The sequence below is a fragment of the Dermochelys coriacea genome, chromosome 3, assembly GCF_009764565.3.
Source record: "Dermochelys coriacea isolate rDerCor1 chromosome 3, rDerCor1.pri.v4, whole genome shotgun sequence".
In the NCBI taxonomy this organism is placed as follows: Eukaryota; Metazoa; Chordata; order Testudines; family Dermochelyidae; genus Dermochelys; species Dermochelys coriacea.
Window position 1 is genome coordinate 132,415,869 of NC_050070.1, and position 144,179 is coordinate 132,560,047.

At 42.8% G+C, this 144,179-nt stretch overlaps 3 protein-coding genes across 6 annotated transcripts in view; all 3 read left to right on the forward strand.

Annotated features, from left to right (window-relative positions):
- The first annotated feature begins 8,218 nt into the window (after positions 1–8,218).
- Positions 8,219–71,086, forward strand: NUP133 (nucleoporin 133). 3 transcript variants are annotated; one of them, XM_038394434.2, is made up of 26 exons: positions 8,219–10,066; positions 12,599–12,717; positions 13,915–14,018; positions 16,619–16,726; positions 21,701–21,832; positions 23,668–23,838; positions 25,992–26,147; positions 26,222–26,292; positions 26,908–27,055; positions 29,899–30,043; positions 33,509–33,666; positions 34,468–34,559; positions 37,903–38,066; positions 39,625–39,719; positions 39,815–40,039; positions 41,174–41,296; positions 44,756–44,855; positions 49,771–50,022; positions 51,424–51,557; positions 52,841–52,999; positions 57,812–57,947; positions 59,535–59,653; positions 61,210–61,290; positions 65,519–65,583; positions 69,747–69,835; positions 70,832–71,086. In XM_038394434.2, the coding sequence occupies exons 1-26, from the start codon at positions 9,891–9,893 to the stop codon at positions 70,966–70,968; spliced, it is 3,459 nt and encodes a 1,152-aa protein (XP_038250362.1). In that variant the 5' UTR covers positions 8,219–9,890; the 3' UTR covers positions 70,969–71,086. The 3 variants fall into 3 exon arrangements, with proteins under 3 accessions (XP_038250362.1, XP_038250363.1, XP_038250365.1); XM_038394435.2 differs by lacking the exon at positions 70,832–71,086 and adding an exon at positions 66,184–66,275 and having other exon boundaries at positions 9,749–10,066; positions 69,747–69,823; XM_038394437.2 differs by lacking the exons at positions 8,219–10,066; positions 12,599–12,717; positions 13,915–14,018; positions 16,619–16,726 and adding an exon at positions 22,804–22,861 and having other exon boundaries at positions 21,710–21,832.
- A 6,119-nt stretch (positions 71,087–77,205) lies between these two features.
- Positions 77,206–82,087, forward strand: ACTA1 (actin alpha 1, skeletal muscle). Its single transcript, XM_038395402.2, has 7 exons — positions 77,206–77,347; positions 78,968–79,108; positions 79,591–79,915; positions 80,240–80,401; positions 80,918–81,109; positions 81,226–81,407; positions 81,678–82,087. Exons 2-7 carry the CDS (start codon positions 78,980–78,982, stop codon positions 81,819–81,821), a joined length of 1,134 nt encoding a protein of 377 aa, XP_038251330.1. The 5' UTR covers positions 77,206–77,347; positions 78,968–78,979; the 3' UTR covers positions 81,822–82,087.
- A 58,862-nt stretch (positions 82,088–140,949) lies between these two features.
- LOC119853938 (centriole, cilia and spindle associated protein) overlaps positions 140,950–144,179 on the forward strand; it is an 18,369-nt gene continuing 15,139 nt past the window's right edge. The window contains exon 1 of one of the 2 annotated variants that reach the window (XM_038397615.2): positions 140,950–141,411. In XM_038397615.2, coding sequence (XP_038253543.1) covers positions 141,063–141,411 — 349 coding nt within the window. In that variant the 5' untranslated portion in view covers positions 140,950–141,062. The remainder of the gene's footprint in view (positions 141,412–144,179) is intronic. The other variant, XR_005292275.2, reaches the window with a different exon arrangement.

Sequence of the window (144,179 nt, forward strand, 5' to 3'; positions counted from 1 at the left end):
TAGGTCTGTAATCGAGTGACCAGAGAGATTGAAGTGTTCTCCAACTGGTTTTTGAATGTTATAATTCTTGACGTCTGATTTGTGTCCATTCATTCTTTTACGTAGAGACTGTCCAGTTTGGCCAATGTACATGGCAGAGGGGCATTGCTGGCACATGATGGCATATATCACATTGGTAGATGCGCAGGTGAATGAGCCTCTGATAGTGTGGCTGATGTGATTAGGTCCTATGATGGTATCCCCTGAATAGATATGTGGACAGAGTTGGCAACGGGCTTTGTTGCAAGGATAGGTTCCTGGGTTAGTGGTTCTGGTGTGTGGTTGCTGGTGAGTATTTGCTTCAGATTGGGGGGGCTCTCTGTAAGCAAGGACTGGTTTGTCTCCCAAGAGCTGTGAGAGTGATGGGTCGTCCTTCAGGATAGGTTGTAGATCCTTGATGATGCGTTGGAGAGGTTTTAGTTGGGGGCTGAAGGTGATGGCTAGTGGCGTTCTGTTATTTTCTTTGTTGGGCCTGTCCTGTAGTAGGTGACTTCTGGGTACTCTTCTGGCTCTGTCAATCTGTTTCTTCACTTCAGCAGGTGGGTATTGTAGTTGTAGGAATGCATGATAGAGATCTTGTAGGTGTTTGTCTCTGTCTGAGGGGTTGGAGCAAATGCGGTTATATCGTAGAGCTTGGCTGTAGACAATGGATCGAGTGGTATGATCTGGATGAAAGCTAGAGGCATGTAGGTAGGAATAGCGGTCAGTAGGTTTCCGATATAGGGTGGTGTTTATGTGACCATCGCTTATTAGCACTGTAGTGTCCAGGAAGTGGATCTCTTGTGTGGACTGGTCCAGGCTGAGGTTGATGGTGGGATGGAAATTGTTGAAATCATGGTGGAATTCCTCAAGGGCTTCTTTTCCAGGGGTCCAGATGATGAAGATGTCATCAATGTAGCACAAGTAGAGTAGGAGCATTAGGGGACGAGAGCTGAGGAAGCGTTATTCTAAGTCAGCCATAAAAATGTTGGCATACTGTGGGGCCATGCGGGTACCCATCGCAGTGCCGCTGATTTGAAGGTATACATTGTCACCAAATGTGAAATAGTTATGGGTGAGGACAAAGTCACAAAGTTCAGCCACCAGGTTAGCCGTGACAGTATCGGGGATACTGTTTCTGATGGCTTATAGTCCATCTTTGTGTGGAATGTTGGTGTAGAGGGCTTCTACATCCATAGTGGCTAGGATGGTGTTTTTAGGAAGATCACCAATGGACTGTAGTTTCCTCAGGAAGTCAGTGGTGTCTCGAAGATAGCTAGGAGTGCTGGTAACGAAGTGCCTGAGGAGGGAGTCTACATAGCCAGACAATCCTGCTGTCAGGGTGCCAATGCCTGAGATGATGGGGCATCCAGGATTTCCAGGTTTATGGATCTTGGGTAGCAGATAGAATACCCCAGGTTGGGGTTCTAGGGGTGTGTCTATGTGGATTTGTTCTTGTGCTTTTTCAGGGAGTTTCTTGAGCAAATGCTGTAGTTTCTTTTGGTAACTCTCAGTGGGATCAGAGGGTAATGGCTTGTAGAAAGTGGTGTTGTTCATATTCCAACCTATTCATGATGACGACAGCACCTCCTTTGTCAGCCTTTTTGATTATGATGTCAGAGTTGTTTCTGAGGCTGCGGATGGCACTGTGTTCTGCATGGCTGAGGTTATGGGGTAAGCGATGCTGCTTTTCCACAATTTCAGCTCGTGCACGTCGGCGGAAGCACTCTATGTAGAAATCCAGGCTGCTGTTTCGACCTTCAGGAGGAGTCCACCCAGAATCCTTCTTTTTGTAGTGTTGGCAGGAAGGTCTCTGTGGGTTAATATGTTGGTCAGAGGTGTGTTGGAAATATTCCTTGAGTCGGAGACGTCGAAAATAGGATTCTAGGTCACCACAGAACTGTATCATGTTCGTGGGGGTGGAGGGGCAAAAGGAGAGGCCCCGAGATAGGACAGATTCTTCTGCTGGGCTAAGAGTATAGTTGGATAGATTAACAATATTGCTGGGTGGGTTACGGGAACCATTGTTGTGGCCCCTTGTGGCATATAGTAGTTTAGATAGCTTAATGTCCTTTTCTATAACGTATAATATAATCTTATTTAGTGTTTGAGTGCTTGCTGCCCCAGTGACAGGTTAGCATTGACTGTTCCGTTCACTGTGTTTCTGATCGTATGAATGCTTTCCTGAGGGAGCTAGGACACTGAAAATAAAATCACTGTCTTGCCAAAAATTATTTTGATTAACTATATTTAAATATTGAATAAAGTATTATCACTGTTAATTATTGGCATGTTTGAAAAAGAGAAGATTCTTTAATTCAGGTAACTGACTGCTGCTGTGAAACTATATTTTTATCCTCTGAAGCATAAAACTTCCCTCATTCTCTTCAAAAACTGCATATTGGCAGTCTACTTCTTGTGCAATACAAAAGATTATTATTCCTGACAGAGCGCTTAAATAATACTGCCTTCACACCACTTCCACACTGCTGGGGTTAGGGTAACAGTTGTTCAACTGTCTTGCAAAAGTTTAGTAGCTGTTAAACCAGTCAACAAAAGACTGTCAGCACCTTAAAATGGAGGCTGCAATTTGTTGGAAAAAGGAATCAGGTCAACAGTTGATTGTCCTTGACTTTTAGAGTAAATCTTTTGTATTCTGTGTGATGCAAGAAGCTGCATTTCTTATTTTTTGAAGAAAAACATTACTGTTCTATCAGTTAGGCACATTAGTTTGAGCCTCTGTATTATCCCCCAAGACACCTTTGTATTCAAATAAATTAATTTCATCTGAACCAGCAGCCATAATATCAGTTCTTGAAGTTGTATACTAACTCTGCAGATTACAAGTCTGCCTGCTTGTATCTCCTAAAACAAATTGTCTTCCCAGACAGGTAGGCAATTCCCTAATTTTCAGTGGTAACCTTTTTTTAAAAAAAAAAATCATGTCTATTACTTTTCCAGAATTTCAAGACAAGCTTGATCTTTTTGAAGAGGTGTACCTGAGCATTAATATCTCTGCACATTTCAAGGAATTGGTGATGGGTGAGGGGAGCTCTGGGTACTGTCTTCCTGGTCTGTAAAGCACTTAGCACAATAGAGTCCTGGTCCATGACAGACTCCTAGGGGCTATGATAATACAAATAATCAAGAATACTGTAATTTAATTTCAAAGTTGCTAGTTCAATCCAGATCAGGTCAGCAGCGTCTTTTATTCAATGCCATATGTGACATGAGATGGTTGTCTAAGTTCATTTCCTCGGTGAAAAATGGTTAATAGGTACAATTAGCACTAGTTGGCATTCTTTCTCCTGTGCCAAAGTTTGAATTACCTCCTCTCCCCCAGAGGCCGTGCCTCTTTAGCCAGCCTTCTCCCTAGGCTTTTCTCAGAGTCACAGGCTGGCCAGGCTATCTCCTACTTTTCTTCTGCACACCTGCCCCCTCAGTCATAGGATACTCAGTGATCCCTCGGTCTTGCTTCTTCCAATTGCTGGCAGCCTTTGTTGTATTAGTCTGTGTTGGGTAGAGCCATGTGCTTGTGCTTTGGGTTTGGACACTCATGTCCGTCCCTTCCTCCAATGTTTTCCCCAGAAGTTGAAATTAGGGGAGGTGTTTGAATTTACAGGGGAGTGAGGGGTGAGACCATGAGGGTGAAGACAAGCTGTTTTAAAATCATCACACAAATTAAAGTTGGCTACTCAAGCCTATTGGGGGAGGGATAGCTTAGTGGTTTGAGCATTGACCTGCTAAACGCAGGGTTCTGAGTTTAATCCTTGAGGGGGCCATTTAGGGATCTGGGGCAAAAAACTGGGGATTGGTCCTGCTTTGAGCAGGGGGTTGGACTAGATGACCTCCTGAGGTCCCTTCCAACCCTGATCTTCTATGATTCTACTATGAAGCATACATCCTTATTGGTTTCTTATTGTAATTTTGCACAACTCCATTAATGAACTTCTAGAATGCAGTGCATTCATCTTTGGTAGCTTCTTGTGTGTCCAGTACTTCCAGTCCTTCATGATATGTTCATGATCAGGCAGAAGGCGACTTATTTCAGACCACAAAATTCTATTCAGCAAGGAAAAAGAATGCTCAATTTAAACTGTAGCTGTTGTGACTGAGAGGAGCAAGAGATGAATTCCTACTTCTTCCATCCCAGGAAACACAGCATAAAGATTGGGTCAAACCACTGGTGATGATAAAGAAGTTGAAGTCAAACTTTCATTCATTCATTGTATGATATTTCATTCTGTGTTCAAATTCTTTATTCTGTCCTGAACACATAGCAGCCCCATTGCTAGTACTGCCTCACTCCACTCAACTGTCAGTGTTTTATAAGACAGGCATCTGTAAAAGCTCCGCAGAGGTTGAGTAGTATCCAAAAGTTGCTATTTTAGATTTGTAAGAACCAAATCTGCGTACTTTTTCAGCTGGCTTAACAAACACTCTTCACTTAAGGAGTCAATATAAGTGCCTTAATCAATCAACTTCTGAAGTCTTTGCTTCTTCAAGTAGTTTTCAACTGATAACTCTCTGATCCAAAAAGAAAAGGAGTGCTTGTGGCACCTTAGAGACTAACAAATTTATTTGAGCATAAGCTTTTGTAAGATACAGCTCACTTCATCACTCTGATCCAAGTACACCTTTTATCACTAGACAAAGATCTACTATTGTTATAGAAGGCACTTGTATGGCATTGTTTAATGACCCAAGTGGTTTCAACAGTAGACTTACAAGAGAGAGAATGGCAATAGTTTTCTCTGAACTTAGTAGCAAAAGTAGTCCACCAGCCTCACTATTTAGATCTGTCCCATTTCAGTAGATACTTTCCAAAGCCAATAATAATGGTTGCAGTAATTTTAAGCCAACGGCCAAGGACCACTCATGAGAAAGTCAGCAGGTTTTCCCAGGTTGCACTAATTTGAACTTCAGTCTCAGTGTATCTTCTATTTTTCCCAAGACGTTCAGTCCTTTTGGATTTTGCTGAAAAAAAAAATATAACTAAAACATTAAATTTATGGCTTTTTAATGTCTTTTGAAGATTCTGCAGCTTGTACTAGTGCTAGTTGGAGTAGATGGCCTCTGCAGTGTGTATAGGAGAGATTAGGAATACACTTTTCTCTGGTCAAAGCTTGTACCACATCTTCCAAAGAACTTTGCAGCTCCATCAACTGCACAAGAAGCCATATCTTTAGGGTTTAATTTACAAGCATTTAACTCTTCTAAGATATGGGTTGTCACAGATGCAGCTAATCTATCTTCTATAACCTGAACATCTAGAAATGTATCAACTGGCCTACCACTGACATCAAGATAACACATACAATGACTAGGGCCCTACCAAATTTGCAGCCGTGAAAAATGCGTCACGGACCATGACATCTGGTCTTTTGTGTACTTTTACCCTATACTATACAGATTTCACAGGGGAGACCAATGTTTCTCAAATTGGGGGTCCTGACCCAAAAGAGGGTGGTGGGGGGTTTCACAAGGTTAGTGTAGTGGGGTTATTTTACAAGGTCGCAGTATTGCCATGCTTCTGTGCCACTTTCAGAGGTGGGAGACCGGAGACCAGCTGCTGCTGGCCAGGCACCCAGCTTTGAAAGCAGCACCCTGCCAGCAGCAGCACAGAAGTAAGAGTGGCAATATCATACCATGCCATCCATAATTCTGAGTTGCTGCCTTCAGAGTTGGGTCAGGACCCCTACAGTTACAATACTGTGAAATTTCAAATTTAAATATCTGATATAAAATTTACAATTTTTAAAAAACTAGGACCATGAAATTGACCAAAATAGACTATGAATTTGGTAGGGGCCTAGCAATGACTTAATTCTTGATGCCCAGTTGCATCGGTGCATTCATCAGTGATGTATGCACATCTTTTGAATGTGGTGAGAGAGTTCTTCACTTTTTCAACTGTTGAGTCTTTCACTGTTGCACCACATGCTTCTAACCAGTCAGTTGTTTCTTGCAGAAAGAGAGTGAGCATTTGCTGATCTTGCTTAGAATCAGTGTCCAACTTCAGGATTAACAAGTGACAATGCACCTAACATTGGCCTCCAGTTTGTAGTATTGCTTAAATAGAAAGTATGATGCGAAAGCCATATTTGTTTGCATAAACTGTGCGAGTCTCCAGCATTTTTAACAGCCTCATTAAGTACTTCTAAAATTGGCTTTGACAGTTACTGGCTTATAAGGCTTTCTGCATGTTGATGCAGTCCAGAGGCTTGGTGTTTTGTTGCCTTTTCACAGAGGGTGTCAGCACTGGCTTTGCTGATCACTCTGGCAAACCAAGCTCCTCCACGTTTATATAAAACATCGTATGCCCACATCTTGAATACTGTATGCAGTTCTTGTCGCCCCATCTCAAAAAAGATATATTGGAATTGAAAAAGATACAGAGAAGGGCAACTAAAATGATTAGGGGTATGGAGCAGATTCCATATGAGGAGAAATTTAAAAAGACTAGGACTTTTCAGCTTGGAAAAGAGAGGATATGATAAAGGGCTATAAAATCTTGACAGGTGTGGAGAAAGCGCATAAGGAAATGTTGTTTGCTACTTCACAACACAATAAGGGTCACCCAATGAAATTAATAGGCAGCAGGTTTAAAACAAACAAAAGGAAGTACTTCTTCACACAACACACAGTCAACCTGTGGAACTTTTTGCCAGGGGCTGTTATGAAGTTCAAAACTATAACAGGATTAAAAAAAGAACTAGGTAAGTTCATGGAGAATAGGTCCATCAAGGGCTATTAGCCAGGATGGGCAGGGATGCAATAAAGAGTGGCCCTAGCCTCCGTTCGCCAGAAGCTGGGAGCGGATGACAAGGGATGGATCACTCCATGATTGCCTGTTCTGTTCATTCTTTTTGAACAGAACAGCCAACAGGCCATGGTCGGAAGACAGGATTCTGGGCATAGATAGACCCAGTATGGCCATTCTTATGTAAAAATTAATTATATTGTAATAAATATTTAGTACAGAAACTCTCCAAGATAATGACCTCTTGAAATAGTGATGATGTGAGATAATGACCTTGGCAAATAATGCATTTAAAAATGTTGTCCTACTAGGATATGTATATAAGTTTCCCAGTCCCAAATCAAGCATTCTGGCGCAAAGTCACTAAAACATAATCCAACACACAAGCGTTACTTTAACGTGCCTCTCCTCCTCCACCACACCCCACTCAGAGTTGTTGTCCTTGGTCAGTGGAGACCCAGAGTTCAGAGGTGCTTTCACGCGAGTTCACCTCTCACCCTGGGGGTCCGGAGGAGAATGCACCTGGCTTGTGCCTCCAGCTGCTCACCACTCACTCCAGCCGCTCGCTCTGGCCACTATTGTTTGTTGTGCCACCGTTCACTCCACTGCTCTGTTGCCGACGATCCTGTGCTGTCGTCTTCTGATGCCACCTGCCAGTGTGACATCTGCAAGTCGGTCTCTTGAGATTCCACCCAGGTCTCAGTGGGAGAACCTCACTGTTAGTGCAGGCTGGGCTGTTTCTTCCACAGAAACACTATCCCACAGCAGGTCTAAGCACTTAGACCTGATTATCAGTGATTTCAGCTCTAGGGTTACTTAAAAAATCAAAGACACTCTATGGAGCCTAATCAGTTCATCTTTAAACAGGGGAGAGGGGCAGGTCAAACAGTGTCTGTGACTTTTAGGCAAAGCCTATCCTCTCTCTCTCCACTGGGATCTGGCATCCAAGCCCCCTGATTAGCTAGTGCAGTTCTGTTGAGAGTGACCAATGCTTTATTTGTAATGAAAGAGGTGCCAGGACTCAAGCAAGTTTTTTACTTTCATAGCTGATGTGGCAAGCCCAGATGTCCCAGGGCTATAAACTGCCAAGCCTAAATGTGCTGGGACCCAGCCCTGGCATACACTGGCACAAATTAAGCACTGAGTACGACCCCCCCCCCCCATCAGGACAAGCTTAGTACAGTTCTGCTGCCCAATGCATCCGATGAAGTGAGCTGTAGCTCACGAAAGCTTATGCTCTAATAAATTTGTTAGTCTCTAAGGTGCCACGGGTACTCCTTTTCTTTTTGATAACATTTAATTACTCCTGCATTCAATATAACAGTGATTTGTAACTCAACACTGGCCAAAATTGATCACTTGGGCAACACAGCTCTGTCTGCTGGATACCTAGGCAGAGTAGGTGTGTTCATGTAAATACAGTCTGGTCCTGAAGCCTTTCCCCGCCACTTCCCGGCTCATTACTGGCTCTTAGGGGAAGGCTCATTCAGACCTTGCTTACAAATCATAACTTGAAATTATTAGGTTGGCCAACATCACCAAAATGAATGTGTCAACATTGTCATAAAAAACACAGCTGGATGAGAAGCTAATCTTTGTTCATACTTTTCAAACCTACTATGCTTTTTCAGTGTATATGCTTTTAAAGTCTGTATTAATGTTTACATTTTAAGTCAAATTTCCAACAGACTAAATAGGCAACACTGCATGTAACCAGTTGATCACTGGGTGGATGATGGGGAAATTCAGAAGGGGTGTAGGGAAATTTCTGCCTTCTTTCTATTCACTTGAAATGAAAGGGGGTTGGGCACACCTCAGGGCTGGCCCTAGACCAAATGGTGCCCCAGGCAAAGAACATCTTTGGTTCTCCCCACCCCCGCCATTTGTTAAACTTTTGAACACCTTTTTTTTAATTGCATTTGTAGCCCATTTCATGAGTTTGATGCATTATTTGCATGCATGATTTATCCCAGTCATATAAGACGATAAGTTTGCACGCTAGGCTCCATAAATGCAGGTCTCAGAAAGTCTGGAAGGTTCCACGAGATTCTACGAAGGTCCAAAACATTCTAGGAGGTTAATGAAAAACGAATCCAGGCACGGAGTACCTGAAACATGTTACTTCAAACATGCTATTTTCCCTTTCCCCGCTAACAAAAACAGCCCCCCATCCCCCCGAGCCCGGCAGCCCCCCCGGCCGTCACCTGCCCCTAAATCTGACACTGCCTGACCCCAAGGTTTAATCCACGCCCAGACGCGGATGCTGATGGGCTGAGCGAGTCTGTGGGGAGAACCGCCAAGGCATGGAGTTCAGTTCCACCCCCCAGCCCAGTCAGCACTCCTGCGGCCCCTGGACACAGAACGCTCCTTCCCGCTCAGACCGTCCAACAGTTGGAGCTGGCTGCACCTCTGGCGCGGTTGCCAACTGTGGTCCGACGTATTCCTGGAGCTTTCACTGGACGACATCATCTTTAATTCCTGGACACTCCCGGACACTCCTGGAGGGTTGGCAGCCGCAGGACAGGGCGGGGCCTCCCCCGCGGGAATGCAGTTTCTCTCGCTTGTTGGGGGATCACCCGGCCCTGGCGGCGCCGCCACTGCCCCGGCCTGGTGCGGGAGGCTGCGCAATCCGCCCCCCTGCAGCCTCTGCCCGGACGCTGACAGAGGCTGCTGACTGGCGAGCGCCGGCGACCCCTGTCCAGCCCCCTGTTTGTGCTAACGGCGCTTCACCGGCTAGCGACAGCCCGGCCACGCGCGGGTCCCGGCTCTGTGGGCAGCGCTTCACGCACGGCACCGCCCCGGGCGCGTGGTGCTCGCGGTCAGTGGAGCCCCGCGCGCCCCGCCCACGCCCCAGCCCGGCAGCGCGAGGTATTACCTCAGCGCGGCCGCCTTCCCACTCCCCCCGCCTGCAGCCGGAGGCGCGCGCCCGGGCCCCAGCTGACTCCCCCCTCCCTCGGGGAGCGGGCCGGGAGCGTGACGTAGGCAGTTGCGACGCCCGGAGCTGAGCGCGTGGCTCGCCTACGTTGGCGGCGCGCGCGGGGCCCGGCCCCGGCAGTTGGTCCCCAGGCGGCGCCGAGCTCGCGCCAACTCCCTCCCTGCGCCTCCTACCATGTTCCCTGCCGCCCCCGGCTCCCCGCGCACCCCGGGCGGACCGGCCCGCAGGACGCTCGCGGCCGCCGCCGTCTCCGTTCCCCGGCCGGGCGGCAGGAAGCCCCTGGCGGCGGCGGCCGGCTCCCCGGGGCTGTTCTCCCCGGTGGGGAGGAGGAGCGGCTCCCTGTCGGCGCGGTGAGTTCCCGGCGGGGGCGGTGGGTTCTGGGCTGGGCCTTGGTGCTCCAGAGGTTTGTCCCCCCTGCGCTGCCCCGCTCAACCGGGAGCGAGAGTGACCCGGCTCGTGGCATGTCCGCGCTGTCCGGTGGAAGTGCGCGGGGCTGGTGTCTAGGAGAGCCGTGGCCGGAGGCACTGAGCTGCCTGCCGGCTCGGGACGCCGGCCCTGCGTCAAATCATCCCTCCATTGCAAAGGGCTAGAAACTTGATTGGTGCCGTTTAAATTAACGGTCTGCAGCGGGGGTCCCCATTCACAACTGAAATGCCCCAGTGGCGTAGGTGGGCGAGATGGGATTTGTCAATCCAGTGTAATTTTGATGTGGGCATCTACGTTTTGGTTCTCTTCCTCATTCTGCAAGTGTGTTTTAATATTGCAGTGCTCTTCAGAAACTTGTATGGTTCATTTTATGAGCGTAGGGACCTAGACTGTGGTTCAAGTAATCTGCTTGATCACCCAGGGGTTTGTGTATTACCCAATTCCTTTGTGGCATTGTGCAGAGGACAGTCCATTCCTAAAGTCGGCGATGTAAGCACGATGTCTGCCCACTTAGATTGTAAGCACTTTGGGGCAAGGATTTTTTGTTTCTTCTGTGTTCATACAGCAGTTAGCACGGTGAGCTCCTGTCCATGACTAAGGCTCCTAATGCTGCCATAATTCAGATAAACAAACAGTGTTTCCTTTAGCTCATTATAGGGTTCATTTTCTTTTTGACATTTCTAAGATTACGGGGCATAGGTCTTTGTTAGGTCTTGAGTAATTTTGTGGCTGCTGGTAGTAACCCTGAAAATCACATGAACTAAAGCCTAGCGTATGATTATTTCCATTCATTTTATGTTTAGAATGATTATCAATTGTACCTTTTTAGTTTTTGGGCCTCTGGTTGTCAAAGTTTCCACGGATTTAAAAAAATCACTGTCCAAAAAAAATTACATTGTTCCCTATCCTACATAGGTCAGAAGTGTTATAAATCCAGAACAGTTATATAACCCTTCAGAATTCAGTCTCAAAAGTCGTTATTTGCTCTTGAGATTGACAAGTGTTGCTCAGATGACATTTTCAGCCCTGAGGAATTGCTAGGCTGAACTTTCAGCCTGTTTAGCATGGTGGCCCATTCTCACTTTCTGACCTTGGTTTCAGGTTTGGTTACAGAGATAGTCAGTCTTTCTGATTGAAAGATGCTATTGCAGTGTTTTCCTGCATGTTGGCAAGGAAAGTGCACCCTGCTGAGAAGCAGGGAAAATTTGTAAAGAACTGAATTAGAGTAGAAAGGAATCTAATAGCAACCCAACAACTTCCTGGAAGGAGCTGTGATAATTAGGCCTACAAATTTACCATCATTTTGAGTTTTACGGTAAAAAGTGCAAGTTCATAAAATGTCACAATAACCTATAATAACAAATGTTGCTGGGAATAGATGCAAGAAAACCAGACAGAGAAACTAGATTTGTCTAAACCAAAATGTCTTCATTGACATAATCTGTTGAAATTATGCTTGTTAAAAACAGATGATGTGGAGCTGGAAATTAATGTACCAAAATTGGTGTGTCAGATATTAAACCTAATTGGTGGACAAAATAATGACAGTATGGGCTATGCCACCCTCACTCCCTTTTTGGGTCCTTAAACGAGAGAGACTTTGGGGGCGGGGGGGAATACAGAGCAAAGATCAGACTGAGGCTACTGGAGTGAGCTTAACCATCATGGCTGTCACCCCCACTGTCTCCTGGGACCCCAGGCCTTCTTCATCCTAATCCTGAGGGATGTCCTGAGCAGATGGGGTCAGAGGGAGCGATCGAGGTGATATTGTTACCCCCTACCAGCTCCAGCTATATCCCTGACACCATTGCAGATAAAATGGGATCTGACTTTAACAGCAACAGGAATAACATCAGTTCCAGCCCATCTCAACTAACTTATTTTCATTTTCCCAAAAGTTTTAAATTTTTTACAGCAGCTGCAGCTCATACCAACCAACTTCTTCTCTTTTACCCAACAGGACATATATTACCATCTTTAATACCATCTAAGAGACTCACAAAGTTTTTTTCCTTCTAAAACTCTTTCCAGCTAAAAGTTTTGCTGTGACAAGTGCCCGTGTGAACAGCACATTGTCAACAGGAGAGCCGACAAACAGCGGCTACACTGCATGACTTTTAGCGGCACGGCTGTAGTGACACAGCCATGTCGCTAAAAGCTGTGTAGTGTAGACATAGCCTTTGTTTAACACTGTTTATTGTTGGACTGTGACTGGGTTATGTTAATACCTTTGGTCCATTTATTCCATCTAAATTAATACAAGGGAAACCTAATATACGGACTTGTCTTGAGTGTTCCCAAAGATATGCATTTGTGCCCCTTTTTCACAAACCTGGCCATTTAATCAAATCTATCTTTTAAACAATTAAAAATGAAATAAATATTATATATTAAAATTGCAGGAGACATAGAAAATTAATCACAGCTGGTGCGTTGTTTTTTTTTTTTTTTTTTAGAGCAACACCCACAAGGGTCATACAACATCCTTCAGCCAGTGAGACTATCAACTATGATGTTAAGAGTTTTGGATCCTCTCTCCCTGTTAAGGTTATGGAGGCCCTAAGAATGGCTGATGGTAAGGGTTGCATTTCTCTTTTCTTCACATGGGAATTGGATCAGATAAAGGAAAAATGGTAATCTCTTTATACTTTTAAATAGTTGATTTTTGAGCGAGGAGGAGGAGAAGATAGCACGTCTTTTTAATTGAATGCAGTAAGTCACTTGTTTGAGCATTTGTAAGCTTCAAAACATGTAAAACTGTAATTGTTTATGACAGAACAACTCAACTACTTTCTTTCAAATGTCAGTCATCTGGATATCAATTCAGTAACAAACTTCTTGTGACAGGTTTCAAAGTAGCAGCCGTGTTAGTCTGCATTCGCAAAATGAAAAGGAGTACTTGTGGCACCTTAGAGACTAACAAATTTATTTGAGCATAAGCTTTCGTGAGCTACAGCTCACTTCATCGGATGCATCCAATGAAGTGAGCTGTAGCTCACGCAAGCTTATGCTCAAATAAATTTGTTAGTCTCTAAGGTGCCACAAGTACTCCTTTTCTAAAAGGGGATTGTCTGTGTCAAATCCAAAGGATTGAGTAAAAAAATCAAGTTGTGTATATGTCTATCTTTTTTTATCTCTTTCATTTATTTTGTACCTATCTCAAACTTTAGGTGCTTTAATAGTTCTTTAAGAACACATAATGCAAACTGTTAAAACACAGATACATCAGCTTGATATAATCCAACCCCACATAATGGTATAAAACCAGCAGATAAATAGAAAAAGGTACTCATTATTATCTTCTTATCATTCTCCAAAAACCCAGGAAAATGGGCTTTGCCTTGAAACCAAGAATCTCTCTTCAGAGATTTTTCTGTACATTGTTGTTTCTTTTTTATAATGGTTCACTATTTTAGGTTTATATTGTATCTGCAATAACTTTAAGTAATTTTCTCAGTGATTCTGGTGCTCTCAATTCTTATCTAATAAGATGTAAATAACATGTAAATGGGTCATTTTCTTGGAGTGACTTTCAACTTTTGTGAGAGAAATGTATGTTACATTGAAATGTATTTTAAACAATATTTGGTAAATGAGTGTCTTGCATTTAATTAGCTAAAGGACATAGAATTTTTCATGTGGCATTGGATCTATTAGAAAAAAGTTTCCTTTTTTCCTACCAAAACGAAGATTTGATAGCTTAAAGACTATCCTACAGAGTTTTAGAAGTCATATTACTTCATGAAATTTTATATGGTCTTTTTGGATGTAGCTGATGACCTGTTAAGTGTGCAGGTGGATGAAAGTGGATGGGCCTGGCTAGTCTACAAAGAGAGGCTGATCATTTGGAAGATTGGTCAATCACCAGTTGCTAAGGTAAATGGGCTGTCAAACTGATGATGAAAAAGTGGGTGTGTATGTGTTATGCTAATTGAGCAAGTCTTTCAATTGTGTAGTTTGACCCAAGGGATAGTCGAGGACCTGAGACCCTAACTCACATGAAAAAGATGAATGGGTTTGTAAGAATCCGTGGTAGCAACTGCATAAGAAAGGTGAAAGCTTGCTGTTAGAACTTAACTCTTGTATTTTCTCTCTGTGCAACCTTATATTGTATTGTTTTTTTTATTTAATAGGTATCTCTCAAAGCAGATGCACTCTAGTGATTTAAATAACGTTTTTAGAAATTAGCTAATATATTAAGATTGATTTTGATAATCCTGTGCCTGCTCTTCAACATGTGCCATGAAAAATGAATCTGTATAAGCCTCTTGTATTGTGAGTGGATGTTTTGATTAATTTTCTTTTGTCAAGAACATATTTTTACCTATGCACCAAGAAACACTTAAGCAAAAAAACACTTCAGTGCATAGCAATTAACATCTGTAGGAGCCTATAGTAGTCTCCAGTCTCTCTTGCTGATAGGGAATATGTCTCTCCTCCTCCGTCAAATGCAGTGTGTATTCCTTGTACAACTCCCACGTACAATGTCCACAATACCAGAGTGACAGGTGCAGCTGTACTGATTGTACCGATACAGTTGCCTTCCCTATTCAATAGTCATGATTTTCTCCAGCACATTTCTTTGGATGATTTTACCATCTTGTATCTAAAAATGTATAACCAGTGTTCCGGCTAAAAGGCTTCAAAGAAACCTGCTTTGTCCATTGTAGCGTTGAGAATCACTCTTACCTGTGTAATTTGTGAATTGTATTTGAAAATAATGTGTAAATACGTATCTGGGATATCAGCTGGTTGTGGCAATCTTGCTAAAAATGACATCTGTGACACTCCATATGGGGACCTAATGTTAGAACTTAAGATTGGCTCAAAATTTAGAGCTTACGTTTTTTAAAAGAAAGTGCTTCATACATTAACAGTATTGTTCTGACTGGTACACCCATATTAGTGCAAAATAAGAAGTAGTTCTATTATTTACAATTTTTATTCCAGTAGCACCCAACCAGGTGCCAGTCAGGATTAGGGCTTCACTGTGCTGGGTGCTGTAGAAGCAGATAGTGATATAGTCTGTGCTTTAGAGCTTTCAATCTAAAAGATTCAAGAGCAAATGAAGAGTTGGGGACATTGTAATGATATACATGCAGATGAACCCGATGCTTGGCACAGGTTGTTAATTGTATGTTTTTCTTTAATTGGGAGTGTCATAAATATAAAGGGAAGGGTATACAGTGCTATAAAATCCCTCCTGGCCAGAGGCAAAAACCCTTTCACCTGTAAAGGGTTAGGAAGCTAAGGTAACCTTGCTGGCACCTCATCCAAAATGACCAATGAGGGGACAAGATACTTTCAGATCTGGAGGGGGGAACAACGGGTTTGGTCTACGATGCTTTTGCCAGGAACGGATCAGGAATGCAGCCTTCCAACTCCTGTTTAGTTAGTAACTAATCTAGCTAGAAAATGTTAGCTTTTCTTTTGTTTAATGACTGGTAAAATAAGCTGTGCTGGTGGGAATGTATATTCCTGTTTTTGTGTCTTTTTGTAACTTAAGGTTTTGCCTAGAGGGATTCTCTGTTTTGAATCTGATTACCCTTTAAGGTATTTACCATCCTGATTTTACAGAGGTGATTGTTTTACCTTTTCTTTTAATTAAAATTCTTCTTTTAAGAACCTGATTGATTTTTCATTGTTCTTAAGATCCAAGGGTTTGGGTCTGTGTTCACCTATACCAATTGGTGAGGATTATTATCAAGCCTTCCCCAGGAAAGGGGGTGTAGCGCTTGGGGGGGATATTTGGGGGGAAGATGTCTCCAGATGGGCTCTTTCCCTGTTCTTTGTTGTCACCACCAAGCGTTTTAAACATACTGTTCAAGGACAAGGCAAAGTTTGTACCTTGGGGAATTTTTAACTTATGCTGGTAAGAATAAGCTTAGGGGGTCTTTCATGCGGGTCCCCACATCTGTACCCTAGAGTTCAGAGTGAGGAAGGAACCTTGACAAGGGGTAAAGGTGGGGTGAATTTATGTTCTTTAACAATGGGTTTTCTGAGAAACCTCATACCACTGCCAAGCTGGGGCTGTTGTATCTTCTCCAGCCTTCATCTCCTGAAGAATTTCTCTAAGTGCTGAGGGAGCATCATCTGAAAAATGGTTGGCATTGTAAATCACATTTAAGACATTTAAATAAAGAAATAAGTTCAGTGAAACAATTGCCTGCTTGTTGGCAGACACAAGTTGCTGTCTGGTTGACAGAAGACTGGAATCTAGAGTTCCTGTACTTGTCATTAATCATGGGATTGAAGCATGCCTGGGTATTTATTTAACGCAAATGTGACTGTCCTCTGATAATCCTCTCTAAAACTAACCTTTGCTGTAGTTTCATGTAATTTGAGCAATTTAATTGTTTGTTTTTACCTTAGTATTTACTGTCAGAACAAAGATTTAGTAGAATTTGTAAAATGGATATACAAATGACTTTGCTTGAGGCATGTTTATGATAGTGTCTCTTTATTCCTCATTGTAGTTATCTGTATGCAAGGTACTACAGTTGCCATCCAGTGATTTCCAATGGAGTTCTAGCTTAGCAGCTATATCCTGCCTCAGTACTTCAAGTGAAGTACCTTCTCTACAGGTAAGCAACTTAACAATTTAAAAAAAAAAACATCTATGACTATCATCTTCTTTGTCACCCATTCTTTTGGAAACTGCATTCCCTGTGTTATAATTAGGTTTGGCAGGATACAGTTTTAATCGATAACTGTCAGTAAACATCGATTTCTGTTGACACACTCAAATTGATGAAGAAACCATTGGTCGGTAACTGTCGGCGTGCCTACAGGGATTTGGTGTCACCAGTCCTGTGGCCCTGGAGGGAGTCCTCTGCAGCCCTGCTGTCATGGGAGTGAGTGGGTCAGTCTGTGGCAGTGGAGCTGCAGAGAGCTCTCTGGGCTGATGACACCTGATCCCTGCACACAAGGTGCAGGGGGAGGCTGCAGTCTTGGAAGGGCAGAGTGGAGATCTCTGTGCAGGACTGCAAGGAAGAGGAGTCGTCCCTGGCTGCAGGCATGGCCACCTGGCTGCAGGCGTGGCCACCCACTGCTGAATGACTTACGTAGCAGTGCAGGGAGCCCTCTGTAGCCCTGCTGTCATGTACTCTCACTCACCAGCTGGGAGTGCTGGGTGATCCTGCTTTGCTCCACCAGGATGACAGCACTGCTCCGTGTGCCTGTAGAGATCTGGTGTCAGTGGCCATGTAGGGATCTCTCTGCTGTCAAGTCCCACTCACTCACTCACTTTTTTTTGGTAATTAAATGTAGTAATTAGAAAATTCTTATATTGCAGTTCTTAAAGGATTAATTCATTTAAAAAAAAATCAGACTAGGGCAAATACCATCATTCAGCAGTGGGACACCTGAAAGTTTAGTCCAGACAAGTGAAATCTGAACATAGTGCTTCCTGAAAAAGTTATGCATCATCTGTGTTTTTAATTCTGGGTGTGTGGACTGACTGCAAATGAAAACTCTTTTTTTGCCCAAGTTTCATTATGAATGCCATCCAACACTGGAAGAAATAGGTGATCTGCCTGTCTGGGCCTGCTGCTTTGCTAAATATCTCTTGTACTGTGCAGGGATGAGAACTACCTGAAAGGGGGTTTCAAAGAGGATGGCTCTAGACTGTTCTCAATGGTAGCAGATGACAGAACGAGGAGTAATGGTCTCAAGTTGCAATGGGGGAGGTTTAGATTGGATATTAGGAAAAACTTTTTCACTAAGAGGGTGGTGAAACACTGGAATGCGTTACCTAGGGAGGTGGTAGAATCTCCTTCCTTAGAGGTTTTTAAGGTCAGGCTTGACAAAGCCCTGGCTGGGATGATTTAACTGGGACTTGGTCCTGCTTTGAGCAGGGGGTTGGACTAGATGACCTTCTGGGGTCCCTTCCAACCCTGATATTCTATGATTCTATGATTCTATGAACTAGGTATACACTTTATTGCACTATTGTGTATGATATTGTGTGCAACTACCATTCACAAATAACATGAGATAGTGGCCAGTTTTCAGTTTCAGGTTGTACACAGCATTCATTCAGTGCACCCAGAGCTTTTCAGTGAGGGTCAGATCAGCAGCTAGTCCTTGAAGGGATGAAGTCATCCATCCTGGCATCATCTTGAATTTGTAGGTGGTGAAAAGAGGTAGTAGCATTTTGCTGTCACATCCCTCCCCCCAAACTTGACCCCTTTAATCTTGCCACAGTTTAATCATGCTAGAAGTAGTATAAGAGGCGAGAACATGCAAAAGCCTAAATTATTAAATTAATCTTTCCTTAGCTGGGTATGTTTTGCAAAGACATCACTGTTTTGTGGACCACAGTAGTAAGCATGTATGGTGAATATTAGTGGTGGGAAAACTGCAAGAGGTTGGGTAAAAGGAATAGCTCAATGACATCTTTAAAACAACAACATTATAAAATAAATTATTGTTAAATTTTTAAATATAATTGAACTGCTCACTAATAGTGACCATAATGTAATTAAATTTAACATCCTTGTAGGGGGGAAAATACTAAAGAAACCCACCACAGTAGCATTTAACTTCTAAAAGGGGAACTACATAAAAATGAGGAGGCTATTTAAATGGACATTAAAAGGAATAGTCACAAGAGTAAAATGTCTTCAAGCTGCATGGAAACTATTTAAAAACACCACAGTAGAGGCTCAAACAAAATGTGTACTCCAAATTAAAACAAAACAGTAAGAGGACCAGAAAAATGCCACCATGGCTAAACAACAGAGTAAAAGAGGCATTTAAAGGCAAAAAGGTATCCTTTAAAAACTTTGGAAGTCAAATCCTAATGAGTAAAATAGAAAAGAGCATAAACTCTGGCAAGTCAAGTGCAAAAGTATAATTAGGCATGCCAAAAAGGAATTTGAAGAGCAACTAGCAAAAGACACACAAACTAACAGCAAAAATGTTTGTAAGTACATAAGAAGCAGGAAGCCTGCCAAACAATCAGTGGGGCCACTGGATGATCAAGGTGGTAAAGGAGCACTCAAGAAAGTCAAGGCCATTGTAGAAATGAATTCTTTGCATTGGTCTTTACTGCAGAGGATATGTGGGAGATTCTCACACCTGAGCCATTCTTTTAGATGACAAATCTGAGGAAATGTCCAAGATTGAGGTGTCAGTAAAGGAGATTTTGGAAGAAATATTCACCCAAGAGTTCTGAAGGAACTCAAATATGAAATTGCAGAACTACTAACTGTGGTATGTAGCCTGTTGCTTAAATCAGCATCGGTACCAGATGACTGGAAGATAGCTAATGTAACAGCCATTTTTAAAAAAAGGCTCCATAGACAATCCTGGCAATTACAGGCCAGTAAGCCTAACTTCAGTACTAGGCAAATAGGTTGACATTATAATAAAGAACAGAATTATCAGGCGCAGAGATAAACGCTCTTGGGGAAGAATCAACATGGCTTTTGTATAGGCAAATCATGCTTCATCAAATCTATTAAAATTTTTTGAGGTTGTCAACAAAATCTGGACAAGGATGATCGAGTTAGATATAGTCTACTTGGATTTTCAGAAAGTCTTTGACAGGTTCCCTCACCAAAAGCTCTTAAGCAAAGTAAGCAGTCATGGGAGAAGACGGAAGGACCTCTCATGTATCAGTAACTGATTAAAAGGTAGGAAGCAAAGGGTAGGAATAAATGGTTAGGTTTCACAGTGGAGAGAGGTAAATAGAAGGTCCCCCAAGGATCTGTACTGGGACAGGTGCTGTACAACATTTATAAATGATTTGGAAAAGTGGGGAAACCATGAGGTGGCAGAGTTTGCAGATAATAGAAAATTACTCGATTGTTAAGTCCAAAGATGATTGCAAAGAGTTTCAAAGGGATCTCACAAAACTGGATGACTAAGCAACAAAATGGCAAATGAAATTTAATGTTGATAAGTGCAAAGTAATGCACATTGGAAAACATAACCCCAACTATACACAAAAATTATGGGGTCTAAATCAGCTGTTGCCACTTAAGAAAGAGATCTTGGTGTCATTTTAGATAGTTCTCTGAAAACATCTGCTCAATGTGCAGTGACAGTCAAAAAAGCTTAATAGTGTTAGGAACCATTAGGAAGGGAATAGATAATAAGAAAATATCTTAATGCCACTATGTAAATCCATGGTATGCCCAGTCCTTGAGTACTGCAGTTCTGATTGCCCCATCTCAAAAAAGATACATTAAAATTGGAATAAGTAAAGAGAAGGGCTAAAAAAATCATTGGAGTATGGAACAACTTCCATATGATGGGGAGATTAAAAACACCAACTATTCAGCTCAGAAAAGAGACAACCAAGGGGTGGGATGTGATAGAGGTCTCTAAAATCATTAATGCTGTGCAGGAAGTGTTATTTATCCCTTCATGTAACACAAGAACCAGGGGTGATCCAAATAAATTAATATACAGCAGGTTTAAAGCAAACATAAGTACTTCACACAACATGCAGTCAGCCTGTGGAACTCCTTCCCAGGGGATATTGTGAAGGCCAAAAGTGTAAATGGGTTACAAAAGAATTAGATAAATTTGTGGAGAATAGCTAATAGCCATCAATGAACCTATTCTCCACAAATTTATCTAATTCTTTTGTTACCCATTTACACTTTTGGCCTTCACAATATAACCCTATAGCCCTTAATCTCCAACTGCTGTAAACTGGGATTGGACAACAGGGAATGAATTACTTGATAATTGCCCTATTCCATTAATTCTCTCTGAAGTATCTGGCACTGGCTATGGATAGAAGATAGGTTAGTGAGCTAGGTGGACCATTGGTCTGACCCATTACAGCCATTATTATGTTGTTGTTGTTTTGTGATTTTTGGACAATCATTTGATTAGATTCCTGTTTAGATCTTTACTTGGATAAAGGCACTTGCACCATTCTTTGTACTTGGCCTTGGGTAGATCTCCAGGGAGAGTGAGTCCTAAAGTGAAGAACTCTTCACCCAAAACATCTTGATAGAAACATTTGAGAGTTTGTGTGATTATTCTTTGAAGAATACATTTGTAAAAAAGGCATTGTAGAGTTTAATGTTTCTCTTAATGACTCCAGAACCATTTTATTTGGTTTACAGGTAAAGAGATTTTTTTCTCTTAACTGTCAGCCTCGCCAGCTGACATTGGATATTAGTCAATCTGAGTTTTTGGGGTCACATGTCATGACCAGTAATAAAGATTTTGCATCTGGAACTCAGGTCCTTCGCTGGTTCTTACAGCAACAGATCTCACTTGCTCTCAGTAGCTATATTGGCCCTGCTATATGATCAGCAGTAAAAAGTAGTAAAAATTATTTTTGCAAGTAAGACAAGCAGATATGACTCAATATATACATCTGTTGAGTTAGAAGTTTCCATTTTTACATAATCCTCCTCTGCTCTAAATGTGCTTTAGTTCTGTTTTGTGTGTATGTATATATTTACCAGTTTTGTGTGTTTACCCTCTTAACCTCTGGGACACTCAAAAGAGATTTAATATTCAAATAAAAAGTTTCATCCTTATTATAGTCCACCTATATCATGTGTTGACTATTTTTCTATAATTCCAAGTCTCTGTCAGCGATGGTTGCCACCAGCGAAGGGTTTGTACGTTATTGGCCCAGCCTTCTGCATGAAGGTTCCTATACGGAGACTTTTACAGACTTTGGAGGCTCTCTCTGCAGTTTTCTAACAGCTGTTAAGGTATAGTACAAATTTTTGTTTACATCAAAAGTATTAATTTGATTGTTAACTTAGAAACAGGAAAGAGTATTTGGAACATCAAGTCTTAAACTGCTAGGAACTTTAATAAACTAAACAGTTGCAGAGTGAACTATGTGACCTCATTATGGATAACTTCACAGAACTGTCAGAGAGGCCATACCACCATGAGTGAGAGCAAGATCCCTTTCCTCACAAAAGTTCCAGAATATGACAAACCCGAACAGAGAATTATTTTGTGCATGAACTTGTTAAACGGGATATTTTTTATAAATCGTAGTTCAGAAATTAGATGCAAGAGGAGTAACTGCAAAGATAAAATGGTGATAGCACTACTTGTATTTTTTTTTAACCTGTTATGTTTACTAAGGAATTGTGAATTTTTTTTTCACTTAACTAAATGAACAATTACACGTAAGTGTTTCAGATGTCAGCAGATTGACCCTGTTGGAAAATTTTTACCTGTATTTTGCAACTTCTAAAACCTGGCACATCCGAAGTCTAATTTAAATAAAATGATTTTCCTTTTAGGGCAGAATTAGTATATTTATATGTAACATTTTTGATTAGCAGTGAGTATTAAAACATCCCAAAACAAGACATATGTTTCTTGTTTAACTTAAAAAGTCTAATAAAAGAATTAAGCATCTGTCAGAAAATGAAAGCAATTGAAAGTGTGTGTGCAGGCATCTCAGACTTTGAAGCACTAGACTTGCTAAACTGAGACTCAGGAAAAGTTCAAATGGAACTATACCACAGCATTTTGAGAAGTGTAAACATTTGTTTGAAAACATTACATGGAATTTTAGCTTTGCAATTTTTGTTGACTGAAATGCAATTCCATAGGTGAAAACTTGTGCAGTGTTTAGAAGATTAATCATTGTTGAACACTGGTTTAATATTTGCTTGATACAGACTTCTTTCAATACTTCTAAGTAATGTGTCTTTCACAGTATGGTCTATATTCATCTCCCATGTAACACCACTGAAGTTAATGACTTTGCACAAGAGGTGAGCCTATCCCTGTCCTCTCCACTACTGTTGTCAAATTTCATTTCACAACTATGTGGCATCTTTTACAAACACTACATTCACTATTACCAAAATCATTTTTAAAAGATACTGAAATAAGTCTCACAACATAGTCTGATGGATATTTTCTTATGCAGTTAGTTGTGACGTGTCCTATTTAGGTCAGGGCACTTTAGTGAAAACAGCAAGCTACCCTTGGAAATAATTTTTTGTTATGGAGCAGAGCAGTTCCTAGTAAGAAGATTATGAAAATGAGCATTACGTTCACAAATAATAGTTGGTAAAAATGTTCATTAAAGGTGGACTATTTTTGTGATCAATAAAACAGTTTTTCAGAAAATGTGGTAAAATATTAATTTAAACATGCGTAACCTAACAAATAAATATATTGTGTGCTATATGCCATAATTTAAGCCTTGGAAGAACTATAAATAGTTGTTAAAAAGCACTACATCTGATACATTTCAGTTTTTATGTAATGCTTTATAATTTCCAGGTAAAGAGCACGACCTATTGAAAAGCTGACATTTTTAACCAAGTGAAGTTTTTTTCAGGCTCTTACAGCCAGCTGAACTTTAAATTAATTTGCTGGAAAAAATGTTCCATGCCATATCTCTGCTAGCACAGAACCTCGTGTTCTTTGTAGAGTAGCAAGGATGGCTGTGTTCCTAGTCCTGTTTTTCTCCTGATCTGGTACAAATAATCCTTATTTGACAGTAATTGTTGCTGAAAGTTGGTGGTGTCTCTTTTGTGTGTCTAATGTAGACATTTTTACTTTTTGTTAGGGAGGAAGTTTTGTTTTATCATCTTCAAGGGGCCAGCTAGTTCGATTGATACCAGACAGTTCTGGTAAGATCCATCAGCATGTCCTGCCACAGGGACAGGGCATGTTTTCTGGAATTGGCCGAAGAGTCTCCTCTCTCTTGGGGATTTTGTCTCCCAGTAATGATGCTGCGGTAAGTTCAAGAAATAGATTATTATAAATAGATTTTTTTTAAAAAAAAAATTTATAATGACATGTTCCAACTTGTCTAACTCCTTCCTTCCCCTTTCACTCACTGCTACTTAAGGACATACTGTATCAGGATACAGAACATCTGAAACCCACTTCAGACCAATTATATTCACTAAGGCTTAAAAAAGAAATACTTTACAGCAGTGGTTTTCAATCTGTTTTCATTTGTGGACCCCTAAAAAATTTCGAATGGAGGTAGAAACCCCTTTGGAAATCTTAGACATAGTCTGTGGACCCCAGGTTGAAAACCACTGTTCTTTAGTAACAACAACCTTTCGCAGACCTCTTCGACATAGTCTGTGGACCCCTAAAGAAAACCACTGCTTGACAGCACTGTTGTAAACAGGAAGGAATAATTATCTTGCAACTGTTTTTAAATTTCCTCAGAAATCATAGCATCAGTTTGCTCATTAAATGATCTGCATCCAGTATGATCATTTGGACTTGAGTCCTCAACCTGATTTATGTTCCAGAATTAGTATTTCTTATGCTTCCCAGAAGATTCCCTGCATTGCGTTTGTCAAACACCAAGTGGCTTAAAGCCTAGAAAACTGGAGTGTACTACTGTCCCTCCTATTCATTTGTCATAGATTATCCCTGTGGTAATTGAATGTCAAAAGCAAACTATAGTTGGTGTCCTGTCTAGATGTGGTATTTCTCAACAGCCTGTGGCCCTTTGTTTATTTCGTGGAGTGTCATTAGTCTTACACAGCATGTTGTCTTCCTTTCTGGTCCATACCAGACTTGAACTAGCTGTTTAATTGCTGAGTGCTTGTGTATTTTTTAAGAATTTCATCATAAAAAGATTAATTTAAGTTAATCAAAAGAAACTTTAGTGTGTGCTTTACTGTGCAGTATTAACATTCAAGTAAGGAAATGCCAAAGTTAAGGTTGTATGCAGTGGAGTGATACTTGTATATTCAAAGAATCTTTAATTATATGTTCACTTACCATATATCAAATATAACGTACAGTTTTCTATAAAACTAGATGTGTGGCATTTTGTAGTTTGTGTATGTACTCTGCTTATGCTGACAGTCTCTGAAAGTCACTTACGTACAAGATGAACCCCATACATGGTGAGCGATGAATGAAGCAGGCCCTGTGTCATTTGCTGCATGTTGTATATTATTCACTTTTCAAGGTTATATGGACATCTATTTGTATTATTTGTGACTTATTTTGTGATCATATTGTCATGCATATCCATAAGGAAGGACATAGTTTAACTTGCATGTGAATATTAACTTTGGCATTTTCTGATTTGAGTTCTTAACCGTACAACTCTTACTAAAAAAACCCAAAAAACCTGTTAAGTTACACATCACCAAAACATCCTATCTGATGCACCTTACTAGAGTCATAGGAAAAAGTACCCTTTTGTCTATCTGAAGAGCTGCAGTTTTAACATTCAAATGCACAAAGATTCATGCAGTCGCTTCTGTGGAGACCTTGCCTCATTTCTTGTGCATCTGTAACATGTTTACTTCATTAGGAAAATGTTATTTCAGGTCCTTGCATCACCCAAAGCACAATTTTTAAAATGTACGTTGACCTATAGCCTGGTGTACACTTGAGATGTGCAGAGAATGGTGCAGGCAAATTGAATGACAATGGAGAAACTATTAGTAACTCATAGGTTCTCCCTAGATAAAGGGATGCCAGTGGTTGTGGGTCAACTCAAGTTTTGTATGTGAATTTTACAAAAGCTGAAGAGGAGCATGAGATGCATTTTTTGCTATTTTTTTTTTAATCCCATAAAATGACTTGCGTCTGGAATTATTTTGATACGTAAATTTTGTATCATAGTTAAAGCAGAGATTGTAAGCTCTTTCGGGCAGGGACCATTTTTTTTATCCTGTGGTTATATAGCCCCTTGCACAATGGGGTTCTGGTCCATGAGCAAGGCTCATAGGCACTACAGTAATACAAATAATAATTGTCAAATTGAGCATCCATATGTCTTATTAGATTGAGTGGAGTGGCACAATATATCAGAATAGTAAGAACATACTTTAACCGACAGAGCTTGCTTTTTTTTTTTTTTTTTTTTTTTTTTTTTTTTTTTTTTTTTTTTTTTTTTGTTAAATGCAGCTTTCTAGTGTTCTTTGGGACAAAGAGAGAGCAAGCTTTTATGCACTGACGAGTTCAAATCTAAACAAATGGGAGATAGACGATTCTACTGAACGTCAAGTTCTCAGCTGGGATATCAACAGAATCCTTAAAGAACACATCACAGATGCAATTTGGGTAAGAAGCAGTACACTTGAAAAATAAAATGACATTGATTTATTTCTGTCACTATAAAATAATGTCTTTTACAGGGCTCTGAAAGTAACTATGAAGATATTAAAGGAGGAGTCAATGTTCAGTATTTGGATTTGCAACAAAACCGGTAGGCATGAGCATTCTGCCTAGCAAGAGATAAACCATATGCTGATTTGATAAGTGCTTTCTGTTTTCCTACATTGTTTTATATGCAAATGATTGGGATTTTAATTACTCTGAATGCTGTTGGTGACAAAACAGGCACCTCAGTGCAAATAACGAATTGTACTAGATGTAATGGCATTAGTAACTAGTAAATAGGTTTTAAAAATTCTTCACCCAGAATAACCCTATTAAGGTTCTGTCATTTCATGATAATTTTCTTTGCAATGTTTTTTTCCAGGAGCTTGGGTAAGCCAAATATAACTTCTATATAACTTCAAAATAACTGGTCTGTGGCTTCTATTGGTATTACTTAAACAACATGATGGGAATTTAGTTTTTCACATATTTTCAGTTTCTAGAAACCATTGTTGTTGCATTAAGAGCATTAAAACAAGAAAATACTCCATATACCCCCTCACTGTTTTAAGTTGGAGACTAAAGTTCCTGTTTAATAAAAAGACACTTTTCTGATACTGTTGGATACCTAATAATATTATTTATGTAGCGTTCTACCTATGTTCCTGTTTTCTGAACCATGGTGCATGTACTAATTGTGTGTTGCTTTTTCAATGAATAGTGATGGACTGGTAATTTTGGCTGCAGCATGGCATCTTGGAGACAGTCCATGTCTCACCTATTACACTCTAATAACAGTGGAGGATAAAGGTTACCACATGTCTGATGATGTTGTTGTGGAGGTCACCCAATATAATCCACCTTTTCAGGTATGGAGTCATTGGACCTTTGCTCTAACATGAATTTGGAATTAATCTTGAAAATAATGTATACAGGCAACATTTTTGTGTGTGTTTTATTTTCCTCAGAATTAATATAAACAGCTTTTGATGAGAGCAATACCTAAAGTTCAATGTAAAATATTTAAATTTCATGTAAAATATATAAAATAAAAACCCACAGAAACTCTCTCCTTTTTCAAAGTTATTGCTGAGATATTCCATACTGTTTAGGTTTACTATCTTGCCCTCTACATACCGCCATCTATGTCTCTATTGTAAGCAGTTTTATTATAAAATCAATTTTGCATGAATTATGAAGTAATTCATCCTCAGGATCTTGAATCTGAAGGAATAGGCTGAAGGAATTTTGCTGAAACTGGACAGCTAATACAGAAAAATTAAGAATAAAACTTAAAGCAGCGGTTCTTAACTGGGGGTCTTTGGCCCCTTGGGGGTCTGTGAGCCATTTCAGGGGGATTGCAGGGCCTGTGGCCAAAGTCCCAAGCCCCGGCACCCCCCGTGGGACCAAAGTCCTGGTGCCCTGGCACTCCCCCTGGGGCTTATGCCCCAAGTCCATAGGCAGATTTGGGTGGTTATGGGGGGGGGGCATTGCCCCCCCCAAACTGCAGTGCCTTACCCAGAGCAGGGAAGTTATGGGGGCAGCTCCATGCCCGCCCCACTTCCTTCTCTCCTCCAGCCCCCGAGGCCCCCTCCCCCAGGCCGAGTTGGAGGCTGTAAGCTGGAGCTGGGCAGTGTAGGGCTGGAGCCATGGAACTGGCAGCCATGGTGTTCCCCTGTCTCCTCCTCCTTCTGCTGCTGGTGCCTGGGGTTGCCCCTTTGACTGCTCATGCAGCTGGTAAAGGAGAGCAGCGACTGCAGGGTGGGCAGGCTCTCCAGTCACATAGCCCCTAGCTACCCCTCTCCCTGCATTCTGAGCTACTCCCCCCTGCCTACACACAACACCTAGCTATCCCCTGCCCTCTGAATAGTTTTCAAACTTTGAGTTGAGCCACCCCCTTTGAGTTATAATTTTTGGTTGTAAACCTCCCTCCCCCCGCCTGCCCCCTTCCACCCCCCCCCCCCACACACAACCCAGACAGACTGGGTGGCCTGCTGAGGTGAGTGGCACTCCTGACCTGCCCCATCCCCCCCAATAGAAGTCAAATTACACCTATGCTTGAGGGCCCGGCGGACGGAGGCCCATGTCTCCCCACACTGGGCCCTGGAGTTTTTATAGCTTGTTGGAGGGGCCTCAGAAAGAAAAAGGTTGAGAACCCCTGACTTAGAGGTTAAAAGCTATTGTTGAGGTAGCTTTTAATTTTAAAGCTTGATCTTTGTCTTTTTAGAGCTTTTAAAGCTGTTAAATAATATTGAGTAAGAAGAAAAAAGGATACTTTAAGAGCATTTCAGCCAAATATGAATCTTCTTGTCTTTATTTTAAAATGAATCTTTTGTGAGATTTGGGCAGTACCTGATGACATGGATTTATATGCCGTAGATCAGTGATATTCAGACCTTAGTAGTTCAGGAGCCGAATTAGCAATCAACATTACCCTAAAGAGCCTTAGTAGTGTGAATTCATTTTTTCATTTACCATAGTACTATATATTTATTTTTAAACAGTATGACAGGGGAAATATAATATAATCTCACAGCAAAATGACTGACCAAGTATTTTATCAGCTACAGTTGGTTAATAACGTAGTAAAAGCATCTTGATTGGTTAATAACTTAGATTGGTTAATAATTAAATCAGTGTTTTAATATCATGTGCTGCAAAGAGCTGCAGTAATCTCATTAAAGAGCCACTTGTGTCTCGTGAGCCTCAGTCTGAGTATTGCTGCCAGAGATTGTTTTATAGGGTATCTTGTGCTGTATATATTGAACTAATTTTCTAATCTGCAGTTGCTTCTTTATTTTTTGTACTTTGTACTTATGCTCAGCAAAGCCAGCTGAAGGTTCTGAATTCCATGTAATATCCCCAATATACATGCCCTCTTTCCCTCTCAGATACAATCATATGCTCAAAAAAGAGGCTTTGCCTCTGCTGCTGTCTGGCTTGTTGATATTTTGGAACCTCATACTTTTGATAAGAACTGAAAAACCAGAGCAGATTTGAATTTAAATTTCCTGGCTTCTGATGAGGTTGTTGTTTTTTGTTTTTGTTTTTTTTGTCAGAATCTTAGCTTTTAAAAAATGTATATAGTCTGTTATCTGATACATCGGTCTGCTTTACTAGCCTCTCTAATACCAATAATCTTGAATATCTCTGATAATTAAACCCATCTATAACTAGTTTTCAGCGATCAAATCTTTAGTTACAGATGTACTGAAGATTTCTAACAGAAATCTGTGAAGTGTGCTTAAAGTATATTTGCTTACACAACTGACACTTCACAAAAAATGTTTCATGAAGTGTCAGTGTCTCTTTAATTAAGCTTTTATGTTCATGAATATTAGCTTTGACCTAACTTTATAAGGCTGGTATTTTTCCATGGTGTCAATTTTCAAATTGGCTCTTACATTAGGAGGAGTGTCTAATGGCTGCTGAATTACTGATTTGTTCATCTCTTTTCTATCCTGGTGAAAATATATCTCTCTCTCTTTTGGAGTTAGCAGGTAGATAAAACAGATCTTAAGTATTCAGAGCAAATTAGAAACAGAAACTGGGATCCTTTTAAAATAAATTCGTGATAGATGTCTGTCATGTTAAAATTTAAGAAAAGGAAGATATTCATGTTTGTACAAGTTTTTGAACATTTTTAAAGTGCTGTATTAAGTGTTAAATATTGTTTGTTTGTATATTCTGTCATTCTTCTGGACACTTGTAGTCTGAAGAACTGATATGCTGTTTCGTGGTCCCAGACTTCTTTAACCATGCTGCCTACCTGTACACTGAAGATGAGGTCTTTGCTTGTTCAACTGGAACTGGAAGAATTTCTTTACCACAGGAGAAAATTATATTTGGTGCACAAGGTAATAGCAGTAGGAAACTTAATTTGTATTAACTCACTTAGTTAACGATATTGACAAAAAAAATTCTACTTTAAAATTCTGATTTTAATTATTTCCAGACTGCATTTAGATTGAGCTATCGGTTTTGGCATTCTGTTCCTTCATTCAAGGATCTCCAGTTACCTCAAAACTAAACTTGAGGCAGCATGGGCTGATGGAATGAGCAAAGGTTTGGCAGTCAAAGGTCTGAACTCTAATGCCGGTTGTTGCCGCTAGTTCTTTCTCTGGCCTGCAACCAGTCACTTTGCTTCAGCTTCCCCATATGTGAAATGTATAAGGATAAGTTGTTTGGGCAAACAAAGTGCTGAGTATATTTTTATTCATATACTGCTTGAAAAAAGTCTGGGATTTTACTCTAAAAATGGGATTGAAATTCACTTGAGAGGAGACAGACAGAAAATGAAAATAAGATGATATTGTGTAACTGTATATAGGAGCCCTATTTTTAAATACCACCGAATCTTGCTTATTCAGATAAACTTTAAGGTCGGAACGAGCCATCATGATCATGACCTCCGGCACATTGCAGGCCAAAGAAGCTCACCCGCCCACTCATGTAATAGATCCCTAACTTCTGGCTGAGTTATTGAAGTTCTCAAATCATGATTTAAAGACTTCAGGTTACAGAGAATCCACCAAAAAGAAAAGGAGGACCTGTGGCACCTTAGAGACTAACATATTTATTTGAGCATAGGCTTTCGTGAGCTACAGCTCACTTCATCGGATCCATTCAGTGGAAAATACAGTGGGGAGATTTATATACACAGAGAACATGAAACAATGGGTGTTACCGTACACACTGTAAGGAGAGTGATCAGGTAAGGTGAGCTATTACCAGCAGGAGAGACGGGGGGAGACACCTTTTGTAGTGATAATCAAGGTGGGCCATTTCCAGCAGTTGACAAGAACGTCTGAGGAACAGTGCGGGGAGGGGAATAAACATGGGGAAATAGGTTTACTTTGTGTAATGACTCATCCACTCCCAGTCTTTTTATTCAAGCCTAAATTAATTGTATCCAGTTTGCTGAATTGGAATTAATTTGCAGTCTCTCGTTGGACTCTGTTTTTGAAGTTTGTTTTGTTGAAGAATTGCCACTTTTAGCTCTGTAATCATGTGACCAGAGAGATTGAAGTGTTCTCTGACTGGTTTTTGAATGCTATAATTCTTGACATCTGATTTGTGTCCATGTATTCTTTTACGTAGAGACTGTCCAGTTTGGCCAATGTACATGGCAGAGGGGCGTTGCTGGCACATGATGGCGTATATCACATTGGTAGATGCGCAGGTGAACGAGCCTCTGATAGTGTGGCTGATGTGATTAGGCCTTATGATGGTGTCCCCTGAATAGATATGTGGACACAATTGGCCACGGGCTTTGTTGCAAGGATAGGTTCCTGGGTTAGTGGTTCTGTGGTGTGTGGTTGCTGGTGAGTATTTGCTTCAGGTTGGGGGACTGTCTGTAAGCAAGGATTGGCCTGTCTCCCAAGATCTGTGAGCATGATGGGTCGTCCTTCAGGATAGGTTGTAGGTCCTTGATGATGCGTTGGAGAGGTTTTAGTTGGGGGCTGAAGGTGATGGCTAGTGGCGTTCTGTTGTTTTCTTTGTTGGGCCTGTCCTGTAGTAGGTGACTTCTGGGTACTCTTCTGGCTGTGTCAATCTGTTTCTTCACTTCAGCAGGTGGGTATTGTAGTTGTAAGAACGCTTGATAGAGATCTTGTAGGCGTTTGTCTCTGTCTGAGGGATTGGAGCAAATGCAGTTGTATCATAGAGCTTGATTGTAGACAATGGATCGTGTGGTGTGGTCTGGATGAAAGCTGGAGGCATGTAGGTAGGCATAGTGGTCAGTAGGTTTCTGTTATAGGGTGGTGGTTATGTGACCATCGCTTATTAACACCGTAATGTCCAGGAAGTGGATCTCTTGTGTGGACTGGTCCAGGCTGAGGTTGATGGTGGGGTGGAAATTGTTGAAATCATGGTGGAATTCCTCAAGGGCTTCTTTTCCATGGGTCCAGATGATGATGATGTCATCAATGTAGCGTAAGTAGAGTAGGGGCATTAGAGGACGAGAGCTGAAGAAGCGTTATTCTAAGGCATAAAAACGTTGACATACTGTGGGGCCAAGCGGGTACCCATAGCAGTGCCTCTGATTTGAAGGTATACATTGTCCCCAAATGTGAAATAGTTATGGGTGAGGACAAAGTCACAAAGTTCAGCCACCAGGTTAGCCGTGACATTATTGGGGATACTGTTCCTAATGGCTTGTAGTCCATCTTTGTGTGGAATGTTGGAGTAGAGGGCTTCTACATCCATAGTGGCTAGGATGGTGTTTTCAGGAAGATCACCGATGGATTGTATTTTCCTCAGCAAGTCAGTGGTGTCTCGAAGATAGCTGGGAGCGCTAGTAGCGTAGGGCCTGAGGAGAGAGTCTACATAGCCAGACAATCCTGCTGTCAGGTTGCCAATGCCTGAGATGATGGGGCATCCAGGATTTCCAGGTTTATGGATCTTGGGTAGCAGATAGAATACCCCAGGTTGGGGTTCCGGGGTTGTGTCTATGTGGATTTGTTCTTGTGCTTTTTCAGGGAGTTTCTTGAGCAAATGCTGTAGTTTCTTTTGGTAACCCTGAGTGGGATCAGAGGGTAATGGCTTGTAGAAAGTGGAGTTGGAGAGCTGCCTAGCAGCCTTTTGTTCATATTCCGATCTATTCATGATGACGACAGCACCTCCTTTGTCAGCCTTTTTGATTATGATGTCAGAGTTGTTTCTGGGGCTGTGGATGGCATTGTGTTCTGCACAGTTGAGGTTATGGGACAAGTGATGCTGCTTTTCCACAATTTCAGCCCGTGCACGTCGGCGGAAGCACTCTATGTAGAAATCCAGGCTGTGGTTTCGACCTTCAGGAGGAGCCCACCCAGAATCCTTCTTTTTGTAGTCTTGGTAGGAAGGTCTCTGTGGGTAGTATGTTGTTCAGAGGTGTGTTGGAAATATTCCTTGAGTCGGAGACGTCGAAAATAGGATTCTAGGTCACCACAGAACTGTATCATGTTCGTGGGGGTGAAGGGGCAGAAGGCAGAAATCCACCATTTATACTTGTTTAAACCTGCAAGTGACCCCTGTTGCAGAGGAAGGCTTCTCTGCAAACTAAATAAGTCTCTCTCTCCACCTGGAAATTTCATTTCACTTCTCATCAAAGATTTGATGAGATTTTTTTCTAAAATTAGGTTTGTTTGTTTAGTTATTACATCATATCATTTGGTAATTTGCAGTGGGTCTTATCGTTTGTTTGAATGATCAAGTCTGTTGTGAAGTACTGCTGTTAGCTGGTTCATGGGAAACTTAGTAAATGTCTACTTGAAGATAAAGCTATGAATGCAGCATTATATGATCATTTTATTTATTAAATGTCTGTTTTTCCTTCCCATTAGGAGATAGCATTTTAGGAGCGGGTTGCTACAACGGAGTTCCCATTTTTTTCACCAGAAAAAGTGGGCTTGTGGCCATCTTTTCTAGGGAAAATGTGTCTGTGCTTCCTGAAGACCTTGAGGATTCCCTGTCGTCTTCTGTAGCTGGACCAAACAATGAGGTAATATTTAGTATGAAAATTCAAAACCTCATAAGGCAAAAAGGATGTATGTCTAGAGTTTACTCACATTCACATTTTCATTCACAGAAAATTTTAATTTTTTTATAGATCTAGCTGAAAACAAATTTTCAAAACCCAAAACAATTTTTAGAATATTTGAAATTCCCACTCAAATTGATATTTGTCAGCCAGCTCTACGTTTGAAGAATGTGCTATTTTAATTCTCCTTTTTTTATCAAGTAAGCAACTATTTAGAATGGAAGAAAGTTTTTTCACATGTCCATATTTAACTTTTATACAATATGCATTTATTTAAAATCTCATATTAGCTACCTTGTCAAGACTATTTTTCTAAAGTAGAATCTTTTGCTCAAAATTTTTTAGAGAGGGATGGAAGCTGGGTTTTTAGTATGGGGCTGACCAGTTCTTTAGTTGGCTTATAACTAAGAATGAATTGGTCATTATCCCATTTATCTTATCCTCTTGGGTCAGTTGCTGCATAATGGAGGGATCTTATGACTATTACTTTGGCTAGATCAATCTGCACAGCTTTTGAACTGTGATACTGTTACCTTTGCCCCCAGTCTCTCTTTTTTTTTTTTTTTTTTTTTTTTTTTTTTTTTTTTTTTTTTTTGCTGTTGTGATCAGCAAGAACATCCCACAGGAATAAAAACTTTAGATGTTGGCATGACTATTATAATCTTAAACCACTGTTATTTTTAGAAAGATTACTGTCCTTCCATAATGAGGTTTGTATTTGCCTATCTGTCCCTCGGTAAAAATTTTTATTTTACATTTCAGGGTTCTGCATTTGATGCTACCAGTAGAATGGAGATTATAGCACAAGAAGATAAAACTAAATTACTGAAAGCTGCTTTTCTACAGTACTGCAGGTATGAGGAGTCACTATGTTGATATACTAGAGAGGGCAAATTTGTTTTTAATTAAGGGATTCTCTTGATAAAAATAAAATTCATGCTGATTAATTAAAAATCACCATGTATCCATGTTTAATATATTCCTTTTCTAGAGAAGTGTGTATACACCTTGGACACTGTTGAGTAAATTGTTATTGACAATTTTTTTTTGACTAGCTGTTTTATTTTCCCTGAAATGCTTTTCATATTGGTTGAATTTTTCTGGATTTTCAACACCCACATGCCACATCCCCCCAAAAAAACAAATCAACCGAACAAACAAAATACCCACAAGAAATTGGTTAAAATGTTGAGTTTGGTTTTCAAAAACATTTCAGTTATTAGTTTTTTTTGTGGTTAAAAAAATCACAAGAGCTTTTGTAAAAAGAACCAATTTTTAAAAAAATGATTGCATGAAATAATTGGCATTCTTGGACCAGCTAGACAGTGATCCATGTTAGAAAGGAGCAGACTTGTATAGTCATTTTTACAGTTATAACCTGTCAGAGATGGTATTAATGATCTGATTGACACAAAGTAAAGCTATTTCAAGCTTAAAATTTTGTTTGTCTGTTCTCTCAGTAACTGGCATTGGTGAAGAAACTTAGGGAAGAATGGAAAAATCCTGACTATTTTATTTACATTTAAAGGGGCAATTTTCAGTATTACTTTAGAAGATATTTTTTATACAGTGCCATGAATGTGCATAGTGCTTCTCAAAACATAGTCGTTGCCCTGATGAATGTGTAATCTAATCTGATAAAAACAAGAGGAGGAGATAAACACAGGAAAGGGTGGAGTGACCTAAGGGTGAAAACAGTACGTTTGTTTGCTTAGTGCAAATGTCTTCAGGGCCGCAGACTTGCATTTTTTATATTAGAATAGAAAGAATACAGTAATCTATAAAATTAAGCCTCCTAGAATAATTGAGGTTGGAGAAAGGACTTTGAAGAGAGGAGGATGGAGGCATGGAAGAGAGAGTCAGAAAGAGGGTTCCAGGCATAAGAAAGACCTGCATGAGAAAGACACAGATTTGTGTGGGAGAAGTGTGACTGTCAGGTGGAGCAAAGAGATAAGAAATAGAGTTATGGAGATCCTTAAATGCAAGGAGGAGGACCTGAATTAGTCCGGGAAGAGAGAAATCATTGAGCTCCATTCTTGGTGTAGAAAGTTGCAACCATAGAGGTGAATGGGGGAATTGATTTGTGACAGCAGGTTGAGCAAGGGTATTAGTAAGAGAACAAGAGACAGAATGGAAGCTGTGATGAGGGAAACCGAGTGAAAGTGAGACATTATTTGGAGAAAGATGATACTGGATCAAATGGTACCAGATATGAGAAGGAATGGATAACCTGAGCCATGGTAGGTGACACCTAAACGAATACGTTGCCTCAGTTTTTAATAAGGATAATGAGGAATTTGGGAGTAGAGGCAGGGTGGATAATGGAAACAAGGATATGAAAGTAGAAATGACTACATCCGACGTGAAAGTCAAATTCAAACAGCTTAATGGGACCAAATCAGGGGCCCCAAATGATCTCCATCCAAGAATATTAAAGGAACTGACGCATGAAATTGCAAACCCTGTGGCAAGGATTTTTAATGAATCCTTAAACTTGGTGGTTGTACCCTATGTCTGGAGAATTGCTAATATAGTACCTATTTTTAAGAAAGTGGGGGAAAGGTGATCTGGGAAACTGCAGGTCTGTTAGTCTTACCTCAGTTGTATGCAAGGTCTTGGAACAAATGTTGAAAGAGAAAGTAGTTAGTTATAGAGAGGTAAATGGTATTTGGGATAAAATACAATATGGTTTTACGAAAGTTGAATTTTGCCAGATCAACCTGATCTCTTTCTTTGAGAAGATAATTGATTTTTTAGACAAAGGAAATGCAGTAGATCTAATCTACCTGGATATCAGTAAGACATTTGATACAGTTCCAAATGAGAAATCATTAAATTGGAGAAGATGGGATAAATATGAGAATTGAAAGGTGGACGAACTGTTTAAAGGGGAGACTACAAAGGGTCATATGGAAAGGTGAACTGTTAATCTGGAGGGAGGTTACTAGTGGAATTCCTCAGGGATCGATCTTGGGACCATTGCCTATGACACAAAGATGGGAGGTATTACCAACATGGAGGAGGACTGGAATATCATACAAGAAGATCTGGAGGACCTTGAAAACAAGAGTAATAGAAATGGGATGAAATTTAATAGTACAAAGTAATGCACTTAGGAGCTAACGAGAATTTTTGCTATAAGCTGGGGACGTATCAGTTGGAAGCAACAGTGGAGGAGAAAGACTTGGGTGTATTGTTTGATCACAGGATGACTATGAGTTGCCAATTGGATGCAGCCATGAAAAAGGCGAATGCAATCCTAGTATGCATCAGGGGAGGTATTTCCAGTAGAGAGAGGAAAATGTTATTGCCGTTGTACGAGGCACTAGTGAGACCCCATCTGGAATACTGTGTGAAATTCTGGTCTCCCATGTTTAAGAAAGACAAATTCGAACTGGAACAGGTGCAGAGAAGGGCTTCTAGGATAAGAGGAATGGAAACCCTACTTATGAGAGGAGACTCAAGGAACTTGACTTGTTTAGCCTAACCAAATGAAGGCTGAGGGGAGATGTGATTGCTCTCTCCAAGTATATCAGAGGGGTAAATGCCAGGGAGAGAGAGGAGTTATTAAAGTTAAGTGTTGCTGTTGACACAAGAACAAATGGATATAAACTGGCCATTAACAAGTTTAGGCTTGAAATTAGACCAAGATTTCTAACCATCATAAAAGTTAAATTCTGGAGCAGCCTTCTAAGGGGAACAATGAGGGCAAAAAACCTAACTGGCTTCAGGATTGAGCTTGATAAATGTATGGAGGAGATGGTATGATGAGATTGCCTACAATGTCATGTGGACCATCTGCAACTGATAGTAGCCCCCAATAGCAAGTCAAGAGGAGCATTTGGCACATACATTTTTTTTTTTTAATTAAAAAATTGTGTGGACTGCTCCTGTTAGCTTGGCTACTGGAAAGACATTCAGCATGCATAGCTAAACATCAGGGTTTTTTTGGTCAAAAGTGACTGTAAATTACTTACCCATCAGTAGAATAGATAATATCCCTTTGAAATAGGTAATTATACTGAGATGCTTTTTAAAAACTCAGGTTAAAGGTGGTCAGTAGAAACAGTGTTAGTAATTATAACCTACAAATTTCATAAAAAGGATAGTAGAAAACATGCTAGTTTTGAGAATTTTTAATGTTCTGGCCACTTCTGATTACACTTTGTTTTATGCAGCCTTTCTCTTTTATTTCAGAAAAGATATAATCAGTGCACAGAGCATGGTTGCTGAGCTCTTTCCACCAAATGCAGACCTGGATTCTGATACTGAACTAGATAGAGCTGTAATTCAGATCAGTGTAGACTTAGTGGATGACTACCCTGCATCTGACCCACGATGGGCTGAATCTGTACCAGAGGGTAAGGCTTAATATTATTTGGGGTTTTATATGTGGGAAGTTGTGCACAGTTTTCTGTTTTAAAAAAAAATATATCATAAGGTAAGCCCTATGCTCCATGAAGTGGAGGCAATTTTTTGGACTTATGGATTGCTTAGTATTCAACAACTTGCATTGATTGCACCACTTTGACCTTTCTTTCCCTACCCTCACTCCTTCTTCCCAAACTAATCATCAGCAACCTCCCCACAATTTTTCCTATGCGCTCTCAAGTGTACTTTCATGGAGCTTTTGCCTTTGACCACTGTGTTTCTGCCTAGCAACCTCTATTCTAAATAGCTCCTTTTCACTCCTTTTAGTGCTACTGTTTCTCTAGTAATGCTAATAAGAGGATGGTAGCAGTTGCTGCAGGGGGGAGCTACATGCAAAGGCTAAGTGCCATGTTCTTACCTCCCCAACCCCTGCTGGAGGAATCTGGTGTAGGTGAAGCACTAAAGCAGGCCACCTTGTGATCAGACACTCCTTCCTGAGCAACTACCCATGAGAAGAGACCTTCCTTTATATCTCCAGGCAGCAGTTGCCCAGAGCTGAGCATGGACTTTGCTGGAAGTTTTATATGTAGCCTGTATGGACAAGTGATGCTTTTTTTGCTGTCATTTCTACCTGGCAATCTATAAGAAATTATGAAATATCAAATACTAAATCTTTAAAGATTCATAACATATTGAAAAATAGGCATTATCTGTATTAATTTCCTGCTTGTACAAAAACTGGAGTTGATTAATCTATAAATACTTGAAAATAAAAATAAAATCCTGATAAGCCTACTCATGATGGAGACTGCAGACACAACTGTTCTTGTGAGTTTCACATCTTAGCAGTCTTCTGATGATAGAGTATGTAGAAGTTGTGAGAATTCTATAGCGATAAAAAGGTACAGTGGAGCTCTACTGGGATGTCAAACACACAGATATACCCAAAGAAGCTTCCACTCCACTCACTGGTTCCTTAAAGTCTTTGCTACTTTTGTGTAGAAATATTACCAGGATCCTGGGATTCAAACCTTGAGGGAAAGGAATGAGCTTGGGCCAACCATATTTAAAACAGCATTACATGGCTACATCTGGGGGTGAAGGAGAGGGAGCAATTTCTTTTTTCTTTGCTGAGCCCATATGTGCATGAAATGTATAATCTGTGCAGTGGTGGAGGTGCATTAGGTCTTTTATAAATCCTTTAATCAAGATTCAGATAGTTATCTTTATTTTAACGTTGTCTGTCTTCTATATTGGTTTTATTTATATTACAGAAACTTAGTTTTAGGTTGCATTTTCAGTCTTTTAAGACCAAAACAAGGTGATCTGATTTAAAAAAAAAAAAAGAGTCCAGTCTTTGTGTATCGGTTTTTGTTAGTATCAGATAAGTTATTTTCAAGGGTTTGCTCTTGTTCGTTTTTTTTTGTAATAATTGAAGACAGAAAAGCTGCAAAATGTAAGCGATCTTAAATTCCATCTTGCAATACCCTGGACTTTTTAAAAAGTGCTCTTAGCTAAAAATCTTGTCTTCTCACACACACTTTTCAGAAGCAGCTGGTTTCAGCAATACATCCCTTATTCTCCTTCATCAGTTGGAGGATAAGACGAAAGCCCATTCCTTCTTCATTGACTTTCTTCATCAGGTACGGTCCTAAAATTCTGCTGGCATGAACACTTACATTTTTTTATATTATATTAATCATTTTTTGTATATTGCTTAACATTTTTTTAATAAAAGGTTGGCTTATTTGAACGTCTGGGCAGTTTTCCAGTAAGAGGGATGCCAATGACAACTCGATCGTTGCTCTGTGAACATGCAGAAAAGTTATCAGCAGCCATTGTTCTCAAGAGCCACCACTCCAGACTGCCAGACTTGGTGAACACTGCTATATTGATTGCCTTAAACAAAAGGGAATGTGATATTCCACAAAGTCTTACCCCTGCAGATGTTTTCTTTAGAGAGGTAAGACGAGGAAGTCTCCTTTATTAATTGGAACCATTTTCATGATGAATTGTTGTGCTGTAAAAACTGAAATATATTCATGTGTAAAATAAGACTTTATTCTTCTAAAACAAATTTAACTTTCCGGAATTCTCCTGTTAAGACTTTATCGGTAGCATTTTCTCTCATTTTAAAACATAAATTTTTTCATGCATCTGCGACTAAAATATGAATCCTGACTGACATCATATAGCTAGAGTAAAATTAATCTGATCTCCAACAAGTTTAGCTATAGGAAGGATGAAAAGACTGCCATGTTTTTCCTTCTCATCAGAGAATTGTATCCTAGGATTGCCATGTTACAGGAGAGCACTGAAGGACACTAATGCCTTCTAGCTAGGTCTCTCTTTCTCATAAAGCTTTCTCATGTCCTCATCTCTTCATTCCCTTCCTGGAATGAGTCGTAACCACTCAGTGCCTTTCACTAGAATATATTGCTCTCTCTGATCCAGTATGTCTAATCCAATTAATCAATTACATTTTTAAGGCAAACATTCCAGTTGTACTACATTCTAGTTGTGTCCAGTTTACATTGTTTTCCTCTTTCATCTTAACAATGTGCAATAAAATGTTTAGATTTAGTTTTAGATGAATTATGTACAGAGTATTAATAATTAGTGACTGACTGATTTCTCCCTAGGAGAAGTGAGCAATGGTGTCAGCAGTGGAGAAAATAAATAAGTATTAGGAATTGTGATACCTGATTGAAACAGTTGTCTGTGTAGTCTATTATCCTTTTCCTGACAGTAGTCAGTATCACATGTTTCAGAGGAAGGCACAAGGAGCCCCATAGTGAACAATCATGGAAAAACCTGCACATACGGGGAGTTTCTTCGTAACCCAATTGTTTTGTGTCCAGAAGCGAGAGGGCTTTTAACCCTTAAAAATACCAAACCAAAACTCAACTAAAATAACTGGATATTTTCAATATCCATATAAATGTTAAATACTTTTTTTTTGTATTCCGGTAGGCTGTTTAATCAAGATCCTGTTAATATTTCTATATTTTCATAGATAGGAATCATTTGGCTCTCACACATCACCTGATAACGGGTAGGCTTGTGTTCAGTACAAATATTTTTGTATGTTTTACAGGTATCCCAGATAGATACGATCTTTGAGTGCTTATTAGACCACGAGGAGCAAATCTTGAAAGATACGCCAATTGAATCCATTGAATGGGCCCAGATAGTTGTCGATGTGAATAACATCATAAAGGTATCAAATTACATTGATTAAGGGAAAAACTCAAGAAAAAAACCAAGACTAGAATTTAGCAAGTTGAGTCCAACCCTACTTTCTGAGTATTAGTAAGCAAGGGAAAGTTGTCGAGAATGCAGTATTTTTTTATAAAAACAGGAAAGAGAAATAAAACATAAGAATTATTTCTAAATATAAAATTATAGAAATGTAGGACTGTAAGGGACCTTGAGAAGTCATCAAGTCCAACCCACTGCTCTGAGGCAGGATCAAGTAAACCTAGACCACTGCTAAGTGTTTGTGCAACCTGTTTTTAAAACTTCCAATGATGGGAAATTCACAGACTCCCTTGGAAGCCTATTCCAGACCTTAACTAACCTTATAGTTGGAAAGTTTTTGCTAACATCAAACCTAAATCTCCCTTGCTGCAGATTAAGCCCATTACTTCTTGGCCTACCTTAAATGGACCCGGAGAACAGTTGTTCAGTCATTTATAACAGACCTTAACATATTTGAAGACTATTATCAGGTCCGTCCTGTCCCCGTCCCTGTCCCCCCCAGATGTCTTTTCTCAGGATTAAACTTGCCCATTTTTTTTAAATATTTCCTTATAGGTCAGGTTTTCTAAACCTTTTCTCATTTTTTGTTGCTCTCCTCTGGGCTCTCTTAAATTTGTCCACATCTTCCCTGAAGAGGGGCGCCCAGAACTGGCCACAGTACTTCACCTGAGGCCAGTGCTGAGCACACGAAGGCTGGATAGAGCTGGACAGTTACCTTCCGTGTCATGTATACAACATTCTGTTAATATACCTCAAATGATATTAGCCTTTTTTGCAACTGCATTACATTGTTGTCTTATACTGAATTTGTGATCCACTGTTAACCCCCAGATCCTTTTCAGCAGTGCTATCCTCCTTACCAGTTATTATCCATTTTGTAATTGTGCATTTGATTTTTTTCCTAAGTGAGGTAATTTTATGTCAGTTTTCCCACGTGATTAATAAGAAAAAGGACTTGCAATGTTGAAAACAAAATCGATAAAGAAGGCATATCTGGATAGGAAACTTCAAGAAATACTTTAACTTTGCAAATCTAATTTTATGTTTGTCCTTTATGTAGGCTACATAAATATCAAATGCCATGTGCAAGAATATCAAGGTATTAATAAACAATGTATGATGTAGGTTTTTATTATATGGATATTACTAATAGAATCATGTAAACTTCTGGACTTGCTCAGTCTATAGTAGAAATTAATAGACTGCAAGAGTTAAGAAAACAAAACAAACCACAGTGCCATATATGAAACCCTTTTTAACAAGGTTTTTGCTTCAGCCAGCCCAAATATTGGAAGGGCAGAGTGGAAATATAGGGTGAAAAATACAGAAAACTGTAATTTGCATTTCTTGGCTGAACAAAAACCATGGAATATGTATTAGTTGTTTAATAACAAATAAGTACTACTGATATTAAAAGAAGTGAAACTGGTAGAGTTAGATGGTTTCATGTATAGTACAGGAATTATTTGTGGTTGTGGATTCAGTCATGGGAAATCCTTGACTACTGCTCAATAGAGTAACATGGGTAGTTCTCATAGACAAGTTGGCCAAATAAAAGAACTAGCCATTAATTAATATGAAAGTGCACAAAACAAGTTTTAAGAAGGATCCATTAGGTGCCTCAGCTTCCTTTCAGTATCCAAGCACAGTGTAAAAAGGAAATGCATAGGGAAATTCACAAACAGGGAAAAATAAAACTCACCAGTTGCCTGTCACACTCCTTATGCATTCTATAGTAGTTTATACAAATACAGTAGTATCTCTCTCAACAAGAGGGACAAAACACTTACTGAATATGACCTTGTTAGTGGCAGTATCACAAAAAAGGGAAAATATCCAAAACCGCTTAATCCACATTTAATCCATCCTGCAATGCCAACACAAGGCATACTCAGTCTGACTACTTTACATAAAGTTAATGTCCATCATCTGTTTAACAATATGACTTTCATCTCCACTTCTAGAAGTGTCATACTAGATAAAAGCTTTCTGAACTTTCTAGGCTGGCATGGATATATTCCAGAAATATAGAATCACATTCCAAGATATTGTCAGAACAAAGTAACACAACTGTAGCAAACCATATGTGATTTTGTCCTGTAGTGTTATCTTGAGATCCAATTTCTGGCAGAAACCAAGTGCTTAGGTAGCTCAAGCCCCAGAAAATCAGAGGCACTGACCTCTGTGTCAGATCGCCCACTTCGGCCTTCTTTCTCCCTGCTAAGTCCCAGGAGTCTAATCTTGGATTTGTTCTCTTTGTTATTATGGGCCTAATGACCTGATTCAGTCTCAGTTCCCTTTTGTTCCACTACATCTGTCCTGCCCAATTACTAGAGCTCAAACATTTTTCTTGATTTGTTTTTTCCCTCCAGTTTGTCCATTTGACAGAGTTTTGTGTAAAGGTGTACTTCTATATTGGTCAGTTTCACTTCTTCCTGGTCTCATGAACAAGCACATGATATATCACAGACTCAAGCACTGTTGTGGAAGAGCTTATAATGCACATACTTCTCCAGGCATTTTAAGAGACTGCTTAACAGTAAGAGCAACTCATGAATTGTTGCTGTTTCAGTACGTGGGGCTTGGAAAGTCTCTCTTTCCCAAACTGCTGAAGGGAGGCAGAAAGGAAAGTAATGAAAAGCATGGTCATATTGGTTTAACCACCCATCTTTACCTTACAATGGATCCAGAAGAAAGGTGGAAGGAGATTCACTTAGGCTCACAATCACCACCAGATCTTTTAATGGAGCTGAAGGAGTTTGGATGCCTCCACAGACCTAGAGGTAGCGAGATGAACCCCTTCACAGAGATGGGAAGCACCGAAATTAGTGTAAAATAGTAATGGGGGACGGGGGGCTCCATTTGCTGGTGGAACCCTTAATAGTCTCTGGAAGCCAGCATGGAGGTGGGAGTCTTGTGGGGGATTGCCATCTTTACTTTGCATCCTTTTAGCAGGAAGGAGATGAAGAAGTGATGGCCATGAACTGCAGCAGTGCACAGGAGCAGGAAGAAAGACCAGTAAAGACCAGGGTATATAGTTGGCCACATCCTCTGAGCTCAGGAGGCAGCTGAAGTACTAGGGTGGGATTGAGGGTACATGGTGACTGTCCCTCTTGAACTACTCGTCATGGGAACCTTAAAAGTAGCAGGATGGCTAGCAGCCTGGGGGAGACTATTGATAGCATATGTGCATAATAGAGAACTTACAGCTCCTGGGCATGTACATTAATGCTCCTTGCTAGGCCTCTGCATACTCTCCTGCTGTTTGTGAGTCGTATGCAGCAGTAGAGGGTGAAAAAAAATTGACATAGGAAAAATGTGATTGAAAGAGAAAATGTGGCAGGAGTGCTTAAGCAAGTATACTTCTCAAGTTTGTAAAATTGACCCAATTTTAAGGTGTCCATTTAATGTTGTACAGGATATGCTACAAGCTGCCAGCCAATATCGCCAGTCTAGAGCCTCTTTATATAAAACAGGAGAACTCCCGGAAAGAGAACCTGAATATGTTCCATGGACAGGTGAGAATAGTGAAAATGTTAGGCAAATGAATATTGGTTTTAAAACATTAGCAAATACTGTTCATATGTTTCAGAACATTTGACCGTATCCTCTGAAGTCTTTGCTTTAGCTCGAACTGTGAATGTTAAACTGGACAGTGCTATTATGTCCTATTCTAAGCTTGTATGTAGATATGCAAGACATTTAATTTGTTTTATTTAACTAAAACAACGTTACGTATTCTGGATTTTTTTTCTTCAACAGCAAACAATATTTTAACAAAACAAGCATATGAATTTTTGAATTTAAACATTCAAGTTTTTTAAAATCAGGTTTGTTTTTGTTTTTAACTAAAATAGTTAAATGAAATTTTTTTAAAAAACAACAACAAACTTTTAAAAAAACTACTACCATTTTTGGTGTTAACAAGCATGTTATCTCCGGAGACACATCCACAGTTTGAGAGCTGCAAAACTAAGCATCTCTGATGTTATCTTCTAGACTGAGTACTGAGTCCCATTGGGTGGGTAGATTATTTAGGTTAATCTTTCTATACAGAAGCCCCTGAAACCCCATAAGATTGGGTCCCTAATCCATGAACTATTGGAACTCATTTACAAAACATTACATGAATATATTGTCTCATACTATAGAATTAGAATTTATAATCCCTATTCCATGATGAGATATCTTTGAGCTATAATGTATCTTAATTAAAACTATCTTTAGATAGGTTTTTTTTTCCTCAAAAAGCATTTTATCAAAAAAATCTGATCTAAATTAAAAAAAATCAATTTTTTTTAATCATTGATTTTTATCCACCCTGAGCCAGACTTATCTCTGTGGTGTCTGCTGCACTCTGCCTCATAGTGCCTTTTCTTCTAAACTGATAATTAAGGTAGGTAGTCTAGTTAGTTTTTAAAGTGATATTTTTGTCCTATTGGCAGTCCCTTAAGTGTTCTGTTACTTTAATGTATTAATTTTTTTTCTTCTGACTACTCTGAAGTGAGATCTCTCCCTGCTTAATGGCTAAATCCAAACCCTTTGGCTTTAAGCCATGCCCATCAAGTAATGGAGTCAGTCTGATAACTGATGGGCATGGTAGATAACTGTTGGTTGGCCGACAGCCATGTCTTGGACCATTGTCTGTATGCAGGTCCTTCTCCATCAGAACCACTTCTCTGCAGATACTTAGTTAAAATTCTACATGTTGGAGCAGTCCACAAGATTCTGAAAATGCTTCTCAAACTCCAAAAAGGGATGCTCTTCCCAGGGATACCCATCGTTCAGCATTCCTTGGGGTATGGATACTCCCATTACCTTTATCGAGAAAAGGGCATCAACCCTTTCAGCTCCTCTCAACACTCCAAACCTATTTCAGCACTGGCTGCATGCTTGGTGCCAAAGCCCTGTCTCACTTATGTGATACCAATAAAATAAAAACCAGCAGGGTCTTATTAAAGGGGCAAAGGGAAAATGCCACATTTGTGGATACAGAAAGAATCCTAGTAAGCAGTTAGTTATAGCTATAACATTCCATTCAATTTCATATTTATTCACGCACACGCACGTGTTCTGCAAGGGTGTTACCAGCCTTAGAGTTGCTCATGCCAAGCCACTGGCCAGGTGGCCTGGACACAAGGACGGAGCAGGGCCTTCTCAGATGCACATCTGACGCTCCTGGAAGTTGGTTTGCAGAATCAGACCCCAAAGTTCTCACTTTCTAATCCATTTTTATAGGAATTTCTTCCTATGCCAGTCTACGGGAATTGCTTCATCATGCTGTTGCTGAATCAGTTAGCAGAAGGCACATCCCAGACGACTCCGTGCTGCCAGATGTTATCTTGTTCTTTGGTTCTCCCATCCTTGAGGCTGTTGGGTGGATTCCAGTCTGCCCTCTGGGGTCCTCTGGTTGTTTCCACTTGATGCCTTCTTCGGCCGATGGACACTGGATTCTTAGGCTGGCACCTCCCTGATCATTCATTTAGTATCCACACCAAGCATCCATCACATACATCCTCTATCTCTATTTTAATCACAATTGTTAACAAAGCGAGATGAATACAACAAAAGGGCGGGGAGTCTCTGTGTGCAGTTTCTGTTACAAAGTATCGCTTTGAGTCTCTTTGTGTGAGTAGTAGTTACAAAGTATTGCTTTGAGAACAGACTCTGTCTTAGGATGTACTAACACAATTAGCAGCTTGCAAGTTTCACACAGAGGGAGAGAAACAGTAAAAATAAGAGACCAAAAACCAAGAGACCTCTTAATTAGTAATACCCTGGAATTTAAACTATAGGGAATCAAATTCATTTGTGATTTTAATACAGAACTTCTTTAATGTGATCCAATATAACACTTACACCGCATCAAGGCAGGGCACATCTGAGTTACTTTCTAAGAATGACACAGAATAGCAGTCCTCTTTCCCAGAGAGAACAAAAAAACGAAACAAAGTCATGGGTTTCTGACTCTTGTTAAATGACCCGAAAAGTCTAATCTCTTCAGACTGCCTAGTGTGGGCAGACTCTTTGCTCCACCAAGCTCCAAGCAAAATCAGGTCCACTCCCAACACCAAAACTCATTACCGACAGTGACTCCCTGTTGTCACCAAGAACTTTGGTACCAGACCCAATACTGATACAAAAATCTTCAACAGTACCAGCAGATAGTTCAGCTACAGACCTTGAGCCACCAGCACCAGTTTGGTTACCGGTGCTACCAGCACTGACCTTCCCAGTAACAAAAAGAATCAAGCTTTCAACACCAGTATTCTCTATCTCATTAGAGAAAGGTCTTAACCACCTGTAGGACAAATATACTCTTCTTCCTCCTCTCCCACTCCTTCTTTCTTGATAGCATCAAGCAAAGACCTTTCTCCAGATATTCAGATCTGCCCCCTCAGATGCTTTGTTCCTTGGCAAACTTCACCTTTGAGCCTCAGCACCTACCCAGCTCTATCCATTTGGCTTACCACCCTGGCTTTATTGGGCATTCTGGCACTGCTCTAGGAGCTACTCACACCCTTCCTGCAAATGACCTAGATCACCTTCTCCAGTTTCCCTCACTGGCCAGTCAGCAAAGCAGGTCTCCAGAGGGAATCAGGGTGGGAGCAATGTGAGGAGGAAAGTGAGGAGTAGGAGGAAGACAAGATGAAAATACTCATTTTAAGGTGATGAATGTTGTTACTGTTAAAGTCCTATGCTTTGGGAGAGGACATAACATTTATTCCCCTCCTCGTTCTTGCAACCTCTACTACTCTGATCTCGAAGTCACTTGTTAGTTTGATTCTGTTCTCAAGTATATTTGCTGCTTCTCCAGTAGAAGTGTTTACTTGGCACAGGTTAAAATCTCTGGAAGCCACTGAAGACTTGTTTGTCAGAGCACCCATCAATGCAGCTGAATTAGCAGTGGCATGAATACTAACTCTGGGAAATAATTTGCTGGTTAAGGCCTCTGTATGTTGGAGTGTGCTTCACTGATGCATGCAGAACCTTGTGACAGTTTGGTAGACCTAAAACTTGACAACCACTGTCCTGTAGTAGTTAGAGCTGTTTGCAGTGCCTCATAACAGTCTCAGAATATTTTCTGATCTTTATACTTTTTAAAATTAAATTATTAAAATAAAACAGGTCCAAAAAAATCCCAATATACACTTGTTTTCATTTTTTTTCTGATTGGATTTTTTTCTACTGCTCACCAACTCTCTTGTAATCAGTTACGAATTTAGTATGTGTCAGTGTCAGCATGTCAGTCTATATTTATGGTATGTAAGTTGGTTGATTACTTAAAAGCAAAATTGCTTAGTTGTACTTGGTTTATATTGTATGAATGGCATAACAAGTTAGGGGCTCAGAGTTAACCTGTGGATAAAATGGGAAGGTTAGAATTAATGCTTCGTATTAATCATGTAAAAGAAAAATGGGAATATTTTAATATATTTTTTCTCCATATTTTCTGTTTCCCTGCTGCTATTTGAGTCACACCAGCAGCAGTATACATAGCCATCACAGCTCTAAATAAGACATTTCCAGTCTCCAGGCCCTATTCCACTCAAACAGGTTCTTAGCTACTTCTCACAGAACCTCCTATTTCATCTGCTTTGGCCTTCCAAGTATATTCCTGCTTTGCTGACAAGAACTGGGGCAAAAGATTCCCCATTCACTTTCCTTCTTGGATCTGTGGAAGGACTCCCCCTATTTGTTGACCTTTGGACAGTTCTCAAGAAGCGTTAGCCAGATCCTGTTGTATTCCCCCAGCTCTATGGAAATATCCCAAGGAAAAGTTCCTTTCCTATCTCATAAGTGCACACTACTTCCCTATTGCTTAGTTCTGTCTAGGAATCACAGGGAGAGGAGGAACACCTTCTCTGCCACTGCTCTCTTACTTTCTTTTGCTCCTTTGGGATCTTGACATTGTACATAATTTTAAAAAAATTAATATAGAAATTCAGAAATTATACGATTTATACCAATGAAAAATAGTGAAAAAGCAGCAGCCAGCTGAACTAAGACATCAGCAGCTCCATTTTTGTTATGTTCCCTTTAAACACCCTCTCGGGAATTGTGTACATGTGGGTTCCCAGAGTATTGTACCAGTGTGATAACTTCTCTGGTTCACGTACAAGCGCTGACAAAAGCACAAAGAAAACACTGAAAATGTGAGATACACTACAGTCTTTTAGATAATGTAATATGAGGTGCTATTTGTAACACTAGTATGTGTGTTAAAAAAAATTAGAAAGGTAGTTTGTAAGTAGAGTGTCACTTTAGTCTTGAAATTAAAAGAAAATTCCCAAGTCTATATTTTGCATGTGGTGGTATATCTGTCTCTTTAATGCCTATAATTGTGCTACCTTCATATTATCATACATAAAGTCACAAGCTAATTATAGAATCTAATTTTTTTAATGTTTACTGTCCTTTTGTCTTTCCAAGCATCTAATGGTCCAGCTGGCATACGAACAGCAATAGTACGTCAGCATGGAATTATTCTGAAGGTTGTTTATCCTCAAGTGGACAGTAACCTCCGTAGCATTGTGGCTGAACAGTTGGTGGCTCTGCTAGATTGTTTTCTAGATGGCTTTGTTTCTCAGCTTAAATCTGTGGACCGGCCTGCTGATCAAGATAGATACAATAATCTGGAAATGGAATATGTTCAGAAAAGATCGGAACTTTTGTCTCCTCTTCGTAAGTGCTGATCTCTTTTCTTTAGTCTAAGGATTAACCATTCATCTAGGAAACAATGCATGGAATGTTTGGATCCAAGCAAATAAAGAAAGTTTAAAAAAAAATAAAGTTCCATATCAAGAGTAAAATGACATTTCTATGCAGCATATTAGTTGTTAGTTTGTTTGTACTATTTAATGGGGAATTAGCTGTAGAAATAGATTGAAGAAAATTGAATTCTTATTGTAATGCTCCTAAATCAAACCTATGTAGCAGACAGAAGTCTCCTTCCTGAATTGTAAATTCAGTGCATTCTTTCCAATTATTTATTGCATAGCCTGATGTCAGGAACTTGATATGACTTGACAGTGTCAGATGAAAATAGCTTTAAAATATATTTCTAAGTAAGCCTACTTTGTTGCCACTTAGCCATAAGTCTGTTTGAATATTTATCAAGTGGTACATTTATCTAGCTGCATAAATATTATAATTGTATAATGTTAATTATATATGATTTTAATAATCATAGCTTAACTTGTCATTGATGTAGCCAAAATATTTTGGGTTGAATAATGTAATCTTGGTAACAGTGCTCCCTTATAATAGGTAGCACAGTATTTGGTAAGTTTATGAACCTGATGTTTTTTAAGGCTTAAAATGAATTAAATTAATAGAACAGTTGAATATTAAATCCATCAACTTTTAAAATTATCATCTGGGAAGTCTTTGAAAATTCTGTTCCAAGTAAAGAAATTGCATGTGTTAGTCTTTTTATACTAATATATATATATATATATATATATATATATATATATATATATATATATATATATATATATATATATATTCTGGTAGTGTGTAAATGTATACAAGCTCTGTAGCATTGTATTCAGTTTAAAGCTTTAATTTCCTTAGCAGCACATTGATGGCCCTCATTTCTCTTGACTTTAGTTGGATCAAAATAGAAGTGACCAATAATGTATTGTGTATATTAATCTAGTAATCCTTATAATTGTTCTGTACATTGACAAAATGTCTTGTCTTGTTACTTTCTCACTTGTGGTGATGCCTGATTATGAACTGTAAATATTTATGACAGCAAAGAATTTCAAATGTGAAAATGGGAGTGGTGTGCTTACTTTCAGAGGTAGCTGGATGCCTAATAGGCCTGTGTGGCTCTGAAAATCTCCCCGGATTTATTGTGTTACTTACTGTATATATGATAAGTTTATGCATGTTTACATAAGAACGCATATCAGTTGTGGTTTGAAAGCTCAAATAAATGCATACTTGATATACAGCTATTTTTCTATTGCAGAGATTTTGAATTATTTTTATTATTGTGATCCAAGACAACATGCGTCCTCTTATAGACAAAGACGAGTGTGTTTGATTGACTTGTTTCTCTTTTGGCTTCCCTAGTTTCCCTAGGACAGTACCAGCTGGCAGCTGCTTTAGCGGAGAAGTATTGTGACTTCGATATCTTGGTACAAATGTGTGAGCAGACTGATAATCAGGCCAGACTACAACGTTATATGACGCAGTTTGCAGATCAGGTAACTTTTTTTCTCACTCATTTAGACATTTGTTCTGCATTAAAACGGAATATAAATCATTGCCAACTAAATACTGATGGTAATTTTAGGCTTTCAAAATCCAGTTAATAGACTTTGATATATTAGGATATATTATATATTAATATATTGATATATATATTTTTTATATTTAAAAAATTCTTTTCCTATTCTTTTGATTCTCCATTCTAAGTGGTACAAAAGTAAATTGAATCTTGCTGAACAAAAAGATTGTATCTAGAAATGGGATTTTTAACTTGTTTAGTGGGTGGTGTCCCTCTTCTGATATTCTGTTAGCTTCAGGATATGAATTTAAATAGGAGATTCAGTAGTCAGTTTAGTTACTACTAACAATTTTTATCTTTATTTTTTTTTCTTCTATTTTTAGTCATTTTCTTTTGAGTCACTTTGACAATAAAGTAAAATGTTTTAAATTGTTTGACTCACCTGTACTACATAACATATGTTCAATCCTAATCTATTTCTAAGTCTTGCAAGTATATGCACAAGGTAAATTACTTGTTGGGTTCTGGAAGTCTTCTGTCTTTGCAAGTGTGTGAGAGACTTCCACAAGCATGCATCTAATTTAAAGTCTTATAGAAAGGTGATTCTTTACAGTGGTCTTTTATATATCACACCGAAAAGATACAAACAAAAGAATCCTTTTGTTTTTATTATAACCGTTGAGTTAGAAATAATTTGGTCAAAATATAGTAAAACGCTGTGTGTGGTAATCATAAGCAATGTGTACACAGTTTCTTGAAATTTTGAGAATTAATAGATCACAGTCTTGAATGCATTTATGGACAATGATTCTGCATGTGAGAATAATTCATAACAAGGGGCAAAATTCTCCACTCAGATCCCTATGGCAGACTTCCAAAGCAAAATTCTATTTTCCCTGCCTACTCAGTTTGCTTATTGATGGCAATGAACTTTCCAGGAGTAAAGAACGAAGATGTAATCTGTAACAACTAAAGTTCATACTAAGGATGTTCCTACTGAGACAAAAATATTGAGCTGCTTATAGCTTAAAATATGTAGAGAGAATGGTGTAGATCTTCTTCCATAGACACTTATATTTTTGATAAAAACACTAGCTTTTTCGCTGGGATTTTGTTAAACTCTTTTCCTTCTGGTTTTGTTGAGCAGGTAAATCCATGTTCTAACCACCTATGGTCTGTATAGCATTTGTGTTGAAACTAAATTGGACACAAAAACTAACATCAGTTTTTAACATGTGTTCATGCTCCTGTAATCTTTAGAATTTTTCAGATTTCCTGTTTCGTTGGTACTTAGAAAAAGGAAAGCGAGGAAAGCTGTTATCTCAGCCTATTGCTCAGCATGGGCAGCTGGCCAGTTTCTTGCAAGCTCATGAGCATCTCAGCTGGTTACATGAAATCAATAGTCAAGATTTTGAAAAGGTAGGATTTCTTCAAATAAAATTAACTGAAGTGTTCGTTTTAAAACTAACAATTTGTTGAATATACATACAAGTGTAAGAGTGTACTAGTCACAACTCTTTGATCTCACCAACTAATATTTTGGATCAAGGAAGCTTTTATTAGAATAATACCCTTCACGCCTTCAAAAGGCAAAAGCGTTCACAATGAATATTTCCTAGCGCCCTCAATAAGTCGTCCAGCAAAACCAGGGAAACCCAAAGTTGACATTCTTGATATTTTAAAAGGTGATAAATCTTTTTTAAATCATCCTTTCCAACTTTTTGTATACATTGTAAAGAAACAAAAAAAAGTCACTAGTCCAATTTTTAAAATTATTTACAGGTTACCTTTAAATGATGAGCATGAGTAATGTGCATATAGGTTTTGAAACTGGCTTCTTCTATATTCGGGTTGATTTCTGTGATCTTTGAAATTTTGATCTTTGTTGCCCAGTTCGTTGACAAATTTTCTTCCCCCTACTTCTCACTGTTCTCTTCCTTGTCTCCTCCCACCCATTTTTCTTGATTCATGGGCCCACTTTCCTTCATCCACCCCCTGAGTAGAGCTCTGTGGTGCTAGTTTGTTTTCCCAGCCATTAACCAGAAACTATTAATTTCAACCCATGTGTACATTTCTTTTATAAAATATGGAATAACATATCCTCCACTCATGCATTATAGATCTGTAATATCAGTTTCAATGACTCTGTAAACCAAAGGAGCTAAAAATCGTCAATATATACTGAGTTAATAGAGGTTTGTAGCAGTGGGAGTTAAATTACTTTGTTTTCTTCTGGGTAAAACATTAACATAAGATGTTAATATTTTTTGGAAAATACAACTGACATCCTATTCACATAGACTGAAACTTTTCTTTTCAAAGGAAAGCATAGTGAATAGATGAGCAGGGAACCCAGAAAAGAACTGAAAGTGTCAGACTAATTTCTGAATTAATATATTTTCATACCAGAATTTTTCCACTCCCATGTCTGACATAACAGATGTGTAGGCAAGGATTCACTTGTTACCTCAGGATTGTACATAAATTTCAGTTTCTAGCTAAGTAAACATTCCTGAAGTAACAAGTGAATCAGTCTGCATGTCAGACTGCTCCTTTAAGCTCATTCTGATATGGTATGTGTGCTTATTTGAATAAAGTCAGTGCTTTAGTATGTAAAGTAGCAGTTCATCTGCTTACTTGATCCTTTAATCATGTGACAATTTTTCTTGACTAGCAATGAAACGCACATTTTAAATTGTTGGACATAGTATAGGAATAAAGATCTGTCTTATCTCTGTGGGCTGAAATGGGGTAGCTATAATTGTTGGATGCCAGGTAATTTTATTTTAGAAATTACTAAAAAATATTTAGTTTAGAGAAACAAGAAAAATGGTAGGCCAGCTCTTATTAATTATTTATCTTTCTGCCAACTCAGCCCACTGTTTAGTCAGAGGGTTTTATTTACATACCTTAGGGAATCACTGTGATCAAGACCAAGCAAAATAATCATAACTATTAACCATGGCTATTTTATTATTAAAGAAAGCATTAAACTAAACAACACAAATGATTGAATGACCACAAATAATAAACTGGTTACTTCTGTTTGTAATCTCTTCTGTATGTCTCTCTGTGGAGAGCTTTTAACAGCGATTACATCATCTCTGGCAGTGTGCTTTTCCCTTGATAAATTGAGATGAAATTTGTGAATTCAGTTTTAGTATCTTATTAGATACTTAAAACTGTTTATGTATGTGACAGGGTTCCCGGAGTGCAACCTGGACTGTGGGACTGCTGAGTCCTCTGTCCCACCAATGTGAGCTGCCTCTTACACTGTGATGCTGTTGGCAAGCTCCAAACCTCTGGCAGGTACTGTACTTGCACAGACATTCACAGGCAGGGACACACCCAACTGAGTTACATGCATGCTTCTCCCAGCCAATCATGAACCAACAATAGAGAGGCTTTAGCCAATTCCCCCAAGCTCCCTAGCCTTGCATCCCAGAACTGTACTGTCTTGCCCTGGTCAGAAGCCTGACCAGTGTAAGTTCATTATTCAGTCTGCCCCTCCTTCTATGTGGAGAGGACACACACTAGTCTTCGTAAGCTGAGCTGAGTTTTCCCAGGCTCTTCAACCAAAACACACTGTGTTAGGTAAAATATAAAACAGATTTATTAACTACAGAAAGATAGATTTTAAGTGAGTATAAGTAGTACGTATAGATATCAAAGTTGGTTACCTAAGAAATAAAAGTAAATTCGCAATCTGAGTTCTATAGACTAGACAGAACTTGAATCAAGCAGTGTCTTACCCTGCTAGATGGTACAAACAGGTCACAGATCTTCAATACACAGGCTGAAACTCTCTTCCAGCCTGGGACCACTCTCTCCAGTTCAAAATCTTTATTCTCCAGACATGTTTCCAGGTGTTGAGTTGTGGGGGAAGTGAGGCCAAGTCATGATATCACTTCACCTCTTTATAATTTCTTCCAGCTTGCTGGAAAGATCTTTTGCTATGACATGGGTCAAGCAATCTCCACTATATACGTGCACTTGCTGAGATGGTCATTGGGAGAGTGGATTCCCTTCAGTGGGCCATCAGCACGTCTGACGACTCCATTGTTGTACCTGAAAGGCTGGTTGTGTGTGTTCCCAATCTAACAACATTTTTTAGTAACACTCACATAGCAAAACTTCATAACCTCACTTACAAGTATAGCACAATCAATCCAATAGGATATTAATATTCAACAGATCAAGACTTTTAAAATGATACCTCACAAGGCATTGTTTGTACGAAATGTATCATAACTGTATGACAGTGGTGCTGCTTTGAGGTACAGAGTGCCACAATGTATGGGCAAAATAATTTGGGGGCAAATGAAGCCTGTGTAATTATTATAGATAACCAAACAGTTTATTGTTGGGCAAAATAAGCAATCTTAACTAAATTCTATGAAATTGAAGAAAATACTTAAATTAGTTACTTAGAAGAAGCCATTTAAGGAGCTGTCTTAAAACAGGCCAATTACAAATATTAAGAATCTTAAATCTAGTTACATCCCACTAATTTATCGGTTTACCAATATTTAGTCCCTGTTTCCTTTCCAGGAATATGTGGTCTAAGCACTTGGTGATTAACAGGAGAAACTGTTAGCCCTTCAGCATTTCGATATTCCAACAAAATCATTGCAAGAGTTTTAAATCTAATCCCGTGGCAGTTTCTTAGTTAAATTCCTCTCATCAATCCATATTGAAGTCTTGGGGAGGTTTTCCATAGTTCGTTTTTTTTCTTGAGCCTTCTCTGTTTTTTTTCTTATCTGTCTGTGGCAGCTTGTTTATAGAGTGCTGTGTAACAGGGTCTGTTGAGCAGGGTAACACAGGGTGTGTGTGGGGTGTGTGCTCACTTCTGAGTTTTTATACCCTTTTCCTTCTTATTTTCATGAAATTATAGGAAAACGAATCACTTTCAGACTTGTTTAGATTCAAGTCAGTTGCTTTCTTTTCATTGGCTTCATGAAGGCTTCATCACTTTAGAGTTGACCTAGGTGACCCTTTCAGCTCCTGAAATATGCAGTCTGTTTAATGAATATGCAACATTTCTTTAATTGCCTTTGTTATTGTAACAGGAAACCATCAGATAACTAGCCTTGAAAGTTTTAATTCTCTTTCTTTTTAATCAGTCCATTCTAGATCTGTAATGTCTGTTCTGAGATATTCTTTCAATTGTATTAGTTTGATAGGAAATGAAATTGTTTTCAAAAAGTCCAAACACTTCTATAAGAGAGCTTTTTAGTTCCCAAAACAATATTTTAAAATTAAATAACGTTCAGAAAGTCTTCAGCTTAAGTTGTTGATTCCACATGACAGTTTTTGGAACTGTGATTTTTTTTTTTTTTTTTTTTTTGTCTTCCTCCATTGGGTGAGGGTTTGCTTGTGCACTGCTGCTAATTAATTCATTCATCATTAATATAAATATTCCATACTTAAATGTCATCTTACACTAATTTAGCAAGGTCATTAAATTTCATGTTGGTACAAAAAGAATTTTAAAGCAATGACATCAGGAGCTGTATTAAGACTATTGCATTAGCTAACATATTTGCAAGTCTGCATTTCACAAAGATGTTTGTCATTTCAGAATTAAGAAATAAAAGTTTAAAATATGTCAACATCATATGTTTTTTGTTAAAGTTTTTAAGAACATAAACAGGTTTTCTTGCAAGAGGGTGGGGTTAGTAGAGCCCACTTTACTAAGATTTATTGATCTGATAACACACACCCTGCATTTCTTTCACAAGCAGGTTTTTTTCCTAAAATGTGAATGTTTACATTGTTTGTCAGCATGGAATTTGCTTGTTGTTGGAAGATAGAAGCAGAAATCTTTGAATTTCTCTGATTAGCTTTAACGTTTTGTAACATAATTAGCTAAACATATGTATTGTTATATTTCCAACCATCCTTGCAATAACATTCTTGTAGCTATATGTTTTAAAAGACAGACAAGTAATAATTTAAGTTGTTGCAAACAATAATTTTACTAAAATCACTTTTGCATCAATATTGAAGTCTTATTGCCACATGTCCTGAAAAGTGAAATGCAGAACTTCAGTTTCCAAGTTATGCAACTCTTTTTTTTTTTTTTTTTTTTTTTTTGGAGTGTTATAACGTATAAAATCTTGGGGGGGATTTAAAGAAAAAATAGCCATAAGGGTTTAGTTCTAAAGGATTCCATCTATTCTCTTTCTCCATGTGCCTTTGATGTTGTTTCTAATACCCTTCAAACTTTAGGCTCACAGAACATTGCAGGCTTTGGCAAATGTGGAGGCCAGATACTTTGCAAAAAAGAAAAGTCTTCTTGGCTTGAGTAAACTAGCTGCATTGGCATCTGACTTTTCAGAGGATTTACTGCAAGAAAAAATAGAAGGTAAGAAATAAGACCAGAGCAAAGAAAACAGCAAGATAATGGATTTCTTTAATCAGAATCTTGTTAAAGTGTTACACATGGTAAAGTTAAATCCTTAGTGCTGGCGCTTTGGAAGTTTTCACCATCAGTGTTGTCTTGTGTCACTGGAAAATTTGGACCCTAGTTCACGGGTATATAGTGATTTTTTTAAAAGGCTCTATCAGCTACTCTGGTAAATAGATTAATAAAACTACTGCAATTTTAAAAAATCCAAAACCACCTCTGATCATTTCTTGGAGCCTTATGTTGACTGTCTTTGGAGGTGAGGTTACATGGTGCTACATGCTCTCATGTAGTTGCAGGAGAAAGCCTTAGCAACTTTAAACGCCTGTCAGTTTTCCTTTATTAGTATATTTGCAATGTGAAAGTCTAAGCATGTGTACTGTTAATTTGGATTGTCACTGTTTTTTTAAATGTCACTTAAACTTTTTTGGTAGGGACATGGTTTTGTAATGCTTTAATTCAAAACCCATTGAGGTTGAGAGCACCTATCCCTTCTCCAAGTGGCTATACAGGTTCTGCAACTTTGCCCCAGTTTTTAAAATGTAAGCTACCTTTCTGGTGATAGTAACAGTTGCTGTGTCTTTATTACCAGATTGTGGAAAGGCTCATGAAAGATTCTTCAGGAATAGCTGCTGTAATATTGCCAATCAGGGGGAGCATTACAACATACTTCACACAATCGCTAATACAATAGTATTTTGTTTATTTGTTTTAGTACCTATTTATGGCTGTTCTTGAATCATCCCTTTCCTGTTATCTGTGTTTTTAAACTTAATGACAGTTCACTGCATATCAACACTATTGTCATCTTAACTTGCATTCTTAATTAAAATACTCAGACTGGGGATGTATAAAGCTCCTCTTTCAGTTTTTGTAGGGAGGTGAACAGTAATCTGTACAACCCCAAGTGAAATAATACTAAAATTACAAAGGATATTAATGGTAACTAAGCAGACGTTTTGAAACTGTGTGCTTCAGCTTTTAATATGTGGAATATCCTACATAAACTTTTAAAATAAAATAAATTGTTAGCATCAAATTTTGAAGTTAAAAAGTCATTTTGCACATTGGAGAAGCAGCCACTCTGGAAACATGTAGATATGCTGATGTGAAGAAACACCTTTGAAACGTAATGATGAGAGCCCCAAATGAGAGAGAGAATGGTCTGTCTTGTGGTTTAAGAGTTAGGAACTCAGGAGATCTGGCTTGAGTTCCCGGTTTTGCCAGAGACTGCCTGTGTGACTGTGGGAAAGTCACCTAATCTCTCTATGATATGTCATTTCTCCCACCTTTTGTCTTGGCTATTTAAACTTCAGAACAAGAACGGTCTCTGTACAGTGTCTGGCAAATGAGGGTCCCAGTCTCAGTTGGGGAGTCTGTGTGCTTCTGTAATACAAATAATTTAAAACCCTAAATAAATGCACTCTAAGACAAATAACTTTGTAAACCTGAATAGTTTTGTGACTTGTCGGAATTTATTTGTATGTTTAATGCTCAAAATATAAATAATAATGTGAAATATTCTTCTCCCTAACTAAATGCAAGAAATATCGGAACAGGAGCGTTTTCTGTTGCATCAGGAGACCTTACCTGAACAACTGCTGGCTGATAAACAGTTGAACCTCAGTGTCATGCCTGTATTGACTGCACCTCAGCTTATCGATGTATGTACCTCAAATTTTCTTAGCTAAAGTTTACCTATGTGCTGGTATTTTCCACAGAATTGGTGAGAAGATCAGAATTGAATTGTCTTTTTGTTATTTAAAGGATGGTTTCCATCCCACCCTCAGTTGTAAAATATGAATTGGTTATTTATACTTAAGCCTCCGTTATGGCTTATGATTAAACTCTAAGGTATTGCTTCCAATTCCTGCTTTAGCTTCCTGGTTGAACATGTGCCCTGTCATGATGCATGGAGCAAATCAGAACAGCATCAAGAGCTGAGATATTGGATTTAGGCACTGTGTGGATACATGATAACTTGGAGTCTGGTTTAAGAGGCAGAAGGGACCCAGAACTTTTCACCTTTGGAAGACAGGGATGCTGCAAAGTGGAAGAGGGGGAGGGCTGCAACCAGGAAGGGGAGATTTTGATGACCAACTTCACTGAGAGCCAAGAGAGAGTCTTTGATCCCCTACAGAAAATCCAGCCAACAATCACTGCCAGAGCTGACTTTCTCTCCTTTGTCCCTCACTTCTTTTTGCAGTAGTAGCTACAATCACAGTTTGCCTTACCAGTTCCTATGCCCTTTTGGTAGCATGATCTTTTCACCTGCTTCTCTCTTACCCACCCACTGATGTGTGCAGAAAGTAATAGAGGAATGTATGGTGGCAGCATGTTGCTACGGTCACCATCAAAAGAAACCAGAACCTATCAGTGGTGTCATTTTTTATATTCATTGCTCTCTGTACAGCCTCTACAAAAGAAGCAGTAAGTTGCACATTCTGTTGTTACTGTCCCTCTGTCTTCTTGGACCTGCCCTAATAGTCAGCAGGTTCTGAGCCCTCTACCCACACCTTAAACTAGGCTAGTTGGGGGAAGAAGTAGAGGAGGAGATATCACATAATCCCTTTTCAAGCAGTTCGGACACTGTCAGCTGTCCAGTTTTCCTCTAATAAGTTCCTGCTACCATCGGATCAGTGTCTTTAGTCACTGTTTACAACCAGGAAGTGAAAATCAGAGGCTGGGAACAAAATATATTAGTCTCTTAATCTTAAATTTCAATTTATAATCCTGATTGAGGGTTTCCTGTATGGAAACGCTGTATTAAAGGGTGAGTTGGCAAAATAAGTGTCTGCAGTTTTAAATGTAAAATGCTGATTTTGATAGCAAGCAATTCTGTTTTCAGGAGACAAACAATGGTGCATGCATTTTTATATTGCTGTGAGCTCATTTTATTTGTGGAGCTGAGCTCTGGCTACAATAGGCTAGGAATGCTGCAGCCTTAAACAGCATTTAAATTTGAAACCTGTACTATAGCAGCCTTATATCCAATATAGTCTTTCCATAGACCATTGTCATATGGATGGAATGCTCATCTAAAACCTTGACTATATTCCTTACCATAAAAATACTTGCAGCCGAATCAATACATATTTCAATGAAAAGGTCACATAAGTGGAAAATACGTGGTGGTCTTCCCACAGAGTTCTTCACAATATCAGCTTACATCAGTTTGCAAGCTAAAAATAATTCTGTATTTAATCTTTTCATACCTTAGCTGTATGTATGTGATGAGAACAGAAGAGCTAATGAGTATGACTTCAAGAAAGCGCTGGACCTGCTGGAATATATTGATGAGGTAGGCAAACTGTTGGATGATCTCAGAATCAGGAAGTTTATTATATTTTTATATTATATAATATAAAAATAATATATTATATAATTATAATTATATTATATAATATTATTATATTATATTTTAAGTTCTCTGAGCTGGTGTTATTACTGTAACTTAAGGATTACATACTGGCCCTTGGTGCCCCCCAAAGGAAGTGACCTTTTTTTAGTTTTTCAATCTTTGGAGATATGTCAAATGTGGTGTAGGTCAAAGTAACTGTGGTTTAGATCATAAGTGAAATAACACTTATCCTTGTAAACCGCAACAGGGTAGGCCATCTGTTATATTGAGAACCTTGCCAGTCTAGAATTTGTCACCAAACAAGAAGGGGGGTCCATCAGTTTTAGGAAAACAGTACTCGTCCACTATTATCAGTTTATCTGTGTGTCAATAAATAATCTAAAATTAATCTGCTATGCTTCCTCAAATTGATAAGACTTCTTTGGCCTACATCTGTGGTTTTTATCATTATGATGGTACTCTTTAGGGCATAAGGCTTGCTGTCTTAAGCTTGCATCTTTGAGAGGTCACCATTTCTCGTTGCACACTCTCATTCCCTGTTCGCTGACAATTTCTTCTGGCAACGCCAAAAATCAGCTCTCCAGGACCATCACTCCTGAGCAGCATTCTTCAGCCAAAAATAAAAGCCATGTCATTTCAGAGCAGTGTTATTTCTAAATTATCTAGGAAAGGTTGCTACAGAAAAGGTTCCATCTTGAATCCACTGTACGATAGTGATTTGTGCTACAACAAGGCCATTGTGTTACTCAACAATAACTTTATTGGTCATGTAGTTATTTAATTTAGATTATTTAGACCTTAAATTATGGTCTTTTCCTTGTTAAAGTTCCTTTTTGTAATACCTGTTAAGTAATTCTTATTTGTGCTTTATGTATGAAAAGTTTTATGTAGAAAATATTTGCCTGTATTTTGTGCTTTTATTACACATTATTGTATGTAATGGAGGAGGAGAAAAATTTTAATGTTTGGGACAGTGTATTGTATCGATAGACCCAGAATTAGTTTTCTTCCACTTTAAACAGAAAAATGTTGCTTAACACAATAACCCTGATTTGACTGCTATATAAGAACTAAGTGTAAATAATAACATTACTTTGGGAGAGAATAGCAGTAAATGGGGTTACTGGACTTAGTTGCTTCTCTTCTTTCATTTGTCATTGCCTTTTTCCAGGTTCCCACCATCCTTTGTGAAAGTAGTCATATAGTGTCATTTTAAGAAAATAAGATTTAAAAGTTTCTCATTTAAATTAGAGGAAACTTAGATGTCTGAGTAAGAATATACACTATGAATGGGAAAGCATAAATTAAACTAAAATTTCTGAAAAAAGAAAAGGAGTACTTGTGGCACCTTAGAGACTAACAAATTTATTAGAGCATAAGCTTTCGTGAGCTACAGCTCACTTCATCGGATGCTGTAGCTCATGAAAGCTTATGCTCTAATAAATTTGTTAGTCTCTAAGGTGCCACAAGTACTCCTTTTCTTTTTGCGAATACAGACTAACACGGCTGCTACTATGAAACCTAAAATTTCTGAGTGGACAAGGTCAGCCTAATTTAGGATTTCATCTTTATCACCCATGGACAAGCATGATTGACCAGAGAAACTGCAGAATTTTGAAGCTAGACATGGGTTGCCTAGTTTCTCTGCTTAGCTATCCCAGTCACACTCTAACTGGCAAAAAGCTGATAGCACAAGGACTTTGCTCACACTCTTGCTTCCAGAAGAGTCGGGGGGGTTAAATAGCTGTGATTGGGGGAGGGGGAGTTAAATAGCTGAGATGCCCAAGAAGGCTAATGGGAAGACAAATGGCCTTTTGTGATGACAGCATCATTATGTGAGCAGAAAGGTTTTATGCCAAGCCTCTTAATATTTGTGTTAGAGGTCTGTCTGCACTAGGGTAAAGGTGTATTTTAAAGACATGTTAGTTAACACATTAAAAAACCCTAATGTAGATAGGGTAAACTGTATTTTAACATGTGATAGATATCTGGTCATGCTGAACATCTAGCTAGCATGTATGACAACTTGCCCTGGGCACACTGGGGTTTTAAAACATAGTAGCTAACATGGACTTTAAAATATAGAGAGAGACAGGTAAGGGGTTAGAGAAATTCATAGCCTCGGCTGCAGATGGAGAGAAACAGCCTTTAATGGTTGAAGTCTGAGCCAGGTCAGCCCATGTTGACTTAAAATAGGAGTTGCACTCAGACAATGATTCTCCCCTCCTTCACAGACTTACTTTTCCTTAATAGCCAAAGCCTTTATGGCTGCCAGAGTGCCAATGGGTAACCCCTTTGTGAGAGACATTTTCTTAAACTTTTTAGCTTTGCAGGTCAAAGCTAAAGTCATTTCCAACTCTGTCTTCTCAGATGTCTTTAAACATCAAGGGGCATTTTTAAAAGGCATTATTTTAGAGCAGTGCTTTTCAAACTTTTTAGGCTGCATACCCCTTTCCAAATAATGTAGTCTAACATGTACCCCCATCTGAGACAGGTAGAGGCGATGCATTGGTGGGGGGGATGTGCCCCCTCCAATTTCTGCCTTCCATTTAGCAACAGCTTCTAGAGGTTTTCAAACTGTGGGATGTGGAGTAACATTCGGGGGAGGGGTGGTGACGCCAGGCGGCTTGGGCCAGCCCCGTGCAGCAGGGCTCAGAGGAGGGAGTGCTACCTCCATCCCTTGATTCACCTCAGCAGGCCACCCAGCCTGGGTTGGGGAGAGGCATAACCAAAAATTATAACTTGCAGGGCGAGGGGGTTCAGCTCAAAAAGTTTGAAAACGGCAGGTAATGCTCTTTTCAATAGCTCAAACATGGGGCTGATATTTTCAGAAGGTTTTTATTTTATTTTTATTTCTAATTTCTATCAGATGCTTTAAGGTCTTATTAGCTATTACTACTTCCTCAGTTAGGTTTAAATAGGTGAAACCATCGTTAACTATCTGACATATGAGCACCGAGGTCCTTCATCTTTTTCAATTTGTGGTTTCCTGAAACAGTTTTTTCCCACAAATGGGTGGCAGTTGAAAAACATGGCAGCCTTACCATAATGCTGTAATTGATTTTTCTATATTTATTAAGACCTACCTCTGCTAGTCACTGTTGGTTTATCTCTTAGGCCCTACGCATGTTCACATCACACTCTTCAATTGCTTGGGCTGTGCTGGTTGGCTTCTTAACTAGAGGACCTGTTTGTATTTGCTTTTATTTTGCACCATTTTTGCTGACTTTCCCACAAGATTTGTTCTTTGTAATGTGTGCCAAGCGTACAAAAAAAAAGTAGAACAAGTAATTGTGCCCTAAATGTTGCATTGAATGTAGAGTAAGTTTCAATCTTTTCTCTCCTGTTGATTCTTTTCTGTTTTAGAACACAAGATTATTTACCCTTTGCAAGCCTCTCAGATTTGGTACTAACAATTGTCCTGCTAGTAGGGCAGAAGTGCAAAATTACTCAGGGTCAAATGATCATATATTGGCCAGTTAGATAGTTTGACAATGCAAGAGTATAACACAGCTGCGTAGAAACATGTATACATATTACAGTGCTTACTTTCTCTTATACTACATTGCACTTATGCAGGACCGTTTTATCTGAAGATTTGAAAGAACTAAGTCTCAAAATTCCTGTGAAATAGATGAGTAAAGTGAGGCACAGGGAGGTTATTGCTAATCTACAGTAAGCAGAGCTGAATAGAATTCAGAGGCTATGTGAAGCTTGCAGCCCCTGCAGTTGTGACTCAAAAGAACCAAATGACTGAATGAAATTTGGACAAATAGTAAGTTTTTGTGTCAGAACCATGTGAAAATACTGCATTTTTCACTGTTTCCACCCCAAGTCATAACTGGGCTTCATTTCAGGTACTTGTCTCAAATGTTGAAGTGGTAACAAAACTAGGCAGTTTTGCTTTTTTTGAGGGTTTTGAGAGATGTTCTGCTGCTTTGACAACTAGACCGTATTGCGCCTCTGCAATGAAGTGGACAAACAGGTTCCTATGTACTAGTTACCAGTATCAATTATTCTTTTGTAAACAAGAGTAATGAAAGCATCCAAGTCAACTCTCAGATCTGGATGTGATGTGGTGGTTAGGAAAAACCCTTTATTTATCTTTTAAAAAAAACACAGCAGTTAATATTAATTTTCCTCTTTTTTTTTTTTTTTTTAATTGAAGGAGGAGGAAGTGGATGTAAATGATCTTAAGCTTAAAATTCTCTGTAAAGCTCTCCAAAGAGACAGGTAGGTCATAACTGAACATACATGAAGGGTACAATTTTCTCTATTCATAGCATTGATTTTTCTAATTGTAAATTTTTGTACTATTCTCCAGCTTCTAATATCAGATTGAATGTTCAGATGGTATGTATGTATGTTTAATATAGATTCTGAAAATTCTGTCCAGGACAATGTGTCTTTTTAGAGGGAGAGGAGCGGTATCACTTACAAAGCTACTTCTGTAATAGTTTATCCATTAAATCCTCTAGCTATTCTACAAATACTTCAAACATTTAGGGAATTAAAATGAAACTACGTGGTTTCTTGAATTTTCTTTTGCCCTTTAATGGGGGGGAGAGATGACTGGCTATGAAACTGGATTTTCTTCTTTGAGGCTAACAGCATATTTCCAATTGTGGAATAAGCAGATCCCAAGCTTGGGATCTTCTAGAGCAGTGTTTCTCAACAACCGGTCACAGTTTAGGAAGGCAGCAAGCTGGTCCTTGGTATAAAAAAGGTAGAGAAACACTGTTCTAGAGCATTGTCCATTGACACTACTGCTGGAGACTTTCATGTCACTTACTTATGCTGGGCCCAGAACTACTTTGACAAATTATTCTCCAGAGCCAGCAGTCCTGGATGTTCAGTACTGGACTTAGTTGACTTGGACAGCTACAAGGACCTTGGTTCTGCTTATGTTGGACACAAACACTTTGGTAAGCTGTTCCTCACTTTGTAGTCAACAAAACAGTATCGTTGGTACTGGAAGAGACCAGGGACCTAGATATTATTTTAGTTAGCTATAGAGCCACTTTGACTGGCAGATCTCCAAAGTCAGTGCTGGACACACCTTACTAGACTTAATCAACTGGATCTGAAGAGTTTCCCTTATCACCAGTGTTTGAGGCAACTCTCCTGCTCTTCATACACTCTAGATCAGTGGTTCTCAACCAGGGGTACTCCTTCCTACCCATGGGGATACACAGAGGTCTTCTAGTGGTCTTCAACTCATCTACATATTTGCCTAGTTTTCCCACAAGCTACATAAAAAGCACTAGTGCAGTCAGTACCAATTGAATTTTCATACAATGACTTGTTTAGACTGCTCTATATACTATACACTGAAATGTAAGTACAAGATTTATATTCTGATTGATTTATTTTATAATTATATGGTAAAAATGGGAAAGTAAGCAATTTTTCAGTAACAGCATGCTGTGACACTTTTTTGTATTTTGCTGTCTGGTTTTTGTAAGCGAGGTGAAACTTGGGGTAGACAAGACAAATCTGCCTCCTGAAAGGGGCACAGTAGTCTGGAAAAGTTGAGAGCCACTGCTCTAGATAATGCCCATGACATGTAGGGACCCTTTCCTCAAAAAAAAAAAAAAAAAAAAAAAGGGGGGGGGGGGGAGGATAGAGAATAAGATGGAGAATATCTTATTGCCCTTGTATAAATCCATGGTACGCCCACATCTTGAATACTGCATACAGATGTGATCCCCTCTTCTCAAAAAAGATATATTGGCATTAGAAAAGGTTCAGAAAAGGGTAACTAAAATGATTAGGGGTTTGGAATGGGTCCCATATTAGGAGAGATTAAAGAGGCTAGGACTTTTCATCTTGGAAAAGAGAGGATTAAGGGGGGATATGATAGAGGTAAATAAAATCATGAGTGGTATGGAGAAAGTGAATAAGGAAAAGTTATTTACTTGTTCCCGTAATATAAGAACTAAGAGCCACCAAATGAAATTAATGGGCAGCAGGTTTAAAACAAATAAAAGGAAGTTCTTCTTCACTCAGCTCACAGTCAACCTGTAGAACTCCTTGCCTTGCCTGAAGGTTAGGACTATAACAGGGTTTAAAAGAGAACTGGATAAATTCATGAAGGCTAAGTCCATTAACGGCTATTAGCCAGGATCGGTAAGGAATGGTGTCCCTAGCCTCTGTTTGTCAGAGGGTGGAGATGGATGGCAAGAGAGAGATCACTTGATCATTACCTGTTAGGTTCACTCCCTCTGGGGCACCTGGCATTGGCCACTGTCAGTACACAGGATACTGGGCTGGCTGGACCTTTGGTTTGACCCAGTATGGCCATTCTTATGTTCTAGTTTTCAAATGCTAGTCAGTCAGTCATTTTTTTTTTTAACTATAGTCATGCCCCACCCTCACTCCAAAGGGACAGAAGGGGAAAAAAATAACCAATGAGAGAAGAATATATTCCATGCCCACTGCAACTTTGGCAGTCAAAAGGCGCTAAAGAGCAGTTGGAGCCACTCTCGCTTAAATGGGAGGTTCCAAAGGATAGGGATTTCCAGAAAACTCCAAGCTTACATGGCCAGGGAGCATTTATCCTACAAGTGGGAATATGCAGGCAACATAGTTAGTTAGTTACTGATTAGTAACCTTCCCCACTCCTTATTAAATTGGGGGTAGATACTGTTTTAAAAGCCTTCACAATTACAGCCTAACAAGTTTTTAGGCCTTGTCCATTCTGGGCCAAGAACAGAGTTTAGAAATGGTATTTAAACTCTGCTAGAACAAATTTTAAATATGACTCTGGCTAGCCAAACCTAATCAATGTGGATGGGGTCAATCTGTATTCAAACCAGTTTGGGTGGAATAGTGTTTAGATAGTTTACATATGATTTCCATATTTTTTTTTTCCCAGTTCACTGAGGTTCTGTAGCCAAGGAGGCTAATCCCTGTTCCAAAAGAGGTAGTGGCCATTCTCTAGCATCTGCAAAATGCTACATTAGGCATTCCACAACACCTGCTTTTAGGGGTGGAGATTGTTACATACCCTAACTTGATTACTACACACGGTGACTGGATTCTTTGGTACAACACCAAGACTCACTAAGCATGTTTAGCAACATCCTAATATAGTGCTGGACTTAGTTTCTCCCATTCTCTTCACCACTCCAATGCCTGTAGAAGGAGTGGAGGTAGGGGAAAAGGAGTGTAACAGGAAACTCTTTTTTTTTTTTTTTTTTTCTCCTCAATAAAACTATGGGTGAAATCCTGACTCTGTTGAAGTCAATGAGAGTTTTGCCACTGACCTCATTGGAACAACGGTTTCTCCCAAGATGCTACCTTTTGTTGTTGTTAATGTACCTATTTGGAGACCAAACCACCCATTTCCCAGTGACCACACAAGGTAATTATGTCCGTTTTAGGAATGAAATAATGGATATATCAACACTGCAATTAAAAAGCCCACAGCTGGTCCATGCCAGCTGACTCAGGCTCACAGCCAAAGTGCTGTTTAATTGCAGTGTAGATGTTCAGGCTCTAGGACCCTGTGAGGTGGGAGAGTCCCAGAACTTAGGCTGCAGCCCGAGCCCAACATCTACATCACAATTAAACAGCCCCTTATCTGGAGCCAGCTGGCACCGGCCAGCTGTGGGTATCTAATTGCAGTGTAGCCATACCCAGCATAATTCCAGGCTGCATGGCATTTGACATTGGGGACAAGAAACCTCAGCAACTGAAAAATCCAGTGCCAACAGCAAGGGAAGTTATTTTAAATCAGGTTTTTTCCCCTTTCTGCCAGGCATTTTAGAATGGTTTGAATTAGGGCTTCAACAGCAGCCTGACCTTTCCTTTGAATGACTCAGCATATCTGATCACATATTAAGGCTTGCAAAGCTCTGAAACTGTGGATATTTTGTGCTGAGTTAGGGCCTTGCAATTTTAAACCTTTCACACAACATTTTGTTCTTCCTTTGCTTCTCCTGTTTAAAAAAGTATGTTTGCAAGTTGCCTTTGCTTCTGTGCTCTGAAGAATGTCTTTTTACATAAAACTTGTCAGAATGGTGATTGTGGAATAATTAAAATAATTGTTTAAACTAGCTTACTTAAACCCGTGTGTGTAATTGATTGTGAGTTCTCTAACTGAAGCTAATAATTTTTTTCTGCTGTTACAATTTAGTCAGTGGGGAGGCATTCCTATTATCTGCCTTATTAGTTTGTCTTGTAATGCCACAATTTTAATAAAAATTTTCCTCTAAAATATTAAAAAGATAATCAGTTCAGGATGCAAACAACACTAGCTTTCAACTGTAGAAATGCACACAGAATACAGGTATACTTCAAGAAAATTTTTGTTTTAGTATCAGGTTTTTAATTATGCTGTTTTCATATTTGATCAACTTTACAACTTATAATTTATACTTTCTGAGCTGCAGTTGGTCCAGTTCAGAAGGTAAAGATGATCCAATTGAAGCATCTAAAGACAGTATATTTGTGAAAATATTACAAAAGCTATTGAAAGAAGGTAAGTTTTGTTATATGTAAAGAATACTTTTTCAGATTACTATGTCAACCTTGTTTTAAAACATATTTAACAAAATAAACAGCTTTTATCTATTAAAAAGTAGAACAAGTAAGATGTAAAAGCAGCAAAAACAGTTGAATCAGTAATTCATCAGATAAAAATGTGACCATGTGGCACCCTATTCTATCTTTTTATATTGTTAGGGAGGCAACAAAACATGTAATTTCTCTCTCTGAGCTTCCAGATTACATCTGTTTTGAAGGAAGATGGTGGTTATTTTTTTAGTAACATTATTATACAACGGAACTCAGCCTCCAGTGTGAAAATTCTCTGAGACAGGAGGAATTTTAAGACACCAGGACCGTAATTCAGAATGGCTTAATTGCTTTAACTCAAACTTTTAAAAAACTAACAAAAAGCCTTGAGTTCAGACCATTTAAGCAACATCACAACTCAAAAGGAATTTTTGGGGGGAAATTTTATAAGCAACCAAAAGAGATTAGATTAGTAACTCAACCTTAACTATAATGTTCACAATTTTAAAAAGCTATCTTGTCAAATAAGAAAAGCTTGAAAGTTATAAATCTGAAGAAATGCACTTCCATAAGATTTAAAAATGCAACATAAAACTATCTGATTCTTGACCCTTTTTTAAGGGCTGCAGTATCCAGTCATTTGGACTAAGTCCATTTTAATTTATTAAAAGTATGATTTGTTAAACAGGGACTTTGTGGAGTTTACATAACTGTTAAAATATAGAATATGAAAATGATCAAATTGAGGAGGGGAATATAATAATCTTTAAACAATGAACTCAGTTTTACAGAACACTTTATAGAGTTGTTTCACTGCATGACACAGTAGATGGAATAGAATTAGAACAGTCTTTACAACTGCAAACAAATGAATCAGGAATTGAAATACAGGTACAGATATTTCCATTGGCATCCTTTCTAAGTATCTTATTTCTATAATGCAAGTTTATTTGTGTTGTAGGAGTTCAGCTCACTGAATATTTACCGGAGGTGAAGGACTTGCTGCAAGCAGATGAACTTGGCAACTTGAGATCGAATCCTTATTTTGAATTTGTGCTAAAGGCAAACTATGAACACTATGTTCAAGGACAAGTGTGATGACTTAACATTTTTGAAAGTAGAAATTTCTAAAGAACTGAGTTAAAGCAGTATATACTACTTTACATTCTGTACGTACTTCATTAAACCTTTGTAATAAAGTTTATACAGTAATGTGTTTGGCTTTTGAAATGAACAGTCTTTACAATATAGCTAAGTCTCAGTTTTTCTCTGGGATACTTACTTTCTCTCCCGATGGCTGAAAATGTATGGTTGATTTTCATTTTCTGTGCATCTTTGGTTTCACGTTTGTTCTATACTTTTGTCTAGTGTGCAGGAAGTCTCAACACTGGCAGCACATACGCCGGGGTGAAATCCTGGCCCCATTGAAAACCATGGGAGTTTTGCCATTGACTTCACTGGGGCCAGGATTTCACCCCAGGGGTATATATTGGGAAAAAATGCAATAAATGTTAAATGATGGCTGAATATATAGATTTTTGGAGTAAGAAATTAAAGCCACGCTTGTGTAAAGCACTCTGCTTAGAAATTAGGCTTTTGGTGTAAAACTTTGCATTGATACAGCACCTTCCATCTGAAGAGATCCATGCAAAATATGGATAGGTAAGTAGTCCCCCTTTACAGAAAAGGAAACTGGCACAGAAAGTATAAGTGACTTGCACAAGGTGACTCTTTGTCAGTGGCAGACAGGAATAGAACCCAGATCTCCTGACTCAAAAATCCCCTGGCCTAGCAAATACATCAGTCTTTCAACGTGTACGTAAATGCAATTTTTCACATAAATTTTCAACAAATCCAGAGCAATTTTTTAGATTAAGGTTACAAATACAAAAGTTATCTATAGATTTTTACATTTTTAAAACTGAGATTGAAGTTTTCACCATACAGTAATTGACAATAAATGCCTAGAACCTAAGCTCACAAGAAACCTAGAAAGCAGTTACCAAAGTGAGAGTCCAGGAAGACCTTCCTTACTCGAAGACTCATTCTTTACTAGTAGATGCCAACTTACCCCAGTTCACTTATCTCTGACACGATGATAAAAAAAAGTCCATGTAACTCTTAAAACATTGTAATGGTTCTCATACTGAAATAACAGGTTTAATTTAAAATCATATAAAAATTGCTTTAATCTGACAAATCGTAGGAGGAGCTTTTCTTTTACAAATAGTTTTATGTCCAGAGATTGAATGCAGAGCAATTTGCGTACCCTTATGCTCTACTTGCCCTGGGTAGGTGCCTGCTAAAACAACTTGATCCAACAGCTGAGAAGGTCATAAGTTAAATCAGTTGAAGAGAATCCAATTTCTAGTTTAAAAAGCACAGCTATCGCACCATTGCTTCCCCCCTCCCTGTGCTAATACAGTGCTCGGCTGAAAGGCTGAACATGTTTGGAAGAATAGACTTAGCTAGAGATGTTCTAACTAATATGGAAGAGATACTCATTAGCAACCTTGTAAAAAGTCAACACAATTAAACTTCACCTGTTTCTACAGTATTACATGGCTGTGAGAGCAGCAGGTAGAATTTACAGCTTTGACTTTACAAAAGGGAATAATTCAAAGTATTGGAAATTTACTTACTCATGTAAAACACAATTTTAAATGGAAACAGGATCTCAAATTATTTAAAAACTAAACTAAACATTTAGGAGATGGGAAATGGTATATCAAAGGACTGGCACTCTTTGTAGGGGTATCTTATTCCTGGGCTTTAGCTTTGTTAAAATTAGCTTGAAGTGTCTAGTAATGTGGACATTTCTGGTCAAGCCTTGAACGTACTGATGGGATTTCTCAGCCCCCGCCCTTCCAACTCATCTCCATACAATCTAACCACCTGTACGCAGTCATAATCCACAGAATATGCCAAGGGAGACATCTCAATAGCTGTTACCCTTAATCAAGAAGATAGACTGGCTAAAGTTTATGTATAACTATAGATTGCTGTTAGCCCGTGATCTACTCCAAAGAAAGGGTTATTTAAACATGCTGTTTTGCAGAAAGTCAATATTTATAGGTTGTAAGCTCCTGCAGGCAGGCAGATTGTCCTGCGCAGCATGGAGTATACATCTTCAACAAATGAACTCTGTAATTTTCACAACTAAGGCTCTTTGGTCTAGTGCTGGTGTAAAAGATACTTTGCATTGATATAGTACCTTTCATCTGAGGATCTCTAAAGCACTAGGCTGTAGGCAGTAGATTCAAAACAAAATTTATTTTAATAACTTCCATACTCAAACTAAAGTTCAATATTTGGATATTAGGAATGTTCAATGTGTTCACCATGTCAGTATAAAATTTGAAAGGCCAAGATTATTGGGTTATTGTCCCTTTGCATCTGCTTGTTCATTCTATGCAGTCATAACTCCCTGATTACTCTTGGAGATCTGCTTCCATTAGGGCAAATGGGGTCCAAAGTGTATATTACAAGAGTTTCAGAGTTAAGATTTGGTATTTGCTCCTATTTTCAAGTTTTTCTGATAATCTGTTCATTAAAACAAAACTTTATGGTGAACACTTCTCTTATAGAATAGACTTCTCTTAAATAGTGGCACAGAGAAGATGTCTTCATTTAGCACTGCATATGAATGTCACGGGTATCCTATTTTGCTTCATAATAGATCTAAAAAAATTGCAATGAAGGGAAACGGTTACAAGTATAGACTACTACCTGTTCCTGCAAGAAAGTTTTCAGTTAGCCATGTGGTTAAATTAAATAGGGGAGAAAATGTTCTCAAATGTTTGGGGGAGGGAGGGTTACATACGTTTTATAATTAAAGAATGTATTAAGCATTTCTTTCCTTGTATAGGATACAAATCATTTTAATGTCCAACCCTCACTTGTAAAAATCACAAGTTTAAGAGTAATGGGAAAGGGTGTGAAGTTGAGATTTGTATCAAGATAAGCAGAAGAAATTGGACATTCCACTATGGAGATCAGTTTTATTCTTGCCCTGCTCTTATTGCTGAAATTTTAACTGACTTGTCGCTGTGGTGGCCGAGCACTGAAAAAATAAATAAATCTTGGTTTAGCCCCTTGTGCCTATCCTATGTTTTAATCTCAGAGAACGTATACAGGGGAAGTGGCTTTTATGTGGAAAAGTAATATTGCCACCAGGCATTTGTCTATATTGAATTGCTATTTATCATACTTAGCTATAGTATCACTTTGAGATACTATGAAATTTGTTGTAGCAACACCAAAATGGTATATGTCCAATAATTTTTTTTCAAAACTTACAATGAAAGGTCACTGACAATGCTTTCATTGTTAATATTTTAAGCAGGGTTTGTGCCACCACATATGGATGACTGGACTACAAATACATCTCTCATGGAATAACTAACCTGTACTTTAGTCTGCTTCTGAGCATCTTTTTTAATATCTGATTGTGATTCCTTAAAATCCTCAGGAAAGGTAGTTTCTTTTTATGGTGAATTTATGTAGGTTCAGTTTTAGACAATTTGGGAAGAAGGAAGAAGAGAAAAAATTGCAGAAAAAAATCATTATTCCCCTAGCCTGCTTAACAATAGCATGGCAGGCAATGGAAAGCAGCAGCAAAAAGACATAGGGTGCAGCCAGAGGTGAAGGGAAGAGCTGCCAGACTAGGAGTTGCAGAGATTAAATGTTCGAGAAGAAAAGTCACCTGTCTCCTGATAAACCTTGCTGCTGTCTTGCAGCTGGGGAAATCCAACTGCAGAAATTGCCTTCTCCTTCATGGTGGTTCCTGGTAGCACAGAGACTTCTTTCTAGCATTTCTTTCTCTACCCCACATTTTAGTTGTCTTTTTTCAGAAAGATTTTCCTTTGGTTACTCATACCCTAATTTCTCCATAGTCAGTTGCTACAAACCAGACCTGCTTTCTTCATCTCCTACCTGATTCTTCCTTCTAATTGTGACAAATTTCTAAAGAAAGTCTTTCACCTATGCCAAATAGAATCTCTGCTTATTCAGAGCCTTGCTAGATGAATAGTTCATTCCCCTTTATTTAATTATGGAGTAGTTTCATCCAGTCAGAGGCAGCTTATCAGTAAGACTAATATACCTTTTTAAAACCCTTATGGATGAGCTATTCTGAGTCACACCAAGTCTGTATTCTAAGCCAATCAGAACTCAGCAGGTCAATAATGGATACAGTTCATAACTGCAATTGGAGTGCACCAGGATCCAACAGCTAGTGGTTAAATCTACATCAGCCTTCTGGTATTAGAAATAGTCACTGATATAAATTTTCCCAGGACCGATATCTCTCGAAGGATTTCTTTAACAGACATCCACCACAACCCTATGCATTTTTTCATATGCAGCTTTAAATCAGATTCAATAAAATCCGTGTGCTTTAAAGAGCTCACTAATATGAAACTGATTTTTAAATGTAAGGTCAGATCCCATATAGGGCAAATGAAACCATGAGGGGGGAATTCTGCATAAGTAAACCATAATCTACTGTTTCCTTTTCAGTTTTAGATTTTCTTCTGTGCTAACTCCCCTTCTTACCTACACAACCTATTATTTTTCTAAATGTGTTTTCCCCCTTTTATGTCTATTCTTTGTTGGGATGAATACAATTCCTATTTATGGAGGAAGAACTGACCCTTCCCTGATTTGGCAAAGAATTATACAAGAATTGAATGGGTACTTAATGATGATCTGTGATTCCTACCTTTAAAATTTAATTAAAAGCATTTTTTTCAGGATGCCTGAAAGTTACAAACCTCTCCTCCTCAAAAAGAAAAGGAGGACTTGTGGCACCTGAGAGACTAACAAATTTATTTGAGCATAAGCTTTCCTGAGCTACAGCCCACTTCATTGGATGCATGTAGCTCACGAAAGCCTATGCTCAAATAAATGTGTTAGTCTCTAAAGTGCCACAAGTCCTCCTTTTCTTTTGGCGGATACAGACTAACATGGTTGCTAATTGAAACCTCTCCTCCTCAATAAGTCTTGTGGTGGATGCAGGGAGGCCTTTGTTAATTACATATCTAGGCTATCTTGCTGGTTGCTGAAACTATAAGTAGGAAATGTAGGAGCAGTTTCCTTTTCCTAATTTTACAGAGAAATAGCCTATAAAAGGATATTTTATGGTGGGCTACAAACCAGAACACTTCTATCTTTATCTTCCATAGGGAAACCCCCTGTTGAGCATATGGATTCCTTCCAGCATGTGTGTACATTGTGTACTTTAGAAAAGTAGATGTTGGTTACCATTGCTCTAAGTGAGGCTGCTTCTCTCTTCCACTAACTTTTGGCACCAATTTTGTCCTTCCTGTCCCACTAAACTATCCATTTATTTCAATTCTCTCCCTAGGCAGCTGCTGTGCTTCCTATCCTAGCAGAAGTGCGACAACTACCAACTTTACTTCCAGCCTTCCCCGACCCAAAATGACCATTAAACCTCTACATGACCATATGTAGATTGAAATCCCCGGAGAATTTTTTTTTAAAATCTATCTGAATATATCAGCGGTATAAATAGCATAAACAACAGCAGACCCACTGTGCAGGGGAGCTGTCCAACCTATGCTGGCCACGAGCCAGAAGGTGGATATCATCCTCTCCATATAAAACTGGTTTTGCACAGCATTTATTATTAAAACAAGCCGCTGCTGTGCAAGATTTAATTTTTCTACCCAAAAATAAATAAATAAAAAGCCGCAGTGATTAAAACAACGAAACGCGTCCCCTTGCCGCGGTCCTTTCCCCTGGGGTGGAGGGCGCCACTTAGCAGGCAGCGTGCCCCGAGCTGCGTGTGCGTCTGACACAAACTGGCCGCCTCAAGAGAGCGCACACGGGTCCGCGCGGCTCGCCGGGCGATAGGCGGCCGGGGACGGAGGTGGGGAGCGGGAAGTGAATTGCCCCAAGGGCAGGGCCTTGCTTGGGGGCCCCTAGGGCCGAGCGGCGCCGGAGAGCTCCCGGCGGCCCGCTCTCAGAGCCCCTTGCCCGCGGCCAGCCCAGGCCGATCCCCCCCCGCAGCGCAGCGCAGCGCAGCGCAGCTCTCCGCCCCTCTTCCTGCGGCTGAGCCGGGCTCGCCTGCCCCGGGCCGGGGGCTCCCTGCGCCGCCTTCTCCTTTCTGGGTAGCGCGGGGTCGGGATTATTTCGGACACGAGCCCTCCCTGGCCCGGGGAGGGCCCGGCAGACGCTCCTTATACGGCCCGGCCTCTGGTCCCTGGGCCCGGGCCAGGAGCTCCTTCTTTGGGCAGCCCCGCGGCCGCGCGGGGGGCTCCGGCCGGGCCGGCCGGGCTCGCTCGCTGCCCAACGCCCAAATATGGAGACGGCCGGGGAGACATTCCTGCGGCCGGCGGGGGAGGGGGAGGCGGCGGCGGCGGCTCTATAAAGACCTGCCGGGGGCCGGGCAGCCCACCGAGCTGCAGAGCTGCGAGGAGCCTGAACCCGAGCGGAGAGCCAGGAGCCAGCCGAGGTGAGCCGGGGGCTGAGCCCGAGCCCGAGCCCGCAGAGCCCAGGGAGCGCGCCGCGCCGCGCCGCGCCGCCAAACGCCCAGCCGGGGCCCGAGACGAAACAGTGTCCGGGGAGCCGCCGCAGCGCCCACCCCCAGGGGCGGGAGCCTCCCCGCGCTGCAGAGAGCGGGCGGGCCGGGCTGCTGCCCTCGCGCTGCTGCGGGGGGGAATCGCGTCTACACGCGGCGGCACGGCTCGGATCCTTCGCCAGGCAGCGAGGAAACGAGCGCTTCTGGCCTGGCCTGCGGCCGCCCTGCGGGGCAACTTCCCTGGCCCTGGGTGGAGGGAGAGGGTGCCGGCGGGCGCGCTTCACCGACCTCTCTCGTACCCCGTTACTGATCGTAATGAACAGGGACGTCGTTAAGTGGCTCCTGCTGAGCCAGTCTTAAATTTACAAAAAGAGGAGGAGGACTTGGGGCACCTTAGAGACTAACACATTTATTAGAGCATCAGCTTTCGTGAGCTACAGCTCCCTTCATCGGATGCATTTGGTGGAAAAAAAACCTTTTTTTTCACTTCATCCGATGAAGTGAGCTGTAGCTCACGAAAGCTGATGCTCTAATAAATGTGTTAGTCTCTAAGGTGCCACAAGTCCTCCTTTTCTTCTTGCGAATACAGACTAACGCGGCTGCTACTCTGAAACCTTCTCTTTGATTGTAGCCCGGAGCAGGGGAGGGGAGTCAGATTTTAAGGAAAAGCACGACACCCTAGATTTTTACTATTTGGATTTTAACTATTTGTACCGTCCAAGATGGCACTTGAACTCGGATTACTTTATTTTTACAGCGCAGTTTCTTAATTCCCTCCAATTGAAAGCAGCACGTGTATTGCTTCAACCTTTTAAAATCCTTTAATAACGATGCGAAAAGTAACTCTTGAAAGTTAACTCTTCCTGTCTCCAGTTTTTGCCACACTGTTGAATCGAAGTGCCGGGCCTTTATTTTAAAACTGTGGCTTACTATTGTTATCCTGATAAAGGTTTATAATTTCTCCTAAATACTCTTGGCAGCTATGATCTACTTTAACTTGTGTTCCAGATTGATGAGATTTTTAAATCAATTGAAGATGATTATAGGATCACAATTTTTACCCTCCCCCCACCACCAAATATAATCACTGTTTGTATCTTAAGTGTATATATTAAAACTACCAAATTACATGGTGACACTCTCTAAACTTGATAAAATGAGGATCAAGGAATAAAGAATGCAGTTGATTGAGGATGTAGTGGATTAATTCTGTTAGCTCTTTGAGCTAATTTACAATTTCCTATAACCCATACTGAGTAGAATAAAGATTTAAAATAGAGGGGAAGGCTGGGTCTACTTTGAGTTTAAAATGTGATTTTAATTAACCACTTTAACGTAGCATAGAAGTTTTTTGTTTTAAATCAAACCCTTTTAGATGCCCATTTGGCCTTGCAGCCCCATTCTGAAGCCATGCCCCACTTTACCCCTCACCTTCTGTGGGTGGGGAGAGCCCAGCTCCTCTGGGACAGTGGATCATGAGTGGTGAGACTGCGGCTGTGTTGCATTGTCTCTCGTCAGATTTTACGGTGGTTTGATTTTCTTGCCATTCCCCAGAAAGCCGACACCATGTGTGATGAGGATGAGACCACCGCGCTTGTATGCGACAACGGTTCTGGCCTGGTGAAGGCTGGCTTCGCCGGGGATGATGCTCCCAGGGCTGTGTTCCCCTCCATCGTGGGCCGCCCTCGCCATCAGGTACGATGCCCTGTCTTCTAGCCCTTCCAGGACTGCAGCTTCACAGAGGTGAAGCTTAAAAACCAACCCCTGCTTTCTGGGGAAAGTCCCTAATCACTTGGTAGAGGCTGACTCCCCCTCCATAATGGGACTGAGTAATTTATATGCTGGCTGTGCTACAACTGTCTGCTGTCACACCAGCTGTGACCCAATCACCATTCCTCCCATCACGAAACTAGTGTGTGTGTGTGTGTGTATATATACACACAATATGCGCCATCAGTGCTCCACAAATGTGCTCTGTGCTCCATGCAGACACACCTGTAGTGCAACAGCTGCTCTTACAATGGGCTGGATTTGCCCTAGCTGTGCCCTGTGACTTGGGAGCCTTCTCCTCTTCTGTCCTGAGCTGGCGGTCACTCCCCAGGGTGGATAGCATGTGACTTTCTCCCTCCTTCCCAGAGAGATGTTAAGCTCCCCAACCCCCTTTTGTTCCTCTCTAGGGTGTCATGGTGGGTATGGGTCAGAAAGACTCCTACGTGGGGGATGAAGCTCAGAGCAAGAGAGGTATCCTGACCCTTAAGTACCCCATTGAACACGGCATCATCACCAACTGGGATGACATGGAGAAGATCTGGCACCACACTTTCTACAATGAGCTGCGTGTAGCCCCCGAGGAACACCCCACCCTGCTCACTGAGGCTCCCCTCAACCCCAAGGCCAACCGTGAAAAGATGACCCAGATCATGTTTGAGACCTTCAACGTGCCCGCCATGTATGTGGCCATCCAGGCTGTTCTGTCACTGTACGCCTCTGGCCGTACCACCGGTGAGTGAGGGTAATGGGCCTCCAACAGCACCCACCCTCACCTGGGGGGCATCCACCCACCAGCATAGGTGCCACCCACTCTCAACTAGTGAGGGCACTGACCCACTGGCATAGACTCTCTGAGACATGAACCCCCCCCTGCCCTCAGCAGGCCCCCCATTCTGCTTTAGATTGATGTTGCTGCTTATAAAAACAAACTTTGCCTGCCCCTTTTCCATGAGGTCCTGCAGGGATTGCTCCTTCCCTTGTGACCACTTCCCCAGCCTTGCCTTGTGTTGGCCTAGCGAGGTGCTCGGTCTCACTCGCTCTCCCATCCCCTCGCAGGTATTGTACTGGACTCTGGTGATGGTGTCACACACAACGTGCCCATCTATGAGGGGTATGCTCTGCCACATGCCATCATGCGCTTGGACCTGGCTGGTCGGGACCTCACCGACTACCTGATGAAGATCCTGACAGAGCGTGGCTACTCTTTCGTCACCACTGGTAAGTGGAGCCGGCCCGCCTACCACCACCTCTGATCGGCAGCACACAGCGGTCACACTCGAGGTTGACTTATCCCCATGGAAATTAAATGGCCAAATCCTGCAAACCTGCACTCCTTTGTGTGAGTAGGGATGCCGGGTCACCACTCAGAGCAATGGGCACTTGTACTTAACTACTTGCCTGTTAATTGGCACAGGTTTGTACTTAATAGACACAACCTGAGCTGGGGATACCTGATGTGTATTTGCTCAATGTGGTCCTGTTTGATAGATTTAATGTTAAACACAGGGATCTGTATCTGACATTAATGTTGAAAATCCAGGATCATGATTTGACTCCCTCCCCCCCAGTCATATTGTTGACCGACTCTGCACAGTCTCCCCCAGAGCCAGAAAACATGCAGGCACGTTCTTTTGGAGCCCTTGCCTGTTCCCCTTGACCTCTGGCTGTGATGTTTTTGCTCCTCTCTCTCTCTCCTGTTCCAGCCTTCTAACATCTTGTTTTTCCCTGTGACAGCTGAGCGTGAGATTGTGCGCGACATCAAGGAGAAGCTGTGCTATGTGGCTCTGGACTTCGAGAATGAGATGGCAACTGCAGCTTCTTCCTCCTCCCTGGAAAAGAGCTATGAATTGCCTGATGGGCAGGTCATCACTATTGGCAATGAACGTTTCCGTTGCCCAGAGACCCTCTTCCAGCCATCCTTCATTGGTATATAATCCTCTCTCTCCAAAGAAGTCCTTCCCTTCAGTGTTACTGATCCTTCTGCTTCACTGGTGAATTAAGTGCACTTACGTCTGTATTCCTTTATCTCCTTATGTCACCAGGTATGGAATCTGCAGGTATTCATGAGACAACTTACAACAGCATCATGAAGTGCGATATTGACATCAGGAAGGACCTGTATGCTAACAATGTCATGTCTGGTGGTACCACCATGTACCCTGGTATTGCTGACCGCATGCAGAAGGAGATCACAGCTCTTGCTCCAAGCACAATGAAGATCAAGGTACATTTGACTATATGAATTATTGACTCATATATTTAGATAAGACTTATTTTCAGACAAGTACAGTGGAATAATATATAATACTTAACACTGCTGATCTTCAAAGCACTTTACAAACAATCAGTTCGAATGGGTGCATGTAACTCTACCTCTTTGGCAAATGCTATTCCACCTCCCTTAACATGTTAAGTTAGGTGTAGTAATTCATAAAATGTTTTCTGTGCCCATATATGGTTTGCTTACTGATCAGAGCTCTGCTTACTCTTGTAGATCATTGCACCACCTGAGCGTAAGTACTCTGTCTGGATTGGTGGCTCTATTCTGGCTTCCCTGTCTACCTTCCAGCAGATGTGGATCACAAAACAGGAATATGATGAAGCTGGCCCATCCATTGTCCACCGTAAATGCTTCTAAGCATGTTTACATGATCACTATGTTAACCACTCTCAGGATGACACTGTTGTAAGTTGTAGGTTGTTGAATACCTGCAACAGCCATGTAACTTTCTATTTTGTAACAATTTCTGTTACTGTTGCTGCAAACTCCACGTGACACAGAGTGTATGTAAAGTGTACATAAATTAATTTATTATCTCGTTTTGTTTATTTTTAAAACCATGTCCTGTGGAAGGAAACCAAAAACTTCAAGAAGTATTAAATCAGTCATTCTGTCACGCCCCATTGGAATTGGTTATGTCATGATTTATTTCTGTTTCTGTAGTTGAAATCTCTATATGCATTTATCCTGTTCTTTATAACTGGTTATAATTTAGGGAGAAAAAAATGTTACGACACTTTAAATTGACATAATGATGCAGGGTTATTGTACACAGTAGCAATGCTACATTAAACAAACACACTGGGTTATAGAAGGCCAGAGTGCTTCACAATTAGTTTTCAAAGTATATTTAAAAGGTTTTGGTGTTCTTTTTTCAATTTAAATATAAACCTGAAACTGCTTTCTTGGTTCTGAGAAATATTTAAAACATCTATAATTTTTAGGATTTATATTTCAATTGCTTTACACATGATCTTCCTATTCTGTGCTATCATACAGGTACTGCCCTATCCTCAAGTTCAGGTTCACACTTTCTATGTAAATCTCTTTTTCAACCGATTACGGCCTGGCTCTAAAAAAACATGGTCATAGCTGTAATGTGCCAATCTCAGCCTAGACACCTTTTTTCTATTTTTATAACTTTTTTAAAAGGCTGTTGGGTTATAGGAGTTGCTTAAGCTCAACAAAAACAAAACTCCTTTTGAATGAGATGCAGTCTTACACTAGCCCAACGCCAAAGATATTTTACTGGACAAATGATCCTATGCAACACATGTATTTCAAATGCCTCATTGGAACAGAATGTAAATAGTAAGTTGTTGTGGTTTTTTTTTTTGTTTGTTTTTTTTTGGGGTGTTTTTTATAACCCATTTGTAACTGACAGGAGAGGGTTTTTCTTTAGAACTACTAGTAAATCACTGGGCTAAACTATATATAACTTAGTTGAGCCCTTCACTCTTTATTTGGCCATTCTGTGACTGCCCTGAAACACTGCATAAAGTAAATGCCCAGTGGCAGACAGGGAGTAGGGCTTAAACATAGATCATTCCACTCTATTCTACACAGGCAAATATCAACTACACCCCCCTCTTGGGAAATAGGGGCAGTGCCCAGATGAACCTTGGGAGCTTCCTCACAAGTTAGGCAAGGGACTTTGGTGCCTGAAGGAGATCCCTCTTACTGTTGTGGTTCATGTTCAATGGCTTCAGACTCTGAGTCAATCTCATTTGGCTGCCAGTAAATAGTAAAGACTGAATCATAAGATCCAAACCCAACTACGGATACAATTAGAAGGCCCAGGGATAAGCCAGCGCTAACTGTTCAAGCTCCCTTTCATTAGCCCCAGCATTTCTTCCCTGAGAGGAAGCCAGAGCTTTTAGCTCTCGATTAGGGGATGGGACTCAGCTGCCCTTATTAATTAAGCTTCAGCAAAAATCCAAATTCTTTCCCCTCTGCTCAGGAACTTCTGACCACTCACTCTTCAGGTGCTCCACTCTCATGGACCCAGCAGTATCAGGGGACTGGAAATGTAACTGGGAGTGGCCAAGTCTTTCCGTCCACTCCTAATAGCCCAGACCCCCATTTGTCCTTCTAGTGGGAAAATGGAGATGGGGAGTGTGGTGGTTGTGAGGATGCACCTGAGGGGCCTTGAAGGAGCTATGGATCCTCCTTAATGCAGAATTGGCTGGAAAATGGTAAGTGACAAAACAGCCAGTTTTGGCAGAGTATCACCCTAATGGAGGTAAAATAGGAAGCCAGTAACCCTGTCCCGTGTGTTCCTCCCTCATGCCCTGGAATGATTGAAATGGGTTCCTTTAAGCATCGTGGCATGATTCTGTTAGACAGAAATTCATCTCTAAGAGCCTTATTTGATATGGATTTCTTGGTCATGATCCCATTGAAATAATTGTTTGCACAGTAAAGTCAAAAAGATCACAAAGATCCCCAAATATTGCATTTGTTTTAGATAAGAGTTTTTAGAAACATGAGGTATGTGCACGTGTGTAAATGATTGTTAGAATAAAAGATTATCACAAAGGGATTCACACTGGTATAGGACTCAATCCTACAAGCTTTACTCGTGTGGCTGAGTGTTTTCAGGTCTAGACCATTTCGCGTCTTCAAAGTATGTACATTTATTTGTAAGGAAAGACTGGGTGGATTTAATGTCCGCTTGAAAAAAGGTTTTAAACTGGTTACCATTGTTATCAATGGCTACAAATGTTTTGAAATCTACATACTTCAGCATAAGGTATGTAATATGAAATGCACATGATCTTTAAGCCTGTAGAATATTTTGCTTTTTTAATGATGTCTGTAAAGTGTAAATAACGTTAAGGCATAAGAAAGGTTTGATCTGTTAGCCAAAAGTTTGGGAAGGGTTCACATTTCCGTTTAGCTCTTTGGGCAACTTTTCTACAACTGCCCTAACCTCATATACTATAAACAGCTAGCTAGGTAAAATGTCACCATTAGACTTGGTTGGTAACCCACTTCTCAGGGGGTTACATTTCGGTTGCTTTAGTTTGCCTCCTTTTTAAAAGTAACAACTTCAACCCTCCCAAAACAAAAACAAAAAAAAGCTTTTATACATCTATTTTGCTAAAAGCTGGTAACCATTCTGATAACTCCAAACACAATGAAATACATAGGACACCGTCCTGTCAGACCCCTGCAGAGCTATCCTCCTGAACTGTAAGGCCTTAGAGGATACGACCCTTTTTCTTTTTTAAAAGGTTTTCTGGTACCCTTTAAATTCTGTATTAAAAACTGGCATAAGTGTCCACATATTGCAGTGATGAGCCTTGGATAAATGCCTAGACAAGTAAGAATTTTGCTGGCATTTGCAAAGATATTCACCCTAATGCAGGGTTTAAGCGGGGCATAGGAGCTTACCTGGGAACTATGTGCTGATGTGAATTTCACTCTTAGTTCAAGCTTTTGTTAGCAGGTCTAAAATTTTCAAAACTGCTGGGGAAAAAAGGTCAATCTAGAAGAGCAGTTGCTCTTCATGACGGGACAAATGCTGCTGTCAGATCTATGCATGCAGACTAAACTTTCCAAAGGGGGGACCTAAAGTTAGGCTTTTGACTCCATATTCAGGCGTCTGATTAAATGGCCTGATTTTCAGAGGTGCTGAGCACCCTCCATTCTGACTGAAGTCAATGGGAGCTAGGCGCTCAGCACTGCTAAAATTCAGGCCACTTATTCAGGTGCCCAAATATGGAGTCAAGAGCCTAACTTTAGGCACATATGTGTGAATGTTACTAATTTCATTGGGATTTGTTACAGGTTTCAGAGTAGCAGCCGTGTTAGTCTGTATTCGCAAAAAGAAAAGGAGTACTTGTGGCACCTTAGAGACTAACAAATTTATTAGAGCATAAGCTTTCGTGAGCTACAGCATCCGATGCATCCGATGCATCCGATGAAGTGAGCTGTAGCTCACGAAAGCTTATGCTCTAATAAATTTGTTAGTCTCTAAGGTGCCACAAGTACTCCTTTTCTTGTTGGGATTTGTGTGTGCTTATCTGCAGGCAGAATTTGACTCGATGGCTTTATTATCCCTGTCAGTGAATTACATATGCTCCATGTCATGGAGAAAGCCTAATAATTCTCTTGACATCTCAGTCCTTACTGTCCCTAACGGCAAAATTCAGCGTATTACTCATATACATAGTAATTGCCCTGAAGATGCCATGTTCTTACAACCAGATTCTCCCATTCTATAGCTAAGTGCCATTGTCCTAGTTCTATTCCTACTGAAGTCAATGAGAAGAATTGGGATCTCTGATTTAAATGTTAAATGAGTGCTTATGGGCTCCATCCTGACCGATCCAACTGATTTAGATGGAAGCAGGATTGGTCTCTAAGCTACCACATTCTCTTCACTTTGGGGAAGCCAGGTACCTGCATCCTCGTTTATGTCTATGGGGGAACTTAGCTCATTATGGTATTATTACAAAATCCAAATGCCTGTTTTCCTTCTTATATGGTCAGAGAGTAAATCAGGGGCCAAATTCCAACTGGGTATACATGGATGCAACAGCATAGCTTTCTGTGGAGTTTCACTTGCTTTCATCAGGTGGGACTTTAGCGCCAAACCCAACTACGGATACATTTACATTTACAAACAGCTTCCGAGGCAGTCTGAATACAACAAGGGTTCAGCTGAAATGGTCAGATTTCGCTGGGTAAAACCTTTAGTCCATGCATATTTTGTTTCCTTCCTCAAAACTGAGGCACTCCACTATGTTTTCAAAATAATGCTTGAAGCCCTTGCAGGAGGTCAGACTAGAATGATCATAATGGTTTCTCCTGACCTTAAAAAATGATAAATTTACCTCATTGGACAACCCCTGAAATCTCTCCTCTAATCCTTTAAGCTAGTCTTTGGCAGTTTCCATTGTTAATCGTCCTTTTTCGTGATTATAAATTTGTATTCTTGATTGGATGCTGAATACATCCTTGTCGTCAAATCCCCATTGACGTGCTCTGTGAGGGCAGCCATTGTACAATCTACTCTATTTTTTTAGAGCAAATCAGTATGTGTGAATGTGGCTGTGGGCTCAGTTTCCAGCTCCATGCTTCTGCCAAATAAGGATGGTGTTAAGCGCATGTCTGTGCCCCGTCTATGTGTCATCAATATACGGCTGTCAACTCACCCGCCTTTGCAGGATGACACCCACACATTCCCTGTGCCACCCACCCCTTTTTGAAACACTCCCATCAGCTGTGCTGGAAGGGTCAGCAGGACCAGTATTCGGGCTCCTATTCTGAGAGGGGCAAGGGAGGGGTGGTGGTGGGATGAAATGGAATAGAGAGAACATGGGAGATAGAAATTGAAGTGAGAGGAGACGCTGGGGAAGTTAGAAACACAGCAGAGGAGGATAATGGTGGGGCAAGATTGAGGCAAAGAGGAGAAAGAAAATGCTGAGGACCAGATTCACTCTTGTGATCCAGCTTTTTTATGCCAATCTGGTGGTAGAAAGGGGCCAGAAAGCGGCCAGAGCACATCAGATGGGGATTTCCCTAGTGTGTTTGTGTGATTTCCCGTGTGTGTGGGGGGGGGGGCGGGGAGCAGGGGTCACCAGCTCACAAAGTATCTGTTTACATGAACTTCTACACCACCCATCTCTGCAGCCCCTGGTATAGAGAGCTGGTATAGGGTGAGGGTACGGCCAGAGCACCACTTTCCTGGGGCTATTCTTTGCAGGAGTAGTGTTCCCCTGAGGCCATAGCCAGCTGATATCATTTTGAGAAAGTCCCCAGGCTGCTCTATCATATGCTGGGCCAGGCCCACACGTCAGCCCTCCTCTTCAACTGGGCCCAATGATCCATGGGCATAGCTGAGAATCTACCCTGGAAGGTAAAAATAGATAGGAAAGAGAGGCTACATCCGGAAAAAAGTTTTGAAGAAAGAAGATTTTAGAGAAGAAGATTCAGAGAAACATTTAAATTGGACATGGGCTCAGATTGCACCATCCTGAGTGGCTGTAGATGTGAGCTTCCCCCAACCTGGTAGTGTAGACGCAGCCTACAGCGACAGACAGGGTATGTCCGTTGCTGGAGGAGCACCACCTTCCTGAATGACAGCAGCCAGATCAATAGAAACATTCTTGCATTGACCTAGCAGCATCTGTGCCAGGGGTAAGGTCAGCATAGCTATATAGTTCGGGAGGGGGGGTGGATTTTTCACACTCTGAGTGCTGTAGTTGTGTTGACCTAATTTTAAATGTAAACCAGGCCGCATTGTCACTCCCAGAGCTCTACCACAGCCCCTTCCCTGCTTTGATCATTATACTGGTGTTATTTAATCTTTTACAGAGCACTTCTCACAAATATCAAGGAAGCAGAAGAGCCAAGGCTCAGGAGCCAAACTCACCTCTCAGTGATGCTGTAACTCCAGGGTGACTCCGCTGAAGTAAAAATCAGCACTGCACTGATAGCAGAATCTGGTCCAATGTGTGCCTCCCTTTCCTGAGAGGCAGACCACATGACATGAATGCCACATCCCTTTTCATGTTCTGAATTGGGAATTTGTACCCTGTTCTTTTCTCTCTCCCATGGTGATCTGAAAATGTTAAACTGAAAAGCATTTTAACCCATATTAGTTGTTAGTATTGACCTATGCTCCCAGGGCTGGAATCTCCTCTCTCTCAGGTTTTATGTCAATGTAACTCCATCAGTCATGCCTGATTTACACCATGGAGAGATCAGCATAAGGCCTAGATTAGTTATCCAATGAGGGTTTATTATTATACATTAAAAATCAAAACAGAAGAGCTGGTTGGAAACTGTCAGTTATTTTTCACACACAAAAAAAAGAGGAAAAAAATAACTTTTTACACAGATTTCCCATGAAAACTTTTTTTTTTTAAATGAAAACAACCACCACCACCCTTCCAAAATTTTGGTTCTTGAAAACTGGAAAATGTTGATTTTACTTTACTGACAAAACATGATTTTGTTTGTTTTTTCCAAATTCACCCCAAATGAACATTTTCTGCAAAACATTTTGTTTTGTTCAAAAAGCCATTTTGGGGCAAAGTTCTGATTATAACAATTCAGCTAGCTCTGCCAAATTGCTTCCAGAAAGTATTTGTCACAGATGGAGAAACAGCACCGCTGGGTGAGTGTGGCCTATTGATTGGCTTATGGGTTCCTACAGGGTGGTGTTGCAAATCCACATGATGCTCTTAATTAACACTTGCTGTTGCAAGGGTGGGCTAGGTGTAGAGAATTCCCCCTCTGGAAGGATGGCTTGGAATAGGAGCCCTGTCAGGAAGGACTGATTGGCAGATGGATTAATTCAGAGGGTCTCCTGGCCATATCCTGTCCTAGAACAGCACCCCATACTTCTGCGGTTGCACTGACTAGATCTGGGCCCCTGTGGAAGGGGAGGTTGATGCAGCACCTCTCTGAGCGGGCTCTGCACTATGTTCTGGGTGAAGAGTGAAGACTTTGATGTAACCAAGGCTCTTAAATGCTAGAGTTTGCATTTGGACAGGGATTAACTAAACAATGTATCAGACTCCCCTGTAGTCAGACAGCTCTTTATTGCTACGCAACTGGCAAGGCTGCGTCCATTGCATCGCGCAGACTAGCACACGTGTGGGACTTTGTTGCATGACTAGGGTGACCAGATAGCAGGTGTGAAAAATCAGGATGGGGGGTGGGGCTAATTGGCACCTATATAAGACAAAGCTCGAATATTGGGACTGTCCCTATAAAATCGGGACAGCTGTCACCCTAGCCGCGTGAAGCTGTTTATGTTGCAAGAAAAAAAAAAAGAAAAAGAAAAAAAGCGTCCCGCTAACTTTAACGCTGCACGATAAACGCTACTAAGGGTAGGCTTTGGGACAGCCGCTCTTGCAGACAGCTGGGCTCCGCTCTGCCTGCCAGGATCACAGCCAGACATAGGAAGTTCCCACCCAGTTTTTACCCCAAAACGCATAAGGCCAGACTCTGCTCTTAGTTACACCTGTGAGAATCCAGAGTAACCCCCCTGACGGCACTTGGGAATCGCACAGCGTACCCGGGAGCGGGAGCAGACCCCGGCCCCGGGCAGCCCGGGCATGAGCCAGCCGTTTAGCCGCACCCCCGAGAGCGCCGGATATAGGGCACGCTGCAAGCAGCTGCCCTCCCCCCAGCACTACGCGCCAACCGCAGGCGCAGCCCCTCCCCCCTTCCCCTCCCCCCCCCCCCCGCACGGCGCTCGGAGCGATTTACAAAAAGCCGCCGGCCGCTTCTTTAGTTGCTCCCCAGCAAATGACTCTTGGAAGCGGAGAAAGCGCCCCGGCGAGGGGGGAAAGAGGGAGGGAGTGTTGTGCAACAGAGAGAGACTGACAGAGCCAGGGCCGTCCCTAGCCCTTGGGGGGGGGCCCTACGCAGTCCCCCCCCCCGCGGGGCCCCAAGGTCTCTAAGGTGCCCCGAGTCCTCCTTTTCTTTTTGCGGATACAGACTAACCCGGCTGCTCCTCTGAAATAGGAGTCGTGTCATCAAGCGCAGGGGGGGAGTAGATTAGCCTCTGCCATAGATCTGGGTGCGTCTACACTGCAATAGACACTCGCAGCTGGCCTGTGTCAGCTGGGGTGACCAGATGGCAAGTCTGACACACTGGGACAGGGGGTGGGGGGTAATAGACACCTCTATAAGACAAAGCCTGGAATATCAGGGCTGTCCCTGTAAAATTGGGACATCTGGTCACCCTAGTCCAGTGGCTCTCAAACTTTTTTCCTGGTGACCCCTTTCACACAGCAAGTCTCTGAGTGCGACCCCCCCCTTATAAATTAAAAACGCTTTTTTTATATATTTGACACCATTATTATAAATGCAGGAGGCAAAGCGGGGTTTGGGGTGGAGGTTGACAGCTCGCGACCCCCCATGTAATAACCTCACGACCCCCTGAGGGGTCCTGAGCCCCAGTTTGAGAACCCCTGCCCTAGTCATCTGACTTAGGCTTGTGGGGCTCAGGCTGCAGAGCTTAAAAATGGCAGTGCAGACATCGGGTGAAGGCTGGAGACCAGGCTGTGAGACCGCAGGAGGGGGGAGGGTCCCAGAGCCTGGGCTCCACCTTGAGCCTGAATGTCTACCTTACAATTTCATAGCTCCACACCTCGAGCCTGCAAGCCTGAGTCAGCAGATATGGGTCAGCCGTGGGTTTTATTGCATACCCGGAGACTCAGTTGGGATTTTCAAAGGTACCCGAGGCCTGGTCTCCACCCAATTTTTGAACCAAATTAACTGTTTCAGTTAGGGATGTGGTGTTTGGGGGTTTTCTAAAAAAAAACCCAAACCACTCAAACCACAGTTATACCAATACAACCCCTAGTGTATCACTTACACCAATATAAAGGTGCCTTACACTGCTATAGCTTATTTCCTTCCCCTCACAGAAATATCTGTACTCGTGTAAAGTGCTTTAAATTGGTATAACTGCATGTCGGCTCTACAGTCTTCTACCACTTCAACTATATCACTGTTAGAGCTGGGTGATGAAAATAACTCCATTTTGCAGAGCATTTTGATATCTCAACATCTGGTTTCATTCCAATTGAGAATGAAACCCAAACATTTCAAAGGTCTCCTCTTCAAAAGGAAATGGATCCCTGGTGGTTGCCCTAGAGTTGCAGATTCTGGGAGCCTTGCAGTCCCCATCTCTAAGGCAGCCTACCTCAGGGATCCTGGGAGGTCGGGCTGCCAAGGAGCCATAAGCTGTGGTTCCAGGCTCCCAGCTCCCCACTAGACCTTCAGGCAGGCTGCCAAGCAGCTGAGCTGGCAGAAAAGCAGGCAGGGTTCTATTGGAACATCATCAAAATCAAACCATCTCCACAGAATGTTTCAATTCTGACAAATTAGCCAATTCCAACAACAATAACAAATTTTCATCAGAATTTTTCTGACTAGCTCTAATTGGTATAGTTAAGTGGTACAATGTGTGTAGCCCAGGGCTGAGGGATGAGGCAGGCACCCAAATCCCACTGAAATGCAATGGGAATTGGTCACAGGCTCTTTTGAAAAACCTAGTCTGTGGCAATAGTACTTAGGTGCTCAATGTTAATTATGAAAAGTATACCATGCTAACTGGTCCTGCCCTGACTAAATGATCCCCTAGTCAAAGAAATCCAGCTAGATGGAGAGGTGACACGCAAACAAAGAGACCCAAAATCAGATTTAGATCCTTCAGACCCAATAAGGTTTCACCTTTGGTGTCTTAATTATCATAACCAGTAGAAATAATAAAAAAATGGTTATTATGACATGGAGGTTATGGGCCAAACTATGCTGAGTCAGGCAGTTCAGAGTCACTGCTATCACTCCATCCTTAGATCATCCTGCTTGGTGCATATGAGCCTTAGGGCAGAGGTTTCACAACAATCTGCTGACAAGTATCGAGCTAAAACTGAAGTAGCGCCCAGGTGCAGAACTAGTGCTTTTGAATGTGTCACTAATTATTTGTGGGAGTATTTTCATAGAATCATAGAAAATCACGGTTGGAAGGGACCTCAGGAGGTCATCTAGTCCAACCCCCTGCTCAAAGCAGGACCAATCCCCAACTAAATCATGGGGTCATCTTTAAGAATGCTGAAGAATGTAAAATTGTTGCAGAAGAAAACTGTTTGTTTTTTTCCCTTCAAAAATTTGTTTTAATAATTAGTCATAATAAATAATATTTTGTGCCTCTATAGTTTCTCATCTAGGCATTTCAAAGCATTCTGATATAATGAAACTATTATTACCATCAAGTCCAAGAGGGATTCTACAGCTGAGACACTGCATTTTTTGTGCGTGCAGGATTGAGCTCCTTAGCCAGGAACAGTGGCTTTGTGGTAAAGGCACACAAGTGGGAATCCTGAAAACTGTTTATAATCCCAGTTTTGCCACAGACTTGCTGGGAGAGCATGTGGGCTGGGAGAAGTGGCTTTCTGTGCCGCCGTTTTCCCCATCTGTAAAATGGGGCTAATAATACCTACCACATAGGAGCATTATGAGGATTAATTAACATTTGTGAAGGATTTTGAGATCTTGGCAAGGAAGTAGCTATAGTATTGTAGAGTATTAAGATATGTCTAAACTCCAGAAATTATACTGGCATAGCTATGCTGAGGTTCAAGGGTGAGGGGATGTTTTCCATTGGCATGTTGATGGAAGCTCTCTTCTGTTGACATAGCTGAATCCATACTGGAGTTTTGTCAGCATCGCTATGTCAGTCAGGGATGTGGGTTTTTTCACCTGTAGCTATGGCCATATCACGTTCAACTGTAGACCAAGCCTTAGTCATTCCAAATTCAGCTCCACAAGTCAGGTCCCATTTTCACAGTACAAATAAAAATTCTAAAACTCACCACTGGCTGAAAATAGGGCACTGCTTTGGTTATGAGGTGCTGCAATATTGATCATCTAATGGAATCCCAAGCTGGGTGTCTCTTCTTTTGGGCCCCAACAAATGGATACAACACTATACACTCCTTTTCTGTCTGACTGCTGAGCAGGGCTGAAAGTAAGTCGAGTGACTTACCGGTACTCTGGGGCCAGCTCTGGCCCCTGGAAGGGGCAGGGCCTAGGGCGGAAGGGGCAGGGTTGAGGGGGTCAGAGCCAACCCCAGCCCACCCTGTAAGGTAAGTGCCCCACCACCACTGGGGTAGCAGCAGCAGCCCGGGACTCCGGGGGCTATTTAAAGGGCCCGGGGCTCCCCTCTTCTATCGCCCTGGCCCTTTAAATAGCCGCCGGAGCCCTGGGGAAGCGGCGGGACTCCAGCGGCTATTTAAAGGACTGGGGCAGTAGAGGCAGCTGCAGCCCCGACCCTTTAAATAGCCCCCGGAGCCCCCGCTACCCCAGGGCTCCGGGGGCTATTTAAAGGGCCCGCGGCTCCCCTGCTTCTACCATCCTGGTCCTTTTAATAGCCCCCAGAGCCCTGGACTAGTGGCAACGGGGCTCCGGGGGCTATTTAATGGGCCGGGGCTGTAGAAGCAGGGGATTCCCGGGCCCTTTAAATAGCCACCAGAGGCCCGCAGCCACTACCCCAGGGCTCCAGCAGTGGAGCTCTGGAGGCAATTTAAAGGGCCTGGGGCTCCAGCCACTGCTGGGAGCCCCAGGCCTTTTAAATTGCCCTCTGGGGAAGCCAGGCTGCCCCAGTACGGTGCACCGGCTCTTACCGGTACACCGTACCGGGGCATACCAGCTTACTTTCACCTCTGCTGCTGAGTATCCCAGCAGCCCTTTTATCAAATCTGGTCACTCCATGGGCACAAACAACTGGAGCTGTGACGTCTTACAACACACAAGAGTCACGGTCCAAATCCTGAGTTCCAGCTCTCCAATGCCACATAGCGGATGGAGCCAGTGAGGGTGTGAGGAGCCAGAGCTCTGGAGCTGGGTTTTTAAAAAAATTCAAAATTTAGCAACTTTTCAATAAAACGTGGCACAACTTTTTCACAAAATGTGTCCCCTTTTTTCAGCCAGCTCTAGTTGAGCACACTCCAGGCAGTCTGGAAGGGGCGGGACAAGGGCAGGACTGCTGTGCCAAGAAGCTCCAGTCCTAGCTGTGGCATTTTTTTGTCTGTGTACAAGTCACTATGTTAAGAAGACGTTCATCATTTTAAAAGAGTTGGCTGACCCAGCTGGGTTCAGGGTCAGGTTGTCCAGTATGTTTATAAATGATCTAGAAGAGCCAGTGACAATATGTACTACTGCAAAATTACTTGTTAGTAAATAGTATGGTGGCTTGTGAAGTACTCCAAACATAGCTGTTAAAACTGGGTGATTAGGCAATGTGATACCAGATGAAATTTAGCAGAGGCAAGTGAAAGGTAATATGCATTAGAAGGTATACGTTAACCTACTTGTAAACAATGTTGGTTTCTGAATTATTGCAACTTCCCTGCACAGAGCATTAAGCATCCTCATGGACAGCTCAGTGAGAACATCTACTCATCGTGGATCATTGCTTAAAAAACAAAGGGAATAGGTTGCTATGTGGAGAGAACAAAGAATAATAAGGAGAATATTGTAAGGTCAGCATATGCATTGATGGAACACCCTCCCCTTGGATTCTGGACTGAATTTTGATACAATCATCTCAACAAAGACAGAAAAACTTCTGAGAGACACAATGAAAGTGATTGGAGTCATGGGGAAGATTCCTTTCGAGGAGAGAGGAAAAATCCTGGTGTCACTGAGAGCCAAATCCTACTCACTTTACTTACAAGACAGAATTATCTGTGTGAATAAGGTGATCTGAGTCTGGCTCTTTGTTTGGAAAGGCCAAGGGACAGAACACAGAAGGTATGAAAGAGGGATATAAAATGATAGAGAAGGCCAACTGAGTGCTCCTATTAACTCTGTATCGGTGAGTATTATTATATAGTCAGCTGATGTGAATTGACAGAGCTGGAGTGGCCTGAAGTGCTTTAAAAGCACTTGGAACTTTGCAGCGTCAGACCCAAACTCTCTATTTGACATATACACTTAGAAATGTGAATAGCTTGACTCAGGAACAGTCTTAACTGAAGCAAATAGGGAAAAACTCACATGACTATAATTACTCCCATGCAAAAGTACGGACAGGATCAGGCCATAGATGCAATAAGTGAGAGCTGCTGGAGGTAAAAGTTGGGAAACCAAGTCACAAATCCACCCAATTTAGGCTTAATCAATTTTCACCTTTATTTTGTACAAGTTCAGACAGAATTGCCACTTATAGTGCCTGGCCATACACGTGTGCCAGGCAAATAATAACAGACATTCTGGGGCAGTAGGAGTCCTTCCACCATCCATGATAGTTGTCATCTTCTTTGATCCCCTTGTGTGGTCTTTCAGTCACATTCTTCAGTTTCTGGTCCGGTTTGGGCCCAAGTTCACTTAGGTCCTTTATACATTTCTACATTAATTCATCTTTATCCAATTGGCTTTTAGGACATCAGCCCTTTGGGTTTTAGGTAACCTGTACATTATGCACGCTCAACTTCAATTATCCAATTTTTCCGGCAGGTTTTGCAGTTTCTGGGTCACGTTAATGTGTGCCACCCTGCCAGTCCCAGAGAAAGTGGGGGTTTATTTATTATTCCCTCTCTGTGTATCTTTTACTTACATCTTCTAACACAACATCTTACTTTTGGTCTGTCAGCAATAACATTTTAAGCAGATTAGCAATTCTATATAAAAGAAGAATTGGCAAAACCATACTTATGCCAGCAAGGACTTGGCCTAAGTGTTCTCATCTCATTCACTATCCGTAACTACAAATCATTAACATTTAACTAAGAAAATTTTTAATTTTACCATTAACAATTCTTCCTTATATTTCGATGTTATAAATCATTCTGTGCTATCCTTGATGGGTTAGAAAGGAGAGGAGGAGTTAAGGAAAACATGATGATTCTTTAATGTTAACATTTCTTATCTTCCTTAAAGATGGGTTTTTCATTCAAATTCCAATTTTGTTTATGCATCATTACAAAGAAACTTCATTAGAAATTTCCTGTGAATACATTTTGAGGGGTGTCTCAATTTAGTTGCTATTAACGGTCCCCCAACAGAACCAAAACCAATAGCAGCAAGAAGGGAAGAGTAATATAATTAGTTATGCAATCCAGTAACGGGCCCAGCTTGAGTATATGAAATGATTAGTTAAGAAAATAAAAAACCCTCCGCCTGTTTCTTTTATTTTTTTTTGTAATCTTTAAACCTCTGCCTGTTTCCCACTTTCTTAAAATTAAGTTTCAAACCTGTCTCTTTTTCTCTATTTTATATCACAGAAACAGAGTGCAAAAGGGCATGCAATAAAATGAAAAGGTAATAAGTATGTATGTAAAAAAAATCAGGCTACAAATATTTCATAGAGCTTGGCAGGTAAGATGCTGTAAAGAAGAAATTGGAGTACATGCATAAGGCCTCATTCTGCTCTCAGCTATTTTATGCCTGTATAACACCACTGACTTCAACTGATTTACGCTATGTCTACACTACAGCCACTAGAGTCGCACACCTACAGTGCTGCAGCTGTAGCATAGAGGCTTCCTGCATCGATGGAAAGGGTTTTCCATTCGTGTAGTTAATCTACCCCTCTGAGCAGTGGTAGCTAGGTTGACAGATCTCTCCCCTTGACCCAGTCATGTCTACACCAGGGGTTAGGCTGATCTAACTACAGTGCTCAATGTGCAAAATTCTTCACAGCCCTCAGCAACATAGCCAGGTTAATATAATTTCTGAGTGTAGATCTTGCCTCACATTGGTGGAAGTGAAAGCAGGTTCAGATGCTGAGGTTGGCTTTTACATCATGGTTTATATCTCAACAGCAAGATGATAAATGGTTTCACACTAGTTTTGGAGAAATCACCCTAAATCAAATTGATTGAACATGTGTATGGTGCTTATATGGCAAGTGTGAGTGTAATGACAAGCCATGTTTGGAGTTGTGAACTGAATGTTTAAAGCCAATGCCTGATAAGTTGCTCCCTGGCAGTTTGATTTGTGATTCACATTGCACAGTCCCCAAACCATGCCCCTCTCTATTTATAAATTCATGCCTTGCTATATCTGACTTGTTAAATAAGCATTCCAAATTGTGGATGGGATTCTGGTGGTATATTATAGGACCTAGGGAATAATTTAGAAGAGTAAGTGTAATTATAAAAGGCACAGCAAATTTGTGCAAATATTCCTTCTTCCTAGCTGTGTTTTGTCATTGTCACAGTACAAATTGCACATGTTTTAGGAGAGAGGGTGAAAGTGAGGCTAATCCGGGAAAGCATCCCTATAAAGTCAATAAAAGAAAAGGAGTACTTGTGGCACCTTAGAGACTAACAAATTTATTAGAGCATAAGCTTTCGTGAGCTACAGCTCACTTCATCGGATTCATTGGATGAAAATGCATCCGATGAAGTGAGCTGTAGCTCACGAAAGCTTATGCTCTAATAAATTTGTTAGTCTCTAAGGTGCCACAAGTACTCCTTTTCTTTTTGCGAATACAGACTAACACGGCTGCTACTCTGAAACCTATAAAGTCAATGAGACTTGAGGCAAAGTAGCCCCCAGACCATGCCCCCTAGTGGCTATATGTGGCTTTGCAAGAGGTGTGCTTCAGTTTCCTCAGTGTCTTCTCTGGCCTATTTCGGTTGTTTAATGACCTGGCTGTCCAATCAAGTCAGGTAACAAAGTCCAGTCCTTTGCATGGCCTCAAAGCCCTTCACTTAAAGTCTGATAGAAAATAGCAAAACAACTAAATCTTCAGCCCAGCTGGTAGCCATCTTGTTTGCAAGTTAGCCCCAGCTTCAAGCCATCCCAATACCAGTCCCAGGGCCTGGGCCAGGGCCACGCTGCCTCCTCCTCTAGAAGCCCTTTGTGCCTTCCCTCCCTAGCTGGGTTTGATCCCCAGTTATGCCTAAGACCTCTCCAGCTGCAGCCTGATAGGTCAGTTGGCCTCTCAGGCCATTTAACCCTTTTGTTTCCTGTGTGACGGGGCTATAAACCCCATCACAGGGACTTAAGCACATGCTGAAAGTTAAGGGTCTGAAGCACTAAGCCGCTGGCTATTGGAGAGGAGCACTGTCTCCATAGGAGCTCTCATGCCTTGTCTGCACAAGGGAACTGTCCAGAAACATTATTTCCTTTGCTGTCACCTGTTGAGCTGACCTAAACTTCAGTGTTAGGCCAATGAGCCCTCCCCCAGCAGTACTGGTGATAGGGCATGGAGCTGCACAGGACGTGACAGGTAGGTGGCTGGGTGCTGAGGGGTGTTGCAGGAGAGCTATCCATGGAGGGGAAAAGGTGAGACAGCTTGGTTTGGAGGGTGGGGGAGAAGTCTGGGAAGAAGATGGAGGCGACTGACAGAGGAATTGTTTGCGTGGAGGCTGCTGGGAAAAGCAGGGCAATATCTAAGGGAAGTTGGGGTCTGTGGAGGGCACAGAGAGGCTGGGGGTAGCTAGATTAATGGGGTAGAAATGATAGAAACTCCACGGAGTCGGCGCCTATGCCTGCAGGCTCTTCTGCTGCTCCACCTGCCACGCCAATAGGGACTGCCTTTCAATGAGGTGGGATTGCTGGAAGGTCTGCATTGTCTTTTGCAGCTCCAACTGCTGCAGAGTCTGCTCCGTGTCCGGATACTGAATCTTCACCAGCTTCCCCCCTTGAATTTTCACTCACCATGTGATGGGGGAAAATCAAGATCTTGGACAAGCTCACACTTGTGACAGGACACATGCCCCCACTCCATCCATCCTTGGCTACTCCAGGAATTGCTCAGGCTTTGTTCTTTTAGTGTTCACTTGCTATAATTAATTCAAGTCTCCTCCAGCCACACCTGTACAGAGCAATACAACAGTCTTAATCCCTGTGACTTGCAGCCCCTATTCATCAGGGCCCTGGGATGCTATGAGACTCTCTTCCTTGGAATCTCCTTCAATCTAATCTAATCTAATCCAGACCAGCCCTCCCCTTAATGCTGTCTTCCTACCTTTTATCCAGCTCCTCTGCTGATGGGCCACTTAATTCCTATGCTCACCCAGCTTCCTTCTCTGAGTAGCTAATTCCTCCCTATTTTCTCAATTAGCCGTCGCTGGGGAAACTAATTGAGGCTACAGCTATCAGTGTGCTGACCCATCCACTAGACCTCATCAGTCTGTCACACCTTTACATCCTCTCCTCTCCCTTCCTTTATCTTTCTATTTCGCTAATGCTGCCTCCTTAATGAAACCTCAACCAGTAAATCATGGCACTAATATAGGCTGTTTTCAACCTATTATTCTGTTCCCCTTGCTGATGTGTTCTGTCCCCTTTCACTACCCTATGTCAATTTTGTCTATTTAGACTGTAAGCTCCTTGGGGCAGGGATTGTCCGCAATTCTGTGACTGCAGACCGAGACATATGATTCCCTGGTGACTCACTTATGCCAGGACCACAAGGGCATAATTTTCAGTATAGTTATATTATTCCTTAAATATTACTCACACATACATCTCATACTGATTATGAGTACTGACAAGTTACATGCTTTCAGTAGAGACCTCACATATTACCCCTCATGGATAAATACCATGAAAATGGTGTATTAGGTGTACTGAGTTTTTCAGATCTGAGACAGGTGTTGCTTCAACTTGCTTGTGAAGTTCAGTGAACCCTTTGCCAGATGGCACCAATGGGCCTTTGTGTTACACATAGGTACTCCACAGTTGCCAACTTTCATGTGATAAATAAGCACCCCACCTGTCACAATAAGCCAAAATTCAAGTTAATCCCATTTCAAAACAAGGCCTAAACAAGCCAATCCCTAAGAACCCCAACACTCTATGTGACTAGATCCCTCCAGTGTGCAGTCTGGGACTGTGGTGGGCCCACTGTGCACCCCTGACTCTCTCCCCTGCTTGCCCCCACTTGCCCCTGCTTGCCAGGAGCCGATTTAAAAAAAAAAAGAAGAAGCAACAAGCTATAAGCTGCAACAAGCTACAAGCCAAAAACTAGCCAACAAGCAACTCACAAGCTATTAAATCTAACTATACAACTAGTAAGTCTTTGTACTGGTATCCTTCCATAGGAAAATTGTTTCAAACTTCACGTCATTTGATGTGATCTGGCTCAGACCAAGGGCAAACAATATCCCTCTTGAGAGGTCTTTTATTTGAGCTAGGAATAATAGCCTTCCTTGGCAAAAATAGTTTTGCAATGCCTAGGGAGAGGGATAAACTATTTATCTCTGACATTTATAAAGCACCCATCATTGTAGTATCTGCACCAGAGGCAGGGAAAATCTCCCCCATCAGCTGGAATGCTGTATATAATTACTACAGTAAAATATTCCATGCATTTTTACCATCTTTTACTGTATGAGCTTTCTTGGAGACATGAAAGAGGAGATTATCTCCTCAGGAGTAAAGAATACATGAGCTAAAGTGGTTGCTTTATTTAAAAGTCACACTTTATCTTTATTGCATTCACCTTAGACTTAGTAAATAAGCTGTCCTTGATTCTTATGAAAAGAAGGATGTATAAGCCGTATAATGAAAATAACATGCAGGCAGCATAGTGACAATGTCATTAATACAATAGGAACAATTCTTGACCTGTTTTACACTGGCTGCTCTCCAGACTGAAAGGGCCGAGCGGGACAGTGACATTAAATAACTTTATAAAGATGTGGTTGAACACTAGCCCCTCCTTTCTCAGCTGTAGTCTTTTAGCTTTTTCTGGGCTTTATGGTGACTGGAGCCAAAATGCTGACAGCACCTTATGAGATGGAACCCTTGGTCAGCTCTTGGTCTCACCAGAGCAAGTAAAACCATTGGAGTGGAAAAAAATCAGAGACCTCTTTAGGGACACTGATTATAGCCTCCAAGCTATTAAATCCCATCTGTTTCTCTCTCACTCACACACTGTGTTCCAGCCTCTCGGATCAGCAAGCCCAGCTTCGCATGTCCCTTTGTACTGCTGGCCTGTCTGTTTATAACCTCTGGGGACCCTGAAACAGTCAGGTATGATGTCCTTGTGCCATTATTAGCCATGGAGCCTTATGCTGTACTCACACAGCTAAAATTTTTGCACAGATGTCAGAGCTTGGAGCTGAAATTACCTGCTCTTTTATTAAACTGATAAGAACAGGTTTTAAAATTTTATTAAGACTATGTTTAAAAAAAAGTGAATGGTACAGAGTTTAAGCGTAGAAGTTTCTGGTGATCAGGGAATAACATACAGATTATCAGGGGGTGCGAAGTTCAGTTTAAGATCGGATGGTGTAAGGAATACATAATCTGCAATATCCCCGATTGGGGATAAAAGGTTAACGGGTCAAAGTACAGACATTGAGGTATAAGAGTATGTTGTTCATATAATGGCTATGTTCAGGTGTGGAGTATAATGAGTGGATACGATGATGATGATTGACCCTCATTTGGTGAGATTTAATGTTCAGTGAGTTTATGGTTCCAGTTCATATGGTCCAATGGAAAAAGTCTCTCGATCCCTTCTCTTTACTTTTATCTCTTGGCCAAATTAGTCCCTGGTGGAATGTCAATGGAGTTACACCCAGGATTCATCTGGCCCTCTCTCACTCTCTACTGGAAAATTGTGGGTTTTTTTGTTTTCCAGTAAGTATTCTTCATTATCTCTCTTCTTTGTTCTTCCTTGGAGTTCTAACTAGTTAACATTAAAAGAGAGCCCCAGTCTAGCCAGGGTTGGGGTTTGGTGGCTTCACAAATGGAGCTGGGGAAAGACAATCATCTGGTACTGGAAGGCAAATGACTACTCCCCCACCTTCTTGATCCCCAGCCCTTCCAAGGGAAGCCAAGACAATGGAGGTATGAATAGATAATCTAGTGACAAGTGCTTGAAAAGCCTGAGGATAATCCTGCATTGAGCAACCACTGGTATGAGCTGTGGGAAGGGGCTTGCAAGTGAAGTTGTGCAGAACTGATCTGGTTGTTGGCTTATTTTGGCTTGTTGTGCTAAAGCAAATCTGCTTATTTGGTAAGGAGCCACCTCTATGCTAGGATCTCTGCCATGCAGGGGATATGGATAAACATGGTAGCCCTTGGTATACTTCTGTCCTTCAGATCTCATGAGTCTGAGCCATGTCCGCAAAGCATGATGGAGCCTTAAGCATTGCAGGGCTGCAGTCTGGCCTGTTAAATGGGACAATCTAAAGGCAGTTCTTCTGAGCCCCATGTCTTAATGGGGCCCCAAGGCAAGCATTAGTGGGGGTGGGAGCTTAACCCCCCCCCCCACAACCAATGTCTGGATTATTAGACTATGCCTTAAATGGCTTTCAGTGGGTCCATCTCTATCCTTGTATACCAGTCCTGCCCAAGCACATCAGTCAGTGCCAGTGCGGAATGTTTCCAGTCTGATAGGTGTTTCACGGACCCACAGACTGGCTAGTGTGAGTGCACCAGTCCCTCTCTGGATGAATTGAACACTCAGCTTCCTGAATGGGAGATGGAGGAAATTCCAAAGTTGAGCCATCTCTCTCCTTGTGCGCCCTGGAATGGGCAGGAGGAGTGCAGTTCAGGGGCTGAGATGAGCAGAGACACCCCAGGGATGGAGTCCTACTTGCTCCAAGTCGTCTGTTCTTGTGAAATGTGCCCACTGTGCTCTGAACAGAGGCTTGTCTGGACCCTGTCCTCCCTGACAGGAACTGGAATGCACTTCACTCCACTCTGGCTACAATGGTTTAAGGGCAGGATACCCGGGCTTATTCCCATCATGTCTCACCCATCACCCTGTGGAACAGATATTTCCCTTGCTAGCCGGGGGCACAGCAGCCCTTCTCAGGGAGGGGAAGGAGTGACTCCTCCTCTGTGGAATCCTTAACATGACCAAAGCTCTCAAGGCACTCGCTTCTGGCTACAGATGTTTAACAATTAACACCACCAATCAGAAATGTGCCTGCAATATTCATTTCACTGCCAAGCATGTGCCTGGGTGTAACAGCGGCGTAGCCAGAGCTCTCTTGATTGCCAGTCAGGAGATTCTGAGCACTAGCACTGGAAGCCAATGATGTGCCAGAACAGAGGCAGGCAGCCTTTTGGAATCTTGGTTGCTAGAAGCAGTATCCATGCCAAGGGAGCAATTGCACCATGCACTTGTTTAGCATACACAATGGCGCGGGAGGAGTTTCGGGGGGGCTGCGGGTCTACCACAGCCTGGCCTATCCCAGAACCCCAAATCTGGCAGTTCATGGTTTTGCTATAGCTAATCAGTTATCCAGGGTGGCCTTTTACTGCAGGTCTGCAGGTCATCCAGAGCCCTATCAGGAATTTATGATCCGAAGCATGCAAGAGGGGTGGGCCCGGGCTGCCAGGATGTGCAGCAACGTTAGAAAGACAGGTTTCAGAGTAGCAGCCATGTTAGTCTGTATCCGCAAAAAGAAAAGGAGTAGTTGTGGCACCTTAGAGACTAACAAATTTATTTGAGCATAAGCTTTCGTGAGCTACAGCTCACTTCATTGGATGCCAGTGACCTTGCAGCTCCTTAAGTAGGGTGCCCGGTTTTTGACTGGAAAGTCCGGTTGAAAAGTCAGATCTACTAACTGGACACTTGGTTACTGCGGGCGGGGAAGGTGTGGAGGTGCCGAGTCATCATGCGTTCTAGCCCCTGCTCAGTTGGGGCCATCTCCTGCCTTTGTCAGGCAGCTGCAGCTCGCAGCCCCGGCTCTGCAGGCAAGTCCCTCTCGACCCAGGCAAAGGTGGGGGGTGAGGGGAAGAGCAGTGAGTGAAACGGAGAGGGGGAAAGATGAGTGAATGGGGCAGGGCCTCAGGGGAAGGGGTGGGGTAAGAGTGAGGCCTGGGGAAAGGGGCAGTATCTCAGGGGAAAAGGGCAGGGAAGGGGAGGTTCCAGCACTCCTGCTGGAGTGTCCAATTTTTAAAATCTTACAAAGTTGGCAACCCTATCCTTAGGCAATTAGTTGAGGTTCTTCCTCAGGTTTTCCTTTCAGGGGGTGAGGCTGTACTCTTGAAGGCAGCCTTTCTGTTGGCTTTCTTTGGGGCTTTCTGCGTCAGTGAGGTGTTCCCTTCAGCCAAAGGAGACTCTTCAGGGCAGGCTCTCAAACTATAGGACATGCAGCGGGAACCTGATTCTCTATGGCTCAAGGTCCGCAGATCAAAAACCAATCAGATGGGGGTGGGTGAGGCTGTTGCTTTGCACTGCTTTGGTGAGGGGCACCTTTGTCCTGTATGGGCAATATGGGCATATCTGGCTCAATGGTCACCCAGTGAAGGTCCCCGCTTCCTGCCTGGGGAACTACTCCTTCCAAACCAAATTCCAGTTTGTGGGAGTGTTTAGGAAGGGGCTGTCATTCTTGAGCTTGCCATTGGGATAGTATTGCTCTCACTTATTCCGTATAGGGGCTACAACAACAGCTACCCAGTCAGGTCTGGGGCATCAGAGGCCCTGGCTATAGGGTGTGGGTGATTCAGAGTTTATAAATCCTATGTGCAGCTACCTGAGGGGAGACCGACACAGGTGGGGGGCCATAAGCACCACATGTTTTAACCACATCTGCTTCCCTCCCCATGTCTATCATACTGAATGTATTGGAGCATGCCTATGGGTGAGGACATGGATTAGTGGGCACAGCGCTGTGCCCTGGGCTTACAAGAGAGCATGTCATTCAGCAGCTGGGCTTCAAGCTGGTGCGAATTTTGTCTTGGTGCAGCAGATGGAGCATACATTGGGACCAGCTCATGCCCCTTTTGCATGGGCTGGTGCCCCATGAGTACATACCAGACATCATTGGTAGCATCTGGGGGGGGATGACCTGAGAATATGCTCCGGGCTCCAGCTGATTTGGAAGTTCTAAGCAGGCTATTGGACTGCAGGTGGATATGGTTTCCTGGCGTGGGGATAGTACAGCTGTCGCTATCAGCTCACAGGGTTTGGCAGACAACCCATGGCAATCCACCCATGGAAAAGGTGGATAGGGCCTGATGGAAGCCAACTGAAAAGTACTGACTTAGCTGGAATCCTGAAGTGGCTCAGTTTAAAGCTCAGAGTGTGGCTGAGCTTTACCGAGAGGACGGAGTGCACCTGTAGGTGCTGATTTGTTCCTGGATGATCTCGATATTGGGTTGGACGAATATTCTGGGTAGCCCCTGCAAGATGGGGTGGAGGCAGCCAAGCTGCTGCTGGCTCCTTCTTGTGTTCAGTGCCCAGCACAGGAACTCACTGATTTAGCTTCCAGATCCAATAAGGTAACATAGTGGGCATCCAGGGGGCATCTCCTTATGAGCTGGGGGCATTGTATCTAACCCACTGGGGGCAAATGTGAACCAGGGGCTGGGGGGACCAATACACTTGAGAGTGGTACTGGCTGGGGGTTGAGGCCCCCTCTTGCCTTTACCCCCCCAAAGGAGGGATGCTAGTGGAGATGCTCCTAGTGTGATGATTGGCTCCCCCTGTGGTGGGAGCCCCCAAGAATTGGGAAAGGATCAATGGGGTGTGAGTGAGTGAGTGAGTGAGTGAGTGACTGTGTGGGGCTGTCCCACAGTGGGTCCCTGGATATAATTTGATTTATAAAGTTGCGGCCTGGCTAAAACCCATATCACGTGTCCTTGCCTCCTTCCATGCAGTGAGCGCACCAATGAGCAAACCCAATTTAGGAATGCCAGACACAGATGTGTTCTTGTGTGAAAAGCAATTGCACTGTAGATGTTGTCACCTATGTCTGTAACTTTAGTATTAATGAGTGTAGTTAATTATTTCTGGGTCAGCAAGGCAAAGGCCCCATAGTGTCCTAGGCACAAACATGATTGTATAATGCTTTGCACTTCCATAAACGCCTTTCAGTCAAGTCTCACAGTGCTTTGGAAAGACTAATGACTTAATACCACTTTCCCTCACAGGGAGATTGTGTTATCACCCTTTTCATTGCCACTCTTCTTGCATCATCAGCTGCTTAAAGCAAAAGTCAAAGAACGCCAATCATCCCTACCCAGGCTAATTTTTCCAGGTCTTTTCTATTCTCCTTTTACAGATGGGAAAATTGAGGCATAGAGAAGTTAAGCCACTTTCCTAAGGTTATAAAAGCCAGTGACAGAGCCAGGAATAGAACCCAGCTCTCATGATGCCCAATTCTATGCTTTAGCTAAAAGCCCATCCACCTCCTTGGTAGCTGCTAGTGAAATGAGCAGTTCACATCTGTTTGTGGATAATGCTTAGCTTTACCTTACACCTCAGATAAATATGCATGAGGACGATCTCTTCTAGTTCTTTAAACTGAGCTTCTCTTTAGATCAATGTCTGTTATTTCTTGAATTCTCTACACAAAGCCCTCCCCGACTGTAGCCATTTCTTTCTAGTGTAGCTTTCAAGTGAATTCAGTGCCGGAAGGGAAGGTATCAGTTTGACACGCTCCAGGGCAAAGTCCTCTCTGCTTCTGCAGAACAGGTACTGATCCAGCATGGGCAAGCTTTTCTCCTCTTCTGAAGGGGAGCGCCTCTGGGAGCCAGAGAACATTTTAATTCTCTGTGCTTATTGAGTTCTAGGTCTCCCTGCTGAGTAGGGTGACCAGATGTCCCGATTTTATAGGTACAGTCCCGATATCTGGGGCTTTTTCTTATGTAGACACCTATTATCCCCCACTCCCTGTTCCGATTTTTCACACTTGCTGTCTGGTCACCCTACTGCTGAGGCTTCTCAGCAAGGTTACCAGTTGTGGTAGGGGGCTTGGTGACCACCAGCTCATTGCACACAGGTCAGCAAACACACTTCAGGGGGGGAACTGGGCCTCAAACTGTAACAGTTTTTGGTCACTAGTGGTCTAGGTTGGATTCAAACTAGCTACTTAGAGATGAAAGGTTTTGTAAGTCAAGCCCCCAAAGCTATCCAGTTCCTGCTGCTGGGTAAATACCTCACAATAAACAACATAGCTGACAAATGTCAGATCTGTCTCATCACAAATTGTTCATGAATAGAGCATGATTTTCTCAAACATATTTGTTACTCAACATCATTCTTCCAAGAATCCTTTGTGAACGCCTCTCTATCATTCTTTGGGAGAATCCAGCATCTGAAATTAATCTGTCTTTAATTGGACATGCAAGTCACATGATATATATATATCTCTTCCCTGAGTGGAAGAGTTTTTCACTTTCAGAATCAAACCTCTGGAACCAATGTGTGTGATCACAAATTTGAAATTTGCTTTCCATGAGGATATTATAGCTTCTGCAACTGTCACTGCTTTTGTGATCATTCTTGTTGGGAGACTAGTTTGCTAGAATATTTGTACATAGAGAATGCAAAAGGGGCACAAACATAGCTGAAGTGAATTAATTAAAAATGTGAACAGATAGTCACAGAAAATGTATTGCAGTGTTTGATCAGTGTTATTTATAACATGTCTATCTTTCTTTGAGCAATTATGCTGCCTGTGTAGACTTTTTTCATCACTAAGAAGGCAAAGCTCATGACAAGATATAGAAACCTTCACATGAATATATTAGGGCAGAGAGCAACTTGTAATACTGTCTGTGAGCCCTCTCTCCTTCACCTAAACGTAGATCTCCTGTTTAATTATAGCGCTAGAGCTGGAAAAGAACTATTAGGTCATCTAGTCCATCCCTGTGCCAGGGCAGGAACTGTAACAGTACAACCTCTTAGTATTCTGAGTAATGCTATGCAATAGGCCAAAAAAGTCAATGACAAGTAATGCTAACTTCATAGCAATGCTGATAGACATCAGAAGCCTCCACAATAGCCCTATCCTGACTGAAACAGCAACTAGCAAGCCACAGATATGTTTACCCTTCTTGGGGCTCCCTGGCGTCCTGCAGCTGTTGTCTCAGTCACACAGACGCTGTCAGGCTGAACACGTAGGTTAGGAACTCTGACTAAACAGAAGCCTTTGGAAGGCAAAACTGCAAAGCTGATGTACAGTAGGAGTAGGAGCGCTTAGCACATGCAGGCAGCCAGCCAGCCGGGATCTTGATAAATCCAAAAGAAGATACACTCTAAGACTTTAATCCTCTGTTCTAGTTGCATTTTCCAGACTGTTAGTCAAGCCAAATGACTGATTTAGTGCCTCTCTCTAGCTACAGATATACACATACATCTGCGGACTCCAAAGAGTTAAAAATAAAGCCCACCTCTTTGTGGCTCATTTCATGTCCATTTAAAGGTGTGACATGCTTTTCATGCATCCTAATGCATATCCATTCTAATACTCCTCTGCCAGATCTGAGGAAGCGTCTTAGCAGTGGCATTTTGATCAAGATCTTTTTCTGATTTTTTTAAAAAACAGTATGTATGTACGATAGCGTCCCTTCCAAAGGTTGTTTCTGCCATCCATTTGTCTTGTTTTAAACTGGGAAATAAACTGTGTTTGCCAGCACATTTCTGGTTCTCTCCATTGCTACATGTGTGGTGCCTGTTATGCAGTCAATTAGAGACATTGGCACAAACTCAGGAGGTAATTATTTTATGTATCTCCGCTGATGGTATAGCAAGACAGGGTCTTTTTGCTGTTTTATACAACAATGTGAATCTTTTCCATTATAGATTTTGCCCTGTTTCACCTTTCTCCAGTCACAGACCTCCTCCTTGTTCCTTTTTGGTGCTTTAGCACAGTGAATATTTGTTCAGATAATTGCTGTCAGTTCCTGCAATCAATTATGTCTTCCTCGGACTGTTTGATGGTAAATTATACTGGATATAACCAAAATGAACATGCAATACCCATGTATTGTGTAAAGTGTCTTTCAAACAATGTGTCTCCTGAGAGTTAGCAGAAGGAACTTTAGGTTTGTCTTCACTGCAGCGTTAATTCTGGTGATCGGCACCTGGCGTAGCCTAATTTGGGTAAGTGGCCACACTGCAATGCCACTCTTGAGTTATTGCGTCCTCACTGGTGCTGCATTCCCCCATATGTATCTGTTATCCTAAGCACCCCTCAGGATAACAGATACCTACATGCTGTGGTAATAATCTTTGTACAAAATATGCCTTGTGAGGTAATCACTGGAAAAATAACAACTCACCACCCGTTAATATTCTTGCATGATGGATGGATGTGGTGTGCATTAAGAGTTATGGATGTATGCTGCAATGATGACTAAATGTGTTTAAAACAGGCAAGTCGGGGGAGTTGGTAAACCGAAAGGAATGTATTTGTTTTTCTGTCCAGCCAGGTCACCTGGCAAAGACAATGAAGGTACATTTACATATCAGGTAAACAAAGCTATCAAGCTAACAAATAGGGGAGGAGACAGCAGGGTGTCTACATACTGCACGAGAGAGAAGCTTGGTCTGGGTTTGCTTGTGATAGACTATATTGCAAAAGTGTACTGGTTTATAAAGGGGCTGGGCTGAACCTCAAGTGATAAGCAGTTGAATCAACTGATTGGATACAATATTACTGTATTATAAAAGTGTACTGAGTGAGGTATTTTATGTAAACCTATGATACACTGGGTGATATCATAAAATATATTAACACTATATAAAGAATTATGGATCCTCATTGATACTAGGCTTTACAGTCTGTGTCCGAACAAAAGGGAGAAACAGGTCTCCCCAGACAGGAGGGAAGGCAGCTATCTAGCTGTCTCCAATGAGACAGCAAGGTGTGACCAGAAATAATGGAAGCCCTATTTACATACAGGGAGAGGGGAAGCCAGCAAGAAGAGAAAAACAGCATAAGGTCATCCTGCCTCTTGAATTAAGGTCATTGAACTTTGGAAGATATAAGCAAAGACAGAAATGCTCTTTGGCATTGATAACTAGACATACACAGGGGAACAGAGCTCTTACAAGCTGAGAAAGATGGATCCTTCAGGTAAGTGGTGGGGGTTTGAAGTTTGGAAACTGAAAATAGGTGAGAAACCTGCTGTGGCAAAGATCTTTCACCTTGGAAGACGAGGGAAGCCAGCCCCTTCTGCTTCTGTGGAAGGTCCTGACTGAGGGAAAGTCAGCCATGGCTGGGAAGAAGAATGATTGGTGAGAGAAACCATCTTGAACAAAGCCTACACCTTGCTGGATTATCTTTCACACTTTGAGATGCATGTTTTCACTTTTTTTTGCTTCTTACCCTTTCTAAGTTTATTCCTTTTACTTGGCATCACTTAACCTAAGTCCTACTGTTAAAACATTTGTTTTATTTTTACTATAAACCAACTCAGTACTGTGTTTGAAGGGAAGGATGTATTTACCCCAGTGATGTTAATAAGCTGTAATGTGCTTTTGTCTCTTTTCTCTGAGTAGTCCAGGAGAGGGCTGGACACTTCAGGGCACCTGGTTTGAGGAAATTCAGGACACGAAGTGTGTTGGGGTCACCTTGCTGGTTGTAGCCAAGACTGGTGAAAACCAGGGTGGGACTGTGAGGCTGTAGACAGACTGTTGGGGTCAGAGCTGCTGAACCAGGAATGGCTGCATAGCACACAGACACTCAGGGTGTAACCTGCATTATTGTTGCTGACTGTGAGCATCCTAGGCAGAGAGCTACAGCAGCAAGGCATTGTGAGGCGCCCGTGGTTGCAGGGAAAATGGTGACACAACCCCCCACTGGTCTGGATTACACCCCTCAAACTCTGTTATGGCATCACTAGGACTTCTGGAGGCACATCCCATGGTTCTCTGTGCTTCACGAAGCTGAGCCACTCTGATTATTTCCCAATGAAGTGGGGGAACTTGTCTGTCCTGGGCACCTGGATGGAATTGTGGGAAGGCATTGAAAGACACTCAGCACTCCAGTGATATAGCATGTGTCCTCACTGCCAAATGGGTGGGTTATCAATCCAAAAGTAAGTGGCAGGGGAACTGTAGCCTATAACTCCAGCCATGTCAGCTAGCCTGGATTGAAAGCACCACCAAACTTGGGTGATAGGGGTTTTTTGGTGTGGATGGAAGTGGGAACTAGGGAAAACCCCCAGGCAAGAGCCCCTGCTACTACTGCAGTGAAGATGCATCCTTTTTGAGGTTTAGTCAAAGGAGAACAGCTGTTGAAATGAGATGAGGTGTCAGCAAATTGGAGTGACACGGGAAGGCTGTTCCAAATGGCATAGCCTGCAAAGGGGAAGGTTCGCACACCAACAGAGAGGAGAGTGTGTGACAGGACCGAGGAGGTGATCAAAACTACATGAGGAAGCCTGGTATTAAAGAGAGACAAAGTCCATCAGATGAGGAGCAAGTTCATGGAGTGTTTAATAAAAGAAACAAAGGCCAGTTGGATCTGGATCCTGCAATGCATGAGGAGCCAGTGGCGTTGCTGGAGCCAGGAGAGACATGGTATACTCTGTACATTTGAGGAGACAGCTAGTGGCAGCATTCTGCATCTAGTGAAGTTGGGACAGCTGAACTTGGAAAGGCCACAGAGAAGTGGGTGTCAATAGTGAACGTGGGAATAGGCAGACTTATAAATATGGGAATTATGGAAAGAGAAGGGATCAGAGAATCCATTCATCACAGCTACAGTCAGGGGAGGCAAATGGAAAGCCAGAGGAAGGGAAAAAAGCAAAACCAAGTTTGAGAATTCACTTCTCCCAAGGCCAAGCACTTCTAAGACCATTAACTGAAGGAGAGAGAGAGAGAGACAAAGTCAGAACAAAGCAGAGGGTGCACAAGGCAGAACAACAATGATCAGCAAACCAATGGTAGCGAAGTGTTTAACATAGAGGGCCAGATTCAAAGGCCTTCTCTAAGGCTATGGCTACACTACAGAGCTTACAGCGGCACAGCTAGTGCAGACACTTTTAAGCCAATGGGAGAGGGCTCTCTATAGACTTACTCACTCCAGCCCCCGTGAGCGGTGATAGCTCTGTCGGTGGGAGAAACTCTCCTGTCAACATAGCACTGTCCACACCAGCGCTTAGGTTGGTGTAACTTATGTCGATCAAGGGGGTAGTTTATTCACACCCCTGAGCGACATAACATACCAACTTAAGCTGTAGTGTGTACATAGCCAGTGTACACTGACTTTTTGTTCTGTGTTTGTACAGAGCTTTGCACACTGGGGTCCTGCTCCATGACTAGGGCTCCTAGGTACTACAGTAATGCAAATAATACAAGCAAATTTGTGCCATTTTAACTAACTGGTGCAAGCCACTAATGTAGACTTAGGCCATGTTTACACTACCACTTACGCTGGCATAACTGATGTCAGTCAGGAGTGTGAATAAGCCATCCCCCAAGGGACATAAGTCACATCGACCTAAACATCAGTGTGGACAGCTCTGTGTGGGTGGGAGAACTTCTCCTGCCAACACAGCAGCCGCTGCTCATTGGGGATGGATTACGTAGATGGGAGAGCTCTCTAGCGTAGCCATAAACTCACTTAACTAATTTAGTTTAACCTGCATTTAAATCAGTTCTGTTTGGATCAATATATTACCAAATTAAGCTACACTGATTTCAGGAAGGGTTAAATTAGTTTGAGAGACTCTACGCTATTGGCTTGCACCAGTTTAACTAGATTAATTTTAAAATGATTAGTAAACTGGTGCAACTTTTCTCATATAGACAAGGTATAAGATCACTTATGAGGGTGTAAATCCAGAGAAACTCTACCAAAATGAATGGATTTATTTGGATTAACACAGGTATGATTGAGCTCAAAATGCAGCAGAGTGACTTCATAGCCACAATTATTACTTTATAAGTAGATGTTCTATCAGGGTGACTTACTATAGTAGAAGAGAGTTGCTGTCAGAAGTTAAGCATTATTTGAAAAATGACTCCCTCCTCAGTCCCTATGTTACCAGCACTCCCAGCTATCTTCGAGACATCACTGACTTCCTGAGGAAACTACAATCCATTGGTGATCTTCCTACAAACACCATCCCAGACAGAGACAAACCTACAAGATCTGTATCATGCATTCTTACACTACAATACCCACCTGCTGAAGTGAAGAAACAGATTGACAGAGCCAGAAGAGAACCCAGAAGTCATCTACTACAGGACAGGCCCAACAAAGAAAACAGAACGCCACTAGCCATCACCTTCAGCCCCCAACTAAAACCTCTCCAACGCATCATCAAGGATCTACAACCTATCCTGAAGGACGACCCATCACTCTCACAGATCTTGGGAGACAGGCCAGTCCTTGCTTACAGACAGCCCCCCAACCTGAAGCAAATACTCACCAGCAACCACACACCACACAACAGAACCACTAACCCAGGAACCTATCCTTTCAACAAAGCCCGTTGCCAACTCTGTCCACATATCTATTCAGGGGACACCATCATAGGGCCTAATCACATCAGCCACACTATCAGAGGCTCATTCACCTGCGCATCTACCAATGTGATATATGCCATCATGTGCCAGCAATGCCCCTCTGCCATGTACACTGGTCAAACTGGACAGTCTCTACGTAAAAGAATAAATGGACACAAATCAGACATTAAGAATTATAACATTAAAAAACCCAGTCAGAGAACACTTCAATCTCTCCAGTCACTCGATTACAGACCTGAGAGTGGCTATGCTTCAACAAAAAAACTTCAAAAACAGACTCCAACAAGAGATTGCTGAATTGGAATTAATTTGCAAACTGGATACAATTAACTTAGGCTTGAATAGAGACTGGGAGTGGATGAGTCATTACACAAAGTAAAACTAAAACTTATTCTCCATGTTATTTCTACCCCCCACCCCACCCTCCCACTGTTCCTCAGATGTTCTTGTTAACTGCTGGAAATGGCCTACCTTGCTTGTCACCATGAAAGGTTTTCCTCCTTTCCCCCCCTGCTGCTGGTGATGGCTCATCTTAAGTGATCACTCTCCTTACAGTGTGTATGATAAAACCCATTGTTTCATGTTCTCTGTGTGTGTATATAAATCTCCCCACTGTATTTTCCACCAAATGCATCCGATGAAGTGAGCTGTTGCTCACGAAAGCTTATGCTCAAATAAATTTGTTAGTCTCTAAGCTATGCATCGTCTTCCAGACAACCACTTGCTGCTGTGCTGAAACCTAAGAAAGCCTGGATAATATCCAAGAGGCACACTTGGTTCACATATCAAGCCAGCCTCACCTTATCTCTGCTAAAACCCAGAAAGGTTTGCATTCATGTGAGTACCTGGACGCTTTTATAAGGGGCTACATTCTACCCTCAAGCACCCTACCACCAGTCACAGAAGCTACTACCATATCTGGAACTCCATTCACCAAATCTCAGTAGCAAGCCGACTCTCTCACCTTTCCCACAGTATAACTCCCAGTCAATGCAGCAATCAGTGAGGTTCCCTCTAGTCCAGAGGTGGGCAAACTACGGCCTGCAGGCCATATCCAGCCAGCGGGATTCTCCTGCCTGGCCCTTGAGCTCCAGCCGGGGAGGCTACCCCCGGCCCCTCCCCTGCTGTCACTCCTTCCCTGCAGCCTCAGCTCACCGTGCCGCTAGCGCTCTGGGCGCTGGGGCTGCGAGCTCCTGCTGGGCAATGCAGTGGCATGGCTGGCTCTGGCTGGGTGGCACAGCTGCCAGTCCTGCTGCTCTGAGCAGCATGGTAAGGGGGCGGGGAGCAGGGGGGTTGAATAAGGGGCAGGGGATCCTGGGGGACAGTCAGGGGACAGGGAGCAGGGGGTGATTGGATGGGGCAGAGGTTTGGGGGTGGGAGCAGTCAGGGGACAGGGGGGTTAGTTAGGCGTGGGAGTCCCAGGGGGCCTGTCAGGGGGTGGGGGTGTGGATAATGGTCGAGGCAGTCAGAAGATAGGGAGTGGGGAGAGTTGGATAGGGGGTGGGGTCCCAGGGGGGATGGTTGGGCCAGGGGGTCCCGGGAGGGGGCAGTCAGGGGACAAGGAGCAGGGAGGGTTGGATGAGTTGGGGGTTCTGAGGGGGGCAGTCAGGGGTGTGAAGTGGGAGGGGGGCAGATAGGGGGTGGGGCCAGGCTGTTTGGGGAGGCACAGCCTTCCCTACTCAGCCCTCCATGCATTTTCGGAACCCCGATATGGCCCTCAGACCAACAAGTTTGCCCACCCCTGCTCTAGTCTGACTAAAGAGGTAGTGAAAGCAGCAGTTAAGAGGTGTGTAGGAGTGAGAGGAAGTATAAGTCCATAGGCTCTTAAAGTCGCATCAACTGGCTGTCTGCTAATCTCCCAAACCAGCATTGCCCCCAACCAAGTGAAAGTTAAGACAAGCCACTAAACCAGCAGCTAGAGACGAGGGAAATTCTCACTTTCCTCTGCTGGCAATGTATTCTTTCTTTGTACAAGTGTAATGTGCATTTTCTTTCCTCCTTTAGAAACTGCAACAGAGTCCTCTTTCATCCAGCCAGAACTGCACTGGATGGGCTATTCATTATGCACAGTTAAAATTATTTGAGTTGCTTTAAACTAGACCCCTTTCAGGAAGCACAAGGGTAACATAATCATGCTGCATGCCACCCTGGAAATTAAGGCTAATCATTGCCCTCTATAAGAACATACCACTTCCAAATATTTGTACTGCCTTCCTCTGATAATACAGCCCAGTATAAATTGCTTTCTTCTTTGCAATTGTCATTGGTCTAAAGGCAGCACTCATCAGACTATTCAAACTTACCGCTCATGCTCCATACTTTACTTAAAGCACTAGGAATTTTTTTAAAACTACCTTTCACCAAGGTGAAAGAGCCTGCCATACCACTGATGCGTAGGCATTTCTGTGGTACTACCTGAGTGCCTCATAATAATGTGAATTTCAATATACCTTCTAATCAAAGATCTCAAAGCACAAGATATACCACTCAGGTCTGAAAGCGGAGTTGTATGCAGGCTCTCAATCCTGGGGTGAAGAGACAATGTTTAGAAAGAAACAAACATGTAAATTTCAGATAAGCGTAAATTATATGGATTTGATCCTTATTTAAAAAGACAACCAACAACAAAAGCAGAGGAGAATTACTATTCAGAAATGCCTGCTCAATTTCTGCCATTTCAAATTGATATTTAGGAATATGTTTGCTGCTGCTTAATTGCATAACTGTTCTTAGTACTTAGCATCTTTAAAGTCCTTTGGAAACATTAGCCACTTTAATTTTCACAACGCTCATGATGTGCGTGTGTAGTATTATTGCCTCTACATTACAGATGGGTAGAGAGAAACACAGAGGTTATGTGACTTGCCCAAGACCAAACAAGGTGTCAATATTAAATTCAGGATCAGTACTTGGGGGCTCATATGGCAGCTGGGCACTAGAAGTGTACCGGGGGTACAACTGATGTAGTGATGAGGTCCCAAGGAGTTCTTGGCTTCTGCACCTGTGCTTAGACCAAAGAAGAAGACCCATCCCCTCTCTCTAAATGACCATAGAGCTTGGACTGAGCTTTTAGGAGGCATTATGTTGTAAGCAGCCCTTCTCTAGTGGCCCCTTTAGTTTCTGCAGAATGTAGGATGTCACATAAAACAAGATAAATATCTAGCCTTCATGGGTCTCCATGTACACAGCCAGCCAGCCTGAAAGAACAGTTCTGAGTGATGAGAACTACACCTATTCAGCTCAGTTCAGTGCTAACCCTGAAGTCCAGTGCTGACCAATTTAAATAGCAGCCTTGTTAAGTATTTTGCTGCACATAATTTAGTAGAAACATCCAGAGCTTGAGTAGCACTTTCCTTCCCCTTCCCCCAAATATAACTCTGGTTATGGATAGTTACGTTGGGTTGCATTGGTCAGATACTTTTGGTGAAGGATGCCAGATAAATTAATTTTATTGTTGCTAAACTAAGCTGCCGGGTGTCTGCTCCTGTTTCCTCACCCGGATGAGATGAGAGCTCTTCACTTTGCTTAACAGATGGGAACGTTCCTTGGAACAGTGATTGGCTCCATGCTCTGGCCCTGCCTCTTAGGCAGTGTGGGGAGAGTACAGATTACTGGCGTGAGAAGGGGAGAAAGGAGTGGCCGCATTGTCCTCATGTCCAGAGTGAGGGAGGAGGAAGATGGGTAAGATCGGATACAAGTCCAACTTCTGCCCCTCTCCCTTAGTGGTGCCCTGTGTGATTATAACATCTGCCTAGGTAAGGTGAGGTTCTGCTGCCCACAGTGAGGGACACCTTACTCGAGTGGCATATTGGTATCACTGGGACTACCTCAGGAGCAAGGTGTTGCTCAGTGTGATGAACGGTGGCAGAAACTGGTCCAGAATCGCAAACTCTTTGGTGTCAGTGCTGCCTCGGCTGTTGTGTGTTTGTTTACAGCCCCAGTGAGAAGACACTAAGTGTGTGGGAAAGCTAGTAAAGGGGAAGAGATAAAAGCAAAGAGGAAGCCAAAATGGGGCCGGGGGGGGGGGAGGAACAAAAGGGAGACCCAAATATAATCACCTTCCTGCATCCAAGCAAATCTCTTACCTTTGGCTGGAACTTGGCAGCTCTGCTTGTGGCAACATGATCCAGCATGCTGGAGCTGGCCTGCTATTCCCTCCAGGAGAGAGCAGCGAGCAGGACACAGCCACACCGGGCCAGAGCCTCAGCTGGTGTCAATGCAGCTTGGCTGATTACTGCAGTGGGGATGGGCTGATTTCTACCAGCTGAGGGTCTGGCCTGCACACTTTCAGGTGGAGGCATGCATGAGAAAGATGAAAGGATCATAGGCCAGAACGACTAGGGGGACAGGCTGGGGAGGTAACAGTTCACTGACTACTCAGGGTTGCTTTGCTAGAGAGTGATAATTGTGACCAGACACAAAGGATCCAGCACTGGCTGAGTCTGCCCATGATCTTATAACTGTGGTGACCAATTTATCAAGTGTGTTTCACTCGACAGAAAACAGTAGGGAGTCACATCACATCACAACCCGGGGGAAACAGGCAAACTTGACAGCAAGGATTAGTCTGCTAGGAGGTAGGGAGGGTGTGTATTCAGAGGGAAGCCGAGGAGCTGGATGGGTCTGAATACACAACTCTCATAGTTAAGTAACATCACAGAAAAGTGGTCCAAGGGTTTAATGAGACGGCTTTCGGAAACAGAAAGGAGTGTGCTCTGGTTTGCTGTGAATAGTTGGATCAGGATCTTAGGGGTAAGTCACTGGCCACAGGCAAAGGACCAGACAGCAGATCATTATGTGTGCCAGATGATTATGGGCAATAGTGCTGTTTTGGGATATGGCAGAGTTGAATCTCCATAGCAGATTCCTGTCTGTAGATTAAAAAACAAACAAAAAGCAAGTGTACTGGTGGCACTTTGGAGACTAACAAATTTATTAGAGCATAAGCTTTTGTGGGCTACAGCCCACTTCATCAGATGCATTGAATGGAACATATAGTAAGAAGATATATATACACATACACACATACAGAGAAGGTGGAATTTGCCATACAAACTGTAAGAGGGTAATTAATTAAGATGAGCTATTATCAGCAGGAGAAAAAATCTGCTCAGTGGTTTGAGCATTGGCCTGCTAAACCCAGGATTGTGAGTTCAATCCTTGAGGGGGCCATTTAGGGATCTGGGGCAAAAATTGGGGATTGGTCCTGCTTTGAGCAGGGAGTTGGACTAGATGACCTCCTGAGGTCCTGTCCAACCCTGATATTCGATGAAAAGGGAAGGGTCTGAGGTGGAAGGGCAGGCTCAGTCAGTCTGTCCTGGCAGTCGAGATGTGGGGCATTAGGACCCTGCAGCAGCAGTTGCTGCAGGGAGTCAGCATGGAGCTGCAGGGAAGAGGTAGAGGCAGGGACGCTCTGCTCCAGGGCCCAGGGAGGTGCGTGGGGAGCTGGGGCAGCAAGAAGGGGCCGGGGGACAGGGCAGGGGGGGTGGCAGGTGGGGCCAGGGAGGGACACCCAGCCCCAAATATTGGTGGAGATGGGCCCCTGGGCTCTGAATATTGCTCGTGCTAAGGCACCACGTGGAGATATATAACTTGCTGCCCCTGGGAGTTTGTGCACATTTATCCCAGTGTAACCCAGATCAGGGTCTGGTCCAATGACTGTTACATGCACTAAACAAGCTGGTTTTAGTGCACTTTGTTTAAATATGCAGTTTACTAAAAAACTTGGGGCAAACCTGGCTTCCCCTCCCTAAAGCCCGCATGTTTGTGCAGGCGGGGGGAGGGAGGGGAGGCAGAAGGGGAGTGGAGAGGTTGGAAAGGGGATATATCCACCACCCCTTATACCCGAGACCAGTGTGTGGGCCTGCTGTGTAGGCTCTCACCCCATGGCTGCTATTCTCCTAGGGCTGGCATAGCAACCTCAGCTCCTCTGTGCTACTTGTGTGAGTTGCTAAGGCTACAGGTCAGCATAAGGGCCCTGTGGCCTGACTCCAGCATGCCTCATCATAATTTTCCAGGTCAGCCCATGTGGTGCTGGCGCAGAGAACTTTCTGCGGCACACTGGAAGCTCAGAAGCCCCCTTGTACAACTGCTCCAATCATGGTCCCTGTCAGGCAGCCTTTACATGGGATATAGGTGCTGTGGAGACCCTCCTGCTGGGGCCCTCCATACCATGGGCTGATTTCACCCTTAGTTCTCATGAAGGATATCAGATTGCTAGGCCTGGGTTATTTCCACTCCTTGTGCTGTCTCAGGCTGAGCGGCACAAATGGAGCAGAACAGGGCAGAGACTCCACCCCATGTTTACTATGACTTTAATTTGAGTCAGTGTTTCCCTGACAGGGTGATGATAGGTTGGCCCCGGAGAGGGCAAGAGACAGGTGCACAAGAAGGGAGCAATGTGGGTGTGGAGAACTTCATGGGCTTGGATCCACTTCAGTTCCCCCCCACAGGCATAGTTTGATGTCTTCATTTGGTGGGGCCGCTCCAGTCAGGGCTACGTGTGTGTGTGTGGGGGGGGCGAAATTCTGCACCTCCCTGAGGCTTCAATGTGGGAGGGGCAATGTCCCCCCTCCAACATCCGCCAAACTACACCCATGGTTCCCCCCTGAAAATGTGATGCTGTGGGGTGGGGAAAGTAGCAGGCAAGCCTTTCAAATGCATCTTCCCTCCTGAGGCTGCCCCGGGAACTGCTCCTGCCTATGGAGTACATGCTCAGGAAGGTTGGACCTCTCCAGTGCATCATCAGGGATCTACAACCTATCCAGAAGGACGACCCATCACTCTCACAGATCTTGGGAGACAGGCCTGTCCTCGCTTACAGACAGCCCCCAACCTGAAGCACCAGCAACTACACACCACACAACAAAAACACTAACCCAGGAACCTATCCCTGCAACAAACCCTGTTGCCAACTCTATTCACATCTATTCAAGGGACACCATCATAGGACCTAACCACATCAGCCACACCATCAGGGGCTTGTTCACTTGCACATCTACCAGTGTGATATACGCCATCATGTGCCAGCAATGCCCCTCTGCCCTGTACATTGGCCAAACTGGACAGTCCTTATGCAAAAGAATAAATAGGCACAAATCAGATATTAAGAATTATAACATTCAAAAACCAGTAGAACGCGTCAACCTTCCTGGACACTCAATAACAGACTTAAAAGTGGCAATTCTTCAACAAAAAATCTTCAGAAACAGACTCCAACGAGAAACTGCAGAACTGGAATTAATTTGCAAACTGGACACCATCAAATTAGGCCTGAATAAAGACTGGGAGTGGATAGGTCATTACAAAAACTAAAAACTAATTTCCCCATGCTAATTTCCCGCTAGTGTTACTCACACCTTGTCCACTGTGTGGAAATGGGTCACCCTGATTACCACTACAAAAGTGATTTTTTCCTCCTGTTGATAATAGCCCACTTTAAGTGAATTGTCTCATTAGAATTGGTAAGACAGCCCCCACCTTTTTATGTACTATGTATATATATAATCTTCCACTCCATGCATCTGATGAAGTGGGTTTTAGCCCAAGAAAGCTTATGCCCAAATAAATTTGTTAGTTTCTAAGGTGCCACAAGTACTCCTCATTGTTCACGCTCAGGAAGCAGCTCAGCTTGCCAGACTGTCTCTGCTTTTGCAATGCACAGCCCAGCTGTGAGAGCCCCTGTGCCAGCCCCCCAGAGTCACTAATAGCAGTTGGTAGCCTTCTAGTAACAGAGGGAACCAGCAGCCAAGAGGAGCAAATAACCAGAATGAATAGGGGGAATAAAAGAGAAAATAAGAAAGAATGGATAATAAGAGACAATTCATGGTGCAGGGAGATATGGGGGTAGGTAAAGGGGATGCCTAGCCACCAAGTTATTGCGAAGAGGGTTGTTAAAAAGAAATTGAACTACTGTCTTAAGTGCTAATCATTCTGTTATAGTTAATAGTACAATGTCCCGGTGTGAGATATGGCTGTGACAATTGCTATAGAAACACAAGGTATTTCAGAGGTTACAGTTTTAAGACCATGTCCCAGATCCTTGGAGGAGGGTGTCAGTCTTATGATTGACCCTTCTTGCAGTTGTACCTGGTGTGTCTGTGCTAATGCACTTCCCAGAGGGCAGCACAATGGTGGGAGATTTCCCCATGAAGACTTCTGTAGACACAGGCCTAGAGTCTCTCATGGTTTCCACATTTTTAAAAACGCAATGCAGAAAAACGAGCTCTTACAGACAAGGCTTGGAGGATCAAAGGCTGGCTAGACTGCTGTAAACTAGATCAATTTAGATGGTCCAAGATGCAGCTATCGCAATTTCCTTCATCACTTAATACCATTGTAAATCATTTTTGAGACGGGCAAAGAGATCTCTCTTGCTAGTGAAACGCTTTCAAAGCTAATGTAGATTAGAGCAACCACATTACCTCCTGGGAAGAATGGGCCCAATCTTGCAAGGTGTTCCCATTGGGCCCAGCACATTGGGCTGTCATGTTGCCCAGTGTAAAACAGCACCATTCTGATTTGGTAGCATTTTCTACCTACTTGGCAATGATGTGAAAACTAGCTAAGGTGCAAGGCATTGGTGAATTGGATCCACAGACTTTAATGGGAATGGTGGGTGTTTAGCATCGTGTGTGTGTGTGTGTGTGTGTGTGTGTGTGTGTGTGACTGTTTAAATGAAAGATGAATTTCCCTTTGCATTTCTAATTTCTCCAAATCAAAGCCCAATGGCCAGCTCTTGGGGGGTTCTTGTAGCGGGAGGGAACAAGAAGGGAAGTAGGAAGCAATGATCAGACATGTAAGGAGGGAAAGACTCCTTCAGAGCTGTAAAGGTGAGGGTGAAAAGCTTGACCGTGATATGGAAACAGTGAGATTCACAATAACTGTGACATAGGAGTTTAGCTAGGTAAAGACTGCAGGCATGGTGGAGTCACAAGTGACTTGTCCAGGTCACAATAAGCTTGCACTTACCATGTCTAAGCTCTCTGGTTTGTTGTATGAAAGGAGTGGCCCAAGCTGTTTTGCTGGCCAGGGTGGAAAACATTTTCAGCACCCCCCTGAGCAGCTGAGCACCTCTCTTCCCCAAGCTGGCCAATTAGGAGCAGAGCACAAAAAAGAAGCCAAGCAGCACAGGAGTTCAGCACCCCCTGGAAGTTGGCCGCAGAGGGACTGCCCTGCTCACTCACCCCTAGAACCAGCCCTGTGTTTAAGGTACTTTTTGCACCAAAATACATTGCTTTCTGCTAAACTGCTTTGTACGGTACCTGCAGCAGCTCCCTTGAGCCTTCCCCCAGGACAATATTACTCTTTGCACAGTTGCACGAGCCTAAAGGGTTAAACAGCCCATGAAATGAAAAGCCCAGCGATTGCTGGATTAACAGGCCTTCTATTACCAGTGTGATTGCCTAGGACCGAGACAGCTTGTTCTAGTTTTTGGCAGAGTTTAATCGGTGGATGCAGGTCCAGGCAGTGTCCCAAAGCCGAGGAGCCTATGCAATGTAACCTGGGAAACTGGGCAGACCCATGTTCCCTAATCCACCTTGTGGGGGGGGTCTCACTAACCCCACATATGTACACTAGACCAGTGAAGCTAAATGGGGTAGAGACCACAGCACTGGTTGATTCGGGGAGTGCTATCACACTTGTCTCGGGGAAGCTCGTGAAGTGTAGTCAGCTGCTGTGGGCTAAGCGTATGGGGATAAAGTGTGTCCATGGGACAGTTGGTTATTACCTCACCATCCCAGTAAAAATCAAGATTCAGGGGAACACTACTGAGGTAGCAGCAGGTGTAGTTCCTAAACTCCCATACCTGGTTCTCATAGGGAGGGACTTCCCAGGGTTTGGAGACTTACTCCCGGTAGGGGAATTGAAGGAGGGAAGCCCTGAAGTAGTGAGGCATCCACAGTAGATTGTCAACCCCCAACCTTCTCTGAAATATCCCCAGATTTGTTCTCCACTCCCAGACTGCATAGAAAGATGAAAAGGGAAAGAAGGGCAGCTAAGGCCTTGGGAACCCGAATACTGGCCCAAAGCCAGAGGGTCGCTCTCGTAGGTAGGCGGACCCGAGCAGCTGAAAAGGAGGCCACCCAGGAGAGAGAAGCATCTGAGTCTGACCCACACCCTAACGCCTCTGAACCAGTAGAGGCAACAGAGACTGGCCCCCTAGATCTCGGGCAGATTAGCCCCGGGAGAGGAAATTTTGGACGGGACCAGGCTGAAGATCCAAGGTACGACAACATTAGGAAGGAGGTGACCGAAATAGATGGGGTCCCCGTGGAAGGGAAAACCCAGGGACCAGGACCCTACTTCATAATGAAGAAGCATCTCTTATACCGGGTTGCACCAGTACAGGGGCAGAAGGTACAGCAGATCCTAGTACCTCAAAAACACCAGAATGCTGTATTAAGTCTGGCCCATAGTCATCTTTTTGGGGGGCATTTGGGGGTAGAGAAGACCGTGGCACGGGTCCTGTGACAATTCTTCTGGCCTGGAGTACATGAAGAAGTGTGGAGGTACTGTGCGTCCTGCCCGGAGTGTCAGCTGCACAGTTCCCATCCCCACTTGAGGGCACCGTTAGTACCCATTCCCATCATAGAGGTCCTCTTCGAGCGAATAGCCATGGATCTAGTGGGACCCCTGGAGAAGACAGCCCGGGGCCACCAATATATACTTGTCATTCTGATTATGCTACTTGCTACCCAGAAGCCGTCCCCCTGCGGAACACGGCCTCTAAAACGATAGCTAAACAGTTGGTGGGGATCTTTGCCCGAGTGGGGCTACCAAAGGAGATATTAACAGACCAAGGTACCTCATTTATGTCGAAGCGAATGAAGGACCTCTGTACGCTGTTCCATATACATACTCTGAGAACTTCAGTCTATCATCCGCAGACCGATGGGCTGGTAGAAAGGTTTAACCGAACCCTCAAGGCAATGATAAGGAAAGTGGTAAGTCGAGACGGGAAGGATTGGACACCCTACTACCATACTTTGTGTTTGCAATCCAGGAGGTACCTCAGGCCTCAACTGTGTTTTCCCCCTTTGAATTATTATACGGATGCCACCCCCGTGGCATTCTAGATATCGCAAAAGAAATCTGGGAAGAGGAACCCAATGAGGGGAGAAATATAATTGACCATGTGTTGCAGATGCGAGAACGGATAACCCGGGTCACCCCTATTGTATGGGATCATTTGGAAAAGGCCCAGGAGACCCAGCGAGCCCATTACAATCGCCAGGCAAAAGTCCGACAGTTCCAACCAGGGAATCAGGTGATGGTGTTGGTACTCACGGCAGAAAGCAAGCTTTTGGCCCAATGGCAAGGGCCCTATGAGGTGGTTGAACCCATGGGGGAAGTAACCTACAAGGTGCAGCAGCCAGGATGCCAGAAACAAGAACAAATTTATCACATTAACCTCTTAAAGCTTTGGCACCAACGAGAGGCGTTTGTAGTGGCCCAAGAGACCCCAATCCAGAGAAATAACATGGAGGAGCAGATGAGGATATCCACTGATCTGACACCAAACCAGAAAAAGGAGGTAACTGAGATGATCAACCGATACCAGGACGTGTTTTCAACCAAACCAGGTCGGACCACCGAAGCATATCACCACATTATCACAGACCCTGGAGCAAAGGTTGACCGCCTGGGCAATGCCTGATTTTTGACCACCCTTGATTTAACATAGGGATACTGGCAGATTCCCTTTGCCAAAGATGTGAAAGAAAAGACGGCATTCTCTACACCAGAGGGTCTGTTTCAATATACTGTTCTTCCTTTTGGACTGCATGGGGCACCTGCCACCTTCCAGCATCTTATAGACAAGCTCCTATGGCCCCATACCAGTTATGCAGCGGCATACCTGGCTGATGTGATTATTCACACCCCCGACTGGGAAATCTACTTAGGAAAGGTGGAAGTGACATGAAGTAGGATTGGGAGCTGTCCTATTGCAGATGGTCGGAGATGAAGAACACCCAATTCTCTACTTCAGCAGGAAACTCCTCCCGAGAGAGCAGAAGTATGCCGTGGTTGAAAGAGAGTGCCTAGCTGTGAAATGGGCCATGGAAACACTACATTATTACCTTCTGGGATGACGGTTTACCCTTGTGACCGACCATGCACCCCTCCAGTGGATGCAGCGAAATAAAGAGAAGAATGCAAGGGTGACCAGATGGTTCCTGTCCCTACAACCTTTACAATTCACCATACAACACCGGGCTGGAAGCCACCATGGCAATGCAGATGCCTTGTCACAAGTACACTGCCTGACATCCCAAATTGCCCAACCCTGTAGTGTTGAGTGGGGGGCAGAAGGGATATGTGACAGGATCGGGCCAGATGGCTACAGGAGAGTAATAGAAGGCAAATATATTAGACCCAGGTTAAGAAGGTCCCTTTCCCCTGGGTAAGGTAACAGGGAAGGTTCCAGAACAATCAGGAACCTTCTGGAGACAATTAAGACAGAGAGGCTGATTAGAACACCTGCAGCCAATCAAGAAGCTGCTAGAATCAATGAAGGCAGGCTAATCAGGGCACCTGGGTTTTAAAAAGGAGCTCACTTCAGTTTGTGGTGTGCATGTGAGGAGCTGGGAGCAAGAGGCACTAGGAGCTGAGAGTGAGAACGTGGACTGTTGGGGGACTGAGGTGTACAAGCATTATCAGACACCAGGAGGAAGGTCCTCTGGTGAGGATAAAGAAGGTGTTGGTTGGAGGCCATGGGGAAGTAGCCCAGGGAGATGTAGCTGTCGCACAGCTGTTCCAGGAGGCACTCTAGACAGCAGCATTCCACAGGGCCCTGGGCTGGAACCCGGAGTAGAGGGCAGGCCCAGGTTCCCCCCAAACCTCCCAACTCCTGGTCAGACACAGGAGGAGTCGACCTGGACTGTGGGTTCACAAAAACGGCCAAGTTGAGGGCTGCCGTGAAGCTCCAAGGCGAGCAAATCCGCCAATAAGCACAAGACCCACCAAGGTAGAGGAGGAACTTTGTCACAAAGCACACTGGGCTGTGTATCTGGGTTATTGCTGTCAAGTCACATGTGAACACATGTTTCTGTAGGGTGCTCAAGAAGCCATTCAAAATAAAATCTTAAAATAACGTCTCTTGTTTCAGCACTGATCAATTACTATACAGGAGAATATGATGTGGAGTGGCTTGTGCATGATTACTGCTGCCGTCTACTGGGTGGAATATATTAGACTTGCTTCCTCATGTGTCTCTGGTCCCTGTTCATGCTGAGCTAACAAAACTGCCGTTTTAGTTCCGCCAACAGCAGCTTATGTTTCTAGAACAGAAGGTTTTGTGTTCTCTTCTGAAGTGCATGTTAGTTGATTATGATCTAGCCTAGGTTTTACTAAGAAATCTATCAGTGTGGTATCTACATGCAAACAGTAAATTTTGAAAACCATAGGTGTATGGATAAAAGTGAGAGACCATTGGTCCTAGAGTGAAACCACAGCTTTTTACAGTGGACAGTGGTATTGGAATCCTGATTATCATACCACCAAGGAAAAAGCAACTTAAAGGTAAATAGTATATGATGGGAAAGGATTCATGAAAGTAGCTAGCAAAAGTTTTGCATTATTTATATAGTGCTGACACTCTGCAGACAAATATGGAGATAAGGTACCTATCCTGAAGAGCGTCCAGTCTAAACAGACAACATATAGATGAAGGATAGGGAATGGGAAGTGACTAAATGGAAGCGACAGAACTGTGAGGTTTAGTGCACACTTGTTGTTCCTACCTTTTTGGGTCTGGTGACTTGTTTTAAACCATTCATTTTTGTTAATGACTTAGAGGGAAGGACTAGGATATAGAGGCTTCCTGGAAGAAGTGTGTTTTCAGTAGAGTCCACTCAAGTTAACAAAGTTATACAAGAGGCATATTTGGCTTGCAGAATGTTGGCTGTAAGTCACCAGACAGCATTCCTGTACCTTACAGCCACTATCTCCTCCGAAATTGGTGGGAGCTTTCTCTTAGGGAAAAGAGTGATTAATATTTCTAAAATAATGTATTCCATGAATGGCTTTCTCTGAGTCACGACTGCCAGGGAGATATTGGGTACTCTTTTGTTCATGAACTTGACATCTTTTCTAGCCACAAATAAAACAAAAATTGCCAGCTTGGGGGCCTGCCCTCTTACATTAAATCTGTTAGTAATCCTCATCCCCTAGCCTTCTGGAACGTCACCAGCCTGCAACAAGCCATAATTCTCTCTCTCTCACTCTTAATTAGAATAGTCTGTTCACCCCTAAACCTATGGAGGTTACTGCAAATGAAGTAACTTATTTCATTCTTTAATCACTAATTATTCTCTCAGTTACATCTGGGTTTGCCCAGGTGTAAAGATGCTGGAGGCCAAATTATGCCTTCAGATATAGCTGTGCAGCCTCATTATTTTCCAATAAACATGCTCTGTTGTAAAAGATGTGACTGAGGACATAGCTGGAAGTCAATGGAATTGCACAGGTGCAGTCGGGGACATGAGCTGAAGACAATGGGAATTGCCCAGAAGTCACTGGGAGCATCACTGCATCATATTTATTACTGGAGATGATGCATAAAAAAGAAACACCCAGCTTGATGCTCCATCCCAAAGTGAATTTATTGGCCTAGAAGTGAGGGAGAAACCTCCATTTTACTTGTAAACAGTGTAAATGTGATAGGGAAGCAGTACAATTCCAATAAAACCTTCAAAGCTGTTTTATAGTCACTTTATAGAGCAGCTGAATGCCACTCTGCAGACTTGGACTCTATCCCGGCCTCTGCCACCATGTTCCTATGTGAAACTGTCATTTATACCAAACTTTTCACAGGTAGTCACTTTTGCATGTAACTAAAGGCTGTATCATAATTAGGGCTCCTTGTCTGTCATGGAGGCTGTGGAAGTTACAGGTTCTGTGAATTTCTGCATTCTCCATGACTTCTGAAGCGGCCGATGCGGCTGGCCCCCCTAGAACCGTCTGAGCAGTGGTCCCAAGGGTGGTGGGAGCAGCCCCCGGTAGTGGTCCTGGGGGCGGCCAGAGCAGGGGCGGCTGGAGCAGCTGCTGTTCAGTGGCTCCTGGCAGCTGGTGCTGCTGGCTCCCTGGCCACTCCCAGAGCAGCAGCTCCCTGGATTCCCCCCCACAGTAGCACCCTGCCCAGCAGTGGTCCCTGGGGGACCCCCCAGACAGCAGCTCCCCCAAGGCCCTGTCCAGCAGCAGCCCCCCTGTAGACTCCCCAGAGCAGCAGCTCCCTGTGAGCGAGCCCCTCCACCCCCCAGCTAATATTTAGTCAGGGGTATTTATTGTAAAAGTCATGGACAGGTCATGGCTGTGAATTTTTGTTTATTGCCCATGACCTGTCCATGACTTTTAGTAAAAATACTCAAGACTAAATCGTAGCCTTAATCATAATGCATAGGCACAAGGAGGATGCATTAAGGCTGCATGAGCAATGTACATTCTGGCACTTCCTAATCTGAGATTGCTTGCCTTTGCCACTTTTTAATCCTTAACATTGTGTTTCCTAATTTGTTATGGCTTAGTTTACTGATGAGAGCAACCTTAAGTAACATGACACAGTTTTTTGTTTGTAAATATACACCATACTTTAGTGCATCAATTTGAGCATAGTATCTATCATGCATAAGAGAGAATTTCCCAGTGGTTAATAATGGACAGAATTAGGTATTACTCCTACACTCCTACAATTCTTCTTGGCTGACATTCATTTGCTATGTGGCCTCAGGCAAGTTATTTCCCTTCTGAATATTAACAGCTGGCCCACCTATAAAATTGATAGAACAACCTGACAGGGGCGTTGTGAGACTGAATTAATGTTTGTAAAGCTCTTTGAGCTCTTCAGAGGAAATGTTCTTAGACCTTTCAGCTCTTCAGGGCAGGAGGTGCATCGTGCTGTATGCTCTGTACAGGACTGAGCGTGCTTTCAGCGCTCTGATACTGCTACAACGTCTACTAGATGTGCTACATGATGGCCTGATCCTGTGTCTGTTGAAATCAATAGCAAAACACCCCCTGAGAGCCAAGTGATTCAGAGACCATGCTCCTGACTGGTATCAAAACCAAAATTACTAATGTCACAGCTTCAGGGAAACTGCACGTGTATTACCCCTTTGTCATCCTTTGAGGCCACCCCCTTAAAATTTCTGACTCTGAGCCATCATCTCTCTTGGGCAGAGATCCTTGTGTCTCTCCCTTCTGACCAGGGGGTTTTAAGGCTGCACAGCTCCCTGCCTTACACTGTGATATCCCCAGAAAGCCAGTCTTCCTAATGGCCAGTGCCTGTGTGCTCCTCTCTCTTGACTCTGAGGGCTATGCACAATGTATTGCCAGCAGTAACTACTTACTGCACCACTCTTTGTAAGCAAGCACAGTTATTGTTAATGTAAAAGCATTTAAGAGAAAACATAATAATAACAATAAACAGATTTAAATGCACACTGATCATACTGGGGTCACCCAACTATCTTGGGGCCCTATTGGGCCTAAGTCTTTCCAACTGTTTCACAAGGGTTGGGGCCCCCTTGGACAGAAAGTCCTGTTTATTTGGTGGATCAGAAAGCAGGCCCCAAGTCAATGTAAACCAGCCTTTTTATATCAAAAACCCTTTCTTTGTCTTTTCATCTCTTGAACCACCATATGCAAGTCTCCCTGGAGGGTGGGGGTGTGCCCATCTGGAGGTGCTCACAACCTTGGTGATTCACCTTAAGTTCCTGGAGGAGCTGTGGTAACTCTATGATCCTAGAGTTGCATAGAATCCCTGGCCTGCAATGATTCATAAAGTTAATACAACATGGTCCCCAAGGATATTGCAGGAAGTTGCCATATCTGTCATAATTAACATGTAATGTATCTGTCTCCACAGCTGGCAGATGGTGTTAGGTAGAGGGAAGGAACTGGTGAGTGCTCCCTCCTCCAAGTCCTCCTGAGGGTAAAGGATACAAGGGTCGCAGATGGCAGCTAGCTTTCCTGCCTCCTCGCAGCTGACACAATTGTCAGATCACTTTCCCCGCCGCCCAGCTAACACTAACCTCAGCAAACCCTCCTCCAGTGCTGTTTTACCACTTAAAACCAAATCCCCTCTCTATATGGCCACACAAGACTTCCAGCAAAAATAACAGAGGAAGTCACGGCTTACAGAGATTTCAGAGGATAGATACCACGATGGTGGGTACACCAGGGGTGTTAAAAATAGGCCTTTTCCACAGCATCCAAACACTCACTCGAATCTCTGTTCTCTATGATTCTCCATTAATTTTGCTATTAATGCTGTGGTTAGAAAGATGTAGCAGGTTGGTGCCTTATTTTTGAGACATAGACTGCAGCTTCTGTCTTCATCCTGGCTGGGATGGTGGAGGACAGGATGTATGGTGTTATGGGAAGGCTGTAAACCAGTGGTTCTCAACCTTTCTCAGCTCAGGACCCATCTGTAAACCCCATGTACCATGTCGCAAAATCCAGAGCAAGAAGCTGAGTCCAGCCAGCCTTATGGGATGAAACTGGCACCACAAGGTGAATGGGGGTGGGTGGGCTGTATAATACCCCTCCAGGGCCTCCCACCCCCTTGCCTAGTTACTGAAACCCTTCTGTAAACCGCACCTACAAGGCAATCCTGCCTCTCCTCAGAGGCAGGTTGCTGGTGTTGCTGTCTTGATCAAGGAGATGAATCCAAAGGGGTCAGTAAGTGGCACATATTTGCTGTGTGCATATGCATGTAGACATCCATACATTGGTGTAGCCAGTGAGTTGTGCCTGCTTATGCCAGCAGTGAATTGGGCCCTAGATGTGGATTGTTGTGTTTGCCGCTGCTTCTTTTTATGTCTTTTGTTCCTGTGTAGGCTATAGGACCCATATATAAGTAGTAAAGGTCTCTTCCAAATCACACAGTTGCCAGAATGCAGATTACTGGTGCATGAGTGGAGTATAGCAGGACCCTTAACTTGGATAGACCATGTACACTACAAAGTTTTTGCCACGGCAAATTATATCAGCATATAGCTGCCACAGTTAGTATATCGCTTGTGCCTGTGATACTTGGCTTCTTGCATTAGTGCAGTACATACTCACCAGGAGTGCTTGTGTCGATGCACAGTCCAGTGCACCATCAATAGGTATCCCAGTGTGAAACTTGCCACTGTTTAGTGCACTGTCTTTTGGGTAGTTTTGGAAATGCATGGTGGGGCAGAAACAACTTGAGTAGGGGGTTACTCCGAGCACCCTGTCAACTTCCAATAATATCTCTATCCTATAATTTTCATGCCTATTTTCAATTTCCCATGAATCCATGCAGGACTTGTTGCTGCCTTCCATCTCTAACAGTAGCATGAAGTCTGCACAGTTCTGCACTATTGTCATGAGTTTTGCAAGTACAGGACACACAATCCTTTGGTATTTGCAGAGCCCCAAGGAGAACCATGGGGAACATGATTTCCTGGCAGTGATTTTGCTGTGGGACATAACAAGAACCAACATTGGTGGTGGTGTTCACAGAGCAGCTTCAAACAGTGGAGTGCCACTTCTGGGCCCAAGAAATGAGCACTGACTGGTGGGATCGCATTGTAATGCAGGTTTGGGATGATGAGCAGTGACTGCAGAACTTTCAGATGTGCAAGGCCCCATTCCTGGATCTGTGTGGTGAGCTCGCCCCCAGCCCTCCAGTGAAGGGATACCAAAATGAGAACTGCACTGACAGTGGAGAAGTGAGTGGCAATAGCACTGTGGATATAGGCGCCAACTTCCCCTCTGCCTGGTGGGTGCTTGACCCCTGCCCCTGGCTCCGCCCCATTCCACCCCTTCCCCAAAGTCCCCACGCCTGCCTTACCTCCTCCCCTGAGTGTGCTGCTTCCCCGCTCCTCCTGCTCCCTCCTGGAAAGTCCTAAGCTCCACCAAACAGCTGTTAGGTGGCGGGGCGGTGGGAAGTGCTGGTGGGGGAGAGAAGGAGGCGAGGAGCGGGGAGCTTGGCTGCTGGTGGATGCGGAGCACCCGCTAATTTTTCCCTGTGGATGCTTCAGCCCCGGAGCACCCACTGCGTCGGCACCTATGACTGTGGAAACTAGCCATGCCGGATTGCTACTAGTCAGTGGGAAGTCATTTTGGAGTGGGAAAACCCACTGTGGGGGCTGTTGTCATGCAAGTGTGCAGGGCCATTAATCACCTCCTGCTACGCAGGACTGTGACTCTCGGCAATGTGCTGGACATAGTGGATGGATTTGCTGCTCTGAGATTCCTGAACTGGTGGAGCAATAGACAGCACACATATCCCTATTTTGGCCCCAGAGCACCATGTTACAGAGTACATCTGCAGAAAAGGCTGCTTTCCCACGGTTATGCATAGGAATGCTTCACTGACATCAATGTTGGCTGGCATGGGAAGGTGCATGACACTTGCTTCTTTAAGAACACAGGCCGGTTCAGGAGCTTATCGCTCAGCATAAGAAGCAAGACTTTCTGCTGAGTCCATTTCCTTATCCCATAAACATTGTTTTATTTCCTCCTTGGACATATTCAGGAATTGCTCCTGAGCTATCAGATCACACATTCTGTCAAAGCTAGTGACACCCCTTCCTTGGACCCATTTATCTACCAGATCCTTCATCTGTTTTAGATAAGCCACATTACTTAGTCCGGGCCCTCTCTTAAGGGTTTGAAATTTTACTCTGTACACTTCAGAAGTAATTTGAAATTGCTTTAAAACCAAATCCGTGAACTTATTATAGTCAGAAGCCTCATCAGTAGGCATCTTATTGAATATGTCCAGAGCTCTTCCAGTTATTTTTGCAACCAATGTGGTCCTCTTGTGAGCTTCAGGAATTTTATGGAGAGTGCACAGTCTCCCAATGGTGAGAAACTATACAGCAATATCACTGGATTCATCATATTGTGGACATAGTTGCTCCCATTTGTGGATTGTTGGGGAAGGATGGGTCAGGTTAGCCAGTAGATTCTGCTCAGCCTTTGCCTTCTTCATCTCCAGTGCATGCTTCCTCTCTTTTCCCTTCTCCTTCTCAGCATGCTTCCTCTCTTTTTCCTTCTTCGCCTCAGCATGCCTCCTCTCTTTTTCCTTTTCCTCCATTTCTTTTTCCCTGTTCTACAAGCAGAGACCTTATTTGCCAACCGACAGATTACCATTGGTGATGTTGAAATGCCATTAGTGACTCTGGGGGACCCAGCCTACCCCTTCTCCTGGCTCATGAAGCTGTACACCGGCCACCTCGACAACACTAAAGAAAGGATGTCTTTCAGCTACAGGCTCAGCAGGTGCAGAATGACAGCTGTATGTGCTTTTGGTAGATTGAAAAGGTGCTGGCATTTTTTACGCAGCAGATTGAATCTCAGTGTGCAAAATATCCCAATGGTTGAAATTTCCTGCTGTGTCCTGCATAATATTTGTGAAGCAAAGGGGGAAAGCTTGCCGCAGGGGTGGAGGTGGAGTAGCTGTCTGCTGAATTTGAACAGCCAGACACAAGGGCTATCAGAAGAGCTCAGTGTGGCGCTATATGGCTTAGGGAGGCTTTGAAAGAGCACTTTAACAGTGAGCCACAGTAATGTGTTGTGGTGTGCTGTGCTCTACCTGAGGAGGCATTCTGGAGAACGGTTAGGAATTTTGTGGTGCTTGGTGCATACCTGTGCATATATCAGTGATAGTGTACCTATTAATGTTGCGGGATTTACTGCACATTTATGACAACTGCATTACTTGGCACTGATCTGATGGGCAGTGAGTAAACAAGAGCATTACTTTCACTGCCAGCAGGTCATAGAATCATAGAAGATTAGGATTGGAAGAGACCTCAGGAGGTCCTCTAGTCTAACCCCCTACTCAAAGCAGGACCAACCCCAACTAAATCATCCCAGCCAGGGCTTTGTCAAGCCGGGCCTTAAAAATCTCCTAGGAAGGAGATTATTCCCCCACCTCCCTAGGTAACCCATTCCAGTACTTCACCACCCTCCTAGTGAAATACTGTTTCCTAATATCCAACCTAGACCTCCCCCACTGCGACTTGAGACCATTGCTCCTTGTTCTGTCATCTGTCACCACTGAGAACAGCTGAACTCCATCCTCTTTGGAACCCCCCTTCAGGTAGTTGAAGGCTGCTATCAAATCCCACCTCACTCTTCTCTTCTGCAGACTAAACAAGCCCAGATATTATACACCATGTGTTACTAATATGGTAAACCATGGTAACAACATGTGTTACTAATATGTTACTAATATGTAAACTAATAGAGATGAATCACTTTCAAAACAAAAGCGTTTTATTCACTAACGAAAACAGATCCAAAAAAACCCCTGAAGAACATAATAGTAAATATATTTTAAGTTAAAAAAATTTAAAAACCTTAATAAATAAACCAGAGGAAGGAACATTGGCCACTGTAGCTACACGTACATCAACTGTGGCTCTCACAGGTCAATGTACATGAAGCTGTGGTTGTCCATGCTTTCCCCCCAGTGTGGAGTGGTAGGTGTAGGCATGCTGGCCCTGAGAGATTCTGAGGGTTGGGGGTATAGAGATGCACTATGCTGCAGTTGTCCACAGACTGCAATGGGAGTTGAGCCTGGGTTTGTTGAACCAGAGGTCCATAAAAGTCTTCAGCCTCTGAGTTTATTGTTGGAGAAGCCCTAATATGTCCAAGCACACCTCCCTCTCCTTTTCCTGAGCCTTTCTCCTGTGTGCTCTTTCCTTCTCCATGCAGTCTGCAATATTCACACTCCAGGCCTTCTCTCCAAGGTTGGATGCAGCACTGGCTTGCAGGATCTTGCAGAACATGTCCTCCTGCATCCTTTTTTTCCCTCCTCTTTACCTGGGTCAGTTGTTCCTGGGTACATCTCCAGGCCGCAGCTACAGATAAAACACAGCAAGGTACAGTACCATTGTCAGGATAGGTTTCAGAGTAGCAGCCGTGTTAGTCTGTATTCACAAAAAGAAAAGGAGTACTTGTGGCACCTTAATGCTCAAATAAATTTGTTAGTCTCTAAGGTGCCACAAGTACTCCTTTTCTTATTGTCAGGATAGTAGAAACAGAAAATGAAATTTAAAATTTAGAACTCCCCCCTGCCCTTGCTTCCTAAAGTGTTAACAAAACAAGCTCATTGACACTTCTGCTTTGGAATTCCTGATCCCTGGTGCCACTCTCAGCTTAAGCTGTGGTCACCAGGGGTAAAGGAAACCAAGAGGGTATTGCTCAGATGTATGAAACTATGAGTATAGGGCAATGTCACTGAATACTGGCACCATTTTCCACAGGCAGTGGTGGCGTTAGCTGATATCTCACTCCTGAGAGTAAAACAGGCACCGAGAGCACAGCTGCTGCTGGCGTCCCAAAGCCACCTGGGCCCATATGCTGCTAGCCTGTGTACTGCAGTGGTGCCTGCTGAAGTTATCACTGCCTAGTGTGGGAAAGTGTCCTACTGTGAAGGAAGAAATAAGGCTGCCATCCTTAGAGGAGATGGATTGCAGTGTACCTTCATGGAAGTTTTCATCAAGATCTCCCAGGAGGATTCAAGGGACATCCCTGTGTCCATAAACAAACTGTTCCATATGAGAAGCAGATAGCACTGCTACCACTCTTGGTTGTACCGCATCCTCCTCTAGCACAAGTAAATTAATGAAAAGTCAAAACCTGTGTCGTGCTAATTTGTGGGTGCCATCCCTGGAGTGGGAAATTTATTTACACACTTACTTGAGGTTCTTTCCCCTGCATCGGGCTCAGCTGTGCTCAGTGGCGGGATGGGCTGGACTGCAGTAGAATCAAAAACAGCTCCTGGCTCACTACACAGCAGGTTTCCCCAGTTGCCTGTCCCTCTTCCTCGTCTACCTCCTCCTCTTTGCTGTTCACGACAGGGGCCTGTGACTCGGGCTTCTCAGAGCTATTCATGGTGGTGTGCGGGGCCGTGGTGGGGTCTCCGCCAAGTATGGCATGCAGCTCATTGTAAAAGCAGTAGGTTTGTGACTCAGCCCCACATCAGCGGTTGGCCTCCCACCCTTCTGGAACGCCTGCCACAGTTCCTTGGCTTTCACAAGGCACTGCTGCTGGTGCCTGTCATAGCCCTTCTCTTGCATCCCCTGAGCAATCTGCTCCTAGATGTCCACATTTCTATGGCTGGTTTGGAGCTATGCTTGCACAGCCTCTTCTCCCCACAGGCCCAGGAGATCCAATATCTCCTGTCTACTCCAGGCAGTAGTGCCTCTGTAGTGCTTAAGTGAAAACACTCCTACACCGACAGGAGAACTTCTCCCGTTGGCACAGTTAATCCACCTCCATGACAGGCGGTAGCTATGTCGGCAGAAGAAGCCTTCCCGTTGACATAATGCTGTCTACATGGGGGATTAGGTTGGTATAACTACGTCACTCTGGAGTGTGGATCTTTCACACCCCTGAGCAACAGTTATACTGATATTGGTCTGTGTGTCTCTATTCAGTCCCAGACCTGAAAAAGAACTCTGTGTAAGCTCAAAAGTCGGTCTCTCTCACCAACAGAAATTGGTCAAAGAAGAGATATTACCTCACCCCTTGCATCTCTAATATCCTGGGATCAACATGGCTACAACAACACTATTCTATCTAGAATAATTTTTATGAGAAATCTGCCATTCCCACACTTCAAAATATTTTGTGCCAGCAGAGGAGAAACAATCCATTGCTCAGCAAAAAAGAACCCCAGACAAGACAGTTGAATATAAATGTATTGGACAACTGAGATGCCTACTCCAATCTAAGAATAATAAATAATACCTTTATACTTATATAGTACTTTTCATGCAGACATATCCAAAAGAGCTTTGGGATATTTAAAGTCATTTATAGAGGAGAAACAATGAATTATTGACCATGGTTAAGTGGATATTACTTCGGAAACTCAGTAGAGAAGAAACAGATACCTAGTTATGATACTTTCTGTAACATAATTTACATTATAAATATTGAGTGTCAAGTACTACTGCATAGTCTGTGCAACTCACTGTAGAAACAATGATGGGAGGAAAATGAAAAGCAAAGTCTCCTGAGGACCTCAAGTGGGTAAATTTTAAAGTGTTCTGGTTCCAACAGCAGGTTCGTGATAGCGAGTTAAGCTGTAGGAAAACAACATTTTATTTCCTAGTTGTATATTTTGCAAAGGATTCTTATGGGAAGATATGGAGCCTTTCTAGTTTGATTTGCTCTCAGGAGCAAATAAAATAAAGTTTAAACAAGTAAGATAGTATATCATCATTCTGCTTCTCTACCTATCCTTTTATTCAGTGAATACATAGGACTTCATGGTTAAAAAAAATGCTTTTTCATATGATCTACATCTGTTGAGAGGGATGCTTGTCAGACTAAGGCCAAAAATATGGGCTTTATTAGCCCAAATCACAAACACACATTTTAGAAGAAACATTTTCATGATGTAACAGAAAGAAGGGTCTATGGTGAATGAAAGGCAAAGTGCACACAGCATGGGACATATGACTTGAAGGGAACTCTTGGGTCATTAAGCCCAGTCCTCATTAGCACATAAATGTTAAATAGAAAATTATATCTGAAAATTCTTCAGTTTTTGTTAATCTAAGATGTTGTTAGTAGCAGAGGGAAGGAAGTACTTTTAAATGTGATTTTTAACCTAATTTTGTCCCTTTACAAATGGCATTTCATAGAAGAATCATAGATGATTAGGTTTGGAAGAGATCTCAGGAGATCATCTAGTCCAACCCCCTGCTCGAAGCAGGACCAACCCCAACTAAATCAACTAAATTTGAATCATACAGCCAGCATTCACTAACAATAAAAAGTTCTAAATAATCGTGAAACACAGTTTAAGAAGTTAGCAGTGAAAGGCCTGCAGTGCAAAGGAGCTGTCTGCATTTCCCATCTAACCTCATGTTTGTAAAACTAATTCATTCCATTTATGTTACATTCAGTTTTGCTACAGTATTTTCCGTAATGTGGCAATATTGTGCACTTCTGAAGCTCTCAAAGCACTTTACAAACTTTTTTTCCCCATGAGAATGTGCTACACCTAGTTAATAACATTCTGCTTCCTTAAATTCCCCCTTTAGTTTGAATTGAATTCATGACGAAGATGGAAGAGATGTATTGTATTATCCAATCCATCCTTCTGCCACTGTAGGGTTATCCCCTATGGCAGGGGTCTCAAACTCCCGACCCACAGGCCATCTGTGGCTCATGAACCTCCACAATGTGGCTCCTGGGGCTCCAGCAGTTTTGGGGCCAGGTCTCTTCCTTGGCCCCACCTTCCGCACCCGGGCGCTCCCCACCTAGGGGCCTCGGCAGCGCAGCGGAGCTGAGCGGGTTCTGCCTGCTTGCTCCAGTGGCTGCCGGCCCCGCCCTGCGGCCCCGGGGCGGGACGGTGCCTCCACGTGCTGCCCCCCCCCGAGTGCCTCTGTGGCCAATGGGAAGCTGTGGGGGCAGTGCGTGGGGGCAACCGGGCACGGATGCGCCCAGTCCCGACCCGCCTTGGAGCCCCAGGTAAGTGCCGCACACCCCGACCCCCTCCCCATATGCCCCCTCCTGCCCCCAAACTCCCTCCCAGAGCCTGCACACCCTCCCACACCCTCCCAGCCCCCAAACTCCCTCCCAGAGCCTGCACCCCCACCACCTGCCCCAGCCCAGAGCCTGCACCCAGCCCCCAAACTCCCTCCCAGAGCCTGCACACCCTCCCAGCCCTCAAAATCCCTCCCTGGGCCTGCACCCCCACCACCTGCCCCAGCCCAGAGCCTGCACCCAGCACCCAAACTCCCTCCCAGAGCCTGCAGCCCAATCCCCTACCCCAGACCTCCTCCCCCATCCAAACTCCCTCCCAGAGCCTTAGGCAGGTGGGGGGCAGAGTTTTGGGCGGCATGAGGGACATTATTGGCTCACTGGGAGGATTTGAGGAATGGCACTGGCCTGAAGGTAAATTGAGTTTGAGACCCCTGCCCTATGGTTTATTTTCTATTGTTTAGAGCAATCCATTTTAAAATGCTTCAAGCAGTGAGCCTAGGTTATTCCACAACTTAATAGGTCGTGAGGGCTTGAGCTGGAAGGAAGGAAGGAAAAAAATGTAGCGGTACTTTCCGCAAACTCCACCCCTAAACCAAGCTCTGCCTACCTCAGACACTAAAATGAGACACCACTCAGTAGATTGTGCAGATATTCAAAACAAGATCAGTTGTGCTCTGTTGGCTTTTTGCTTCTCCTCAATGGAGTTTTGATACTAGGCAGAGCCCAATTAAGACTATGCCTATGCGAGGAGCACTTTGCTGGAATGCAACTGTGGATGCAGCTTGTATCAGCAAAACTGTGCTTTTGCTAGTATAGCATACACTACACCCCTCCCACGTGAAATAGATATAACACAAAAAGTGAAGTTTTTCTGGTATAACTGAATGTAAAACTAGGGGCTTTTGACAGCACCAGCTAAATTAGTCACAGATCATACCCCTTATCAAAATAGCTAAGCTGGCAAAAGATTTCAGTGTAGATCTAACCTACATTTTAGGCAAATGCTTTAAGGTCTCCACTCACAGCATCATTGTTTCTTGTCTCCAGGGTTGCAAAAAAAAAAAAATGGCTTGAAAACAATTACATTAAGTTAATAATGTTTTTCCTCCTGAGTCTGAAGGCACCAGCAACAGCACCCACTGAACCAGAAAGGAAACTGTATAGCTCCACAGTCAACCCCAGAGCAGGCTAGGCCCTCACTGCTCTAAGGAGGTAGAAAGGGGCTAGTTGAGGAGGACTTAGCTATCCCATTAGACTCTACAGGGTCAGCTCTTACTTTGTGGGGCTCACTAGATGCCTTCCTGGGCTCCAGTCCTCCGCTTTCACCCCCACAGGGCAATTTTTTTTTGGGGGGGGGAATGGTACTTTCCCAAGTGCCACTCATTCATGGCACCAGACTGAGTTGTAGATTGTGCAGATCTTCTTAATTTCATTGTTCCCCTCCTATATGACATGCATTGAACAGCAGTGAAATAGTCAACAATGTTGACATTTAAAGGCAAGGCATCTCAGTTACTATCTCACAGAGGTCAACGGAGCAGCTTAAACCTCCCAGAGTGATTGTTTCAGGTTGCCTGCAGACTCAGGCAGACGTCACTGCATCCTTTACATGCTGTTCAAGTTGTAAAGGTTTTCATTGCAATCATGAGGGCTAAAGGGTTTCGTTATTATTATTCCAACGAAAGCTGAAATTCTGGAGAAGAGGTTGGCATCATTTTTTTTAAAAGCACTGGGTTGCTGACCTGGCCCAATTCTATCCCTGGGACTAGCGTTAATGAAAGAGTATGTTAAAAAAGGGCTGATGGGGAGACACAAAGGAGGGAGGCTGTAGATTGTACCCCATGGCTCTGGAGGGAGAGGGGGCAGGTCAGGGAGGAGCCAGGCTGCCAGCTGCACTTCGCTTTTGTCTCCTGGGTGCATGGATCCGACTTTGAGGTCCAGCCCCCCTCCGCTATCAAGCAGTAGCAACTTCAGGCTCAGGGGCAGCCCCGGATCGGCAGCGGGGGGGGGGGGGATCTGCCCGTGACCGTCGTCCAAGGGCAGCCCCGCCTGTGACGGGGGGAGGAGTGGGGGGATGCGCTGCTCCAGCCCGTACGGGGTCCAGTCGCCCCGACGCCCGCCGGGACAACAGTGTCTGCAGCCCCCATCACAGCCCCAGCGGGCGGGAAACCCCGGCAGGTGGAACGTGCGGGGCCAGAGGCAGGTTGCAGCGTTCTTCCTCCGCCCCGTTCCACGGGGATCCTTTGTGACGTAGATGGGGGGGCGAGAGGGAGGGACGCGCTGCCTCCGCGGTGATTGGCCAGAGCAGGGCAGGGGCGGGCACAGAACGTCGCTGTTTGGGTTTAAACGTTCCAGCGGGAGGGGCGGGCCTAGGCGCCGGTTGCTGCGGGAGGCGGGGGCGACGAAGCCGAGCGGGGTCTCTCGAGCGGGCTCCCGGGAGCGGCCCCGGCATGGTGCCCGCGCGGCCCCGCGTGAAGAGCGAGTACATGAAGCGCTTCAAGGAGCCCAAGTGGGAGTCGTGCGGCCCCTGCTACTGGGAGCTGCTGCGCTACCGCCTCAGCCGCCGCTTGCTGGAGCAGGCGCACCGGCCCTGGCTCTGGGACGGCTGGGAGCCGGGCAGCAGCGGCAGCAGCGCCGGCTCCCCCTCGCCCCCCGGCACCAGCCCCCCGGCCGCGCCGCCGCCGCCGCAGCAGCAGGAGGCGGCAGAGCCAAGCGCGTCGGGGCCCGGCGGCCGCCGCCGCGTTGGGGAGCCGGGAGCAGCGGGGAAGGCGAAGCTGGCGGAGCCCCTGCGCGCAGCGGGTAGGTAGCAGGCGGGGCCGGGGGCGGCGGAGGGGCTGGGCCGCGACTGCCCGTGGGCAGGTGTTTCCCGCCCCTGGTATGGGGCCGGGTGGGAAGCGGGCGTCAAACCGCCCGGCTCCCCCTCTCGGGCTGCTCCTGGGCGCGTCGGGCCGCCCCTGAGAAGCTGCCAGACTCTGCAGCTCCGCCGGCCATCGCAGCCGCCAGTAGCGGGTTTCTGAGGGAAATCCCCGCTCTGGGTGGCGCAAGCGGAAGGCGCTTCCTGCCTTCCCTTGCGCCTGGCCTGGCTGGTGTAAGACACGGGCCTTCCTGCGCGCCCGTGGGTGGGGGAGCGGAGACTCGGTCACACTGTCCCCTCTGCGTCTCTCTTGGGGTGGGGCCTCCGGCCGTGGCGGTCTCCGCTCTCCGCCCTCCGCCGCAGGAGACTCGTGTGATGCTTGGCTGATGCCCACGAGGCATCGCTGAAACTGCTGAGGCTCCGGGTCCCTTGTCACCCCGGGCAGCAAGCGCTTTCAGTGCCCCACGCAAAAGGGGCAGGAGCAAGCAAACAAAAACCAAACTCCCCCAACCCTCCTGTGAATTGGTGCCCCTGAATGTGGTGCTTTGGTGCCCAGAGCAGCTGCCCTGTGAAGGTTTTGTTAATTTCACTCTTCTTAAAGCTGTTCCTGGCTGGGGCCTGTTGGGAGGACTGCCTGTAGGCTCAGACGGATAAGGCTGCTTTGCTTCTGCTCAGTTCCCTTTTGGAAGGCTTTTTTGTGACCCGTGTTTTTCCTTGTAAGGTTTAAATTCTGCAGGAACTGCCTATGTAGGTCTCCCCACTTGACATGAGAACTTTCCTGCTTGCCAAGGGTGATGCACAAACAGGTTTTTTTAAGCCCCCTGGCTCAAGCGATTTCGAGTTACTTGCAGCCTAGTAACCTATTGTTCACTTGGAAGCTAGTTGGTCTAGTAGTTGACTCCTACCTTCATAATTCAATACCCTTTACCTGGCTAACCAAAGAACACGCTGTACCAGTTTTCCACACCACCTTGCTGCCTTTCCTGTTGCTTCTGAGTTCAATTAAAGGTCCTGGTCCCATTACAACTCTTAAGGAGCTTGGACCAAGCTACCTCTGTGCCTGCCACTTGGTTCCCAACTCTCCTCCAAGACTCCTATGCTCATGAACTGGAAGAACCCAGAATGAAGCCACTGGTAGCTGGAGGCAAAGTATTTTCGGTGCTAGTCCATTACTGTTGAACAGTTTGGCAAAGATCAGATTATATTCTAATCTTCCCACCTTCAGAGCCTGGTGCAGGATGCAGTGTTGACGTTTATTCCTGATAACAGAGGTGGTGATTTGGGATGGAATGGGGAAGTGCAAGTATAAGTGACTGTACCTTAGGCTCTGGTCCACTTGAGTCCTTTACTTTTCATTTTACCTTATTTTCAGTGCCTACATGCTACTCTAATATTTAGAAAACTCCAAAATTAGAAATGTGGAGAGATTTTATTTAAATGGATATTTTTTCTTCAAAATATTGAGAATATTTTGGTTTGTGAAAACAATGAATCTTGGTGTTGTGGCACTGTAAATAATTGTCTTTAAAAAAACCCTGTTTTTTTCCTTTGAGTCTTATCTATAATGAAGTATAGACAGTCCTCTAGTTCATCCTTGCAATAATAAGACTACAAAAAACAACAGCCTGGGATGTTAAATTGCATTGTATTGTACACTTGTAGCTCAGGGAATTATATAATTCCAGATTAAGTGAATGTCTGGTATGTTTCATAAACACAATAACCTTGGAAATTGAAGCTCTCTGTGCATCATATGGACAGCACCTGTGCACATCTTCCTGCTCTGCCCTGTTGATGTGCCTTGCATACCCTAGAGAGGCTATTTCTAGGGCAAGTGCAGCTGATTCTCATGCTCATTCATTGCTTATCTTCTGTCAAGACTGCCAACACAGGTGCTAGTTGTGATAACTGGCTATGTGGACCCTTGTCCACTACGAATTCTCGTCACCCAGCATTGTGTAGTAACTACTTTCAGTTATCCCTAAACTGTATTGTATTCTAGCCAGTCACACAAGTGCAAGTGTGATTCGTGCAGACACCATAGGGCCTAATCCTTGGGAGTTCCTGAGCACTCGAATCTCCCATTGCAGTGAATGGGTACCTGGCACCTGCAATACAGTAACTCCTCACTTAAAGTTGTCCTGGTTAACATTGTTTTGTTGCTGATCAATTAGGGAACATGCTAGTTTAAAGTGAAATGCTCCCTTATAATGTCCTTTGGCAGCTGCCTGCTTTGTCCACTGCTTGCAGGAAGAGCAGCCCCTTGCAGCTAGCTGGTGGGGGCTTGGAACCAGGGTGGACCGGCAGCTCCCTGCTCCCATAAGTTCCCTGTGCCGCAGCTGCTCAGCAGGCTATCAAATGCCAGCAGTTCAGCTGTCCCACCCCCCACTGCTGTGTGCTGCTCCTGCCCTCTGCTTTGGAGCTGCTCCCTGGAGCCTCCTGGGTGGGTGTGGAGGGGGGGTGGTACTAATGTCAGGGTGTCCCCCTCCCCCCTGCTCCTGCACCCTGCTTATCCCATTTCCATAGAGCAGGGGTGGGGGACAGGACAGAGACTGGGCTCAGGACAGAGGGAGCTTCCTGGTAGCAGCTTCTGTCTCAATTTGCTGATCTATTAAAAAGGTAGTATACTTAGAGTGGAGTCAGCGTAGTTAAAGGAGCAATGCCCGTCTCTCTTTCACATGGGATGTGTCTCCGTCTGTGCCATGCTGTCTCC

What these genes read in the sequence shown, in the direction of transcription:
- NUP133 (XM_038394434.2), top strand. Translation starts at nt 9,891, where the DNA reads ATGTTCCCTGCCGCCCCCGGCTCCCCGCGCACCCCGGGCGGACCGGCC. An exon ending in GCTTTTCTACAGTACTGCAG is followed by an intron (nt 34,560 to 37,902) that starts GTATGAGGAGTC and finishes CTTTTATTTCAG; the next exon opens with AAAAGATATAATCAGTGCAC. An exon ending in GGCTGAATCTGTACCAGAGG is followed by an intron (nt 38,067 to 39,624) that starts GTAAGGCTTAAT and finishes CACACTTTTCAG; the next exon opens with AAGCAGCTGGTTTCAGCAAT.
- ACTA1 (XM_038395402.2), top strand. Translation starts at nt 78,980, where the DNA reads ATGTGTGATGAGGATGAGACCACCGCGCTTGTATGCGACAACGGTTCT. An exon ending in CTACTCTTTCGTCACCACTG is followed by an intron (nt 80,402 to 80,917) that starts GTAAGTGGAGCC and finishes TCCCTGTGACAG; the next exon opens with CTGAGCGTGAGATTGTGCGC. An exon ending in CTTCCAGCCATCCTTCATTG is followed by an intron (nt 81,110 to 81,225) that starts GTATATAATCCT and finishes TTATGTCACCAG; the next exon opens with GTATGGAATCTGCAGGTATT.